Source organism: Motacilla alba, chromosome 9, assembly GCF_015832195.1.
Source record: "Motacilla alba alba isolate MOTALB_02 chromosome 9, Motacilla_alba_V1.0_pri, whole genome shotgun sequence".
NCBI classification, from domain to species: Eukaryota; Metazoa; Chordata; class Aves; order Passeriformes; family Motacillidae; genus Motacilla; species Motacilla alba.
In genome coordinates, this window is record NC_052024.1 from 13443909 (window position 1) to 13584476 (window position 140568).

At 47.8% G+C, this 140568-nt stretch overlaps 4 protein-coding genes across 9 annotated transcripts; 3 read left to right on the forward strand and 1 right to left on the reverse strand.

Annotated features, from left to right (window-relative positions):
* The first annotated feature begins 6910 nt into the window (after positions 1-6910).
* On the forward strand, positions 6911-63260 carry ATP13A3 (ATPase 13A3). 5 transcript variants are annotated; one of them, XM_038145621.1, is made up of 34 exons: positions 6911-7131; positions 8275-8328; positions 27419-27512; positions 29257-29430; positions 29975-30145; positions 30455-30525; positions 33691-33771; positions 34487-34556; positions 35400-35534; positions 36327-36399; positions 37173-37304; positions 38323-38502; positions 40595-40752; positions 41416-41604; positions 42503-42564; positions 43189-43339; positions 43426-43542; positions 44553-44570; positions 44662-44815; positions 44898-45018; positions 46224-46348; positions 47226-47404; positions 47855-47977; positions 48061-48140; positions 48807-48849; positions 48947-49056; positions 49891-49987; positions 50879-50951; positions 51636-51813; positions 52489-52676; positions 53114-53202; positions 53382-53462; positions 57150-57239; positions 58712-63260. In XM_038145621.1, the coding sequence occupies exons 2-34, from the start codon at positions 8291-8293 to the stop codon at positions 58907-58909; spliced, it is 3843 nt and encodes a 1280-aa protein (XP_038001549.1). In that variant the 5' UTR covers positions 6911-7131; positions 8275-8290; the 3' UTR covers positions 58910-63260. The 5 variants fall into 5 exon arrangements, with proteins under 5 accessions (XP_038001549.1, XP_038001548.1, XP_038001550.1 ...); XM_038145620.1 differs by having other exon boundaries at positions 6911-7078; XM_038145622.1 differs by lacking the exon at positions 6911-7131 and adding an exon at positions 7397-7842.
* A 120-nt stretch (positions 63261-63380) lies between these two features.
* LOC119704407 (platelet glycoprotein V-like) lies at positions 63381-69711 on the forward strand. 2 transcript variants are annotated; one of them, XM_038145624.1, is made up of 2 exons: positions 63381-64541; positions 67010-69711. In XM_038145624.1, the coding sequence occupies exon 2, from the start codon at positions 67036-67038 to the stop codon at positions 68962-68964; it is 1929 nt and encodes a 642-aa protein (XP_038001552.1). In that variant the 5' UTR covers positions 63381-64541; positions 67010-67035; the 3' UTR covers positions 68965-69711. The 2 variants fall into 2 exon arrangements, with proteins under 2 accessions (XP_038001552.1, XP_038001553.1); XM_038145625.1 differs by having other exon boundaries at positions 63381-63982.
* A 6577-nt stretch (positions 69712-76288) lies between these two features.
* Positions 76289-86032, forward strand: LOC119704620. Its single transcript, XM_038146111.1, has 4 exons — positions 76289-77287; positions 78848-80592; positions 82936-83307; positions 84210-86032. The coding sequence occupies exons 2-4, from the start codon at positions 78853-78855 to the stop codon at positions 85833-85835; spliced, it is 3738 nt and encodes a 1245-aa protein (XP_038002039.1). The 5' UTR covers positions 76289-77287; positions 78848-78852; the 3' UTR covers positions 85836-86032.
* Positions 86033-118836: 32804 nt separating this feature from the next.
* On the reverse strand, positions 118837-123375 carry HES1 (hes family bHLH transcription factor 1). The gene is made up of 4 exons (XM_038146497.1): positions 123086-123375; positions 122906-123001; positions 122737-122824; positions 118837-122011 (listed from the first exon to the last, which is right to left on the reverse strand). The coding sequence occupies exons 1-4, from the start codon at positions 123191-123193 to the stop codon at positions 121527-121529; spliced, it is 777 nt and encodes a 258-aa protein (XP_038002425.1). The 5' UTR covers positions 123194-123375; the 3' UTR covers positions 118837-121526.
* Positions 123376-140568: the final 17193 nt, after the last annotated feature.

The following is a 140568-nucleotide window of genomic DNA, read 5'->3' on the forward strand; positions in this document are numbered from 1 at the left end:
CACTTCACTCCTTACTGCCATCAGAGATGGCTGGGACAGTGGCCTGTGTGGACCTCCAGCCTGGCCCAGAACAGCTGCAAGATCTGCTGCTTCTCTGCAAATGATGTTGAAGGACAGAAGGTGAAATCAAGGGTTTCATATGCTATGAGATCAAGTCCAGGGTTTGATTTGCTGCTTTTTTTTTGTTTTTAGTAGGGTAACTTTGCTGTGATAAATATGTCTCAGAAAGTGGGAACCCAAACAACAATAGTTCAAAGACATTTTTCCAGTGCCACACATTTAAGCTGTTCATCACAGCACAGCTTTGTTGGGTGAAGTGTAACAGGGATCGTGTCCTCTCTTCCTGCCAAGGGTGTAAGAGCAAGGCACCAATTCACAGATCTTGAAGAATGTGACAGTGGTATTTCAGCAGCTCTAATGCTCTGCAGTCTGTGAAGGCTGCACAGTAACTGAAAGGAAATATCTTTGGTTTTATTCACTTGGCTTTATTCCTAATTCACTCTTTGATGCCATCAGCCTGGGATAATAAGTTTTCAGAGATATGCTTGAAATTAAGGAAATGAGTCTGATTAAGTCCTTTAAACATACTTTGAGAGAGAAATGTATAACAATAGAGATATTAAAGGTCCTATTTTCAAGCAATTCTAATATGAAATCAAAACATTGAGCTGCTGGATGGTGAGATCCATTAGTAGTGTGCGTGCATTCTTCAGCTGGAGAGGGTATCACCTTCTTCAGCTAGGAAAGTTGCCAGGGAGCTTGAATCTGTCCTCTGTGCTGGGTGGGCAGTGATCAGCAGATTCATTTCACAGTAAAATACTTGCAGCTAAATAATAAAAGCACGGACTCTTGTCCTTCACCTGTTGTATTTTGCTGGGTAGAAGTGATGGTTTCTCAAGAGTCTCATGTTCAAGGTTTGTATGTAGGGGTCTTTCAGCTCTGTTTAGCTAGTTACTTTATTTTTCTTAGCAGTCCTGGGGTAATTTAGCTGTAAATAGCTTACCTGGTATGGGGTTTATGCTGTCCATTAGTCAGGGGGGAACTCCCCCCATTTACTGGAATACTTCCCAGAGAAGTCAGCAGCTCTGCAGGTACCTACTGGGTCCCCTTGGCAATTTTTCCCTGTGGCTGGGACAACTGCTACCAAACTCAACCCTCTGTCAGTGTGGCAGCCCTTGCTCTGCTGTCACCATCACCAGTGCTGATGTGGTGCCCCAGGACTTCAGCCCAGTCTGCAGGCTGGATGGGACAAACCCTGTGCAAGCCATCAGGAAATTGGTGTCCTCGGTGGAGACAATCCCTCAGGGAGCTTTTGTGCGTGTGCTGCACGGCAGCTTTCTGAAATGCTGTGGTGGAGGTGTGAAAGCAGATAACGGCACTCAGATCCCACTTCCTTAGGTATGATGTGAGCTAGGCAAAAGCTGTCAGTCCTACTGACTGAAAGACTTCTGCCTTACTTTAAAAATAGAAGGGAGAGGGAAAGGGACAAGTACCTACAAAAAGGATGTGCCAAGTAGCTCCACAGCAATTCTATTACAGCTTTGTGGCAGCAGGGAACTAGGAGAGAGAGTGGAAGGTAAATTCTGTGGAGGTAATAGTCTTCAAAGGACCCGACAAGTAATCTGGAGACAGGAGTGACCTCCTTTACTGCTTCCCATGGCAGTCATGGGGCTAGCGAGAGGAATGGGAAAGCACAGTATTATTTTTTTCATCTACTATAAAAAGTGACTTTATAAGATCTTGTTCAAGTAAATGGAGCAATGACTTCTCCTTTGCCTCTGACTGCTGTTGAAGACATGCGACTATTAGATAGGCTGCTGTTGTAATGGAAATAACTAGCCAGGCTATTTTAAACCATGAAGAACTGGATGTCTGGGAAGCAGGGGAAAATGGATGGGGTGGCACAAGAGAAAAGAAACTTCATCTGTGACAATCTTGGGCACTTTGTACAATTTCCTCTTAAAGCAGTTTCACAAGCTCATCTGGCAGAGAAGTGATAAATTGTTCAACAACTCAGGCTTGCCAAAGTAGTTTAAGGAGCTTTCAAAGGAAACTTTTAAACATTTGTGGCTTTCAACTGCATGTGAATCATTTTGAAGAGTGAAACTATAATTGCTAACCTCCATTTAATGAGTTACCATATACCTGTCTGTGTTTGTGAGCTCTGGCACTCGGTTCAAGAGTCATGTTCCCATGCAGATCCCATGCCCGTGTCCAAGAGCCCAGAGGGATGCCACTCCTGTTGCCAACCTACTGAACTTGAAAATCTAAGCTGGCAGAGCCTGCAAGCAACTGAGGTCAGAGAAAACACATAAAGGTAGTTGGAGGAATGTCATGTCCACACACACAGCCAAGACACAGAGCCGTGTCCTTTCTCAGCCCCTTTTCTTATGAGCCTCTTTTTGTTTGCCTAAGGATGTATGGGGATTAGAGAGAGTGGGCTATGGGGATTTCATCCCCTGTGTAACATCCTTGCCAGGAAAATCAAACAAACAGGGCCCGAGGCATCCCACAGGAGGCCCCACAGCTGTCCTCAGGGAGGGCTTGTTGGTACAGGGTTAGCAGAGGTGTGCTTGCAGCATCTGGGAGCAGATGTGGCCAGCTGGCTGGTGGAGCACTGCAGAGGTGGGTCCCATAACCTCCTCTGAGCTAAGGCACATATTTATACAGCCCTACCAGAAAAGGCAGGGTGGAACATGCTAATATATACACATTAAAGAGACTGAATAAATAAACAGTATGTTCTGATTTATTTTCTCTGCTACTTGGATATCTTAGTTTTGGCACGAGATAGATTTCATACACAAATGTGATCCCCAGATAGGTTTTTGTCCCGCCTGATTTAGAAACCATGTGCAAAGGAGAAAAACTTCACAAATGTTCTTAAAGCATAATGATATTTATGCTGTTTATTGCCAAAGCACATAAAATCCTTGGCCCCTTTCAGCTAGGTAATATACAACAGGTAACCGTGCTGATCTCTGCCCTGGAGGATTTACAGTTACAGATGAGAGATAACAGTGAGTACAGTCAGACTGGGAAAGCACATAAAATGTGATTAGTCAGTCTGAGACTCACTAAATGCTGTACACTTAATAAGCATTGTTCAGCTCATTTGTACCTCACCTGGGAGAGAGTGCAGGGTTTGGTGGGGCAAAGCCAGACACAGAGAACAGCAAACGCCCTCGACACTGGGGAAAAGGTGATGGGAGGGAGCAATTGAGAAATGTCATGTGTAAGAAATGTTCTCATCACAGAAAGTTGTAAATTACTTGTAAGTTTTATTATTAAGTGGGACTTGTACCCAGTTAAGGTTTCAGGTGGAGTATGTGTAACAGTGCAATCAAAATTGTCATGGGCAGCCCGTTAAGAAAAGCTGCAGGACTGAACACTCCTGTCCTCAGGCCCCAAGCTGCTTACCTCCTCCCACTGAGCAAAGTCTGGAGGAATCACACTGTCTGTGAATGGCCATAACATTTCCAGAAGCACTGACAATGCTGGATTGTGTTCTCTGGCTCATTTCCTCCTGCTAACAATCTCTCTAAGGTGAACAGAATAGAGAAAAATTGTTGTTTTTCTTGTAATTTCTCTTGTAATTTACCTTATTTTTTCTACCAGGTTAAACACCTGGTGTTTTAAAAGCACTGAAAGCTGTGTTTCTAGGTGTATACCTAGAAATAACTTGTGATGCCCTGTGAGCCTTCCCTTCCCTAGGGAAGCTGCAGCCAGGAATGCTGCAGGAGAGCTGAGGTTGCCAGGCACTTCCAGCAGTACAAACCAGAGCGATGCCAAGAGAGCTGGAAAGCAGGGAGTGTGCCAACCACAAAATTAATCTCTGAGTTAATAAAAGCCTGCATGGTTTGAGGTTTGTGAAGCAATAAACGAGTTCAAATTTGCCAGTGACTGAAAAAGAAAAGCAATTAGGTGTTAAGGGAAACCTTCTAATGGGGATAAAGATAATACATTAGAATATACAATGGGTTGAAAAACATGATGAGAAATTAATCTTTAATTGAAAATTACTAAAGGAATTTTGATGAAGAACATAGAAATGTATATATCAAAGCAAACCTTTTAACTCCTTTTACTAATAGGCAATGATAGAGTAAGAGCTTCTGTTTAATGGCACTAATAATTTCATAGTATTTTTCCTCTGAGTCATATGATAGGCTCTTTTTACCAGTCAGTACTTCATCCAAAAAAAAAATCTCCTTGGCTTCTCCTCATCGTAGTAGTTTCTAGGTCTGTGTGACCTGGAACGCTATTTGTACTAATGTGTTTTACCTCTGTTTTTCCAACATCCAGGCAGAAGGGTACCCATTTCAATCTCCCCACATTCCTATGACACTGCTAGCAAGTTTGCAAGGCTAAAAGAGGTAATGAGAAAAAGTGAGCCAGAGGAAATACCTCAGTGTGATCCAAATGGAACCTGGGGGAGCCCTTCATCAGTGTGTTGTTAGGTGACTCAAATGTGCACAATTTCAGTGGCATAAAAGGAGGCTTTTCTGGGTTTAAAACAAAATATCTTGCTCAAAAGGGAAGAATAGGCAACAACAAAGACATCTATAGATGGGAATGATAGCATTGATAGCATATATAGATGCAAGCTGATAGCAATGGTAGTTTAGCAGTTTGCAAAAGGGGTAACTAGCTAGGGAAATTCAATTAAAATATATTGGCCAGTACCATTGATCACCACTGGCATTTCCTGGAAGCACAAAAGAAATCCTAGCAGTGATTTAGGTTGGATGTTGGACAACAAAAATTGCAATTCAGTGAAAAAATCCTGAAATTACTCAGTAATTTTTCTGTTCTTTGTTTAAAAAATTGACAGATTAGTGACACCATATTGGAGGCATTTCACATGGTCTTTCACATGTAACCAGAGTGAATGAAAACCACTGGTTTATACCCATCTTTAAAACTTTCATGCAAAAGTATTTTAAGAATTGCCTGAGAAGATCACCAAACTCTCAGTACTGATTTCTCAGTAAATACTGAATGACTGAATTTCCAGAGAAAAGGGGAAGTAACTGCCGAGTCATTACACAAAACCCAGTGACTGGTGTGTCCCGGGTAAGCAGGGACAGAAGCCTGGCCAGGCTGACACCAGCCTTGGCAAGAGCGGTGAGGTGTGCAGTCAACAGAGAATCAAACTGTGACAGTAGAGTTAGCACACTGACAGAAAATAGATGTTTTTAGGGTTTTTTTCGAGTAGAGGGAGGCGTCCATCTGATTTGAGTCAGAGCAGCTCAGCGTTATGTGTGGGTGGCTGCCAGAAGGGGCAGTTTTCTCATTTTGTTTTCCTCTCTTTCCCCTAAACAGTGGTCACATGAGTGAATCAACTCACCGGGCCAACAAAAAACTATGTCTTTTCTTTCTATCACTGTCAGAATTTCCTGCTGGATTCCCATGCTGGGCTGACTCACCCGAGCTGTGGGGTCACTGGAGCTGCCACAGGAAGCCCAGAGTGGTGCTGGGGTGATGTGATGTTCTGCCAGATGGATGTAACCCCTGTTCAGTCACTGGTGGGCTTGCATGCAATGAGATGTAAGAGTCAATGGCTCCCTTCATCTGCAATGGAGAAGAACTACTGGAGAAAAATAGTGTGTGAAAATAAATATAGATCCTATTGTGGCTTACAGATCCTCTAAATGGTTTGCAGTGCTCTTCAAAACTGAGCAGTTGACAGAAGCAGGGATGGGTTATTAAAAGCAGGCGTAGATAGGACAATCGGAAAGATCCCTGATCACTTCTGTCAGGCTGAGGGAAGAGCTGGGTGACCCACTGCGGGGCTGGGGTTGTGTCCAGCACCTGAGCTGGGCTCTGCCATGGAGCCCCTCAGCGGTGCCCCAGGGCACTCCGGCCTCACCGGGATTTCCCTGAGGTGATCCCCGCCTCTGTCACCTCTGCCTAACTCAGTGGTGACACTGAGTGAGATGTGCAGAGTGCTCATGTGGCACCACGCCTGCCTGTCAATGTTCACCAGTGCTGGATGGAGCCAATCCCCCAACAGCAGCCGTCAGGCTCTTGGCCTGGTGTTGTTCCCTGTCCCGTGACAATGGAGGAGGACACTGGAGGGTAACTGGCACAGCTGGACCTGACTCCATGGAGACACTTGCTGTGTATCTTGTAGGGGCAGCACCCAGCCCCCAGTGCCTGCAGGACACCCCACGGCCAGCACACGTGGCCTTGGGGGGCCCCGGCTCCCACCCTGAGGTGGCTCCTGCAGCCCAACACCCACTGCCACCCCTGTCCCAAGGGGATCCCTTGTCCTGCCCCGCAGAGCCCCACAAAGCCATGTGCCCCCACAGCCATGTACTCCATATCCATGCCCCCCCACAGCCATGTCCCCACATCCACATCCCCACATCCATGTCCCTTAGAGCCATGTCCCCACACCCATGTCCCCCCATATCCATGTCCCCACACCCATGTCCCCACATCCATGTCCCTTAGACCCATGTCCCCCACACCCCTGTCTCCACACCCCTGTCCCCACACCCATGTCCCCCACACCCCTGTCCCCACACCCGTGTCCCCCCATATCCATGTCCCCCACACCCCTGTCCCCACACCCGTGTCCCCCCATATCCATGTCCCCCACACCCCTGTCCCCACACCCGTGTCCCCCCATATCCATGTCCCCCACACCCCTGTCCCCACACCCGTGTCCCCCCATATCCATGTCCCCCACACCCCTGTCCCCACACCCGTGTCCCCCCATATCCATGTCCCCCACACCCCTGTCCCCACACCCATGTCGTCCCCCACGTGCTCCCCCGCCCCTGCCCCGCCCCCTGCCCCTCCCGCCTAAGCCCCGCCCCCTCTGACCCCGCCCCCGCCCCCTCGCGACACCCCTCTCTTCCGGCGCGGGCGCGTGCCGCGCCGCCGTCACTTCCGCGCCCGCCCCGCCCCGCCCCGCCCAGCGCGGCCGGCGCGTGCAGCCGGTTGGCGGCCGATCCGCTCGCGCCTCGCGAGGCAGCCGCGCGCGGCGGGCGGGGTGGGGGGGGGAGCGCCGGTCCCGCGCCGGTCCCGCGCCCGCCCCGCCGGCGATGGGGCTGCGCTGAGGCCGCCGGTGAGTGGGGCCGCGGGGCCGCGGGCACGGCACGGCCCGGCCCGGCCCGGCAGGTGAGGGAGGGTCCGCGGGCCTCCGGCGGCGCCCGCAATCTCCGCCGCGCCGGGCGCGGCACGGCCGCCCGCAGCGCCCTTCAGCCGCGCCGGCCGCTCCTCAGCCCGCGGCGGCTCCCGCGGGGCGGCCCGGCCCGGCGCGGGCGCGGGGCTTGTGGCGGGGCCGGTGCCGCGGAGCGGGTCCCGGGGCTGCGGCGCGCGTGGCCGGCAGCGCGGGCGCCCGGCGTGTCGCGGCCGCCGGGGTCCGGACACGTGCGGCGCTGGCCCGGAGGCCGGGCCGCCCCCCCGCCTTGCCCCGGGGCCGCGCCGGGCTGTCCGGGCCCCCTGGGCACTCGGGCAGCTCTCCCGTGCCGCTTCTTTCCTCCTCTCAGCCCGGCCCCCCGTTCTGCCGGCGGTCCCGGTTACCGAGGAGCGCGCGTTCCGGCGCCCGGGCACACGTCAGCGTGTTCTGCAGTGGCGGGGTCGGTGGGGAGTGCTGGTGATCGTGTAGCGAAGAGAAACTTTCGCAGCCCGCGATGAGGACTCAGTGCGTCTCATCCTTTTTTCAGCACATGAGTCAGTGCATTGTGCTGCTGCTGACAGAGGTTACAGAGCGCTTCCATCCGCTGAGCTATGGAGCCGGGATCTCGCACTGCGAGCACCTCTGACAGCCACTGCGTCATCCCCGAGAGGAGGCCTGTTTATGCCTGTTCAGGGATAAAGGGCTGCTAGGTGAATTGAACACTAAGAACCTTAACAGAATTGATACTGAAGGTGAAGATAAACTTGAGCATCTACAGTACTGGTAGCTGAAAGCTTGATGCCACCATCAGTGCTCTGGCTTGCCTGCTGGGATCAGTGTATCCCTGCAGGTGCTGTAGTTGGAAGAGACTTTTGGGAGTCCTTCAGGAAGCTGAGATAGCATAGCCTCCAGCAGTGGGAGATGTTAAGTCTAAACTGTTCTAACATGAGTGCTGATAGTTGTCTGGCCACGCTGGCTGGCTGCTTCCTCCTCTGAGGTTGCTGAGTTAGAATTCATTAATGTGTTTTCTTTGCAGTATGCGCTCACTGCAATTGTATGGTGTTTTCTTAGCAGGGGCAATCAAGATTATGTTTCATTTAGCCTATTCATTACTTTGACTGTTTTTTTTTTTTTTGTTCTAGGTGACTCAGCTGTTGTATGTATGAGATTTGTCCACACACTGGCTCTTCAGACAGGTTAGTAATATTTTTCAGCCATCAGTTCCATCATGTTTGAAAGAATTCCTGCTTTTACCTTTTCTTAAAATTTTGTACAACACCGTTACATCCTGTAGAATATTGATTTTCTTGACCTTGTGAGAAACAGCTTTTTTGGCTTAATTTAAGTTCACTCTGTGGTGTGAGTGTGGTCCTCATAAACTTAATGTCCCTGTATCAGTGTCATGAGTGACAGCAGTGTATCTTTATTACACATATGTTGAGGAAATGTTTGTCTTGGTATTTGGCATGACACTGATGGCTACCTACTGCTGCTTTTGTTAGCTGCTTTTTCTTGTTGGCTTATTACAAGTACAGTTTCACAAAGTTTAAAGAAAATATACTGTGTAAACTTTGAACTGTACAATTGACTTGGAAATTGGTTGGTAAGAAACGTACGATTAACATGACTTAGTGAAACAAAAATGTCATCCATTGTTGGTGTAGTCACCTGTGGGAAAGAAGGCTTCTGGCTACACCGAATGCTCCAGTGTGAGCACCTAGGTCAGCTGTGAAAAACTGATGTGCCCCAAGGTTATAGATTTTTTAAGTGCTTCAGAAAATGAGTAAGAGAGATCTTTTTGTCCGCTTTGGTTTTGGGCAAGGCTGACTGTCTGTGACACAAGGATGTGTAAGCAGTGAAAGGGGTCTGAGCAGTTCTGCAAACTCCAGCAGAGCTGCTGGACAGCAGCTGCTGCCTTCCCAAATGCCTCCCGGGAGCAGTGGGGCTGTTCCAAGCTCTGCTTGGTGTCTTCTGTAGTGTTGTCTAGACTTTGAGCTTGTTTTGCTCTCCCCACTAACATTTTTTGTTAGTTGTCTTCTAGGATCAGGCATCTGTTCCTGCATTTGTTTTTCATTTCTTGCTGGTCTGTGGAGGACCTCATGGCATTGGTAGGCACTAATTCATCCCTAACCTGGAGAGAGGGGGGTGAAAGCTCCCAGCTGCCTGGTCAGGAAGCTCACAGTGCCTGCAAGGGAGCGTGGGGGCTGCCTAGCCGGAAGGGAAGTTGCATCATGATGTCTGAGTGATTGAGAAACTTTGTGATTCAGTCCTCTTCTACTCCTTTGCCATGTGACAGGCATGGCACATCAGACAAGCTATTTTGCTGTGTTCCTAATAAATGATTTAAAAAGAAGGAAATAAGTGTCTGTGTTGACATGGAACCCTAAGATTATATTATCTTATTTGCCTTGAGGAGGTACTATCCTGTTGTTTTCTGTGTGGAGTATAAAACAGCCAATAAGACATTGATTTGCTGTGAGATGAAGACAAATTCCATTTATTCTGTGGAAGTAAAATACCTTTATGTTGTTAAAGCCAGGTCCAAGTAGAGTATCCAGGTCATAGAGGAAATCGGTGGTAGAACTGGGAACTGACATGGAAAGGCCAGGTTTTCATCAAGCATTTTGACCATTGCACCCTTGTTCCTTTTTCTGGAAACATTCAGATAGCGTTTGCTTTATTTCTGTAAACAACAGAAATCTGCAGCAGGGGATTACTCTCACTTAGCTTGTCCCAGGTCTGTTGTAGAAATTATTCTGTTGTGATAAATGCCTCTGTTGAGTGCTGTGCTTAAGCATCTTCAACTGCAGACCAGGGAGCATGGTTGTAACACCTTCCTTATTTACTGTCTGTGGGGTAGACACACAATGGATGCCAGCATCACAAAGTCACCCCAGGACAGAACTGATGGTAGCTGGCATGGACAGAAGATGTGTCATTCCTTTGTTGCCTTGTGAAACAAAGTCCTTTACCTAAATCTTCTAAAACTCTTGAGTTTTGGAAATTAGGAAGAAAGGGTTTCCTTGGATTTAATTTACTCAGTGCCCAAACCTTATCAATGTAATGTGAACATGAGTGTTCTGCCATTTGTGTTCAGGCTCATCTCTTGAATGTCTGCAAGAGTTGCCTTGGAGAACAGGGCTTGTATTTAAGTGCAGGTTTTTTTGGACAGGGATTACTGGTCTCCACAGCATGGCATCTACTGTGGTCAAACCTACTTTGGGTCTGAAGTCATGTTGTTGTGCAGATAAGTAGTTTTTGTGGGCTTTCAGTGGCAAAAAACCTCCCAGCATTCTGACTAGTGTTTGGATATGGTTGTGGTTAGCATGAGAAAGTTCATACAAGACAAATCCTAGTTCAAAAATCCTAATTTTACAAGAAAACATTGAAAAAAATGTTTTAAATAACAGTAATGCTAAAATGTTTCCCTTTCACTGTTACACAATGAGCTAAAAATAGTTTTCATTCATAAAAAAGCTGCTTCCTTTGTTAAATAATCTGCATAGCAGAGAACAAAAGTTCATTTTGTAGTAAACTGTAGCTGTATTATAGCTCCAAGTCTGACACCTTTATTCCTGATTGAAATAAGACTGTAAACTTGAATTTTTGGTGGCTGAAAAGCAGGCTTGAATAAAAAAGGATAGATGATTCACAATTCCTGTTCAGGAGCTATGGATGTGATCTGCACAGAAAGCTGAAGTTTTGTGTCTTGCAGCTCCTTTTCTATAATTTCTGCACCATCTTCATGGAGTGCTGTGCAGGGGTTGGGATTGGGAAGGGGTCTCCTTGGCTGGGGAATCTTGCTGATTGCTCTGAAGTGGTACAGTGTCAATCACATTCATAATCCTATCAAACTTAGCAGAATTAGCTGCATTTGCATTCATTCTGTATTTTCATTTTTTCATTGTGTGTTTTTCATTTGAAAGAATTTGGCTTTTTTTTTTTTTGTGCTTCTGCTTTATTAGAATTGTGACGTTGCATTGTTCATCTTAAAACAGCTCTTTAGATATGGTAGTAGAACTGGTGGCAAGTCCCTTACTTTTTAGTTGGATAGAGATTTTTTATGTGGTATTTAAGACTAAAAGATCATTCTTCAAAATCAAAATACACAGCTCTTTTTTTTGACCTTTAGTGAAGTTATATGGCAGTGATATTTTCAGTTTAGAGGTTACATGCAGTAACAAAAATGGCAGCTCCTTCAGATTTTATTCTAGCTAGAAGATGTCACAATGAAAGGTGATAAATGGCAATGGCTGTGAAATTACAGCTGATTCTTTTAAAGGATGGGAGAACAGTGTAATGAGAAGGGTTTTGAGAAACAGTAGTAAGAGCAGCTTAACTGACTTGGGATGCAAGAAGAAACTATGTGTAGAATGTGAAATTGAGTCACGTTGTGAAGAACATATGAAAAAGACAAGTAGGGGCAGATACCACAAAGGCTATGGTGCAAATGGAGTGGCAAGTAGCAAGAGGCACAAAAGTCAGCTACCTGTAAAAGTAGTAGGGAGATTGGGAAATGTAGTAGGGAAGAAGTAGATTGGGAAGTAGTAGTAGGAAGATTGGGAAATGTAGTAGGGAAGAAATAGATTGGGAAGTAGTAGTAGGAAGATTGGGAAATGCCTCACTTGGTTTGGTGGGGAGTGCATGTGTCTGCAGGAGGTGCAGAAATCTGAAGGGCTTAGTGCCTCTTTTGCTTGTCTTTCACATAGTGTCACGCAGGTGCTTAATCTTATGAATATTTGTGACAAGGTAATATTTTACACTACAACATACTTCCACTAGATGTTTCTGTGTCAAATGGCCCTGACAAGTTTCACTGCACAATTCTTAAAACTGCTCCAAAATATTATCTAGAACTACTCAGAAGTACTAGAAGACTGGCAAAGGATGAGTCTTCAGACAGTTACAGAGAAGAGCCAAGGAAGATGAGTTACAGTCTGACAGTTCAGTTTGTCCCAGTTTTTTCCATCAGTTGAGATTAATAAGCAAACATTCTATTTTCAACTGCTTGGAACACACAGCATCATGAACTGATTTGTGGGAAAAGTAATTGTGTCTGAAGTTTTGATACCTTTTTACTGCAGAGCGGAAGGCTCAGTGGCTATAGCAGAAGCAGTGGAGGTTTAGTCTCCTGAATTGATTGATTTAAAAAGGTTTTCCTTATTTTAATGGCCTCATAAGTAAATGGAGGCATGATCTGGGGGTAGATGATCCTATCTGGAGAACTGTAATTAACAATTCGGTGTTAAAATGAGAAGTTATGTTGAAGGATTCTGTCCTGGGTCCTGGCCTTTAATGAAAATATTAGTCAGCTGGCTGATTAAATGTGCTTATTAAATTCTCAGGGACTGTGTTGGAGGACATGATAAGAGTTCAAAATAACCTGAAAAAATAGCACAGCATTCAATAGGGGCAAATGCAAATACTGCACTTAGGCAGGAATTGCCAGCTGTTGAAATGCAGGGTGAAGAATAACTGGTTAGCTACTAGAAAAAGGACCTGGGGGTGTACGGGATCACAAGTTGAACATGAGTCAGTGTCATGCTGTTTTGCAGAAAAGGCAAATATCTTACTGGGATGTTTAAACAGGAGTATTGTCTGAGAGACGTAAGGTTTGAATCCATTGGCTTTATTTGCTGTTGATGTACAGTCTGTGCAGACAGCATCTGTTTTGGGTGCCAAGATTCGAGAAGAATTTGGACCACTTGGAAGGAGTTCAGAGTAGAGAAATGAGAGTAATCAGAGTTCTAGGAAACAACTTCATAAATGTGGAAGAAAATCCAAGTTATTTTGGCAAGAGATGAGGAGTTTAGGGGGAATGTAAGAGATTTCAAGTATTTAAAAGATTTGTAAGAAGGAAATGCTATTTTCAGTGGCCATGATGAGCAGGTTGAAGTGGGATTAACTTTCATCACATGAAACACCAATTAAGTTTTCAACATTTCTCACAGTTAACGTAGAACTTTAGAATTCTTTACTTGTGGCCATGAGGAACAAGTTTGTGTGTTTAGAAAGAATGGTATATGGTTTAGGTTGGAGAATAGACTAAACTCACTATCAATGTCCCTTTCATCTCATTTTATAAGATTCTAGTTTTGGTTGTTGTTAAATTTGAGCCAGTGAGGGAGAAATAGGTGGGATTCTTTTTGTCAATCTCTTGGTTGTGTCATGTGGGTGTAGATCTTGTACAGGTTGAAATGGTTAGAGCTGTGGTGCTTGTATTGGTTTGGAAACACACAGTGTTTTGGATTACTTCCTTCCCTTGGATGCTGCCTCCTGCAAATGGGGCGAGTTTTCTTGTGCTGTCAGATCTTCTAAACCTCCATGGTGGAGGTACTGCATGTTAGCCATGTCTGTGTGAGTTAAACATAGCAGAGCACTGATGAATTTCCATGCATTCTAGTAGTCTTGGTAGCTCTCAGATACTGCTTTAGCTTCAGGTGATAGTCTTACAATGTGTCTCATCCTTAGTTACAAAGGTCCACCTTTGGCTTTGAGGATCTCTTTGCAGTTCCCATACTGTGGTGTATTCACTGCTGCAGGGATCCTCACTGAGTGAGGATGGACCCATTGCAAAGTGGAAGGTCCACTGTGAGTACAGCCGTGCTATTTTATATATCATTGTTTTTATGCTCTGTTATCATCGCTTTTGATTGTCTGCAGTAGACTGCATGGCAAAACAAAGGATCCAGCTAATCCTTCTATTTCAGCAATTGATTTGTGATGTAACTGCAATGTGTGAAAACACTTCAATTAATCCTGTGCATTTCGCTGGCATATCACGTCTCCAAATCATAGAAGAAAAGAACAGTTCCCTCATGAACTCTGCCCTTCAGATCTGCTATGGTGTTTAACATCAACAATAGCAAGAGCTTATTTTCTGGAGGCTGCATTTAGTGCAGCAGTAGATAGCAGTAGCTGAAAGGTCAATGACAGGGATAATGTTTGGCCTCCGGTGGGAAGATTGTACAGCTGAGTTGCATTACCTGCCTGACTTTACCTTTACCCTGTAATAATATTTATTGAACTGTTTAACTTTTACAGGTTAATCTCCTGAAAAGTCCTATTACTGTTGGCTAGAGATTTTTTTTCTCTGAGCAGAGGGGTAATTTTCCTTACCTCTGTTTCTCAAACAGGGGATCTATTTTTATCATACAGGCATGGAGGGTTCTAAACATATCTGCTGTTGTCACTAAGTTGTGAAAGCTTGATCCAATGTCCAGTGAATTCAGAGGGTTGTTCCACTGGCTTGAGTGGTCTTTGGCTGAGGGTGCTGCTGTCTGAAAGTGGTGCCTCTGTCACTAGAGCAGTACTCCAGATCTGACAAGCCAGCAAAAAGTTCTTTTCAGACCAACTGGTAATTCAAACGGAAACATAAAAGGGCTGTCAAATGTGCAGTCTTGCAGAGTGCATTCTTTAGATTAACCCTATCTTCAGTTCATCCATTTAGTGAGGACCTCGAAACCCTAAGAGCTTGAGAGAGTGTCCTGACATTATTTTCCTGCATCATAGCCATGCTTTATTGCTAGAGGCAGCCTACTGAGCCTTAATACTGGCAATATTGAAGAGTTATGTTGTGGTAAGGGGTAATGGTGTTGAGTCCAATTCAGACAGCCAGACTTCAAATGCCAGCAGTGTATGGATGAAACACAGCTTCTGCTGTGTTACTGTTGTGATGGCCTTCAACTGCTTGAGTGAGATCAACCTGTGGTGAAGGGCTTGTATCTGGAGCAGAGGCAGATGTAATGTGAGTGAACTGGAGCACTTGGAAAACCATTGTTGTGCAGTCTAAGTTGGTTGAAAGTGTACTTGTGCTCCTAACTTCTTAATTTTCCTTAGTTCATCTACAAAGTTTTATTTTTGGTAGCAATATAATTTGCATTTTTTATGAACTTGTCTTCTCCAGCAGAAATAACTTTAGTAATGAACAGGCAAAAATAAGAACACACAAATTTCACCACACAAATTGCACGCCTTTTGTAGGGTGAGAGCACAATGGAAAATAACTTACAGTTTTGTCACCTGACAGAGTCCTTACTCAGTAGTGTGCAGATGGATTTGTCCTTATAGCACTCTTCCTTCTGCCACCCTTTCCATTACCCTGCAAAATCTCTTCCCCAGAGTGGTACAGGTTTTTTAAGCAGGGAGACTGTTGGCATGATTGCATTCTGAGCATGTATTATGGAGGACTTGTATGCCTTAAGCTGGTACTGGTGTGCTGGCAGCATTTGTAACCCCAGTTCTCATCCTGTGGTGATTTCAGTAGTGACTGTCTGGTGTGTTAAGTAGTGGCTGTCTCTGCTGGAGATGCTGTTCCACATAAGTCCATTGCTGCAATAGGTCATAGAAGTCCTTGGCTCTGGTTTCTATGAGCAAGAGCAGAGTATTTTGAATTAGTGTAGTCTGCACCTTGCATTTGGAACAAATGTATAGTCTCAGTTTCCTGCTTGCTGTCATCCTCTGCTGGCTTAAATGCCTGTGAAGAAATAGTATCTTAAATGCCAGAATTGTCTGTGTAGCTGAAGTCTGATAACACTTGTATGTACCATTGATGGGTGTGGTAGCAGAACTCTTGCAGCTTTACAGTCAAGTCAGTAGTGCTGGTTGATGAGGTACTGTCAGCAGAAAAATGTATTGGGTTGACAATATTTTGGTGTGCACTCTCAGAAAATACTTTTTGTTGGCCTAGCTTAATTGAGGTAGTTCACCTTTTGTAAGGCTCACTTATTTTGGAGACTAATTTTTGGTAGTGCAGACATTGTGCTATATGCAGAGAGTTTGCTAAGTTTGTGAGGCAGTATCTTATGGTGAATCATCTGTGTGGTGTTTTGCTCTATCCTTCCATCTTACCTTTGCTGGATTCCTGAAGAGTGTGTTTTATATCTGTGTGTCCCTCTATCAGAGAACATCCTCATTCTTTGGTTACTAATTTTGATTTTAGCTAGCTTAGCATTTTTCAATTTTGAAAGTGTGGTAGTATACAGCTATGAAAAAGAGCTTGGTACCTATAACATCAGCCTGAAAGATAGTGAAAACATAGTAACTGATGGCTGATTCCTTTCTTAGTGTCCCATAGAAATGAGGTATGTTCAGAGCTTCAATCTTTTTCAAAACTTTTTTTATTATTTTACTTCTATTCAGATTAAGTAGTTGTTTGGCAGTTTGCTTTTCTGAATGCTGTAGGCAAGGAGAAACCAGAGTGCATGTTCATAAAGCTAATAGATTGAGGGTCAAAGTAATGAATCCTCTGTGAATTCAGGAGTTCTTTGCAGGATGATGGCAAGCTTAAAATGTGCCACAAAATAGTTTTAAAAACCCCAGGAAAAATCCACTCAGTAAAAAATAAGGTGATATTTGGCTCATGAAACTCTTGAACTACAAGTCCCTGGGACTGAAGACTGTGCATTGGGCAGCATCATTATGTGACTGTCTCTGTGCTGTCTCCTTGACTGCAGGGGAAATGCACATTTGATCTGACCTTTCTGGCCCATTGTTTTGTTGCTCTATTAGCCTTCAGCCCAGCTTTCTGTTCTTCCATGCCCCTGATACATAGAGTATGGAGTTGAAGCTACTTGGGCATTTAGTATAAGTGAAATTATCGCAATCCTCAGTGGTACTTTAGGAAGCTGACCCCTGTTTTCACCTAACATTTATGAAAAAGCAAGGGTGAAGGGGGAAAGCTGGGTCGAGCATCTGGACTAGAGCTATCTGGGAAGAGGATACTTCTGAATATTTGGCTTGACAGTGGTGATATTTCAGTTAGTGAGGTCAATGCTTGAGGAAAAAGCACTCCTTGATACACTCCACATACTTGAAACATTTCAGTCTTGCTTTTAAGGAAACTTTCCTCCTGAGGGGGGAGAAGATGGATACAGTTACACCTCTTAATACTGTTACAAAAATTTTTATAGCTAGGAAAGAAAGAAAAGTTCTAAAAAAGTTATTTCAAACAGAGGTAAAAATATTGCTCTAGACAAGATATGTTAGGGCAGAATTTCTCCTTTAAGGTAAGTTTGCAGGATAAAAGTTAACTGTAAATGGACTGATAAGCAAAAGCTATTACTTTTGGGAGAAGCAAGATCCAAGACCTTTGTTGATAGGTGTTAGGACTGAGAAGATTGCAGCAGTTGAAGGGATATCCCTTGTCAGATTTTTGCAATCTGTTTCCATTATACAGGAGAAGTCTCCCACTGCTGATGCTGTGGAAGTCATTCCCAAGGGGCACAGAAGCACTGAATAGTGTCATTTAAACAGAGCTATTTAAGGCAATGATGAAATGTATTGTACTAGGATGTGGGGAAATAATTTAATTTCATGGATTGTAGAAGCCCTTCTCTGAAATACAGCTGTTTACTAAATCTCTGAAGCTTTTCTGGGTTTGTAGGACTGTTGTGAATGACTGGGACATGGTAGCTAGGTGGATGTGGGCCAAGGTTTATGTTACAGGCATGGAGTTAAATGTTACAGTCCTGTATGTCTGTTCTCTTCCTGTCTTTGTCAAACTTTTTTTCATGGAAACAGGGAGTGCAACTTTTCCCCCTTGATTTTTTCGTCTTGCCTCATATGGTAGTTCTGAGCATAAATGAATCATTTTCAGGAGTTAAGCTGTCAGGTTCTATAAATGCCTGTGCATAAAAAATTGTCCTGTACAGCAGTTCAGTCTTGGAATGGAACTTGTTTGCAGATTTTTGTGTTACAGTTACTGTAATTTGAGATCAAAACAAATAAATTGTCATATGTGACGTCTTAAATTGAATCTATACAGTTTTTGAACGTTAATATTTAGTGTTGTTATATGATGTTTAGAGTTTTAACAGTTTCTGTCATGCACAGTATTTCTATTGATTGACAAGTTTGCACATGAGCTTTTTCCTTGAAGTGTTTCTGATCTAAGTTAAGTGAATGTACCACATACTTCAAAATTTGTGTCAATTTATTATGGCTATTTTAAAAATTTGTGCTTTCAGTAAACAGTAGAACCCCCGGTTTAATGTATAGATTTTCTTCCCGAATACGTTTTTAAAAATTAGTACAATTTGGTGTATAATTAGTACAATCTGTTATTCAGGAATATATTCTTGTGTTGTGTACTTTTAGTAGTTACATAGTTGAACTTTAGAATATCTAAGCTTTGACTTCAGGAAACTGAAGAAATACTGCTGCTTTGTCTGGGAATGCTTTGCTGAAAGCAGTGAAAGGTACTAAGTCATAATTAGGATGGGAAAGGAAGATGTGAAAGCCAATTGCTTGCTTACGATGAGTGTGACTGCTGTAGCCATAGCTGTATGGCAGTGTATGTGCTTCTGAGGAAACAAAAGTTAAATGTCTAAACTTTCCTCTAAAGTTCATCTCTTGTGATTAGTCTAGTTGTGCTTGATGATCTCCTTGCAGATGAAGTGAAATTTGATTCAAATGTTCTTATGTTAACCTCAAAAATATTTTCCAAGAATTTAAGAGGAAGAGGAAAAAAAGTCATTGCCTCCTTTTATTGAGCATCCATACTACAAAAGCAAATATATCCCAGGAAGCAGATACTCTACATTGCACAATAAGGCGGCAGCCACACAGGAAAGGTTGGGCTCTTGGCACAGCCCCTAAGGGGAAATGCTTCCTTGAAAGGACCCATTGTTGCTGGGTCTGGGTCTTCAGACTCCCAGTTCTGCACTAGAATGGCTGTGGGTCTTTTGGTGCTGGGATGGGGCATCTTTGCCATCCCCGTTATCTAACCAGAATAGCCTTGGTTGTTCAATCACATAGAAGGGCTGAGTAAAGTTCACACCTCATGTGAAAATAAAAGTGTCTTTGGAAGCAGCCTCAGTGCTCAGCTTGAGAGCTCATGCTGGGTGTAATGGCGCCATGCCTTACTCAAGATACTTGGAAAGTTTAACTTTCTCTTCCAAGAACAAACAAAACATAGTCCGTGAATTCTAACCCAAATGTCCGGTATACTCTTCCAAGAGAGAAAAGAACTAATAAGCATCCAAATAAATGTATGCTTTGTTGGATTCCCTGACTGTGGGACAGGTCTTCTTTCCCTCATGGCAGAATGGTAAGAGATCCAAAAATCTGAAAGGAAATGGGTAAAGACTCTGTTTCTGTGAGCCTGAGAGTGGGAACAGGCTTTGGGTGATTGTGATTTTTGGTGCTTGGTTTTCAATTTAAAACGTTCATTAATGTGCATAGCTGCTGCTTGAAGTAAGATAAGTGAGGTGGTGGGAAGGTAAGGTAAATGCTTGACTAATTGTCCTTGAGATGACCAACAGCTTTCCTAAATTCTCTTCCAACATATCTCCAACTTCTTCATTGCTGCTATATTAATAAAAAAATTCTTAAGTAGTCTGAAAAGAATGATCTGAAGACCAGTTAGAAAGTAAGTTTTGAGTGTAGTATTGGCTATAGTACTTCGTTATCATGATGAATTGACAGACTGAGTTTATTGTTAGATGTAGAATTATCTTTCCTTAATGTAGCCTGTACTCTACTATAAACATTGCAATTGCTCTTACAGCCTGCAAAAAGTATACTTTACAAAGAATACACTCTACAAATGTAAATACAATTTTGGTTTGGTGATTGTTGGATACAATGGTCTTCCTTAAGCCTAAACACAGAAACAAAAGCTTGTATTATAACAGAAAGCCTAAGATGGGAAGTGATAAAATAGGTATTGAGTGGAGGGCTTTGTTAAAATTTAGCTCGTGTACTTGTAAAATTTCCATGTATTCATTAAACTATTATGTCATTCTTATTGTTAGAGCTTGGTAGTTGACTAAAGTGTTAAGCTTTGTTTGTAGTACAAATTATAACCTTAACTCCTTTCAAAATGCAGTTGAAGGATTTTTGATCTTCCATAGTTATTTTAGTTTGTATGTCTTACCCGAGCATCTGTTGTACATTATGTGGATGAGTTAGTATTTAAGGGTTCAGCTGCAAGGTACTGAAGAGCTGTAAACTGCATTAGCTCCCATTTCTGTAAGGTGCATTTCTTAGGTGAGGCTGCCTCTCGAGCATCTCTTGTGTTGATGAACCACATGCTTGTAAAAATACAGATATGTTCAAATAATACTGAAAGCTTTGCAAGTGCATTACATGTGTAAGTTCATGGTAATGCATATTGAAGTAAAAGTCATAATCTTTTGGTTTTGACAGTCACAAAAATGTGATAGCCCCAGGCCTTTGGCTAAGTCATGTGTCACCTGTAAAGGGATCTGCTTGAGTTTCAGGGTGGTCTTTGAGTGACATGGGTTTTATGTTTTGGGGACAGGAACAGAGGCTCTCTCATGTGGGGTCAGGCTTGCAGGTGGTGTGAGATGTCTCTGGCATTGTGCTGCTGCTCAGACATGGATCTTTCCAAGTCCAGGTGTAGCAAAATCCATCCGGCACACACTCTGGTCCTGGGTACCTGCAACAGTGAAGCAGAATCAGAGAAGCAGAAATGGAGAGTGCAGGCATCCCTGTATACAGAAGCTCCTTGGAGACTGAGAATCCAAAAAGAACAACTCAGAATCTCTTTCCTCAAAGGATGTACAGAGACTAATGCTGAATCCTGATTACAGACTGTTTGGTGACAAGATGTCATGAGGTGCATTTTAGCAGGACTTTCTTATAGCCATTTAAATATATTTCAAGATTTTTAATTGCAAATGTATTAAAGTGGTCATTCTTTCATTCTCACTGGCTGCAGATTCTGCTTATCTTATTTCAAAAGTTGCCAGTGGAGAAAATTTAGGAAATAATACATTATTTTTATAGATGCTAAAGTAGGGTATCTTATGTAAAAGAGAAGGACTGGAAAGTAAATACAGGACTTACATCCAAGACACCGTGGGCAGAAATTTTGATTCCATCCCTTGCAAGCTGGAAATGTTGTGTCCAAATTTGCTTTTTTGGTGATTGATTTTTAGCATGTGCAGCATATTATGAAATATATTCTGAGAAGAATGTGCTTGTAGATATTTTATAATCTTTTTTCTTAGCCTTGTATCAAGGAAAATATTTATTTCCTTGTGTCAAGGAAAATGAACTGCCATCCCTTTCTCCTGATCAACTGTTCAACCTGATCTCCTGATCAACCCTTTCTCCTGGTCAACTGTTGCCCAGGCTGAGTTTTCATCTTTCCTAAGAAGTCGGATGTATTTTTGGATGGAATATTTTCTTAGAAGATACATTCATTCCTATTCCTGTCCCGTTACAGCTCTTCCAGTTTGAGCGTTTCTTCAGTTTTAATTTCTTTACTGCTGGTATGGCAGAGATGGAGCATTAGCTGGTGTTTTATGTATGTGTAGCAGTTCTTTTACCTCCATTTTGGGCCCATTGCATGAATCCCAAAAACTTTCACTATAATGTTTGGCAAAAATGGACTGTTTGGTAGATGATCTCAGTGTGTGTGAATCTCATGGTACTGTAACAAGAATAAGCCCTAGTGGTAAACATTGCCTTTGTAAGGTCTGTTCCCTTGTAGGGTTGATTTCTTCTTGGGGTAAATTGTTGAAAGTATGGCTCTAAAGTGCAGAAATTCTGAATTTCTGAGTAACTAAATAAAGTTTTGTTTTCAAGTTGCAAAAAACCCCCTTTTTTCCCCCTGTGTTTTGGCAGCTAGTTGGGATACAGTTGAAGATGTTGACTTTCAAGGTGTTTTTTATTCAGAAATTTGAAAGGCTTTTCATGACATTGAGCTATTTAGAAACTTTATTTTAATAACAGAGGTGTAAGGTGGCTCTTAGTGGAGGATGTACTTCTTGTAAATAAGTTCTGAAAGAGGAGTTTTAGTCCTTTAGTGGCCTGTTTGGACCCGGGAGAGCCTGGTGAGTCACTTGCTAGGACAGTAGCTCAGATGTCAGGAATGGGAATTGTGTTTGATTGTTTTCTCGACAGGTCAGTCAGGTTTTTTTGTTATTAATTTTCTTCCTGTATTAGTTTACTTAGTTTGATTTATTTATTGAGAATAATTACATAGGGTGCTGAGGAAGATTTACTTGTATTAATCTTTGCACAGAGGTGAATTTGAAGTTTGGCCTCTCGTGTGTCTCACTTTTTCTGTCTGCCTTGCTGCGTCTCTTGGTTTGCCTTTTGTGCTCGTACCAAAGCAGAGCTGGTTGAGCCTTGCCTTGTACAGGAAAGTACCTTGTTTCAATGATGTTCAGGTGGTGACAAAGTTCACTTTCTTCGCTTTGTAGCTCTCAGTCTCTAAAGGCAGTCTGATCTGGTGTGTGTGATTGCTTCATTACGCTCTGTGATAAACTGCAAAATGCTGAGAGTGAGAAACGCGTGCATTTCTGACCCGCTGCCTTCAGCTCCTCAGAATGAATGCTGTTGTCTCCACTCACAAGCGCTGTAAATACAAGGAAGGGTTTGGTCAGAAGCATAGATGCTTTTAGCTGGGCAGATAGTATCAGGGCTTGTGCACAGCCCTGCGAGTGTCTGCAGCTCCTGGGGAGGCATTTGTTGTTTGAATAGAAGGAGCTGGACCGGGCGGCTGATGCCTGGAAGCGCAGCCTCCGCGCCAGCCCGGCCACAGTCTTGCAATTGTTCGGCCACTCTGGAGGGAAGAGGAAAAAAAAAAAGCATTCCAAGCAGTGCCAAATTTTCTTTGATATGTTAATCTTTTGATAACAGTTTGAAAAGCCCTTGGAGACTTTTTTTAGATTTTAGACAAAATAGTTCATTTGTCAGGACTTCCCTTGTAGATAGGGTCTCCGTTATTAAGAACTGCCTCGCTAACTCATGGTAACAAAAGCAAGTGCAGAGGACAGCTGCTGGACTGCTCATTGGTAAGAGAAACTATTAGTTATCACAGGACTTTTTACAAAAATCTGAAGAGAATAAAGTAGGGAGCATTTAAGATAAAAATGTGGAAGTTTACTCACGTATTTTAAGCAGACAGATGATAAGAGCATAAGCAAAATTAATAACTCGATATTTTTTTCTATGTATCCATACATGGATTTTATTAAAGACTTCAGCTTTAAAAATATTTTTAATCTGAGAAATCTGGGGTTTAAATTACTCTGTGGTTGAAGGAGATATCAAAAGTTTCTTCTTTTGGAGCTGTAATTTGTCCAGACTTTAAAAATTTTCTCTTGAAGCTATGAAACTGCCACTTATATTGAAAAACTGGAAGAATAAACAGATGGCAACAACATGTGTATTATTTAGTTTTTAAGGTTTGTGGAATTTGGACAAATGTTGAAGGCAACAAAGGGAAGATTGTCTTTGCTTCCCACCCCAAAAATCAAACTCTAAGGGTAAAATTTGCACTGAAGTAGTTTACTAGTTATGCCAGCTGTTAGAAAACTGACTTGAGGTAAGCCAGTAGTCCTTTGAAAGTGTGCCTTTCAGAAATCTTCAGGTGTACTGATGGAGACTTGCTCTGGTGCTTTTAGAACAATTTCATTATTAAATGTGCCATGACTTCACTTGCACCTCTTACACTGTTGCTACAAATGTTTGTTACTTGCAAATATTTTGGTACAATTGCTTGGTATCCTAGTCTAGTCAGGACAGATGAACAAATATGGAGTGGTGCATTGAAAATTGAAAAAAGTGCATTGTTTTCTTCATTGTGAGGGATGCATATAGTTTTAAGCTCTGTACACTGCTGTAATTTCTTCAGTGATCCAATTTGTGATTTATTTTATCTTCAAAATAGTATCAACTTAAATCTGAAGCTGCAGGTGCTGCAGCTGTTCACACAACTGCACACCCTTCAGGACAGTAACAAATTGGAAATGCTGTTCAACTTAATTTTTATGTACTGTGTTTTGCAGAGTTTCAGATTTACTGTTTAAGCTTGTGACTCAAATGTATGCTCTTAGAAGTACTTTGAGTTCAGACACTGTTCAGCTGATCTCTAGACCATTTGTTAAATTTATACCTACGTTGTTACAAAATGTTGCAAGAGATTTTATTCTCTGAATCTCAGTGGCACGCTACCTTTTCTTATACAGACCTTTTTGATATTTCCTGCTCTCTGACTCTAGAATATGCTTAGCTATACAATAGCAATGCAATAAGTAAAAATTATGAGTGGAGTGATAGTAACTTTCAGCATTTCCATTGGTTATAATTCTTCTTTCTTTAAAAGGTTGTTATTTTCAATTTGTTCAAAGGGGCAGAGGATTTCTCTGGCTATTCACTCCAGGGCCAGAGAGGGGCTGAGTGGCAGTGTATAATGTGCATCAGAGGCACATTACGTTTGGATATTCCCGTGTTCATATTGCTTATTGCAAGTGGATTTCCACCTCACTTCAATTTGAGTACTAGTAAAATGTCATACTCTCTGGAAAGACCAAGGTTTATATTTAAATCTTTAATTTAAGGTTTAAAGTAGTGAAATGTTTAATTCCCCATCATTATAGCAGGAAGGAAGTAAAACTCAAATGCAGATTGCTAAAGTCTCCTCTGAATTGGTAAGGTTTATTCAGTCTGACCCAGCAGCCTGAAGTCACCCAAGGAGGCAGCACCATGTGGTGGTGTTCAGCCCCAGCTTTCAGCAGGACAGTGGGACAGAGACCAAAGAACTTAGCCATTTGAACTCGTGGTGACATGCTTGGGCTGAGGGTGTGCCAGAAGAGATATGATAGGAGGGAAAGTGCAGTTCTTTGTTGTGGAAAAGGAATAATTTTCATGACCCATCAACGTAGAAAATATTTCTATAATGCTTTTTAAGTTTAGAGATTTGAATTGGACTTTAATATGGAAAATTACCAGCAGTATGTGTTATGTAGAGAACGTGTGTTAGTTGAAGGTTGTTCAGTAAATGAGTCTGTATAAAATAATGCAGATGGAGCTAATGATGTGAGTCAGAAATAGCCTCCTAATTCTCCTCATGTATTCCGTGTCTGATTCTACCCAGCTGTTCAAAGAGCTTACTGAATCACAGGAATTATTGCGAGTGCTGAGATTTCCTTTCATACTTCTTCAGACCCACAACCTGATGTTCCTACCCATTGCCTAAATGGAGACAATTACACTTCTCTCTCACACTGCCATGGTGTCCCATAAGGTCCCTGTGCTGACATATTGGCCAAATGGAAATCTCAGTTGAGATCCATCGATCTGGAAGCTATTTGCATTTATTTTTCTGCCTGGTGCTTTCCTGTATCAACTTCCTTCTTGGTATGTCCATCAAGGTTGGAGAGTTGTCTGCAGGACCTTTTTTGATGTTACTGTACATCATAGCAGGGAAGTGTGTGCTTAAACATTTAAGAACAGACTAGCTTAAGTATGATTAACCTAATAATTCTTTCCTGGACCTGTGGACTCTATTAAGAGTATAATTCTGTAAATACACAGAACATTTTCTGGCTGCATGACTTCTTGGTTGAAAATGTGATTTGTAAGGTGTGCATGAAGTTGTTTGATGTAATTAATTCAAAGATTGTCCTCAGGAACTTTCTTAGCAGTCCTGTGTAGATTTAGGACAGATTTTAACTGGTTCTATGTATATCTTATCTTTCCCAGGATAGAAAGCTCCTTGTTTAAGAAAAGTGGCAGTTTGAATGAAAGTGTGGTTTAGAACTTGAATGACTTGTGTGGCTTAATTTCCAAATAAATCTGCAGTAAAATTATAGTATAGCTATAGAAAAATTTTAGCTTAACAAGTCAGGGGAAGTGTGAGCTGATGTTCCAATCAAAGGAGGCAGTTGTTGCCAAGTTAGCTTCCTTCCATTCAGAGCAAAATGCCAACTGTATCAATTTATGAAGTACTGAGCTTCTTCTCACTTGAGACTCAGCTTTGTGCTGTGATGCAGTTCTCTCCTTTGCGTGTATGTTTCTTCTACTAGGACCTTATTTGGCAGTGGGAATAGATTGCTGAGGAGATCCAGTTTTGGGTAGCAAAAGAAACCTTTCCTGTTGGGTTCCTGCTTCATTTATTGGGTTAAGTGGGAAGGAGTTGGTAGTGGCAGAAAACACGTGTGGATGTGATGCTGTAGATAAGCTGCAGGAGATGGGAGGAGGGACCCTTTGTAGCTGGCATTGCTGGTGAATGTAAGTGCATGGATCCAGGGGCTGGCTTTGAGAGGATCTGACTTGTAATCTGGTGATTTGGTTTGTGGAAATGCTGGGGAGTTAAAGGCAGAGAAGTTGGTAGTGATTGTATTTATTGTGCTACCTAATGCTAATAACAGCCTGAAGAAGGACAATTAGAGGAGCTGCTTGTGCTGTGACTTAATACTTGAGGACTGGTTATAAGCTGTGGTAGTAAGTGCTGTCTTCTGAGAGATTTATGTATGTGCAGTAAATAAAATTGAAAGCTGTACTTTGTCAGTGCAGAGAATTATAGTTAGTCTGTGTCTTTGCAGGTGAGCACTGGTTATTTAGTGATTTTAATTGTGGTAGTTTTTTGTTCCTGTGCATTAATTATAAGTTGTGTACAATTAACATGTACAGGAGTGCCCAAAATGAAGGTTAGATGCAGTTTTAATTTCAAAAATTTGGCTTTTTGACATGGTACTTTTGATTTTTCTTGCTTATGTGATGAGGAAAGTTCTGATAAGCCTCACTGTATTTAGCTCCCAAAAGTTCACCCCTTTTGGAGTAGGGATCTGTGTGCACTACATTCATCTTGTAGACAGTGCCATATTTTTTCCATGCCTTTTCTTATTCATGAAAATTGTGATCATAATCTGTCCTCAAAGCACCTCTCAAGATTAGCAACTGTGAGAGATTTTGATACAAATTGAATAGTAGAGGAACTGGAAAGAAGGGGAAAGAGTGACCAAAAAGCATCTCTTGATTTAGAAGTAGTAAGCTGTGGACTAAATGTTTTTAAGCAGGTATGTATTCTGCTCAGTTGGGAAGTGTAGATCTCAGGGGTACTGTGCCTTTCCTCTTGAAGATAGCCTGACTTGTGAGAGTATCTGATTGGACCTATTACATATAGAGTGATACAAATGTGTAATATTAACCTACTTTTAAGAATTTTTTTTACAGGATTAATTGATATTTCCATCATGAAGCTTGTAGAATGTACCAAAAACTGCTTGCTGCATGTAAAATGTAGCCAAGTTAAATTGGTACAAGCTTCTTCCTCCTCTTTTAAAGCCTGATGTTTCTGCAGTATTTCACTCATATTCATCTGATGTTCGATCATAAAGCTTTATAGACCTCCTTGGATAGTTACTTCTAGAAACTAGTAGCAGTGCAAATTGAAGATAAATATTAATATTGGGTCAGTGTTGTGTTTTGTATATGTACTTACCAAAAGTAACTTGAAAAGCCACCTGAAACATAGATGTAAAATCAGTAATGTTGCTTCCATTTTTAATTCTTGTCTTGTTGAAGGTCTTCCATATCTCAAGTCGAGAAGTTCCATATCATACTAAACATGGAGAAAGAAGAAAAGAAATATGTCAATAAAGCAGAGGAAGATGAGATGGTAATGAATTCTGTTAATCTGTTTTTATACAATGAAAGAAACACATTTTCAGGGTTTTCTGCTTAAAGGGGGCATATTACATTGGGAAGTGGATTGTCTCTGTTTAAATCAATTTAGCAATTTTATAAGATTATCCTTGGCAGTATTTTTTGGTATTAAGAAATTAGTCTTGGGATACGAAGGGTTTTTTTGGTAAGGTCAGTAGTCCAATAGATAACACATTTTGGTGCTTAACATTTCTACTTTTACACAGGAAAATGGAAACAAAATGAGTTGTGTTTTGGTTTTTTTTTTTATTATTACCATTATTTTGTTGTTCTTTGGTTAGTTGGGGTTTCTTCTCTCCAAATCCTGAAGATTTTTTTTTGTATTTTAAAACAGGTTAATGCTTCATAATGTGATTCAAAGCAGTAAGCTTTGACAGGAAAGTACTTACAGCTAATCTTTCCATTTCTAGCCCATTTGGGGTTCATAGGGATTTTTCTAGTCCACTTGGTATATATAGGGATTTTTGTTTCCAAAAATGATAGGTTTCTGTGAAACTGAAGTTCTTGTTCTGTCCTTGTCCACCCTGCTAAGAAAAGTAATTCTTCACTAGACAGCTCTAATACAGAAAGTAAGCAAATGCATCTTGGAGCAGGAGGTGCTTACGGCCCGATCACTAAAGTAAATATTTTTTTGAGGAAATAATTTTATTTTCTCCTAAAAAGAAGCATTAAGTTCTCTCACCATCTTTCATTCTCCTATTTTTATTGCTGAAGTGTGTTTTTGAGGTAAGAGAGAATGGGCTTTATTTCTGCTTTTTGTCATCATAGAAGGTGGCAAACCAAACTTGAAAAGCCTTTTCTTAGGAAAGGAGTTTAAACAATTTCTGACACTGTTTAATGAAAAGTGAAAAAAACCCCAAGAAGTTCATGTCAGTATGAACAATGGGTGGGACTCAATGGGAAACTTCATTACCCTTTTACAGCAGGAAATATAATCTAATGATGTCATGTGAAACTCAGGAATGTAACCGTGTCCAGTAAATCACTAAATTATTTTCTGTTCCTGGCTGTCATCAAGTTAACTTGGTGCTTGCACACTGAATACTTGGGGGTTTTTTCATGGGAGAAGGATTTTTTTAACTGGTGCAAGTTACAGGACCTTAGAGTGTGGCTTGGAGTTTGTGAAGTAGCATTTCCCATTAAATGGCAGGCAAACTAAGCAAAATTCTCTACTAGAAAGTGATGTTTGATATATTTAGGGGCTTTTTTAGAACATATAAAATTCAGCCTGCAGTAGTAATTCAAAACTGTGAATGCTAGCTAATTAAATGCTATATCATAAAATCAGCATTTGACAAAACCACACACTTCTGCTCTTAAATGTTCAGCTGTGTCATGGTCAAAGGTGGTGTTGTTCACTGAGAGTTAAGGCAGGTTGTGTTGCAACCTCAGTCCTTAGGGAGCAGTGCAGAGAGGAGACAGTCTTGCAGTGAAATGTTGTACACAGTGTGGATGATCCACCTCTGTCAGGCTTCTATTCACGTTTATATTTCTGACTAACCAAAACAGTGTTCCTTTTTGCTTCACTCCACCATGTATTAAGTGTTCCAAATCTTTCCTTCCCTCAGAAGAGAAAAAAGAGGAAATGGCTTTGAAATTTGATTTACTTTAAATACTGCACATTATGAAAAATGAATGTTGGCATCCCAGGCACGGTAATTAAGAGAGTCATCATTACTTGTTTTACTGCCATGCAGGAGATCTATGGCTATGATCTGTGTCGCTGGAAGTTGGTGCTAGTTACTGTGGGAGTGATCTGTTCTGGCGGCTTTCTGCTCCTCCTCCTCTACTGGATGCCCCAGTGGCGTGTGAAAGCAACATGCAGAAGGACTGCGCTGAAGGACTGTGAGGTGGTGCTGCTGAGAACGACTGTGAGTGTGCAGGGGGTGTGCTTCTCCCTGCTCGCAGCTCCTTCTGTGTGCTAGAGTAGACCAGTCCCTGCCTTGCAGTGTAGATGTGACTGTGCTTCACAGCAGTGCAGAATGGCGCTCCTGGGGACTGTGTGTAGCCTTGTGCCTCTGTGGCAAGGCTGGCAGCTGTTTGCAGTGGGTGCAGGAGCAGTCTGTCTTTCAGTTTTAACAATCAAATACAGGAATGCTGTTGTCATCAACAGTCACAGAGCAAATACCTTGTTCCTATAAGCTGAAACATGGTTTACCCTCCCTTGTTCAGCAAAGATACATTTGTTGAAGTAAGGTGTAAGTGCTGAACCAAGTGCAAAAATGTGCTTTTAGAATTGTGGAAAGAAAATTATTCTTTCTGATATTAACATGGAGCTGATATTAACGTGGAGATATGTTCTGTAATTCTGTATGGGCTTTGCTAATCTATGATCTGTGATTTTGCTACAGCTGTTGTAATAAAATGCTGTTCAAATGCTCCTTCAGCTAACTCATTTTTCCCCCTCTTTTAAAGGATGAATTCAAGATATGGTTTTGTGCAAAGGTTCGCATTATGCCTTCCTTGGGAGCCAATCCTTTACAGAATCCTAACCCCATCGTGCACAAGGTTTCAAATGGCCATGCTGTTCATTTCTCTGAATCTGCTGCAGAAGAGAATAAAAATGATTCGAGAAAACATTTGCCTGTAAGTAAACTTGCAGTACTATGTTGGCTGATTCTCAATTACTGTTGAGAATAAGCACACACAGTACAGTACATATGAGCTGCTGCTTTTGTTTGAAAGGCTGACTCATTCTTGAGTGGAACAGAAATCTCTTCAATAACTTGTTACTGGAAATTGTGGAAAGCTTGAAAGATTATGTTGAGAGAAAAGTATTCATTTTTCTGTGAAGCTTTTCTAAATTCAGTTTCTGTCACCTCTCAGAATAAAGTCAGTCAGAAGAGAGGTATTAAGTGGTACCAGTTTGACATCTCTGTTTTCTTGCCCTTACAGATTCGTTACTTCACACATCACAGTGTGAAGTATTTTTGGAATGATTCAGTTCAAAGTTTTGATGTTGTACGGTAAGAATACTTTTTTCTTATGTGTTGTGCTTCAAATTGTATTTTAAAAAAATAAAATAGCTGTTTGTGTATGTGTCTTTCTACCTTTTAGTGCAGTTGGGCTGGATCTGATCCATCTTTTGTTACTCTTTAGTAACAAAAACAAGTCTATTGCACTGATAAAATAATGTCTTTCAGTGAGCAGCACTAGCTTGTGATGCACTGTATTTTCTTTTATCCAGCAACAGTGTTGCATGATGTTAGGGTTGAAGAAGAAAGTTTTTCTTTCTATGATAAGGCCGTCTCATAGTGCCATAAGTTAAATGAGCACAGGCTTCTCCATTTTTGGCAACTGCCCATTAAAACAATAAATTCAGATCACAAATAAAATCTATTTTAAGCTTGCATTAGTGTTCACTGCATTGAACTATCATGTGGAGATGGATTTTTTTTCCCAAAAAGTGTGTGCAAATAATATGGAAAGTTATCAGCAATGAAAACAATTCTAAGAAATTACTATAACACAAGCAATTACAAAACTGAGCAGTCCTCATCTGGGAGGATGGAAATGTCTCAATTCTCAAGAGTAAGTAATTAAAAACTTTGTATGCATTTTTGTTAAGCCTTTCATGAAATAGAGTTGTGCAGGTAGTGACAGATCATTTTGCATTGCAGGCTCCTGTTTTCATGCCTACAGTGCTCCTAATTTAAACTGTACAAAGGGAATGGTTCCCACAGATGAGAATAAAAAACTCTACTTGTATGTTAAGAACAGGTATTGGAAAAAAATCATGTGACTCCACGTGTTTAGCAGAAAGTGTTGTTCCTTAGCATTAAAGCAGTGACTTGAAACTTGGCATTTGTGGCTATTTGACTGTGCCTTTTGATGTTCTTGTGATAACTCAGCCAATTTATAAGCCCCGGAAAAATCTCAGATATGCCTGTGAAGTTATGGGAGCATTTATTCAATCACATTCTTGCAGATAAGCCAAACTTTCTTTTTGTTTGATGTATTAGCCATGACTGAGCCTGGCCACTTGTTTAGTCAGGTACAGTAGCTGAGCTGGACATGATTATTTAGCTATTGAATACTGAAGAGGAGAAAGAAGTTGATCTGAGACATGCTGGATACTGTTAGAGCACTAAGTCACTTTTCCACAAGGTCAGATAAAAATGCCAGTTAGTTACAACTTTCCTCAAGTGTACGGTCGTGTAGTGAAATACTAGATACTGTGTGCAAAATAATATCTGAGCTTGTGCATGATAAATATCCTGAAAAGAAGTCTTGAAAAATTTGTCCTTCTCTAAGATACATCTTCTTATTCTGCTCTTCAGTTTATATGTATAAACCAAAAATTGATATTACCTAATAACTTGGGGGAGAATGGAGTTACTATTTATAAAGAGGCAGTCTGTGAGACAGAGGTCTGTATAGTAAAACCCTTAAATCAGGCAGCCCATTTGTAGTTGTGATCTAAGCACAGCCCTGCATCATGAAGAGCATTCTCTTTGGGCTGCCGCTTACGCAAGCACTCAGAGACAGAACAGTTTGATCACATCATGAAAGGCTTAGCACAACACAGAAGGGGGGCAAATCAAGATTTCTTAGGCAACTAATTCAGTTACAAGAGCTTGAGTTTCATATCATTGTTCCTTTTATATTACCATAATATTAAGATCACTGTTTTAAACAGAGGAAATGCAAGTGTAATTGTTCTTGGACCAAGTCAGACTTGGTCACATAGCCAAAGAGGATGCAACTCTGACCTTGGATGTCTGTTTTCCTTTAGCTACTGTCAACTGAATTTCTGAGTGGGTTGATGAGTGCTTTATATAATAAACTCTACACACAGGGATTGCAATGCCCTGGGAATTCAGTCTGTAGCAGTAGTGTAAAAAGCAGAGACCATCGTGCTAGAAGCTCTGTCCTTGCATGGACATTGCACACATAGGTATGCATATTTGCATATAAAGCACTTACATTTAGGGACCCTCCTTATATCCAGTGTTACATTTCTTTTCCTACAGGAAAAGAAAAGTTGTTCATGGTAGAGTGGGAGGAAAGACACAGCTATTAACAGAGTTTTGGGTATTTTTATATTTAAAATAGTATTTTTAAAATCCTTGAACTTAAAAAGGTTTAGAGAAACCTGGTACACCTAGGGCCAGCTTAACACATAATTTTCATCTTTTCTTGTACAAGCAGTTGGTGGAAACGTGATCCTAGGCTTTGCAGTAGTGAGAAAATTTAAAGCTTTCCCTATGTTCTAGAGAGTGGAAGTAATTGTTATGAAATATGCACAATAAAGAATTGTGATTTTTCTTTTTTTCTACTGGGACAACTCTGAATCCTTTTTGACAGATAACTTAATAGATATCCAATATAAAAACATGATTGTGACAAAACCAGCATTATTACACAATGTCTGTGAAAGCCTTTTGGAAGGTGATGATATTTTCCTATGCATCCAAAGTATGTCTGTGAGAAAATGCCTGGATATTGGGCAGCATACATCTGATTTACTGCATTTGATAGTTAACACAATCCCATAGCTGTAAACATAACAATGTTTTAGATGTTTCTGCATATCTGTAGATTTCCTAAAGCAAATAATTGGCTTTCACAGCATGTGGAGAAGTCCTGTGAAAGTGAATCTTCTGGTGATAAGAAAGAACAGAAAATGTAGGATGCATTTTTCCTAGTCATGGATAATACTGTGATAGTAAAGTGCTGTAAAATTGGTGTGGTATAGATTTATTTAATAAATTGATTAATAATTACTTCTAAAAAACTTCCATTACTACTTAGAGTCAAACAAAGATAATTTGAAGAAATGTTAATTCACATTGATTTCAAATAATGTTTTATAAAACTTACTCACTTTTTTAGAAGCCTTTGAATACTAGTTATGCTACTATTCTACTTCATTTTTTAAGTCTCTCCATTCTGATTGGAATAGGTATGACTCTCCTACAGAGTAAGATAACATCAACAAGATTGCTTTTAATGTGTCACTGTATCTGCAGTTGTGACAAAATCAGCTAAGAACACTTTTGTCCATAGATTTTGTTGTTTTATAAAACAGTGTATACTTCTTGGCAAAGACCTAGCTCTTCTGAGTCACTGAAGACTTAATTTTAAATATCAGATTTCTTAAATAACTCATTGAATTTTCCTTTATTTAGAGGTCTAGATGAATCTACCTTCTGCTCTGCAATTCATAACGAACACAGCACAGGACTGACAAAGGGAATGCATGATTACAGGTAATATTGCAGTAGTATTTGAGGGAAGAATTATTGATGTTTCATAACCTGTGCTCAGAGTGGTAAAAAGCCCAGAAGACAATTGAGTGATCAGTGCCTGATTTTTTTGAAAATGAGACATTCATACAGGTTAAAATATGGGAACATCTGCTTGCTTATCAATTAATCTTCTGGCAACTTGTGTCTAAAATAAAAGCCTTTCCCCTCAGATAATTTTAAGGCCTTTTTCCTGTCTCTGTCATTTAATCAGCTCTGATCCCATCAGAGCTTGGTTTCTTGCTCCCTCTTTCATCATTTGCCTTTTTTTCATGCTAAGAATAGAACTAAGATACAGGACCTTGAAAACATTGTCTTACTGTAGGGTAAGAGTTAAGACTGGTTTAAGCTGAAGCTAATGAGAATCACATACTGTATTTCAGAGTGACATATTTAATACCATTGGACTCATACACAGTTTACAGAGAAATCTTGTTATGAAAGAATCTAAAAAATGAGGTACAGTTTAAATTGAAGTATAAAATAATTATCTTTGTATTGGAACATCTCACTAGGTAAATGTTTTCTGAAAAGCACTTTTTGAAACGATGATAAATAAGAAGAGAGTCACAGATTTGGGGACACATTATACTTTATCAGATTAGTGGAATTACTTTGACATCAATAAGACTCCTAAAAAAATCTTAACTTTTTTTTGTATTTTTCTTTTTTAATGCAGAAAAGCATTCTATGGAGTAAATGAAATTGCTGTGAAAGTGCCTTCCATTTTTAAGCTTCTGGTTAAGGAGGTAAAATATTTTCTTTAACAAATTAAAGAAAAAAGGTATATAGTTGAAAGTTGTTTCAAGTGCAATGACTATTGACTGCTGGAAACCTTCCCCTAGACCCCAGCGCTCTAAAACAAAATCATATGGACAATTTCTTTGAGCTCTTCATCTCTCCTTAGAGCTAAAGATCAAAGAGGCCTCAGATATAAGCTCTCCAGAGTTCACAGCCTGGTGCTTTAGTAAGGACATTAGAAAACATATCAGAATCCTTTGAAAGGATCAGCATCTTATTTATTTTTTGTAGTTAATTTAAAACATAAAATGACTTATGTTCTCCATGAGGGGGCCAGGGATTATATATTACAACATATGCAGCAAATCAAATGTGGTGTTGTGGGATTTGTTCTGTTTTCCTTGTATCAGGTGGATTTGAATAACTGGTTTGTTATCTTGTGTTACAATAATGCACAGTAGAACTTCTGAACAAAAAACCTCTCCAACCTGATGTAACGGAGTAAGAACTTGAGGTATCAGGGCATTTATTAAGAATAAATAGAAAATAAGATCCAAATTGGTTTAAGAATTATAACTTAAGGTGCATCAGATATTGCCATTACCTTGTTTACAGGTGTAGGGGAAAATGCATGCAGTCTTCAAAGTGTGTATTTGTGTATAATTTGAGTGAGAACTGTGCTTTTGAGGGGCTGAGGAGGTAGTGAAAAAAAGGATCATTTTGGCAAATCAAAAATGATGTATAAAGAACTGAAATTTTCTTCTCCCTGGAGGAGGATAATTTCAGCTTTGTTGTGATGGAGAACCCATGTGACCTTTGGGTATAACTTGAATGTTCTGTCACTCTTCTAGGTTCTCAACCCTTTTTACATTTTCCAGTTGTTCAGTGTGATATTGTGGATCACTGATGAGTATCACTACTATGCATTAGCAATTGTGATTATGTCTGTAATATCCATTGTTAGCTCACTCTACACCATTAGAAAGGTAAGTTCAAAGAAAATGGATGCATCTTTCTGGCTTTTTACTGATTGCCTTATTTTCTTGTGAAATTGTCTACAAATCTTTAAGAATTTTTCAGAGTTATACAGGTAGAATATTGTTATGCATTTTCCCTCTCTGAGCTGAAAGAATTTGGATTTATAGTTTTCTTTGAGACTTTTGCAGACTTTCCATGCTGATGAATCAATAGGTTGGCCTCAGATAACAGAAACACTACCCTGCTTAAATAAAACCCGGACACAAGTTTATGTACCAAGTGTTATTGACAGTAGTGATTCCATCTTGCGTTGTTTCCTTGTTTGAAAAGGCCCTGCAGAACTGAGCACCAGTGAAGCATATGGATTGTTAAACTGGTGATTCAGTTTGCTTTGTGGACTTAGCTGATGGGAATCAAAGTAGTAATTATCCTTAAATTGCAATCTCTGAATTCAGACCAGAGACAAAAAAACCCCAAACAACTTCTACCTTAATTCAAGTTCATACAACTACTGCAGCTGTTACTTACTTTTGCATGTTAATGACCAAATGATTTTATAGGATTTTACAGGACATGTAGGTTTGCTTCCAGAATGATGTTAAAATAGGAGCCTGTACAGCTTGATGCACTCAAACTTTATTTGCCCATAAGTTTTCTAAACTATATTCAAGAGAATGTTTTGAGTAGTGTTTTATTGTTAAAGAATGTTAGTGGAGAATCTCATCATTTCTGCTGTAGAATGTGTATTTAGAAGAAGACAAGCTGTGCTTTTGAATAATCAACTTTTCTCCCCTTTGCAGCAATATGTTATGTTACATGACATGGTAGCAGCTCACAGCATTGTAAGGGTTTCTGTCTGCAGAGGAAACCAAGGTAAATTTCACAGGTGGCTTGGAAGGTTGAATTTAAATTGCTCATGAAGTGTGAGTGTAAAGTGGGTCTGCATCTGTTCTTTCTTTGATTGGCTTGAAATGCTTGCATTCCTTAGCAAAATTGCATGTGCAAAGAAGTTCAAAGTGGAATTTAGATAGTGCAATGTGTTCAGGGTTAACATTCTAGATGGTATTTTCAGTGAGTATCAGGTTTGTTCTACATTAGGTGCTTGTTCTGTAGCTGTTTCTCATTCTCTACCATTCCACTTATGTAATTGTCATTCTGGTTTCTTTCCTGACTTAAAGATGTGCATGTGTTGGATCTCCATTACAATTTATTACCCAACAAGGGCTGCAAGATGATTTCTGAACTTCCTCTTATTTGGATATCACAGCAGTTAAAGGTGTGATATCCAAAAGATGCGATGCATGATATTGCTTTTAAGACATACATTTGTGTTGGACTTATGTCCTTATACTGAAGTTACACTGTACCTAATCATTAATATCTTTTGTATAAGCTCATTTCCTTTCATTTGTCATGATGCACTCTTTCCATGTGCTCTGGAGTTTAATCTGTGTTAGAATTAAGTTTATCAATGGCCTTTTCTTCATACTTTTAAAATCTCTTCATGCCATTAATTAAATGAAGTTGTACTTCATTTTATTAATAGTCGTACTTGTCACCACCTGGATCTTGAATGTGAGGATCTTTATCAGCTTTTATTGGTGGTGGCTATTTTCAAGTAAACTTGTTTGTGTTCTAATATTCAGAAATAGAAGAAATCCTTTCCACTGACCTCGTGCCTGGTGATACCATGTTGATTCCATCCAATGGGACAATTATGCCGTGTGATGCAGTACTGCTCAGTGGTACTTGCATTGTAAATGAAAGTATGCTAACAGGTAAAGTAAATTTGATACACAGTGCTGCGTGGCTAAAAGTATTAGTTTATACCTGTGTGCATGCTTACTTGCACTATGTCTTAGCAGAAGTGGATATGTTTATTTTGTTTGAAATGTGTGTGTTCTTACAATTAGACATGTTTTGAAGCACTTTGGTACTTGTGTCCTGCTCATCTGCAACAGCTACTGCTTGGAAATTCCAAAAATGAGTGATTGTTTCTTGTTAAGAAAATTTCTTCTTCATAGTTTGTCTTCCTGCCTCTTAACTTGATGTTCTTAGTGCAGATGGAGTTAAGAAGCCAATGTTTCTTCAGAAAATTTTTGCCCAAACTTTTTAGCTTCTTCCAAAAATGAAGGTAGTGAGTAGAATGTTCTACTGTATTTAAAATCACAAATTATTATCTCAAGTTGTGCCTGCATACACTGAAATCAGGTGTCTGATGTATTTAAAGGACAGCTTCAGTGACTAGGATGGACCTTTTGTTATTCCTAGGATAATCTGCCCAAACTGACAGCCTTTAGAAAATTTTACTTGAGAGATTGTGTGTTCTATTGTGTTCAGTTTTTCTGAATATTCTTGATCCTCTTGCTGCTGCTGGCAACTGATAAAAATTGATTGTTCCCTTAGCTTGAATGTACTTGGTCACCAAAGGAGCTGAGAATAATTTTCTTCAGCTTCCAGTTTTTCTGAGTAAAGATGGGGATGATGCTTTTCAGCAAGAGAAGGAAGCTTGTCCTGTTTTTTTTTTTTTAATGAACTGTGTTTTACATCACAAACTGTGATTTAAAGTAAGGGGCACAGAAGCTCTATAAGGAATAGAGTTAAACAGCATTTGGGTAAAGGATCTGCTGAGCTGAGGCTAATAGGTGGGAGACTACCTAACATGCTAAAAGGAAGATCACTTCCATAAGTCTGCCTGTGCTGGTGAGGTGAGATTATATTATTCTACTTGTAGTTGTGAATGAAAAAAAAGTCTGTTCTTCTCTGATCTTGCTTAGAGACTTCCTTTCCTTTAAGGTGAAAGCGTTCCTGTCACAAAGATTAATCTGCCAAATCCTTCGGAATATCCGAAAGCAGTGGGAGATGAGATCTACAGTCCCGAGGTGCACAAGCGGCACACGCTGTTCTGTGGAACCAACGTCATCCAGACCCGCTTCTACACGGGGGAGTTGGTCAAAGCTCTGGTAGTGAGGACAGGTATTGATTGTTACGTTTATCCCTTCTTAATGTACTGCTCCTTTTTGTAGGTGTGTGTCAACTGGCTGATGCTGCTGAACTTGGTAAAGGAATTCACCCCAAATAGCTTGATGAAAGTCTTGAAACAATGATTAAACTAGATGATGGTCTGAAGATTAACAGTTGGCAAGGAAAAAAGTGAATCAGTCTTCAGCATCAATTTAAAACTTATTTGAATCTGTTTTCATGTCCTTTAGAGGTTTTTCTGTAGTGTGTTGGTTGAACTGCATTTGCCCCTTGGAAAAGGTTTGGGTGGATGGTGGGGAACAGCTGAGTTTAGCAGAGTCATTCACAATGCCAAATGTTTTTCTTTACCTATAGTTATTTCAAAGTACATAACATTTACTTGAAAATGAGTTTGATCTATCTACAGAAAAGCTAATTCATATGTTAGAAAAGCAAAGTGATGGAAAATTCTCTGTTCTCCTGTCTGGTTCACAGGAATAGTTTTTAGGCAAGAGGGGATTTCCCTCTCCACAGAACAGGATAGATGACACAGCACTTGCAGCTTCTTGCTCCTAAAATGTCTGATAGTAAGAACAAAAGTCATTCTCACACAGTGAGATACAAATAAAAATCCTTTTATATAAGGGAGGGAAATGCCACAAAATTAAAAATACTTAAAAATCTAGTCTTTAAAATATCTAGGAGAATGGAACTCAATATGTGCAAAGGCATGTAGTCCTAATCTTGTCATAAACCAGGATATAAGATTGATCTGCTGGGACTATACTCACAGTACTCTTCAAGTTAAGCCTTTAACATGTTTGATGTTACAGTTGAAATACAGATAAAATGTATTCGTTTCTTTCCTCCAAAAATTCAGTTGATGGATGTCATTGCGGCTCCTATTTGTAATTGAAAAGAATTCAAAACTGGTTAATTTGCTGTAGAAAACAGAATTGTGCACTAAAGTTATCTGTATATTCAGTGTGTTCTAAAGACACCCCATGAGGTTTTCATTTATTGTTTTACCCTGATGTGCTCTATCCTGTGTAGCTAGAGAACCTTCTGCAAAACCATGGAAAAAAAAATAGAAAGCAGTTCTGATTTTTTTTGTTGACGACTGTGTTGAATTACAAAGCACTCATTGCTAGATACTCGAGTACATACAGTCACGGTGAACTTCTCTGAACAGGCCCACGGTTCATATTCTGCAGTAGCAAATTCAAAGCCTGAAGGCTTCGTGGCTTTTCATCTTTTGATGAGCTCATCCACTTTAGGAGTGATGCCATAGTTGCTCTGTTTTGGTAGAATCCTCTGTGCCAAATGTCAGGGTGCTGAGCAAGGGCTCAGCCTTTGCTGTGGTGGCTGGCACACTGAAAAGCTGTCAGGGAGATGTCACTAATGCCAGAAGACCTGACATTGACATTGAGGTTGTAGTAATAGACTTTGAGGTCTAAGCAGATGAAAAGTGTTTCGGGCACACAAAATTGGGCATTAATGTTGCCCTCTTTAAACGTCGAGGCAAAAGTTCAAGGAGGGCCTTGGGATATCTGTTGGTTTTTCAACTGTAAGACATTTAGAAGAGTAATCTCCTGGTTTAATTGTCAAAATGCCATCAGGAGCTGCCCTTCTCAGAAGATGACTTCCTGCACTGCAGTTTTTTCTGAGTCTTTCATTCTGGCTCTGAAGAGAACTTAAGCAGACCTGCCATTTAAGTATTGGATGTTGGACTCTGAATATCCTAATTTTCTTTTCTGCAAGGACTGGCTTAATTAGACAGTAAATATACCCACTAGCTCTGCACTGTGAGGGACAAAATGCAGTACAACAAACTCTGCCAGGCCAAACCACGTGAGGATTTGCTGCTGCTGCAGAGGAGGGGTTTGTTTGCATCAGCTGCATGTCCTTGCCATAGGAGAGAAGCCCTTGGTATGATGAGCACATATAAGCACATTAATTGCAGTATTGCGAAACATCTGCTGTGGATATTGAGAAACAGTTGTAAGGAAATTAGTAGCTTAAGGGTTTTATTGAGGTTTTTAATGTATTTTAATAGCTTGGCTTTTTTGTTTGTGTTTTTAATAGCTTACTCCTTTTTTATTTCTAGGCTTCAGTACTGCTAAAGGACAGCTTGTTCGTTCCATACTGTATCCAAAGCCAACTGATTTTAAGCTCTACAGAGATGCCTATTTGTTTCTCCTGTCTCTGGTGGTGGTAGCAGGCTTTGGGTTTCTTTACACAATTGTCAATAGCATCTTAAATGAGGTATGTTTCCATTTCTCGTCCAGAACTGCCTTATTTTAGAAAAGGGGTGACCATGACTTCCATCACACTTCAGATGATGAGGAACTGTTTGATTTAAAGTGAAAATTTTTTTGCTCTATTTTATATCAATGAAATGAGACAAAGCTACTGAGAAAAAAATTCAGCTCAGAAGCAGAATTTGAATATCTTACAGAGAAATTTGAGTTTACCTTGGTTTCTCTTGACCCAATTACTAGATTTTTATCTTTGTTATTTGTAAGATTACCATCTGACTTATATACAGTTGGAAGAAATAGGATACAGCCAATCTAAACATGCTGCAGGCCAAAAATCCTTATCAAGGAATAACCTGATAACTCTAAAGTTTTTTGGTTTGGATTTTTTTTTTCCTCTCAAAAATTTTTGCATTATTCATCTAATGTTTTAAAGTAATATATTTCCAGAGAGAAAAGTGCAAATTTGAAGTTATAGGTTGTGGATAATTTAGGACTGAATTATTGTGGTTGCTGATGGTGGGTGAAGATTGTGCTAAATTTCTGGGCAATCCAGAACACACTGTACTGGGGAAAACAATGTGTGGGTTTTGCTCTTGCTAGCACGTCAGCGGGATAGTGAATCTGTAAGCAGCGAGTTCTTGCTCATTAACTCTGACCTCTCTTGCAGGTTCCAGCTCGTACCATCATCATCGAGTCTCTTGACATCATCACTATCACGGTGCCTCCAGCACTCCCTGCTGCTATGACTGCTGGCATCGTTTATGCACAAAGAAGGTTGAAAAAAATTGGCATCTTCTGCATCAGCCCACAAAGGATAAATATTTGTGGCCAGCTGAATCTTGTGTGTTTTGATAAGGTTAGGTGAATTTTGAAACTTTGCTACCTGGAGGAGCATTATCTTAGAAAAGGGAGTTTGTATAGACAAAAAGGGAAAACTCATTATGTTTCATGTAAGTTAGATGATTTGTGATCTGTTAGCTTCCAGGTATTCAGTGTTTAGCATCTGTTAATTCTCCTAATTTTATCTGCTCTAAAAAGTTGTTGTAATTGAGCTGCTTTCTTATCTCAAGACTCCCAAGTCCCAACTTACTACTGGCACCTCAGGAATGTGAAAGTTAAGGCTTACTAAGAACTTTATTTAGCACACAAGCTTCTGAAAAACTTAGGTGTGAAGTCAGACTTTTTCTCATTTTCATTCATTTCAATGACAAGCTGAGTGATGTATTTTGTTATTATTTGTTAACCAAACATGAATGAAAGACAGTAATGCTGCTAGCCAGAATTCTTTGCTTTTGGCTATTTCCTAGATAAAATTTATTTTCCTCCTTTGATTTTATCTCAAATAATAAATATAATACTAACCGTATTATTTCAACTATAAGTACATTTCAGTCACTGTTTTAACTGTGTAAGATAGTACTAACGGTTTAGTACCCATTTTCCATTGTCCCCAGTCCCTGAACATTGAGATGGTGTGCTGTCATCTTTGGATTTTAATTTTCTGTTTCATTTGTCCTGTCTCCAGTGAGGAGCATGACTGCTTTGAATGTTTTGGAAAGTTATTTAACAGGTTAGCAAAAAGCAAGGGAGATACTGTATTTTCTGTCCAGAAGTCTTGATTTGTATGTGAAAAGGAAAGAAAATATATTGTTCAAGTGTAATTTGCTTAAATAGCTGTTAATTTTTGCTTTGCTGGAAGATAATTTGTTTCTGAAGGCTTCTTCTTCATGCCATGCCCTTGGTCTCTTTTGCAGACTGGCACACTTACTGAGGATGGCTTGGATCTTTGGGGAATTCAGCGGGTGGAAAATGCTCGGTAAGGATGAGCTCCGGGGTGACAGCCAATATGATCCTCATGTTCAGCAGAATAGAATAGAAAATTCAGTTTCAGCAGAATAGAATAGAAAATTCAGCAGAATAGAATAGAAAATTCATTGTGAGCTCATACATGTTTACATATTTGTAACGTGCTGTAGGACTGCCACCTAAACTAGTTTAGGTGTAGTGGAAGTTACAACTCCACAGCAAAAAGTAGAATTTTATTTGTTAGAGTCTGAGACCTCGTCATGGTCATACTGCAGAACTGTTGCAGATACTGTTGCATATTTCTTTAATCCTGTCCTCCTAAGTAATGACTTTTCAGGCTGCTAAAATGAATTGGCTTAGCTAATTAAGTTAAGTACTAAGTGATAAGAGGGCTTTGTATGAGAGATCAAACTAGACAGGGAAGGAGTGAACACTGAGTGTTTGAAGGAGGAAGAAGTTGTGATAGCTTCTGAAGATTCCAGCCCAGAGTCTTAATTTGTTTTCTGTGATGTGTGAAAACACAAGTGAAGGGACTTGTGCAGTCAATTTTCTTCTGTTAATCTAAACAAACCTTTTGAAGTGGCTCATAATAAATAATTATAGTGCTGAGTATATTATTACTTCATTGTTTCAGTTTCCTTTTGCCGGAAGAGAGGGCTTGCAGTGAGAGCTTGCTGAAGTCAGAGTTTGTTGCTTGCATGGCAACTTGTCATTCCCTTACAAAAATTGAAGGGGTGCTTTCTGGGGATCCACTTGATTTGAAGATGTTTGAAGCAATAGGATGGGTAAGTGCTTTTTTTTCCCTGTATATTGCATTACGAGCAAGTCAAAGTTAATGAATGTATAAATTAGTTGATTTTTTTTAATATAGATTTTAGAAGAAGCAACTGAAGAGGAAACAGCCCTTCATAATCGAATCATGCCAACAGTGGTTCGACCTTCAAAACAACTTTCCCCAGAATCCAAGCAAGCAACAGATCAAGAAATGGTATAAAAACTCAAAACAATTTATTTGAGTTAAAGAAACACATTTTTACTATATGATAAAATTGAAATTGGATTAGAACTGTGAGGGTATTGATGGCAAAGATACAACAAACATGTTTAAACCATTGTTGAAGGTAGTGATTCAGTATATGCCCCTTTCAAGGTGAGCTAAGTGAGTGTCAGCACTATTGCCTTTACTGATTAGTAATGAAGTACAGTAATGCTTTTTCAGCTTATGCCTTTTAATATTGGTATGTTACCAAATTCTTACGTTTTAATGAGATGCTTAGGTGTGCTCACCTTGCAGTTTCAGTTAAAACAGTCATTTGTTAATGTCACTGTGTGGCGTGGAATTCTTGCCACTCTGGTACCTTAGAGATAATAAGTGCTGAATAAAAAAACAAAATGTACTTAGCAAATGTAAAGTTTCTTCTAGCTGTATTTTGAAGTATTTTTAAATATTTCACCAAGGGAAATTTTAAGCATGTGAGTGTATATCCAGATTATCACAGAGTAGGGTTGTGGGAGGGTATAACAAGTCAGTACATTTGTATGAGTTGTGTTTTGTAGTAGATAGAACTGTCTTGTCTTTGTTCAGAGCTCAGTGTTTGTGCACAGCGGTAATTTCTGTGCAGTAGTTGACATCTGAACATTCTTGCAACTTACTACATTATTTTTTGGAGGGATATACTTAATAATTGTGGCCTCATTCTGAAACACCATAGTACTTTAGTCAGTTACAAAGGCTAAACAGACAGTTTGAATGTGAAAGGTCTTGGAAATTCTAATCAAGAAATCAAGCTCTACAGTTCTACTGTGTCTCACTTAAAGGATACTAGACAGATGCAGTATGTTTATATTCAGCTTTTATGAAATCCATTGAAAGTACAATATGACTTGATAGGAAGAATGCTGTGCAGTTTCATTTACTGATTTGTGTTGAAATAGTTTGTAGCTGAAGAAATACTTAAAATTGATATTTAGAGTGACTGTACATTTTTTGTCTTTCAGGAATTGTTTGAGCTCTCGGTAAGTATACTTTTTCATTTGGCACATATCTATTTTTCCTAAGATGCATGTGGATGTAACCCTTTTGTTCCTTCCTTCCTGTCTGACACAGACTGGATATGAAATCGGAATCGTGCGCCAGTTTCCATTTTCCTCAGTGCTGCAGCGCATGTGTGTGATAGCCAGGGTTCTAGGGGAAAAGAGAATGGATGCTTACATGAAAGGTGCCCCAGAAGTGATTGCCAGCTTGTGTAAGCAGGAAACAGGTAAATGAGCAAATTAGTTTTATTTCTTCCATAGCTCAGCTGAAAGATGAATAGTTCAATAACTCAAAACTTTCTTTTGAAGTTCCTGTTGACTTCGAGCGTGTCTTGGAAGAATACACTAAGCAGGGCTTCCGAGTTATTGCTCTTGCTCACAGAAAACTGGAGTCTAAGCTCACGTGGCACAAAGTCCAGACTATTAGCAGGTAAGACTGACTTTACTCTTAATAAGTAAGAGACTTTAAAAGCTGCATGCTTTGAATTAATATGTAATGTGTATTTTTGTTTAAAACAATTACTACTCTTCTTAGTTACTGCTCTCTTTAGCTTTTTTCTGTCTTGGCATCCATAGTTCTGTACATCCTTTAGTTGCGCCCTGGACACACAAGATAAAGAAGTTTTTTCTGCAATGAAGTGAATTCACAGGATGAGCTTTAAACTGGAAATGACCTGGAATATTATTTTCATGATGTCTAATTTACATTATTGTAGCAGAAAACCTCGTCTGATTTCTTTACTTGCACATACTTATATCATCTATGTTTATTAAGGATAATGGCAAGTAGTGGAAGTCCTCCTGTGCATGTTTGATGCAGTTGCTTTGTCTCCTAAAGGCAGCATGTCCATTTACTCATTGCAGAGGTTTGAAAGGTAGAAGGGCTTCTTCTTTCAAAGAGTAGTACCTCCTGTGAATTATTTTTCACCTGAGCCTAGTTTTGTGGATAATGTCATCTTCCCCACAGTGCTTGAATGTTTAGCACAGCTATGAAAATGCCAGCTTTGACTGTGTTCTTTTGTATCAGCCCTCTGTGCCAGGTGAACATTTGGCAAAGCAGAGAAATGAGTTTTCCAGTTTCAGGTGTGAAAGTCTACAGTAGCAGTAGAATACCCAAGACCTGTAAATACACTGACTTTTTAATGTAAACCAAAGGGAATTTGTTTTTCTGCCTAATTAACTAGTGCCTATTAATCTTACATGTCTTTGTAACAATGTGGTAGCTTTTAGGTTAAGGTTCAGCTAAATTGGAAAATAGAGATGTGCATTCTAAACATATCTTAATATTTGGTCTGTGAATGTAGTTAGTTTCAGAGCAGGTTTTCTAGCTATAACCTATTTGAGACTGTAATTTCCTTTATAAAGCATTCTAAAGAAACTGAAAATTGTGCTTGAGAGGAAACAAGATTTTCTCACACTGGTTTTCAAATAAAACAAAGGAAATAAATATAAATTATTGTGATTATATCTTTCACATCACTTTTTATAAAGCAAATTACTTAATGGTTAAAAATACATATTCCTCTGTACTTTGATAAGCAAAATCAGGCTTTTAAAGCTACATCTGATAATGTTAAAATCTTAAAATCTAATGTTAATCTTAAAATCTTCTCTTCCTTGTCTCTTTTTCATCAGAGATGCTATTGAAAGCAACATGGATTTTATGGGGTTAATTATAATGCAAAACAAGTTAAAGCAAGAAACCCCTGCTGTACTTGAAGATTTGCATAAAGCCAACATTCGCACTGTCATGGTTACAGGTTAGCATGTAAACATTGATGCTCAAAGATCATCTCTTTCTGGTCTTGTTTCAATTATGTATATGAAGTCAAATTTTGCTGTCAGTGGGTTTACACTGTGTTTATAGCAACAGGGAAGTTTAGAAACTTGTGAAAATATTCAGACTCCAGTTTTTTTCTTTTTGGGTGCAAGTTGCTTTGGTAAGTCAGTGAAACCAGCAGAGGCTTTAATTCCACTTTGTAATTTCTTCTCCCTAGCTCCAAGTATAAGCTATTTGATACTGAACTGGAGGATGAAAAAAATCTTTCAAATCAGGCTAAATGGAAGTCCTAGTCTAATTTAATGACTGAAGTTGCTTTGAGCAGGAGGTTGGACTGGATGTCCTGAGGTTCCCTACCATTTTGATTTACACTATGAAAAGTCACTTTGTATTGGATTTTTTCTGGGAGAATGACTTAGGTCCTTGCAAGCATTCTAGATGTCTGTGCTCAGTGTTTTTTTATACAGCATATGTTTGCTTTTTAAATCACAGGTGTTGTGATTTTGGAATGTTTCACTAGGCTAACCATACAGCACTGTGTTTGCATGTTCTGTGAGTGTAAAAAGCAGTATTTTAAATGGCTGCCTGTTTTCTGCCTAATTTTCCATATACACTAAGATTTGGTCAATAAGAGATCTTTATAGCTCTAAGCAGCAGACAGAATTTCTAGAGGAGCGGGTTTACCTGGGGTTTGAATGTTGTTTGTAGGCTTGGTTTGCTCTGAGGTTGGCACTGGTATGTGGGGCAGTCCTCACAGTTCTCTACAGGCTTTGTTAGCTTTCCTCTTACAGGAAAGATCAACATATGTTCTTGATGCTTTTCTGACTGAAACCCTTTTAAATGCAATTGTTTAACAGGGGATAACATGTTAACTGCTATCTCTGTGGCCAGAGACTGTGGAATGATTCTACCTCAGGATAAGGTCATTATTGCTGAAGCACTACCTCCAAAGGATGGGCAGGCTGCCAGGATCAACTGGCATTATGCAGATACCCTCGCAAAATGCACTAGTTCATCACCAGCCATAAACTCAGAGGTAATATCACCATATTATGCATGTATGTTGGAATGTAAGCTGTTAGTTTTACTGTTCTTTTTATGTTATTCCATTAAATAGTAAATCTGCTATTAAGTGTCAGTTCAGCATTGATATACTGGTTAACTTTCAGATCTTCAAATACCAAAGACTAGTAAAGCAGCTGGGGGAGGTAGTTTTTCAACTGTGATATGACATTTGACATTTCACTTGACAGGGTTTTTTTCCCAACACTTCAATCTGTCAAAACTTCTCTAGCTGCTTGTAGTTGAAACATTAAACTACATTTTCTTAGTAATATGTGTTTTTATTGTATGAGGTTTTTTTTTTTTCAAATGACCTTCTTTTAAACCTAGTCATCTCTAGGAATACCCCTCTGAGTATTAGCTTGAAATGGCAAGGTGTCTGTGTAAATCCATTACAGCTAGAGTATTAAACTGCTTTTGATAGGATATTCCAGTTAAATTGGTCCATGAAAGCCTTGAGGATCTCCAGATGACAAAATACCATTTCGCAATGAATGGGAAGTCATTTGCAGTGATTTTGGAGCATTTTCAGGACCTGGTACCCAAGGTGAGCATTTTACTTGAGTATGGGCACTTTGAGTGGTGAAGAGCCTTTGCCCTGTGAGCATTAAGAACTCTACTGTCTTGCAGCTCGTGCTACACGGCACTGTGTTTGCTCGCATGGCACCTGATCAGAAAACTCAGCTGGTGGAAGCTTTACAAAATGTCGAGTAAGTATTTGCTTAAGCACAGAAAGCAAGAGGATTGAATGTGTTTGGTGTGATAGGAGACAAAAATTATGCATGCTGCTAGCTGTTTAGCCTAAAGAAAAATGCTGGGCTGAGAGAACTTCTCGTGTTGATAGATCAGCCTATTAGCTGATCCAATAGAATGAGAGTAGTACCATCTGCTGGCTAGTTGGGAAAGTTTCAGACTTTTCATGAAGTTTTAAATGAGGAATATGTGCATAAACTGATTAACATATTTTATAAATGCAGTTGCTTGGTTTATGAAACACAGCCATCAAATGTCTTCTGTGTGTTACAGAAGTATTATCAGGATGACTTCTGTTTACATTGGTCATTCTGTGACTGTTGGTGTCAGGCCTTGCAGCTTTACAAAATACTACAGAAGTGCCATTGCCTAGAGCAAAGGTTCTTTAGACCACATTGGGATAACAGAGAGCTAATTAACCATTATTGCTTTGATTGACCTGTCATTGTCGTGTTACTTTTCTGTCTACTTCCTTATATGTATAACAGCAACAGTAATTGATTTCAGCATTAATGATCACCCATTGTTATGCAAACCCTGAATAACTCAAAGTAATGAAATAAGCTAAATGGAGCATGGTTGGAGAATGGTCCAGAATGCTGATACCTGTTTGCTTTTTACAGTTACTATGTGGGCATGTGTGGAGATGGAGCAAATGACTGTGGGGTAAGTATATTTTTATTTTCCATACAGAACCATTCAGTTAAATTGTACAGCTGAAGGCAAGTTCCAAAATGGTCTCTATTTCAATGTTACCTGGCAGGCACTGAAGAGGGCACACGGTGGTATATCTCTGTCTGAGCTTGAGGCTTCTGTGGCATCACCATTCACTTCCAGGACACCCAGTATCTCCTGTGTGCCAAAGCTGATCAGGTAATGCCACTGACTGTGGACTTAAATGTGTCCGTGTAACTTACTTTGCATGCTCCATTTTAGTACATATTTGATGCTGCAGGAAACCAGTGTGAATTACAGAGCAATACATTTTAGTAATTCTGTTTCTTTACCGAAGGTATGCAGAGCAAAACCCTGCCATAGCATGATTTACTATTTTGTTGTAAAATCCTTTCTCCATGTAAAGTTAATTTTTCAAAGCATGACCAAGCTTCTACCATTAGTCTTTAATTTTGTCTTAGTCACTTTGCTAGTTTCCATAAAGGCTGTGTGTAATTGCAAGCAGTAAAAATCTTCAGATAATTGCTCTGCACCATACAAAGTAGAAGACAAATTCTCTGAATATGGTTTGACCAATTTTTTGACTCTAGAATTAGAAATTAGGTAATGATTTTGGATAAAGGTCAGCCAAAGAAGAATCTAGGGGTCTGTGGGGAACTTATGAAGTAATGCATTATCAGAAACATTTCTGAAGTCAGCAGCTCTCTGGCTGACTGTGTTTATTCAGTCCATGCAGTAAACTAATGCTTCATAGGTCTTGTGTAAAAAAACTTTCATTTAAAAACTTCTCTTGAAAAACCACATGAAGTCCAAAGAGGACTGAAGTTAGGTGGTGGCTGAGTTCAGAAGACATACCCATGACTTGATATTGGGGGAAGTGTACCATTCTCACTCCTGTTTCTCTCATGTCTGTAGCCTAATATCCCTCAAATGGTTTGTGGTGTGTTTAACTGCAGCTAACATATTGGTAGGCAGAACTTAACTGCTTGCACAGAAAGCTTTGTAGTTACATGATTGCATCTGTTTTGACAGGGAAGGCCGTGCTGCTTTAGTAACTTCCTTCTGTGTGTTCAAGTTCATGGCATTATACAGCATCATCCAGTACATCACTGTTACTCTGCTGTATTCTGTAAGTATGCTGTCAATACCTAGGCAGTGTCAGCATAATTCAGAGATTTGAAAGTTGACAGATATGTAATACAAATTATTGCAAGTCCCTTTGAGTACAACATATGCAGTCAAAAATACATTTAGACTGAAAGTGTTGTTAGTATTTTGGGGTTTTTTCATATTAACTTTACAAAATACATGGTAGTATCTGTTTAGAAGAGGCAATAACCAATGGCTGTGAAAAGAAAGTCTCTGCAGTGGGAAGACCAAATAAGCATAGATACAAAGCAAAAATACAGGCTTCAATTATTTAAAAACTTTCAGCATTTTGAAATAACCTAACTTATTTTAAAGGGCAATGCATTCCTTTTATGTTAGAATTTAAAGAAACTGGAAGTATTGATTTGGGTGTGGAGGGGGAAAGTAAAATGGAACATTTCCTGTTAATATGATTGGTTTCACAATAGTGGTCTGTGATAGAAATCCTGTATTTTAATTTGTATTCTAAGCAAGTTAAAGGTGCAGAGTATTAAAGGTCCTTTGAGGTGAAAATTTTCACAGCTGTATGAGTACATAGTAATGGCTGTGGTGTTTAAAGAACTGTAGGCCTAAACTGTTATTGCATTGTATGTAAGATTCAATAATATCCTTTTGATTACAAACAAATTTCAATTACAAATAGCTTGTCCATCTTGAAAAGGAAATTGTATCATACTGTGATACTTCAGGAATTGTTCTGTGAATTGCAGAGTATTCAGGACTCCTGCAGGTAAAGGAGGCCAGTTCAACAGGACACTCTCTTGTTTATAGAGCGAAATTCAAAGAATTAATGCTGTAAAAGTGTCTGTATAATACAGTTTTTTTGTGGTGTGAAGAAATTATCAATGCTTCATTTGTTGTTTCTCTCCAGATCCTGAGCAATTTGGGAGATTTCCAGTTTCTCTTCATTGATTTGGCAATCATTTTGGTGGTTGTCTTCACTAGTAAGTACTGCACTGAATTACCATTGTGGCTTCTGTGAACCACCTTTTGCTTGGTCAGATTTTCTTTAATATCTAATTACACGTGGTTTTGAGAAAACACTATGACATACAGTGAAGATGTTATGACTATTGCATCTGTGCATTAAGAAACCCAAACCACACTGTGTACTGAATTAGAGTCATCTGAAATTTGTGAAATGTCCTAAAACAAGAAGCAGGTTGTGGGCACGATCTTGGGGAACTAAGTCTTCACAGTACAGGAAGTGATTTCACATACCAGCCTAGCATTCAATTCACTGGCTATCAGTAGAATTGCATTTTCAAACTTAATAAAAACATCTTTATTGAAGCAATGGCAGTCCAAAAGTGAGGAGGCAAGCTGTAAGTCCTTGTGCCAGACGAAGGGAATTTGGCCAGACACTACTAATTCCTTAAGTCTGATGGCTGCTGTGGCTGCTACTGTCCCCTCCTGTGCTGTGCTGCTGGGGAACCAGCCTGTAGAAGGCACTGTGGTGTTGTTCTAGGGCTCTGTGGTCTTTTCAAAGTGGTTTCACATTTGCAGTTCTGGACTAAATTTTAAGTGATGTCATGAGCAAGCCATTCTAATCCCACAGAATGTGAACAGGAAAACTCTTGAAAACCATAATGATGCAATGTGTCATTTGTTTTTTATTCTCTCTGCAGTGAGTCTGAACCCTGCTTGGACAGAGCTTGTTGCACGAAGGCCTCCATCAGGTCTTATCTCAGGTCCACTTCTGTGTTCCGTGTTGTCTCAGATCATCATCTGCCTTGCTTTCCAAACCTTGGGGTTCTTTTGGGTCAAACAGCAGTCCTGGTACGAGCCTTGGACACCAGACTCTGAGTAAGTGTTTCAGTGGCTCTGTGCGGGATACAGTAGTGATTGGAAAGCTATAGGCAATAATGCTCTCTTCTTTCTTGACCCCCTGCCCTGTGGGGAAAATAAAGAAGCTTTGAAAATAAAGCTTCTGTATTGAAGCTTGTTAGTCTGCTGATTTTCTGTGAAAAAATATATGGGAGCTACCCACTGGCTGAAAAACAAAATCGGGTCAGAGTCAGATGGCTTGGTCTAATGACTCTTCAGCTTTGGGACAGTTGAGGTAGAAACTGGAAATTTATAGTTCAGATCTGTTCTATCTCTTTCATATTATAAAGCTTTGCTTTCCTGTTAGAGTTACAGTAAATCAAATTCATGTTTTTGAAAATAAAGAGGTGTTTTAATTTAATGTTTTTAGATTGCAGTATTTCCTTACCTGTCTCTGAAGTCTGTCTACAATGATAGTTTTTAAACAGTTTAAGTAGTAAATTTACAAACTGGCAGCATAACTTGAAGCTCTGAATTCACAAAAATTGCCACCTCCCTGCCACAGTTTTGAGTTATTTCTTACTGCCTGTAATATGTTCTCAAGTTTAAGCTTTTTTACTACTGTAGTAATTTGTTCTGTCATTATTTTTGTAAATAACTGGACCCTGTTTGCCTCTTCTCCATAACTCAGTGTTCAATGTTTTTGTGTTGTAGTGCATGTCATGTGTTGGACGCCCAGAACACCAGCTCTGCACACCATGGGAATGAGACTATTCATGATGAACATTACATTAAAAATTATGAAAACACAACTTTGTTTTTTATATCCAGCTTTCAGTACCTCATAGTGGCAATTGTCTTTTCTAAAGGAAAGCCCTTTAGACAACCATGCTACAAAAATTGTAAGTCCTTTCTTAGTATATACAGTTCCAAATAAAATTCCCAAGTGACTGGGAACTTGTTGGCAACTCTGTTGTGCCACTTCAGAAGCCATAGTGATGCTAGGAGATCATAGTGGAGTTATCCTCTCACAATCACAGCTAGAAATAAGGAAAAATTAAACTGTATGGAGAAATTCGTGTTGATAATTGCTTAATTTGTAGACGTGTATATGTCTGTATATTTCAACTCCACAAGTGAGCCAGTGAGAAGGAGTCAGGCCTTCTCTCTCTTTATGGCAGTCAGCAGAGCCAGTATTGCCCCAATTTGCCTGGGAGGGGTTTAGGGGGAGAAGAGAGGTTGTTTCCAGGCAGTAATGAACTCATGATGCATATTAAAACTGTCTAAAACTCTTGATTGTGAGATGGTCCAATTAAAATATTTTTTTCTTCTTTTACAGTTCTGTTTGTTTTATCTGTTATAGTTCTTTATGTCTTCATATTTTTCATCATGTTGCATCCTGTTGAACCTATCGACGCGTTTCTGGAGGTGAGAGTCAGCAGATCTTGGGTGTGTCAGCTTCCTCGGGGAGCTGGTGGGCTGCCTTTGGGGCAGCCATGGGCCCTGCAGAGCTTTAGCTCCACATCACTGGGTGGGGAAGGGAGGATTTATAATGCCGAGTCTGTTTTGGATGTGTGTTTCTAACCTCTGGCAACTTGTTTCCACAGCTTGTGTGTGTGCCACCGGAGTGGCGCCTAAGAATTGTCATCATCGTTATTCTAAATGCACTTGTATCCGTGCTGACAGAGGTAAGGAATGCACATGGGAAAGATGCTTCTCTTTTAAGTGCTTCTTTTTGCAGGGTGCATGTTTGTCTTTTATTTAGATCACTCTTCGCAGCATGCCACTGTGAGTGGCTGCTGTTTTCTTGTTAAGTGTGTATTTCTACAAATGTCCTTGTAAGCTAGATTTAAGGTGTAAAGGTTTTCTGTGTCTAAAGTGTAATTTTAAAATCTTTCTTACTAAAAATTGGGGCAGGGAGGAAGTTAAAAGATTTAATATTTCAACTATTTCATATTAAAATACTCCATTTTAATTTTCTGTATTACTTCAGAATAAAAAACATTTTTCTGTCTATTTTAGATAGAGGACTATCTAAAATCCTTAGGGGAGCCCCCCTTCTGTAATTGGATCATACACATAGCTTATTGTTCAGAATTATGCAGGTCTGTGTATTGCAAGTCTGTCTGATATGATCAAAGTCCAGAAGAAGAGATGTTCATGCAAATCTGCTTTTTCCATCACTGAGCTTGTCTGAAGTCAGTCACTCTGGATGTTGACCTCTTCTGCTATAATTCCAGAGTTAATGTAGGCAGAAACATGCCCTACCTTTCATCCAGGTGCCTTGTTTTTGTTTCCGAGAATCAAAGTTGGACAGATAAATCTTCCAGAAGAAGTCTGGATTCACAGTCATTATTTATTCCTGTGGTTAGTTTTTCTCCCTGTTAACTGACGTGTGATTTCCAATCTGAATATGTTTGGGTTTTGGTTGCAGTCATGAGTCACTTTTTTCCTGCAAGATGAAAAGGCCTTCCAGCATTATCTAGTGCACACTACAATTATCTGTTTTTACTGTATAACATTTTCTACAGCTTCTAATCAGTATTTCCATTACAATGTGAGGGAATGCTATCAATGTAACCAGCATAATACTTCCTTGGATCATATAATTTTGGTCTTCAAAGAGTACTACAGCATTAACATTCTGTCCAATTGACATGTTTTTTCCCTTTATTAGTGACCTAGTAAAAATTCACTCAAACAAAGGTTTTTTTTTAGACACTTGAATCAAAATTACCAAGGTTTTGTGTTGTTCCAAATAGCATTTGCAAAATATGCTCTTATGTTGCTGCCTATTGGAACATGTTTTTCTGTTTTCACATGGCAGGCAACAGCTTTTCCAAAACGTATCAGTAGATACTAATTTTCTTGGCCTCTTGTCTTGTTGTTAACAAGTTTGTCCACTATTAAAGCTCCTGTGCCTTTCTTACATTTTCCTGTATGTAGCTCTTCCTCTGATGATTTTTCTTTATGGCCTTGGATTCTTTCGTTTTTTTGTATTAGTGAATGCTTAGTATTTTGGATTTTTTTTTGCTTTCTTTTATTTGTGAAAAGTCAAAGTTTATGTATTTTGCTGTCTTTACCAGTGCAACAAAACAGCTATTCTAAAGCTTCAGAATCATGGCTTTTTTATTTTCTGATAAAATTAAAACAAACCTCCTATACAGAAATATTTTTTCCAATTCAATTTCAATTTTCAGTCCAGTGATAAAGATAACTGAGGGAAATAGATTTACCATCTGCTTGAAAATTCCTTTCTTCTGCAGATGATCTTGTAACTGTTATAGAATCTGGTGTTGTTTCTGTTCTGGATGTGTAAGGGCTCCAGTAGGAAGTCTGTACAGTGTGCCAATCCATGTATCAGCACGTGGCTCTTGAGGACAAATGGTTCTCCTCTGGTTTAAATATGTGTTCATCAAGTTCCACTTCTGGGCCTTGTTGGTTGTCACATCAGCCTGAAAACTTGTGAATTTCTACTAAACATCACCTAAGCACTGTAATTACCTGCAGACTGTGTTCTTCCACCCAGTATTTCAAACCTCACCCCACTCTTCTATGGTGGTTTGAGTTAGCACCTTTGTACACTTCAGCCATTTAACTTTCATTACTAAAACTGCTGTGGTGATTCGACACATTTCTTCTAAACAGCCTTCCCTATTTATCTTGTTGCCTGTACTTTGGTAATAAAATAGAAGTACCTACTTCTTGGCACTAATTGTGTGGGCTTTTATGCTCTGTCTTAAACCAAGTTTGCCCCACTTTTTAAGTGTAAGCTGAGTGCTTTGTTATGGCAGATGAGTTGTTTTACTGTTCAGCAGGTGTCCCAACAGAACTGTTGTGTAGCCATCCTCAAATCCCAAACCTTGTTTTACAATACACGCTTCACCTTCCATAACTTGGGCCCACCTCTTGAACTGCATTTGCCCAATTCCAGCAGTGTTGCTCCACACTCTAAAGCTTTGTCATGTGGTGCCAGCTCCTTGGTCCAGTGTGTTGTGTAGAAATCCCAGGCTATTTCTTTCCTTCTCTTCAAGTATAGCTCATTGTCTTTCTCCCCTTGTGTGCCTGGCTGGATTTTCTGCTCCCTTCACTTTTCACTACAGACCTGTGCCATAGGTCACATTCTGAGTAGCTGGGAGAGGCCACTGGTGGCAGCTCCTTCCATCTTTGAACAAGGTATTAACCTTGTTAATAACCCTGTATTTCACCTGGAGTTTGTTCTGCTGAGAGCTATCCCTCAGGAACTGCTACTTTAAGTGTCTCATAATTATGAGATACATGAGGAATGGGATCTTCTTAGTCACACTTGCCAGTGTGACACTTCTCTGTCACACTATGATCATATGTAGTTTTGTCATTGCTTCTACAACAGGAAGAATTTCTGACTGTGCTTGTTTTCTGTTATTTTTCTGAAATGCCCTGGAAAGCTTTTGCTCTTTGTGGGTGCCAGACTAGGATCATAAAGCATGCAGATTCTTTCTACCATATGATAGAAAATATTGCACAACAAAGGCAGATCCTAGCAGCTGTTCCTCCTCACCCCGGATGCCTGGTATAGACATGCTGAAGCCAGACTGGCTTCAAAAACAAACATCTAACAAGCTGAAGATTTGTTGGCCAATGCTTTATAAAAGCACTGTCAAATTCTGGTATATTATAAATTCATAAGCTTTATAAAAATCTGTTACAAAAGTCTGACTAATCAGCTCCCCATTTTCAATGGCAGCAGTTAGTCAGATGTTAGAAATGGAATCTGTCCAAGGACCAGAGTTGTAGGCTCGAGGCCATGGAAGGTACAGGTTCACACCTGTGTTGTCAGATTTGCTCAAAGCTCCCGAGTCCACCCGTGCAGCTGTATGAGGATAACCAGATGTACTCTGTAACATACTGTTCAAGTTCTGCCCTCTTCTAAAAACATGGAAACACATACCAAATTCCTTCATTCCTGCTGGTGACCCAGCTTTGCCACTCTCCTGCTACTTTTCTAAGAATGTCCCTTTAAAAAGGATAGCTCCAAGATGATTTGTGGGGAAACTGCTCTAAGCACTCATGTCTTCATGTGGTGCTTCACAGGTTTTTAGAGTATTGAAACACATGTGTATTTATGTTTTTTACTCATATAGCTGGATGCAGATTTGGTCATTGTTGCTGTTGATTTTAGAGTACATGTTCATATTCTTAAATTTTGTGTGAGCACTTAAGAATGAAAATGTTTATCACAAAAGTACTGACAAGTAGCATAAACTCTCCGTTTTGCTTGCCACTGAATTAGTTATGGCTAACCCACTGTTTCAGGTTTTATTTGTAATGTGCACACTAACAACAAATGATCATTAGTTTCTTTAACTCTTCCCACTCACTGTAATGTCTCACAGAATGTCCTCCTTGATATGATCCTTTGGAAGGTTGTGTTCAATCGAGACAAACAAGGAGAATCTCGCCTCACCATACCCCAGCCGCCTCAGGTTGGAGACGAGTATTTTGCTGTCCTCATTTGAGTGCATGTGGATTAATTTGGTTTTTTCTCTTATCTATAAGTGTCTGTTGCCTTATCTTTAGCTTAAGTCTGCTTAAATTAGACTTCTGTAATTGAAATATTAAAACCAAAGGCTTCTGGGTTTATATTTTTTTTCTCTGTATTGACACTTAGAGAGTTTAGTGTGTGTGCAAGAACTGTGAAACAAACCAAGAGTATTGCTTTAAGAATTTCTCACTTCATCTTTAGTTTCCACATTAGCAAATTTTTTTGATGTTATAAGTTAGTATGCTAGGACTGGGAACATCTTGATTTGCTTAGAAGCAATTAAAATAAATCAATTTGGTTTAGAGTTCTAGGTCCTTGTCTGAGAGCAGTAATATTCAGCATGTACAAATGAAATAAAACAAGGTGGCAAATACACTATTACTGCTTCAGACAGTTTAGGATACTGAAAGGTTTTTCAGGTGACCATGAATTTTGGTCTGGTCTGTCCCTCTGCTGTTAATACATGAAGGAAATCTATGTGAATCTCATAAAAAACAGCTTTACTTTAAGCCTGTTGGCTTATTACTTTTGGCCGATTGTACATTTGTGCTTGCTAGAATAATAGTGGTTTATTTCTCAGCACTAAATTTTATTAAATATATTCACTTCAGATTTACATTTGTCCTTTTGAGGCCGTTGTAGAACAAATTGTTTTGTGGTCACTGAAGAATGGAAACTGTGCTCAAGGCTCACATTTGCTTCAGTTCACCAACTGATAAACATTTAGAGCATGATGAAAACTATAGAATGTATTACCATTAAAATGTCAGCCCTGCAGAGTGTAGGTGCTCTCTGAGACACGAGAGGGATTCAGTCTCAAGAATGAGGAATGGTGTTTCTCCTCCCCAGCTAATTTGATTACATACATTTAAGACTGGGAGAGAAAACACAGGAAGGAAGTCTTAAGTTTAGTGATTTGTGTCTTTTTTAATAGCTATTGATACCTGCAGTATTTAGATTTCACATGCCAGCAAGTTAAATTCTGCTACTTTTGTCTGACTGGCTGCCTTCAGTTTAACAATTCACGACTTAAAACGTGTTTGGGGATTTTAGGAATATGCTTTTTCTAGACAAGGCTTTTATTCTTCAACAGTAAAATAATTTATTGTTCTCTGTTCTATCTGTGATGATTGAAATGATTATAAAAACTGTTGGTGGTCTTAGGTGTTACAACAATGTGAAATACTTGTTTTTTTCTTAATGTTTTTTGAATTTCATTACTACCATAGTATAGAAGAGATGACACAACAGAAGAGTTTCTGTACCACAGGTCCAATCCAATGTGATAATGAAACAGTAAATTAAAGACTGAAATAATAGTTTTTCTTCTGGTAATTTACTGCATTGTTACTGACTTTTTTTTTTGTTTTTTTGTTATGGTAATCCAATTTTCAAACTTGTTCACTTCTGCAGGAGGCTGGGGACCGCTGTGGAGTCTGTTTCCTTTCTTCCCTGTTTGGTTGTAGAGAGAAGACACCAAAAGCCAAGTATATGCACCTAGCTCAGGAATTGCTGGTTGATCCAGAATGGCCACCAAAACCCAGGACAACAACAGAAGCGAAAGTACCATCCCAAGAAAATGGTTCATATCAAATCATCACTGTAACGTAGCAGTGGATCTTGGTGGCATGTATCTTTAGTAGTATTCAGAAGAATGTAATTTTAAGGCTTTATTTGAAACTGCAGTGTGCTAAATGTCAAATTGGAATGCAGATATTTCCAACTGTTTTGTCTCTCTGAATACAAAATTCAGAGCCAGGCGTCTTATGGCTATACATTTTAAAAATGTAAGTTATCTTAGGCAGAACAAAAATGATTGTGTTTCCTTCCACCTTCTTTCAGATTTCATTGTTCCTAAATGAGATGCATTTGAAGGTTTAAACTGCAGGGCAGTTAAAAGAGGTTCACATTATTTGCCTGGAGGAGTTTTATAGTTGTTCTAACCTGCTTATCTGGGCACGTGTTGATGTAAACCCTATGATGTGATGGTTTCATGGCTGTACTAGAGGTGCATAATAACCTTGTCATGGTTTGGGGCTTTTTTGTGTCTGTCTTTTTGGTTGGTTGGGGTTATTTTGTTTGTTTAGTTGGTTTTTATTTGACTGATGAAAAGTTTTGTGCCTCAGAACGGTTCTAAAGTTTGTGTGTGTACCTCTTAAGTTTGTCTCTATTAGTAAGGAGTGTTTCCAGGTGTAATGTTTGGGTTCTAAGTTCAGTTCTTTAGTCTGCCACAGCAGGAATTGGGAATGCTGTAGAAGCAATAGGCTCTGTCCTTAAGAAATAAGCACATTGCTTTCATGTGGAGTCTTGACTTCTCTTCTAGCTAACCACAGGGAAGGCTGAGGTGGCCTCCAGGGGAGGAGCCATTTGTCTACACTCTAAAGCTTTTGGAGAAAGAAGGATGGAGAATCTAAACACTTTCTTCTATGTCATATTTTATTACATTTACCTATGCATTTCTCCATAGACCTTGCTTTTTCCAGCAGAAGGGTTGGATTATCCCTTTGTGGACCATGTTTTATTTGTAAATCTAAAGATAATTTTCCTATGTACCTTGCAGCAGTAACGTTGGCCTTACTACTTCAAGGGATATGGGAGTGGGAGGGAGATATTGCCACATGCCCACGTGTGGGGTTTGTGCATGTGAAGAGCACAGCCATTTCAGAGAGCCTGCCAGTGTCTTCAGTGCTACATGTAGCTGTAAAAAAACAAAATTAAAAGAAAATTGAGCTAAAGTCTGTCTTGCTGCAGAACTATAAGGCTTATGCAGATTTTATTTATTTAAAAAAAAAAAGATTAAAAAAATAAAAGCTTGTATCACCACTAATGCTGCTTCAGCACTAGGGGTAGCCATACATCATTTTGCCATGAGGCAGTATCAGAACACAAGACCACTAGAAAAATAGGTCTACAAAGAAGTAGAGGCAGACAGCACTTTGACTTGCAAGGCTTAAAACTTTTTTTCTTTTTTTAAACTACAAGTTACTTATCTCGAAACCATTGTCAACTTTGTTAATGTTTGGAAAAGTCTTCCTTAGTGTCTTTGGGAAGATGGAAGATGATAAATATTGAGTCTTGATCAGTCTGTTTTTGACCAGGGGCAACTAACTGGTCCAGACACCTCCAAGCTTTGGGAGGAGATCTGGGGTCTGAAGAAGTCATGATTCTGTAGGGATCCTTTAGAGAAGGAAGTGGGGTCCTTTAGAGTAGTTGTGGAATGAGGGCCCCAGACTCACTGGCTGGCTGGGATTGTTTTGAAGTGTGTGTATTCTGATGATGGAATTTGAGCTTTTGATGTTAGGGATTTTTTCTTTCTTTTTTTCCTTTTTTTTTTTTTTCTGGGTTGTCTTGTTTTGTTTTCTTCTTTTAAATTCCTGTGGAGACAATTCCATTCCAGCCTTGTTTTAATAAGCAGAATTTTTCATATCAGGCCTATTTCCCTTGTGCTGTTCTGTAGGACAGTATGGACAGTGTGCCCTGCTGCTCATAGAATCATTAAGGTTGGAAAAGACCTTCAAAATCATCAACCATTAACCATGTTAATGTCAATCATGTTGTGGTTTCTGCAGTGTTGAATATACTGTGCCAACAGGGAATTTAAAAGTGGTGCTAAATGGTTTGGAAGACCTTTTCCTAGAACTTGGTTGTTGAAGTTACTGCTCCTCCTAAATAGTATGCATATGGGTGTACTATCTTCCAGTCCAGCTGTCAACTCTTTTCCTGATTTCTGTTGTTGTTGTTGTTTGTTTTTGAGGAGTGGAGCAGGGGGAAAGGGGGAAGTGCTTTTCTTAGCATTCATTCAACAGGGCAATGTTCTTATTATCCTGGCTTCGTAAGGTCATAAACATTGAACAACATTGGTGGCTTGTAAAGGGTCTGCAGGCATTGGATACATTAATCAGTCATGACCCTGAGTCAGTTGGCTAATTTCTGCCAATGTTGATTTTACAAAATCTTTGTAGCATGGAGTAACTGATGAAAAATAATTCTTAGCTGCGTAAGTAGTATTCAAATCTAAACAAAAATAATATTTTAGTTGAAAAATATTATGAAGCTATGCATCTTGGACCTGGGAGCTGTGACTTATCCTCAAACGCATAAGCTTCTGCTTTCCATTTCACTGACCATTTTAGATTTGCTGTTTCATGAGAACTGAAAGGAAATATTTGTGTCTTTCCCTTTTATATGCTTTTGCTTAATACTTTCCTAGACTGATAGTTTCTCTCGGCTTGTTTGGTTTCTGAAGCTTGTTTTTCAGTCTTATTCTAGTTTATTAGACTTAGCTAGGAAGTGAGGAGGAAAACAGCTCATTAAGGTGGGCTTGTCTTCAGAGAACATTTTAGGGGACTTTTAGTAAAACAGAAATTGCCAAGTGTCTGCACCTAACTGAGTGACTAATGGCTCGTGAGTGTAGTAAACTTGAATGTTTTGCAAATGGGAGCTTGTTTCCTCCAGGTCTGTGTTCAGCGTTGGTAAATGTTCCTGAGGTTGCATGCTTGAGCTCTGACGCTTAGTCAAGAATAATAAATCAGCTTTTCTGAGAATCCGTCTTGTTATTGCAAGTTCAGCCACAAAAAAAAGCTTTTGCATTTTCTGCAATTATTGGGATTTATGCCTTCCTGCCCAAGAGCTGAATTTGACCACCTATAATTTTTCTCATTTTGAGCAGTTTAGTTTTTCTGGTTTTCAGAAATGCAGCAAACTAGATCTGCACTAGTGTATTCAGTTTCTGTTTTGAAGTAAGATGAAATTCATTTTGTAGTGCAAAAAAAATCTCTTTCAGTGTTCATCTTGGAAATCTAAATTCAGGTGAACAGACCAAGTTAGTGAGCTCCACTAGATACTGGGTAGACATTTTCTTCCTGCTGTATATTTTGGCCTTATGTTGAGGAGTTTGATTTATTATTAAATTATTTGTGTATGCAGACTTCAATCTGTACGTATTTTATTTTGATGTATTAGGATTTGTAAATATTACTGATTTTTAAATATTATTTATGCACATACTTAAAGGACTGGTCTATCCAGAAAAGCAGTTGCTAAATAATAAATGTTACTTTTTAGAAATAAATTACAAGATCATGAAATTGTATATCCCTCAGGGTTATTTTTAAGGCTTTTTTCCTTCCTTTCCCTTCAGATTCAATTAGCAGTAACTCTAGTTTCATGTACTATAGAACTAAATCTACTGTAAAAAGAAAATGCTGCAAATAATGCTTGAATAGAAGCGGCTGAAAAAACCCACAGAACTGACTGTCCATATTCATCATAACTTTAAATTGGAAACTCTTACTGTTGCACTTTTTAAAAGGTTGTTGGATTTTTAATTCTATTTATTTTTTTCTTTCTTCATGAAGGTTGTGCTGAACAGTCATCCCAAATTGGGTAAATAATCCTGTACTGTATATGTGTATATGCAGTATAATATAAGCAGTTGTGGAGTCCTTTTTATGCTGCAAATTTTTAATGCTTACGTTGGTCATCACAAAATGAGAGAGCTCAAGTCCTGTAGGATTTCTCCTGTGAAATTCTGAATTGTAAACTTAGGGTTTTGTATGTCTAAGGGAAAGCTGTGGGTTTTTGACAATTTTTAGAGTCTTGAATATGTTGATTTTATATACAGTAAAGCTTCAGGTTTTTAAAACTATTTTCAACAAACTGCAGCTTGTTTAATAATTATGTGAACCAGAAACTACTTAGTTTGTCATTAATTCCTCGAGCCTAACACGGATTAAAATGTTCATCATTACAGCACTCTCTAGAAGCTCAGCTTCCTTTTATTTTTAAATCTGAAATGATACTACATCTTTGTATTTAAAATATGTATTGCTGCTCTAGAATGGTACCCTGTTGTCAAGAGGCATACATAAATAACTGTACAATAGAATTGTAAATAGACTTGTAAATCATTTTTGTGACTGAAGCTCTTTGAAAATAAAATTAAAATGAACGGATATTTTAACTCTTCTCATTAGTTTCATGAAATTGTTTTAATTATTCTTTATAGAATTAGGTGCAAAGCTTGTTGAAGAACACAGACTTCCTCCCTCTGATGGCATGGATATATTGTTCAGTGGCTCTGTGTTTCTGCAGATGGGTGGGAGGGGTGCCTGCTGTGTCAGTGTTGTGCAGGGGATCACACTGGCTGCAGCTTTTCCTGGTGGCTTAGGAGAGCCATTCTAAAGCCTTGTACATGTGATAGCAGCTCGTTTCCACCTTTGGTTATTCAGATGCTCCTCCTGTTTGGACATGAACATCATGCCTTTGGGAGGCATGATCTGAGCTGTCACCATTGTCACAGTCATCTTCAGAAAAATCCTGTGGAAATGAAGACATCTTTTCTGTCCTGTGGCTCACCTTCCATTGAAACAGTCATTGGCAGAGCACGTTATTTTAAACTTGAAGACAAGATACTTAAAATACCTTTTTACTTAATAACAAAAAACTTAATCTTTCCATTTCAAACTTCTATTTTTACAACTTAGCTTTTCTCTTTCAGAATCTTACAGGTTTTAGGTTTTGTTGGCCTGCCACTCCAGAAGACTTTGAGGAAAAACAGAAACTAAATGTGTCAACCTTGGAATGCTTAGCCAAAGCATTAAGTAAAAAGCCCCTTCATTCCTTACTGAAATTTCTTTGACTCCAGTCCTGCAAGAAATTAAAAGTCAGAGCAGCTTTGTGAAGGTAGGAGCACTTGTTTAAAGTGCATGTGTCCACTCCTTCAAAACCTATTTAGCAGACTGGTGACAAATTTGAAATTTCTGATCACATCTCACATTGAAATGTAGATTTCTGACTTCACTCAGATTTGCTTTGGGTTGGCTGAAGCACATACTCCAGTATCACTGCCAAAGAAGCTACAAGTGGGTTTACTGCTCTTGGGTGTGTGACTTAAAACTTTCTCCTGTTATGTGAGTGGCTTCAAGCCCTACTTTTGGAGTTACTTACAACCTGTGGAAGTTGATTGCTTGAACAATTGTAGGCAAAAATCTGCTCTGAAGCTTCAAATATTCTTTGGCCTTTGGCCTGTCTCAGTAACTGGGCAAACAGGGGTGAAAGCGTTATCTGGAGGATGCGTTTTGCTGTTTTACTTCCCATTTAAAGTGCAGTGTCATGGTGAGGCCTGATTGCCTGCTCTGCTTCTAGTAAGCTCCTTTAAAAAGCAGATAAGTTTCTAAGGTACAGCTCAAAATTCCTTTTTCATGCTTGTATGAGTTTAGGAACTTGCAAGACAGTAAAAGAGGTAAGCGCCACTGTAAGCAATACATGTGCTCAGTGTTGTGTAAGTTCAAAACTGATTTGAGACTTGATACAGTAACAGTATGAATGTATTGCCTCTGGCATCCTTTTGTAGTCTTGAGAAGTACTGGGGGAAGGGGAAGGGGGCTGAAAGGGAAAGAGGCTCTAGACCAGACTTTGGTAAATGACCAGCCAGGCTGGTGCCTTTTCTGGAATGCCAGGTGTCTCATGTGAAGGTTTGAGTGAATTTTAATGCATGGAAATGTATAATTATGATCTTTATTGTGGGTATTACGGTGTTCTGTACTGTTAAAATCTTTAAATTAAAAAAAAAAAATACTGTTAGCAGCTCTAAATGTTTGAGACACATAGGCTTTCCAGTTCTTGTGGCAGCACTTACAGCCTTCATATTTTGCAAAGAATTTCTGCCATTTTGCTGTTTGTCAAATGCTTTCTAGCATTTCTGAGCATCTGCTTGTCTTCTTGTATACTGTCTTATCTTTTGCTATAAGACCAGGAAAACAGTCATCATGGACCTACAGTCTAGTGTTAGTCTGTGTCTGATTTTACAGAGTGGCCTGTAGTCATACCTTCCAAGGGACCTGCATTTGCAGTTTCTAGCATAACAAATTAGGGATTTTTCCACCCATTTGGTTCAAGTCAGGGCTTGAAACAGAAATTTCTTAATGTGTTTCTGGGTGGAGGGTTTTGCTTGTGGTGATGGGTAGGATCAGGGACAGGCTGAGTTACCAATTTCCTGAGGTAAAAGCATCACTGGCTTATGATAGAGAGCTTTGGGGTGGGGAGGATGACTAGGAGGGTGAGATTCTCTGAAAGATTCTTGTTTGACATGTGGAAGACCTTTAGAAGAGTGAAATGTCATGCTGTTTTTTGGTGATGCCTATGTCTCATTCAATGAGTTGTGAAAAGCCCACTGAGATCTTGTTTTGTGGCGCCGTGTTGCTGGTTGTTGATAGCCCTAAATGCCACGTCCTTCCCTTCCTGAGGGAGAGTTAGAGATTTTACCAGACTTCAGTACTCTGAAGCTGAATAAAATTTAAAAAAAAATTTAAGCAGTCCCTTTTTCTCTTCTGGCTTTTTTTTTAATGTGGTAGCTGGTTTGGACATGCAGCTGTTCTGGGTCAATTGAGATATATTCTTTTCAGCAGTTCAGGTGCCTGAGAAGCTCTGCTGTCCTTCCTGATTTCTCTTTCAGTGAAGGGGGTTGTACCCAGCAGTCTGTCTGTGGGATTGGTATGGGAGAGCTTCATCCTTGCCCCTGAAAAAAGAAATGTGGGGATGGAGCCTTCCTCTTCCTCCATGTTCCTAGTGCAGAGGACTGACATTGTGTCAGCCATCCCAGTTACATCTCTGGAAATTTTGTAGCTATTCCAGTGGTCCCAGCTGCTGCTGTTTAGCCAGGTGCTTGACATCCAGGTTTCTGATACACTTGGACTTGTTGATTTCATTGAGGAAGTATTTCTAGACTGTGGGTTCCTGTTTGACTTGCTCTTTTAAATATTACCATTTATACCTACAATGATTGCTTTCCTGTTTGTTTGGAAATGTATGCAACTTTCCAACTTAGTGGCGTGTTTCGTGCAGATGTACCTTTATTGCTACAACTTCCCATCTAATTTCATGCACTTCTTTCCTCTCATTTCACTGTACTTTTAATACCACTGCTGATAGCTTGGTATTGTGTTAAGCTGTTGAAATGAGGCTTGCTGGTTATCAGAGGCTCACTACTGTCCTGTGCCATATGGGGTCCTCTGTGTTATTTCAGGCTGTGTCAAAAATAGCTTGTTCCTTCTTGTGTGTTCCTGGGCTGTTCCAAGAAGCCATCACTGGAAAATGCTGAGACAGGATTTAATGGACGGTGCTGTTTTGCTTTTCACCACTTAAAGTACAGGACAACCTTTTTACCTCCATTGTCTATTTTTGCAAGCTAAACTTTATTTTTTAACCTCAGATAACTTACAATGAAAAACACAGTGAGTGCAGGACCTTTTGATAATTTTTGAAAATATTTTTGGCATGTAATTTAGTATAATATACTAAACCTTGTCTAGTGGAAGATGTCCCTGCCAGACGGAAAGAGATGATCCTTAAGGTCCCTTCCAACCCAAACCCTTCTGTGATTCTGCAATGCTTTTCTGTTCAAATAAATACACGTCTTTTGACTACTTAAGTGTTTCATCATGATTTTTGTATACTTTTATTATAGTTAATTGGTACAAATACAAACAAGGAATACTTGATTTACAAAAGTTAATTTATCTGTACTTCTCAGTGTAAGCTGAGCACTTCAGAAATATTGGCAGTCAACAATAAAAGAGATTTTGAAGTTTGCTTTCAAGGCAAGGGAAATTTTGCACACATTTGCAAAAGGTTTAGATATAATCACACATCTTTGTTAGCTGCTAAGTTACCTATGATCAAATCCTGATTCTCTCTTATCTCTTGTAACAGCTAATGTTTCTGGCACTTCAACAAGGATGTTGGTGTTTCGTTTGTCAGTGATGATCAAGCTTTTCTTCCAGTTGGATGCATCTATTTGTCCTGGGAAGTGTGACTGCTCTTCAAAAAATGCAATTTATTGCTCTGGTCCCCACATAAAAGACCTGGAATTGTTAAGTCTGCCTTGCAACATGACAGAAATTCACATAACAAACGCTAACATATCGTACTTGCAGGATGTTTTTGCTAGGATGGTGGAACTGCAGCATCTCATCCTGTCTTCAAACAACATCGCTCTGGTTTCACCAATGGCTTTTAAAGGCTTGGGAAGGCTAAAAGTCCTCAAACTGCTAGATAATAAACTGGTTGAACTTCCCCCAGAAGTATTTGATGACATGGTGCAGCTTCAGCAATTGATCATTGAAAGTAACAGGTTGAAATCTATTGAGGAAAATCTGTTTGACAAACTGGCCAGTTTGCAGGAGCTTTACTTGAACAAAAACCAACTAACAGCACTTCCCAGTGGCGTGATGAAGAAACTCACCAAACTCAGAGTACTGAACTTGTCAAGAAATTACTTAGCAGCACTGCCTAGAAATACATTTAGTACATTAGCCAGGCTTGAGAGGCTGATGCTGTATATTAATAGGCTGTCTTCAATAGAGTCTGGTATGTTTGATAGCCTGAAGGAGCTGCAGGAGCTTTTCCTACATTCCAATAATATCCATTCCATTGCCCCTGACGCATTTCATTGTCTTCATAAACTAAGAACCCTGACACTCTCCAGAAACAGGCTTCAGGTTTTGCCTTCTGGGCTTTTTTTCAACTTGCGTGACCTGTCTAAACTGACCTTGTACAGGAACCCACTGAAGTCTCTTCCAGAAGTACTGTTTGGAGAGATGAGGCATCTTGGTAGCCTATGGCTGTATCACACAAAGCTCTCAACAATACCAGATTTTGTGTTCAGTAACTTGACAAATTTGGAGCTTCTTGTGCTGAGTTTTAACCCAGAGCTTACGGTTCTTCCTAAGAATGTATTCAGTGGCCTGAATGAACTGCGGGGCCTTTCTCTCCATACAAGTAATATTTCCAGTTTGCCAGAGGGAATCTTTCGGAGCCTTCAGAAACTGCAGAACATTTCCCTCTTTGATACAAGGCTTGAGGTTCTTCCTAGAAACCTCTTTCATAATCTCAAGCACCTCCAGAAAGTTTACCTGAATAGTACTAACCTGCAGTCTCTTCCTGCAGACTTCTTTACTGCTTTACCTGAGCTGGAAGAAGTTGTCCTTGACGACAACCCTTGGAAATGCGATTGCCAAATTCTCGGTTTCCGAGAATGGCTCCAAAAGAGCACAGCAATAGTTAAAAATGTGCCATCTCTGATGTGCCACAGCCCAATGGCACTGCAGAATATTTCTCTTGTGTCTCTAAGCATGGATGACCCAGAGTGCCTGCCAACCACAGCTATGACCTATCAGACGTTCAGCTCAACTTATTCCCAGACTTTGACGTCTCCTGTGACGGAGCAGTTGACATCAGCTCGGGACACTGCTGTAACAGTGCTGTCCGACATGGCAATCACCAGCACAGCCGCATCAATTCCTCCTGCAACTCCAGGTTTTACCTACTCCCATGTTGAAGATGTTGGACAACCTGGGCTACATTTCTCAGATGTTCCAGTCCAAACTTCTCCCAGCATCATAGCACCAACCAACAGTGTTAGAGGGACAGATTTAACTACTCTTGTGTGGTGGGATGAGTTTCCAGCCCACAGCAGTGCTAAACCCTATTTTAATACCAGAACTACTTATTGCCAGCTATTCTTGTGTGTTCACAGTTTGATTTTAACACTCCAGACTGTAGTCATTGTGCTCTGTCTGTATGTGATGGGTAACACCAGGCAACTCTTGCTCTCCAGAAATATTCCTGCTCAGCCTGTAGTTCTGATAAGAATATTAAGAAGATAGAGAAATCTAGCCCAAGAAAGAACTGGAAGTGTTGCTTTGGAGGCTTTTTGAACATTTGAGCAGTTAATACTCGATTCAGATCTGGATTACAGATCTTCATAGCAAAGACCATAAAGACCTTGTCTATAACATAGTGGAAATGAGTTTTATGCACCTCGCAGCATTTGCCAAGAGTGGCTGTAATCGCTGTAAATTGCTACAGCACTTCGTGCATGAGCCCAGGGGGCAAGATGGAAGTACTGTGGTCACCTCTGCACGTGTGCTGTGGGTTTCCTGCCTTGGAGTGCTGCCCTGTCCTCTGCCAGGGGCTGCTGCCTGCTGCGTGTTCACTGCTCAGATGGAGTGCCATCAATGGAGGAACTCTTACACAGGAACATGGCTTCAATTGTGCTTTAGTGGTTGCCCAAAGTACTCCAATAATATTATTTCCTCTGCTACCTGCAATCTTTTGTCTCCTTACTGAAAAAAAAAATGGTGGTTTTGGGAGGAGATGCTGGGAAGGACCTTTAAACAATGGGGATGTGTGCAGAATGGTGTGGTGCAAGTATCTTAACTTCTGCTTTCAGTCCTCAGCCCCTTTCCAGGACGTGGCACAAGGAGGGGATACCAATTAAAGCTAACAGCAGAGGAAGATGCTGAGCTAGGAACTATAATAGTGATGTATTTTATTGTTTGATTGGGGGTTTTCTGGAAACTTTCTAAAGTTTCTACAACTCTGAATTTTAAGTAAACACTTTCATCCTTAAACTTTGGCCCGTGGTCTGAAAAAACAGTGTTCCTGGCTGTGTGATGCAGGGAATCTTGAAACCAGAGTACCAGGTGGATGCCCAGGACTGAGGAGGAGCGCCACAGGCATTAATTGGTTTAAGAGCTGATCTTGAATGAGCTGTGAGAGAAAAGAATGGTCTCTCCCGGGCTTGGCTAGCAAAACAGCAGCATGCAGCTGAGGGGCGGGGAGCCTGCCTGAACTGGGGGCCGCAAAGTGTCACCTCCATTTTGAAGCTAGCTGGGGAATGTACACAACTTCATCGACTTGGAGTGGTCAGTCACATTTTCAGTGTCACTGTTTTTTACCTTATTACATCCTGCTATTCCCTGACTTCCAGTCCTTTCAAGTGTTGATGTGCAAAGTTAACTACTAGGCAATAGTGTGGGTTTTGGTCTTTATACTAACATTTTATTAATACTTTGAGTTGTATGAATATTTTAGTTCATAGATAGACTGGTGGCTTTAGACTGCCTGTGCTTTAGTAGCTCTTGGGTTTAACTATCAGCTTTTATCTACAATATGGGACTTAGTTTGCTCTTAAAAGCTCTGATGTGCTTAAAAACCTCTGGGTGTAGATCCCTGGCTTCTTGGGCCAGAGAGGCTCTACTCTAGGAGTAATTTTGTAACCTTAGTGAGTTTCTCACTATTAGAAACTTTCCTGGATGGCCTTTAAATCAGAACAGACTTGAGGTGAAGAAAACTTGCATTTCCTGCAGGTTGGTTATGGTTGGTTCCCTGCTGTGTGTTACTGTAGGCAATGAGAAAAAACTGTGACTTCTTTGTTTCAGGGTGCTCTGCTGCTGGGCCTAAATTCCTCTTCCAGGCTTTGAAAAGAGAGAATGTGCTTCTGTAGCATTAAATGATCATTGTCTTGCTGGTGAGGTTTAACAAACTAAGGAAACCTGACTAAATGGGAGTTAGAGCTATCTCTAAAGAAGCAGAAATGCAAGTCACTGCAAGTGGTGCAAAGCAAGCTGTGACTGGAATCATGCGCAGATGCTCCAGAATATTTACTGCAATATAATTGAGAGAAGCACAAAACCAACAGTGAGCTTTCTCAGTGGTGGTTCTGGGTGGTTGCATGTAGTACTTAAGAAGAGAGAGTTGTTGCAAATTTAGGTTCTTGGTTGGACAGCTGTAATAACCGCTCAGCGCTGTGCCAGCTCCCGCGCTGTCGCGCGGTGCCACGCAGGCAGCTGCTGGCAGCAGGCAGGTCAGCATGATCAGGACTAGTGAGGAAATTCTGTCTTTGACTTCTACAATCCATGCTGGGGATCATTACCTTAGTGAAGGAAGTGTGCTCCGGGCACTTGGATGCACAGTGTCTGACTGCTAAGGAAAAGCACCTGTTTGCCCATGGTAGGGGTGTGACACCTTGCTGTCCAGCCCCAGGGCAGCGGGGCAGCACCAGCTGCTGCCTTTCTGCACCCTCCTCTGGCTGCCCTGGCCCTGCAGTGCAGCCAGCCGGGCCCCCACGCTGCTCCTTGGCTCCCGCTGCAATCGCTGAGCTCCAGCTCTGGCACGTGGGGGCTCTGGCGCAGAGCTGTGTACAGTCAAGTGCTAGGACAGGATGATTCCTCTTCCCGGGATGATTCCTCTTCACATGCTGTCATCGGGCTTTCCCCACGCTTGAGCCAGACGGGGGAAGTGAAGTCATCAGACAACAAAAGGCTGGAGCAATGAGTGCCTGGGGTGGTTTACTAACTTTCCTCTGAGGTACTGTTTTGAGCTGCCTCTGATTCATTGTTTCTTGCCCAGTGGAGCTCAGCCCTTCCTGAAAAATTCCCTGGCCTGGGAAATCCAAAGATATCCTTGTGCATACCCCATTTCTGTTTTTCCTGGAGAAGGGATAGTTGTCCAGGTCAGCACAATGCAGCTGTGGCAGGCAGGAAGGCAGCAGGCTGGTCCCCAGACCCTCTCTGGGCAGCCCTGCCTCGCTGCTGCCTCAAAGCACTGTTCCCTTGTGTGCAAGGATATTCTCAGTCCCTGCAGCTCATGCTTGCATCATCTACTGCCCAGCCTTTGCCACCAGGCTGGAAGGGAACACAGTAGGCTGGAGGTCAGAAACTGGAGGTACCTAATCCCTGATCCAGCGGGTCCCTGATATTGGAGAAGAGGTGAATGCAAAGCACATCTGCATACAGTGGCTGAAGGGGTTGGTTCTGCTCTCTCAGCTCCTGATGGGGGTGCAGAGTCATGGTTAACAGCCCTGCTCGTTATCCAGACCTCCAGGTCAAGGGCCTGCTTCCAGGACCACATCCTGGCTGGGAGTGCTTGGGTACCTCTCTACCAGGCCAGCTGTGCCAGCCCAGTCATAGCTCGCTCCGTCCCTTCAAATGCTTGCTGCTGTAGCAGTTGCTCCTGTTCTCTCTGTTGAGGAAATCCTGGAGCAGTGGGAGCTCTGACCTTCCCTGTCCCAAGCCATGGGACTATTCATTGTGTTTCCAGCTTGATGTCACTACAAATGCCATTGTCCTTTGCTTGTTGGGGTTTGAATCCAGAGTCCCCAAAGCACTGGTTGCTGAGGGGGCAATTGAATTAACTGCTGCCACAAACACTGGCAGCTCTGTGTGTTTCACAGCCACTGCAGCAAGCACTTCCAAGCCACCAGCACACACATCCTTTCCTTGTGTCCCTGGTGTCCTGGTCCTTTCCATCCCACCACCTCTGCCCTGTGAGACCAGGAACTGCAGGAGGGCCCTTGTTACTGCTTGCAGAGGGCAGTGAGCTTGGGCAGCTGCCTGTGACGGCAGCTCAGTCCTCCAATGCATAGCAGCAAGATCAGAGCCTGCATCTCAGATCTTCAGTGTCCTGATGTCAAAGAGAAGTAGGGTGATGGCAGATGTGCTTGGAGCAGGCCCCAGCAGTGCTCTGTGGTTCAGGAGTGCATGCAGCTGCTGGCTGCGAGGCAGGAGCCCTGGGAGCCTCTGCCTGACATTATGGAGCATTGGCTGTGTCTCCTCCAGGCTTCCAACCAGCAGGGCTTGCCTAGAGCTGCTGATTTGGCAGCCCTGATATTGAGCATTTCCTAGGGATGTCAGGAGAGCTGGGAGGAGATGCAGCCCAAGGCACGTTCCCAGTGGACAAGGCCATGCGAGTTTACAGACTCACGGTGAGCAGAAGGCCTGAAGCTCCTGCTTTGTCCCAGCTAGGGAGTGGCAAACAAGGGAGGTGTTATGCCTCCATTTTTGTAGCCAAAATCTGGGTTTATACTCACCTGTGGGTGTTAGTGGGTGGATATGCCCTGGTATAGTCTCTTACTTGGGCCAAAGGGGGCGAGTCCCAGTTCATTACAGACTAGGAGCTTCTGTTCAGCAGCACTCAGACCCATCCACCACTGGGCTCAGCCCTCGTGCAATTGCTGCTGTAGGACTGGCATGCCAGACTTCCAGCTGTGCCTTTGTGTCTCTCTGCATGGAAAAAGCTCAGGGCAGAGAGCCAGTGATGGCTGACAGCAGCTCCATGATCTGCTGTTCACTCCTCTGCTGGCTTCTCCTGGGAAGAAATGAGGCCCCCTTCCCCCTTCTTGTGTTGGGGAGAGGTCCCTGGGGCCCATCGTGGTGCCAGAGGTAGCTTTTCAGAGATGGAGCTGATCCAGGAAACATTTCTCAGTGTATGAGGCCCTGCCATCGCCTCCCGCTCCAGCTGCTCCTTCCCCCCTCTCCCGGCGCACTCGGACGAGCTCCTTCCGCTCCGGATTATCTCTGCAGGCGACTTGGCCGCGGGCCCCGCATTCCTTCCAGCCTAGCGCTGCCCTGAGCCGGGGCCAAGCCCAGCGTGCTGCTGCTATCGCTCGGGCCAGGCCTGGGCCTGGGGGAGACGCTGCTGCTGCTGCTGGGGCGAAGCCTGAGATCCTACATGCCGTTTGCCTTGAGCTCCGGGAGGGTTGTTGTGGGCCTGGGGCTGGTGCTTGGATGGAGGTCAGCCTGATGGCCATCCCTGCTGACCAAAGCTCCTGCTGCTCCCTCCCAAAGCTCCCCCTTTGCATAAGCACTTTCCCAGGGAAGGCAGGGCACGTCCCCGTCCCTTGGGGCAGATGATGGCACGAGCAGTGAGGCAGCCCTTGCCCTGCATTCCGCAAGCAGGGTGGGAAAATGCCACTAGGGCTGGATCACTGGCCCTGTGGAGGAGCTCTCTCATTTGGGCTCCTCAAAGGATTCGGGTGGGCCCGCGGCGAGGCAGGGGCTGCTGGTGCTTCTCTGAGGGTGGAGGAGGCCCCGGCACCAGGCCCTGAGGGACTAATGCCCCCTCCTTCACCCCCAGCTGTGGTGTGAGCCTGTGGCTCCTGCTGCGGGCTCAGCCCAGAGGTGTTTCCCTGTGCTGGACACGGGGAGCGCTCCCTCTGCGGCCCCAGCCCAGCCCTCCGCCCTCCTCCTCTGCCTCAGCGGAGTCTGGCCTGGTGCCTGGGGCCAGCTGCTCTCTGCGCACAGGGGCACCGGGCTGGGGCTTCACAGCAGGGTGGGCGCTTCGCAGCAGCGCAGGGTGACTGGGGGGCTCCCAGCACTGCACTGCAGGCCATGGGGAGGGCTCACCCTGCCCAGGGTGCCAGTTCGGGCAGGAGCTGGAGGTGTGCAGGAGCGGGGGCTGAGGGGGGAGCTGCATCTGCATGGCGTGGGTGAGCACGCTCAGCTGCTTGGCAGATGAACAATGTGCTCTCCCAGCCAAGCCCACAAGCTGCTAATTTTAGCGATTACATGAATTTTTCCAAGCAGTCTCGAGTCCCTTGGTGATTCAGAGCCACTCAGCTTTGCTGCATCCGCCACCCTGGCCGTGGGGATGTGCTGGAGATGTGCCAGCATGGGCAGACAGACACGGGACTGTCCTGCTGTCCTGTAGCAAGGCAAACAGCTCCAGCAATAAGTGACACTGCTCTTCTGGGGCTCCACTGTCTCCCTGAAGGTGCAGGGATACAACAGTGATTCCACACTGTCCAGGGCTTGGTCAGGGGAGCTGCAGCCTCTGGCTGGTGCAGCTGGAGGTGGGAAAGGTCCACCAGGCAATGCTGAACCTGGGGCTTTCCTGCAGCATGAGACCCACTCCATCCAGTGCCGTGTGAGTTCCTGGCTATGTGGAACAGCCTCTCCCTGTAAAATGCTAATCTCACCCTCAATCACATCTGTTTGCTGTCTCAGGAGCTGCCTCTCCCCTCCAAAAGTGCCGGGTGGGTCCGTGCTGCTGTCCCAAGCTCTCACATCCTCTGTTCCTCTCCTTTGTAAGTAGCCTGGGGCAACCCCCCATGTGCTCACCTCTGGGAGTGGCTGCAGAAGTGGCTCACGGGCGTGTGCCATTTGTTACTCAGCCCTGCTTTATTTTCAGCGATGTCTTGAAAAAAATCATCTTTCCTGGCCGGAAGCCAGAGGCAGTTTCCTGAGGCCTGGGTAGAGGCAGGCAGGTTTTTGCCAGGGCTGTTATCTGCACTACTCTGACACTTTGCATCGTAGTAGGCACCATAATCTGATGATCCCCCAGTTGGGGCAGGGTGTTTGAGGTACCCATCAGTGCATCCCTGTCTGCCCTGGGGCTGCACTGCTTGGAAGGAGGCGACTCCGACATTCCTGGGTGAGCTGGGCTTGGGGCAGTGGTTTATCGGAAGTGCTGAGTTTGGTTTCTGTGTTGCCTGAAAAGCTGTGAGCTTCTGGATGAGTCAGAGTGGGCAGAAGCCCAGCAGCACTGGCAGTGGGCAGACAGAGCCACGATAAGGCTGTGATGAGGCTGCGAGAGCCCAGCTCTCGTGCTAGGGCTGCAGGGAGCAGGCAGCTCCCAAGCCCAGTGCCTGACCTCCAGCTGTCACAGAAGTGGAGGGATTGTTTTGGGAAGTGTGGTTCTGGGAAACTGCTGTCACTAGAGTGTGAACTAGAGCACTTGGTGGGTGGTGTTTTCAAAATGCCCATCCTCTGTGCCCAAATGCCTGGGTGTTGCCCCAGAGCAGGCAGGAAGCATGGCCGGGGTAGTTTCACCCACTTTCCAGCCAGAGGGGTCTGTGGCCATCCAGCACGTCCTATGCCAGATGGGCCTCCCATGTGATGTGACATCATGGTGGCTGTGGCCTCCAGCTGAGGTCCCGCTCCCTACCATGTTCCCACGATCCCTGTCTCCTTCCTTTGAGACTGTCTGGGAACTCTGCTCTCCATCCCTGCCGTTTGCTGTTTGTCCTGGTCTGGTCCCCTCTCTGAACAGGGCAGCTGTCCCTTCCACTGCCCTGCACGCTCCCAGCCCTCACAGCATGACACATTTCCTCCCCTTCTCTGGCAGCAGCCCCACGCTGCTCCCATCCTGAGCAGCTCCTCGGTGCCACCGGAACCTGAGCAGAGGTTGCTGCAACCGGCAGAGGCTTGGGTGGGGTGAGATGGATTAGAGGCAGGCAGGGAAGTTCCAGCTGCCCCGTGCTTACAAGGGACTGCAGGCTCTCCAGGAAGCCCAAAGGGGCCATGTGTGCTGACTCTCCTTAGCTGCTTCCTCCCGAATATCCGTTCCCGGCAGCTGCTGGACTGGGACTGACCGGAGGAGGTGGGCAAGGTGGGAGACCTGGGCTGGGTGATGGGACCCAAAGGCACCCCAGTGCACCCGTGTGTGCTGGAGGGGCAGGGGAGGGGTGGCAGCAGGTGCCCCTGAACAAGTTGATGGATGCTTTCCAAACACCCCTGGGTACCAGGCTCCATCACCTGTGTGTCAGGACTGCTGAGGGGGCAGAGCAGGGGCAGCCACTGGGAGACAGCCATTGTGCTGCTCTGGGGTTCCAGGGATGCCTGCACTGGGGGTTCCTCGGTGCCAAGGTGTTCCTCATGGCCTGTGGGTAACACTCTGGCTTACTGAGGGCTCTCTGAAGCAGCCTGGCCCGTGGCTGGCACCCAAACAGCTGCTGACCCTGGCACAGTTCTTGCTTCTTGGCAGTGCTGGTTGTGATGCCCACAGGACAGAGCCCGCAATGGGTGCTGGTGGGTTTGTGGCCCCTTGGCATCTGTGGCTGTGGGGGGAATGAGAGCTGTAACCTGGGCAGGGTCAGTGTGCCAGGGGTCTGCCTGCACTGGTGGCCCAGGGCTGGGGCACAGCCAGAGGTCCTGACACTTACAGGAGCCATAGATGGGGAAACAAGAGCTGTGCCTGTGCCAAGGAAGTGCCGTGGAGCAGCCCTGGTGTGGACTCATGCCAGGGAAGGACAGTGCTGTGCCCAGGGGTCTGGCTTTGCTTGTCTGCCTCCATGGGTCAGTGGCTGTGTCCCATTGGGGACCAGGGGCACTCCGGGGGCCAAGCCACTGCCTGGGCACTGGCTGACATGAGCAGCATGTTCACAGGGCCCTCTGCTTGTCTTCTTACAAGAGCATGGGGTTCAGGAGGGGGAAACCCAAAACTCATCCTTGAAATGCTTGCTCTGCTGAGGAAACAGGAGTTGGAAACAGCTCTGCTCCAGCGCTTTCCCTAACCCCGCCACTGCCCCTGTGCTGATTCATTGATTTGGACGGGTTATATACTGGGAGGGGAAGAATGAACCACACTCTGCTCTCTTGCCAGCACGGAGCTGTGCTCGCTCAGTGCTCGTGGCTGCAGGACACTCGGGTAAGTCTCCTTCTCCTACTGCCCTTCTGAGTGGACACGGGTTCCAGGGACTGCCAGGGCAGCTCTGAGGGTTGGTGGTGGAGTGGTGGGATCTGCACGTTCAGCACCTTTTCATTTGATGGAGATGTTTATCTTGCAAGGGTTCTCCAAAAACCACCAAAACTTAAATGCTGTGGGAGCTGAAAGAGTTACATTGGCAATGTATCTCAGACAATGATCAACAGAGAAAGTTAAAGGGGGCAAAATAATATTTTGGGAGGGGGCTGATGTTAGGAGCAGTGGGATGCTGAGGGGCTGAGCAGCAGAGAATGTTCAGCCTCTTGGTCTGTAAGTTTTTTATCCCTAGAAGAAAAAGAGATATCAATTGTTTCCAGCTGCCTTTCCTGAAGGTTGCTGCAGTGTGTGTGCTCTCAGTGCTGCATTACCAGGGAGTGACATGAGCAGAGCTTTTGATGTGCCGAGCTTTTGGGGAAGTTTATAAATGTCTTGCTATAAACATAGCTGTTCTTGGATGCAGATTGTTTCCATATGGGAAACATAAACCATGCTGGCTTGTGGAGGGCTCCTCCCTCCCTGCCTCAGAGCAAGAGTGTTCCCTGTGGGGAGGGCAGGGAGGAGGGCAGGGGCTGTGTCCCAATACCCTGGGTGCCAGCTGGGGCACTGTGGCTACCCCGCTGTGCTGCCTGAGTCGCCTGTCTGACTGAGCTGTGCTCAGAGCAGGAGCTGCAGGTTTGTGCCACATGAAGTGTTAATGGGGGCTGCTCCATGCCAGCCTGGCACAAGGCTGCTGCTTTAATCTAGGGAGGGAGGAAGCTCACAGGCCAGAGGAGAGAGGAGAGGGTGTCCATGGTATCTGTGCTCAGGGGTAATGGAGAGCTTTGCTGGGCACCACCCCTGGGACCAGTCTGCATGCACGTGCCCACATCAGACATTCCACTCATGGCAAAAATAGGCCAGGCTGAGACCTCCTGCTAGGGATGGGGGAAGGCAGGGCCAGCCTGTACCCAGCCTGTACTGGGGAGCTGGCAAGGGTCCTGTTGACCCAGGCTCTTGCAGGACTGGGGCTAAAGCATCCCTAGGAACTGCTCTTGGATTTGCAACAGGAGCTCAGAGCTCAGAGGGTGCTGGGGGCAATGCTGGGACCCACTGCAGGTGGTCCACAAGCCAGCTCGGGTGAAGGTCTGGGCTCTTTGGTGGTGCTGGGAGGCCAGTGCTGCTGGCAGCAGCTTGCCACACTCTGTAAAACAGGAAACCACAATCCTGGCTGCCAGAAGAGCCCAGAGAGCTGGGATGCCAGGGATGCCACTAATAGCTGTGGTATGGCAGCCAGGCACTGTGGCCTCCATCTCTGTCTTGCTCTGAGCTCTTGCCTGGGCTGAGTCAAGCCTTGCCTGCCCCAAGCCTTCCTTGTCTGCCCTTTTCTGCCTCGTTGCCATGCTGGGAGCAGGATGGCCACTGCCTCGGTGGCTTTTTCCCGGGGGAAAGCAGCACCCGTCCCTTGCAGTGGCTCTGGGAGCTGGGAAATTGCAGGGGTTGAACCCCCCTTTGTTTTTTCTGCAGGCCCAATGGAGCAGGGAGGCTGGCAGCAGTGGCTGCTGCTGCTGCTGGGCATCCATCTGGCCAGTAGCCAGTGCCCAGAGCAGTGCCAGTGTGTCCGTAGTGCCCAGGTGGAGTGCTTTGGTGCCGACATCACCGCGGTCCCCAGCCCCATCCCTGCCAACGCCATGACCCTGCAGATCATCAACACGCGCATCGCCGAGCTGGGCGACGCCGCCTTCGGCAACGCCTCCCTGCTGATCGGGCTGCGCGTCGAGAAGAACCTCCTGTCACGCATCAGCCCCGGGGCCTTCCAGAACCTGCCCGACCTGCGCTACCTCAGCCTGGCCAGCAACAAGCTGCAGGAGCTCCCTGTGCAGGTCTTTGAGCCTCTGGACAAGCTGGAGTCTCTGCTTCTCTCCAGCAACCAGATCCTCCAGGTTGAGCCTTCCCACTTCGCCCATCTGAGCAACCTCAAGGAGCTGCAGCTGCACGGGAACAACCTGAAGGAGCTGCAGGAGGGGGTGTTTGACCAGCTGACCAGCCTCACCAAGCTCAACCTGGCCAGGAACAACATCGACCGCCTGCCGCCCCAGGCCTTTGAGCGGCTGGCGCGGCTGCAGGTGCTGCGGCTCTACGAGAACCGGCTCCGGCACATCCCGGTGGGCACCTTTGATGGGCTGCCGGAGCTGCAGGAGCTGGGGCTGCACCAGAACCAGCTGGAGACGCTGTCACCGGAGCTCTTTGTGCACAACACCAACCTGCAGAAGCTCTACCTGTCCAACAACTTCCTCACCACTCTGCCGAGCGGCGTCTTCTTGCCCCTGCACGCTCTCGCCAAGATCACCCTGCACGTCAACCGCCTGCAGGACATCTCCCCCAGCGCCTTTGGGCCCATGCCCAACCTGCAGGAGCTCTGGCTTTATGAGAATGAGCTTTCCACCCTCCCCACTGCCGTCTTCAGCAACCTCACCCAGCTGCAGCTCCTGGTTCTCAGCAAGAACCGGCTGCGGTCGGTGGCACCGGGGGCTTTCCAGGGCCTGGGGGAGCTGCTGGAGCTGTCGCTGCACTCCAATGCCCTGCGCCGCCTGGATGCCCGGGCACTGGAGGGGATGCCCAAGCTGCAGAACATCTCTCTGCACCACAACCAGCTGCAGGCACTGCCACGGGGCCTCTTCAGGGCCACCCCTGGGCTGCGGCACCTGCAGCTGCACTCCAATGCCCTGGAGTACCTGCCTGCCGGCATCTTCTCCCCGCTGACTGCCCTGCGAGAGGTGAGGCTGCACAACAACTCCTGGCACTGTGACAAGGGCATCCTGCCCCTGCAGGGCTGGCTGGAGGAGAACCCTCACAAGGTGGGTGAGATACCCCCACTGTGTGCCCAGCCTCCCGCCCTGCAGGGCATCCCCATCGCCGGGCTGACACAGGACCAGCTCCTCGACCCCCAGCCCCCCACTGCTGCTCCTCATCCCAGCACCCTGCTCCCTGCTGACACCTCTGAGGCAGCATCAGATGATGCCTCAGCAGCAGAAGATGCCTCGATGGAGCCCCCCACGGGGCTGCCAGCCTCCCCACAGGAGGATGAGGAGGAGAAGAAGGAGGAGGAAGAGAGGGGGCAGTGGGGGCTGACACGCCTGCAGAGCGGGGTGGTGGTAGCAGTCATCGTGCTGGTGTGTGTGGCTCTGCTGGCTGCTCTGGTGGCACTGGTGGTCTATGGCTGCAGGAAGAAGAGCCAAGTTGTGCTCATGAGGATGAAGGCTCCGAATGAAGCCTGAGTACCTGGCAGACCCTGAGGGCAGAGGTGCTTGTGGGCTCAATGGACATGACAGTGGCTCTGCATCAGCTGCCCTTGCTGACTGGGATGGGACAACATCACCGTGTGCTCTGTGTGTACCACTGTCCTGCTCTGCTTTGCCCTGCCCCTGCCCTGCAGCAGGGCCTCCCCACCGAGTGACCTCCCATGGCTGCCCACTGTCTCCAGCCCTTCCTGCCTCCAGCCTCTGTGCTCATTCCCTGCCCAGGTCCAGCAGCTGAGGTGTGGGATGCAGAGAGGGACCCTTTGAGCCAGGAGCCACAGCCTGGCCATGATGGTGCTTTACCCCAAATAATAGGACTTCCCCATCCTTCACCTTGCCTCATTCCCTGCGGTGCTGCTGCCCTCACGCTGCCTGCTGCCCTCAGCCCTGCCCAGCCCCTCTTCCCTTCCCCACCTTCTGCCCTCACCATGCCTCCCCCCTTGCCCCTGCCCGGGCAGGCAGTGTGAGCCACCATGCTGGGCCAGGAGCTGAGCGAGCCCCTGTGCCCCAGGGGAGCTGCGTGTCCTCTGCTGCTCCATCACTCACCGGTGCCTGGGCAGGGCTCCCCGTGGGGCTGCGTTCCTGCCAGGCTGGCACACCCTGAGTGTCTCAGCTGCGTCCCAGTTGCCCTCCCTGCCCGCAGGCAGGGCAGGCCAGAGCACAGCCAGCACCCTCTCCTGCTCCCAGCATCTGCCTCCTTCCCTCGTGCTCCTCCAGCCAGGAGAGCCACGGGAACATGTGCTGGCATCAGGGATGGGCAGGAGCAGCCCCTCAGCCCTCATTGCACGCCGGTGCTGACCCTGCTGTGGCTGTGCCCCTGCCTGCAGCACTCTGCCTCAGCCCCACAGGGTGCCAGGGGCTTGCACTGTTAGGGTAGAGGAGTGGGACAATGAGTGTGAAGTGTCTGCAGGGGCTGGGAGAAGCTCCTGTGCTCGTGCTCCTGGGCTGCTGGAGCATGTTTGGGCTGTGTCTACTCCACCCTATTCCTGGTCCTCATTTCCTTAACACCCTCTACCAGCAAATGAGCAACCTGGTCCTGCTCTGCTTGACAAAGCTTCTTCATCCTCTTCTTACTCCCTCGAGTTCTCTCCTGTGTGTGCCCAGTGCCCCTGCTTGGTGGCAGCCCTTGGCCAGGGGGGATGCTGGCAGCACAGAGTGCTGGCTGCTCTGCAGTTTGTAAATGGGTGCCACGCCATCCCCCCTGTATCCAGCTGCCTTCCCCAGCTGTAACATGACCATGGGGGGACTGAGCTCACCTCCGTGCGTGCTGCAGGGCACCAGGCTGCCTGAGGACTGCTGCTGTGGGACAAGGTGTGTGCTTGGTGTCCACCCTGCAGTGCTGGCTGCTCACAGCACCTCAGCAGCCAGTGCTGGTACAAGCAGCTCCACGCTGGTGCATGTGATGGGTCACCCCTCTGGGCCGAGTCCTGCGTGGTAACAGGAGACTCATGACAGTGTCACGGGGCTGTTGGGTGCTGATGTGTGACCTTCTCATTAAAGTGCCACTGTCCACTCCAAGTGCCAAGAGCTGTTTATTCACTCCTTTATGGTGGGCAGCAGGGGAATGGCCCAGCAGGGACAGGGGCTGCACTTGAATTCCATTCCTCAGAGACTTTTACACCGTTGAGGAAAAGCTTGTACGAGTTGGTGAGGCTGGGAGAGGGTTAGTGGGCTGTGTTTGCAGAGCCCTTGCTGGTCCCTCGACTCCAGCCTGGGATGATGGACCAAGGAGGGCTAAGCCATACAACAGCAGTGGGTGGGCTTTTGGAGAGTAAGCTGAGACCTCAGCAAGCTTCTCGATGGAGACACTGACTGTCTCCTGCACAGTCCAGTGCTGGGGTGGTGGGGAGCTTGCTTGGCTCCCTTCAGAGCTGGCTGCCACTGGACTGTGTCAGCTGTGTTTTTCCATGTGTCACCATCTGCTCCATGAGACTGACTGAGTACAGTGAAGTATCCCTCCTCCTGCCCCTGGGGATGTCTCCATGGCTGCTGCCAGCCCAGCCTATGCCAATTGCAATGCAGCTGTTATGGTAGTGTGGGCTGCTCCTCCAGGCGGGCTGAAATTCCTAGGGAGTTCAGCTGATCCATGGCTCCCTCGCCATCCCACTGCTGGCTGGGATGCAAAACCCCTGGTGACCACCATGATGGTCCCACAGTGGTCCCCTCCCCAAAGAATCATAAGGTTGGAAAAGACCTCTAACCTCATGTACAGCCTCCATCTCCTTGCTAAGCTGCACCTGGTCACTTCTCTCATGGCAGAGATATTTTGAGCACCATTTCCTAGCGGGATTTAATAAAGTTCTGGGGCTCTCTTAGGGGGCCTCTGGAAGCAAGTATGCTGGCCTCGGTGTGGGACTGGAGCCACTTGTGACAGCAGCACCCTGCCACCATCCTTGCACCAGTGGATGTCTGGGGCCAGAACCCCACTTCCTTGCCAGGATGCTCACAGGCAGCTGCCTCTGGCCTCACCTCCAGTGCCCCGGAGGCCGGGTTATTTTTCAGAGTGCTCCAAGGACACGGGTTGTTGTTGCCGATAAGCAGCGAGGGCAGCTCCACCCCAGCAGGAACAGCTTGTCCCTGCTTCAGCTGGTTTCCCATCCGCCCCAGAAAACACTGTCCCATCCCAGCAAGCAGCATCCCTGCAAATCTGCCACAGGTTTGGTGACCGTCCCCGTGATGCCACACTTGGTAAGTGGTGCCTGCGCTGCTTGGGTAGTTGGGGGGCCTGGGACAGGTGGGAGCCACTGTTGGCTCTGTGAGCACAAGCGAGAGGGAGCAAAGGAAATGCCAAGCCCAGTGCTGCTCTCAAGTGCCAGCGTAAGTCCAGGGGAGCTCCACTGATGCGGCGTGTCTGCTGGTGGGCCTTGCTCTGGGGTGGGCAATATCCCCCATCAAAAGGCAGCACTGGCATGTATCCCAGCTAGGGAGGGACTGGCAGAGGTCTGGGGGCCACCACCTCAAAAAGCGCTTCTGTGGGCTGGGAATAGGAGTTTGGTCAGGCTGAATATCCCTGAAGCAGGTTTGATGCTGCTCTGATTCCTTGTGGAAAAAGATGTACCCAACAGGCAATTAGAAATACAAGTGGTGGAGCCCACAGCTATTGCCACTGAGCTCAGAGCAGCCCTGCAGGGTTCTCCCCATCACCCAGTGTGGGCAGCACAGCCCTGTGTTTCATACATGCTCCTGTCCTAGAACCTGGCTTTGTGCCTGTGGAGACATCTGATGAGGGTACAGGTTTCTCCCAAGACTTCCACAGACCCACACAGGTCCCCCCTCAGCAGCTGCTCTGCAGGACGTGGCTGCTCGCCACCTTTGGTGAGGGTGGCATCACCCCTGCTGTCACAGGGTGGGCTGGGGCACAGAGTAAAAACCCTGGGGAGACATCTGGGAGGGAAGTGCTCCCTGATCCTGCAAGGGGAGTGCTGGTGAGGTGCTGGCAGCAGGGGCTGGAGGGATCCCCATGGCCAGGGCAGCTGCCTCTGCTGGTGGTGTCTCAGAGGCTGATCCTGCTGCATTTCTGGCTGCAGAAGCCCTTTCCCCAGCTGTGCCTACCTGTGAGTGCATGGGGTAAGGCTTGGTTCCTTCTCCAGTGCAGGCTGCTGACCTACGTGCTGCTGGGGCTGGGGTCCCTGCTGGTGGGGGCACTGTCCCCATCCTGCCCCCCTACCTGCCAGTGCTATGACACCTCCAAAGTCTTCTGCTCAAATGAAAAGATGCGGGAGATCCCGGAGGGCCTGCCAGGAAGTGCCACCCACCTCTTCTTCGTGGAGACAGCCCTGAGCAGCATCCACAGCAGGAACCTGGGCTCCAGCACCACGCTCACCAAGCTGGTCTTCATCAATAACAAGATCCAGGAGCTGGAGGCTGGTGCATTTCAGGGGCTGCCCAGCCTCACTGAGCTGGAGGTGTCAGGCAACCCCTTGCCAGCTGTCAGCCCTGGGGTGCTGGCAGGGTTGACCAGCCTCAGCAAGCTCTCCCTCAGTGCCAACGCTATCCTCACCCTGCCGCCGGGGCTCTTCACTGCCTCTTGCCGCCTGCAGGACTTGAACTTGTCAGGGAACAGGATCGAAGCACTGCCCCCTGGCATCTTCTACCCACTCCGGCGGCTCCGGGCCCTGGACCTGTCACAGAATTCTCTGCCTGAGCTGCCGGATGTGCTGCTGGCCCCACTTGTCACCCTTCGCGTCCTCAAGCTCAGTGACAACCTGCTGGCACGGGTGCCTCCCGGTGCTTTCAGGGCACTTGGCCAACTGACTGAGCTCCACCTGGATGGCAACCGGCTAGAGGAGCTGCCCTCCGGCATCTTCTCCGGGCTGGGGGCACTGCGGCGGCTGCAGCTGCAGCACAATGCCCTGGGCAGCCTGGCCCCTGACATCTTCACGGGTCTCCTCAACCTCACTGTGCTCAGCCTGGAGGGCAACAACCTGGCCACCGTGCCTGCCATCCTGTTCACTGGCACCCCTGGCCTCCTCCACCTCTCGCTGGCTCGCAACCAGCTGGAGACACTGCCCCAGGAGCTCTTTGCTAACCTGTCCGTGCTGGAATCCCTGGAGCTCTCACACAATGCCATACATCACCTGCCCGTTGGAGTTTTCCAGGGTTTGGAGGGGCTGACAGAGCTCCAGCTGAGCCACAACAACCTCTCCAGATTGCCGGCGAGGCTGCTGGATGGGCTGCCCCTCCTCACCGCCCTGGTGCTGGACCACAACCGCCTGGCCCGCCTGCCGCCGGGGCTCTTCGATGCCAACGATGAACTGGCTCGTGTGGGGCTGGCTGACAACCCCTGGCTCTGTGACTGCCACCTCTCCTACCTCCTGCACTGGCTCCAGAGCTTTGCTGAGCCCCTCATCCACGGGCAAGCCTTCTGTGCCAATCCAGCTGCTCTGCAGGGCCGGTCCCTGCTGGAGGTCTCCCGCGGGCAGCTGGAGTGCCAAGGAGCACACGGTGTCCCCCCAGAGGAAGGCTGGGACACAGATGGTCCGGGGCAGTGCACCTACACCAACCCCGAGGGCACGGTAAGCGTGTCCTGCAATGCCACAAGGTGCCAGCAGCTCAGCCTTCGCCTCCCTCCTCCCGGGCAGGAGCAGGGCTCGGGGCCGGCGTACCGGCGGGCCTGGGTGTTGCGCTCCCGCTGTGGCACGCTGCAGCTCAGCGTCCTTGTCACAGCACAGAGCGGGAACGAGGTCACATCACCAGGTGTCCCCGCGGGGCCCTAAGGCTCGGGCAGGCGTTTGCTTCTGCTCTGGCAACCTCTGAACCAGCCTGGAAACAAACAGCTCTCCGTCTCCCTCCGCCACCGCTGCCACGGTCTCCAGCTGTCCCCGAGCTCTCCACGACAGCTGGCCTGGTGCTATATATCCTCTCAGCTATGTGTTTCCTGTGTATTTCAAATATAATTAAAATTTATCTATTATTTCTGTGCTACTAGTTCCCGTGGCAGAGAGAGGAATGATTCTGTTCCCCCCACCACTGTCTGTGTGTCTGGGAGAGACAGCGAAGGTCGATGTGGCACACTGGGATCTTGTCACGGTGGGGCATAGTGCAGGTGCCTGGTGGAGCAGGTGCCACTCTGGCATTCTCCTGGCGTGCTCGGGTCTGCCCGCTGCAGCCACCTTCCCTTGGCACTGCAGAGGGAAGAGAGGCCCAGCTGCAGCCTGGCAAAACCTGAGGACACAGATTTGTGTTGTCCAGGGGAGGTGTGGGTGAGTGCTGCTGATTGCCCAGCAAGGGGCACGAGCTGCCTGGCTGCAGGGTGAGCTCCAGCCCAGGTGTGCGCAGGCAGGTCCCACCCCTGCCCTGTCAGGGCTTGGTCTGCAGCCCTGCAGCCTGAAAATGGAGAGTGGCAAGTTTCACATAAACCAGAGGATGAACTTCGCTGTGAGGGTGAGTGGAACAGGTTGCCCAGCGAGGTTGTAGATTCTCCTCTGAATATACTAAAAAGCCATGCGAACAGAGCCATGGGTCCCCAAGAAACCCTACTTCAGCAGGGAGGCTGGACTAGATGACTTCCACTGATCCCTTCCAACCTTTCCCATCCTGGGATTCTGATTCTGTGACCTGTGGAGACGAGGCACAAAGTCCCAGCAGCTCTGCCCACGCCGGGGGTGACAGGCAAGGTGTGTGCTCCCCTGGGAGGGCGAGCGTGGGTGTAGGAGGCACACGGGTGTCTGTGTGTGTCCGTGTGGGAGTGCCCCTGTGTCTGTGCGTGTCAGGGCGGGCCTGTCCGTGTGTGTCTGTCCGTGCCCGCGAGTGTCTGTGAGTGTCCCCGAGTGCCTGTGAGTGTCCCCGCGTCTGTCTGTCCGTGCACGGCGTGCGGCGGTGCTGCGGCACCATCTCGTGGCCATCGGGACCGGGCTCGGCGGGCCCGGCAGCGCCGGGGGGCACCCGGGGGGGACATGGATGGATACGACGCTGACGTTGGAAAGGGGTAAGGCTGTTAGAAATGTGCAGTAGTTTGTTTTTAAATTTGCCAAGTGCAGTGAAACCCAGCAAGCAGAAGCTGAGCTTCTACAGGGGCAGGTGAAAATGGAAGAAGTTTAAATGCAATCGGTGCAATTACCCCTTGGGAAGCAGTGGATATCCTGTCAGTTTGCCCCAAAATGAGCATCCCACAGAATGCCCTGCACTGGCCAGGAGCTCTGGGTGTCACCATGGGAGGGTCTTTGGCTTGCACTGGGGTGCAGCACACAGCACTAGGGTCAGCAAGGTGTGGAGCTGTGGGGCTGGGCACTGAGCCTGGGTGTTGTTGTATCTGTCAAGCCACAAATGCTTCACTGTTTATAAGCATTAAGAAATGGCTTCAGAGCTGCACTTTTAGCTACATAAGGCAAATCCTGAGGAATGAAACAGCTGGCTGTTGGGTCGATGGGGGTGGTGTTTGTGAAACTGGTGAGTTGCCCTGCTGGAGATACGGGACCACAGAGACCATGGCCTGCAAACAGGCTGGCCTGGAGATCTTCAGCTTTCCCTGGATGGGATGAGTCAAGTGGTGCCAGCAGATAACGCCTGGGGAGTACGTGACTGTGTCCCCTCCGAGGGGTTTCTGCCTGGCCTCCTGCACTGGGGGCACAGCTCCTCTGTCGGCTCCCCGGCCGTCCCTTATCTCCCCACACAGACTTGTGTCCTGACCTCACATGAAACTGAGCCCAGTGCCTGGGACGCGGATAAAGAGCTGGCCAGGTGATGAGACCCCCATCCGGTGTCCTCTCTCCTCCATGGCATGGCTCTCCATGCCTCTCCAGTGGCTGAACTCGTTTGCAAGTGCTCAGCCAAGTAAGTGATGCAAAATGCTTCTTCTTTTCTCTTTAAAATGTGCTGGGAGGGGCGGTGTGGAGGGCTGTTGGTCGTTTCCTTCCAGCAAGGAGGAGGGGAGGCCTCAGTGCCATGAGCTGGGACCATCTCTCCATGACTCTGCCTGGCTGGAGTGGGGGACAAGCACGGGACCACAGTGAGGGTTTTAAAAGGGTTTTGTGGTTCAAAACTGTCTATTTTCATCCCCACACTCTCAGATGTTTCCACATTTCACTGCCCCTGCAGCAGAAGTGAAGCTGGCACTTGTACAGCCACAGCCCCAACTCTTCCACCTGAGTCTCCCTGGGGCGAGGATGGGCAGGGATCAGCAGTGGCTTCTGCCCTGGAAGCCCTGGGGGGCAGCCTGCACAACTATTGTCACCTCCCATCCATTTCTCTTCAAACCCAGTGGCTTTCAGTCTCCTGTATTTGCTGTTGTCTCAACATTCTTTAAAAAAACCCAACTTTTCATAGCAGATTTACCCTCCCAGAATAAGTTCTTTTTGCATGGCCAACTTTGATGGTCACCCAAGAAGAAACTCGTATCTCTTTTCCCTGCTCTCATCCAGGGCAGTGAATTAAAAGTTGGAAATATGGTCCCAGTGACGTGCTCATGGCAGTTAAACCCAGTTAATATGTTAGCTGAGCATTTCCAAATGTTTCCATGGAAGAAGTGGGCTATACTAGTAGGTGCACATCAGTGATTTCACTTCCTACCTGCAAGGCCAGAGCCCCAAATGTTAGGTGTTAAATAGTTCATCTGTGGACATTCCAAGGTTTTAATGAGCCTTGCTGTAAAGCTTGGTTGCTGTTCTCAGGTTAACTATTTCTGTCTGTCAGAGCTGCATGACCAAGGCCAAAATATGGTACAATTAGCAAGAATCCTGAAAAAGAGGTGCTTAGAAACCATGTTTTAAATCAGGCCCCTGAACTGAGAGCAGCAGCAATGAAATAACAAGTCTACCCAGCACAGTGTGGAAATTCTAAGCACACAAGGCCCTCTGGTCTTGGCTGGCTCCTGGGAGCCTTGCTGATCCCTCATTAGCAAGTGCAGGGCTGACTGCTTCTGTTGTTGCATGAATGGGCTGTTGCCCTGCTGACTAACTGGACCCACTGGGGCAGCACTAATGGGCAGCAGCACTTTGCCTTCTTCACCCAGGCAAACTGAGCCTGCAGTTCAAACATGTGAGAAGGGCCAGAGAACAGACTGTCCAGCCCTTGTCCCTCCTGGAGCACCTCCCAGTGCAAGCCATGAGCTGGCTTGCTTCCCCTCTCCCTCCCTTGGTGAACTCGTGTAAATGCACTGTATGTTTGCTTGTCCAGTCTCTCTTTCTCATGTAATGAGTCATGGTATGTGAATAGAAGAGTCCTGAGAGCTGAACAACAGTGTGATACAACAGTTCACGAGCTGTGGACAGAGATTTATTGTTCTTCATTACTGATTTTTGAAACTTTTTTTCCCAGGACAATGTACCAGCATTTCCTTTTCCTTTTCCTCCTGTCCTTCAATCCCCATAAATGCCAAGATCAAATCCTGGGTGAAGATCCATATGAAATGCCCAAAGACTACCAGGAGGTCTACAGAGGGACAAAAAATGATGTCAAAGAGGTCCCAAAGACTGCAAAGCCCTTTGTTTCTGAGATGATCTTTGTGCAAACCAGCATCACTGCTATTAATAAAGGTGCCTTCAGGTACATGCCCAACCTGATCAAGATTTTGTTCATTGGCAACAAGATCAAGACTGTTGAACCTGGAGCCTTTGATAATTTGGAAAAGTTGAGGGACTTGGACATCTCTGGTGCCTCATTAGAAAAACTGTCTGTGGGCACTTTCCAAAACCTCCCAAGTTTACAGAGGCTGGAGCTGAGAGACAGCCAGCTCAGATCCATCCCCAAAGGCCTGTTTGATGGGCTGGAAAGTTTGGGAGAGCTCTCCCTGCACATCAATGCAATCCCTTCTCTTCCAGAAGGCATTTTTGATTCTCTTGTCAATCTAACTTTTTTGGACCTGTCTAGAAACAGGATCACAGCCCTTCCTGTGAATGCCTTTAGCAAACTCACCCAGCTGCAAGTCCTCCGGCTGTATGAGAATGAGCTGCAGGACCTCCCAGAGGGACTGCTAGACAGCCAGCCGGAGCTGCTGGAGCTTAGCCTCCAGAGGAACAGGCTCAGGGCACTGCCACCCATGCTGCTGAGGAGCCTGCCTCACCTGGAGAAGCTCCTCTTGGACAACAACCTCATCAGGGTTCTCCCACCTCAGGGCTTTTTTGGTTTAAACAAACTGAAGTTGCTGACTCTGGGCTCAAACCATATTACGGAGCTCCCCTGCTGCCTGTTTGACGCCATGCCACACTTGCGGGAGCTGGATCTGGGCAGGAACAGTTTGGCCACACTTCCAGAGGGCATCTTTGTCAACCTCACATCCCTTGGCAAACTCATCTTGTCCCACAACCAGCTATCAGCCCTGCCAAGAGGGGTCTTCACTGGGCTCAGCAAGCTCTTGGATCTGCAGCTGGACACAAATCAGCTCTCTGCTTTGGATGAAGAGGTCTTTGCTTCTCTCCCAAATCTGAAAACCCTCAACCTTCGAAAGAACAAGCTGGAGAGTGTTCCCCAAGGGCTCCTGGACCCTCTGAAGAAGCTCAGCTCGGTGTATCTGAGTGGTAACCCATGGAGATGTGACTGTGACCTCTGCTACCTGCACCGCTGGATCCTGGGCAACAGGGAGAAGGTCAAATTGTCCACCCAAGTCTCCTGCAAGAGCCCACCCCACCTGGCAGGGCAAGAAGTAACATTGCTGAGGGACGAACACTTGATTTGCCCAGGTACTGTGCCATTTAACTCCACACCATCACAAAGGACGTCAACATTCCTGTCACGTGGAGCCATGTCCACAGCAGCACCAACCGTGCTGTCATTGGCATCCTTTCCCATCAGGACGCTGCCAATCACTCTTTCACCTGAGGTCACCTCTGCTGCGTTGCCAACCGTGCCAATGGAGGCTGCCTTCACCACTCTGTCACCAACCAAGCCATCTAAGGTCTTTGTCACCATCCCACCACCAGCTGTGCTGCAGAAAGCCCTCAGTGCCAGCCCATCAACAACCAATAAGCCCAAGACCTCCACCACCACACCATCAACAACCAGCATGCCAAAGTCCTTCATCACCACCCCATCACCAACTGTGCTGCCAGAGACCTCCATCACCACGCCATCAACAACCACTGTGGCCAGGTCCTTCATCACCACGCCATCACCAACTGTGCTACCAAAAGCCTTCATCACCACCCCATCACCAACTGTACTGCCAGAGACCTCCACCACCACCCCATCACCAACCACTGTGGCCAGGTCCTTCATCACCACCTCATCACCTGCTGTGCTGCCGAAGGCCTCCACTGCTGCACCACCATCATCAGCTGAGATGCCCAAGGCTTCCATCACCACCCCATCATCAGCTGTTTCAGCATCGGCCATCGTAAGGCTACAGCCTCCCAGGGCCACCCACTCAGAACCTGTGCCACCCACTCCAGCTTCTGCCACCACATGGGTGCCAACCAGCTCACTGGCAGCCACCACCAGACAGGAGCCTCCTGCTGTCTCAGTGCCCAGGGAGAGGCCAGCCACCATCCCACAGGGAACACCCACAACCCTCCTTGTCTCAGCTTCCTCTGGGGCTCTTTGGCCATTCCCCTGGACTGCTGCTCTGGGCACAGTCCCTCTGGCCTCACATTCACCATCACACCATGCTCCTGCACCAGGCAGGGAATGGGGCTATTCCACCACGTGTGACTTGTCCACAGCTGGCGCCCAGCCCACCCTCACTGCTCCCCGAAACACTCCTGCCCCGGCAGGCACCATCCTGCTTCCAACACCTCCCATCCCCACCCTATCAGACAGCACGAGCCCCTCTCCAGCCTCCCCACCCCTGACCCCCAGCAGCCATCGTACCTGGGGCTTGTCCCTCTGGACCAGCCCACGGCAGTGCGAGGTGTCCCTGGCCTTGGGGCTGGCCATGCTGGCACTGCTGGCAGCCTGCACACTGCTGGAGGGGGTGGTCGTCTTCCTTCTTCACCAGGACACCCGCCACCACCCCGGGCCACCTGTGAGGCTGCTGAGCCTCCAGGCTCTGGCTGCTCCGGGGACCCCTGAGCCAGCCCTGGCACCACCTTGAGCTTTGCTGCCACTGTATGGCCTGGGTAGTGCCAGCTGTCCTCCTTTGGGCTTTGCAGCCGTGCTGGCCGCAGGGTGCGCTGTCCCTGGGATGGGCTCCCAGCAGCCAGGCTGTTTTGGGCTGACTCCTGGCGATGCAGGGAGCCTGCAAGCCCTCGCGCGATGTCCCTGCCGGACGGCCCTTCTGCCGAGGGACACTAGATGGCATCCCGACACAGGCAGTGGCTGCCACCGCCGGACCGCGGCCACCGCACCCGCCGGCCGGGACCCCGCGGTCAGGAGCCATGGAGGGTCAGGAGCCGCCACCTAGATGTCCTCCCATCCCTGGAAGGTGCTTGCAGTCCTTGGAGAAAGATATCACAAGGCTTTCTGCCCCCCAGCCTGTGCTCTTCCCTGTGCCACGTTACAGGATGTGTCAGTGTCTGTACCACCGCCACACACACACCTCTTCCCTTCTCCCTCTCCTCCTCCCTGATATTAAAGCTTCCTCTGCATGTCTGATGGGCTGGTGAGAAGACTGTTTTCATCCTGGGGCTTTTCTTGCCCTGACCTGCTGTAGGGGATTCCTGTTGCTTGCTGGAGTGTGGGGCCCCCAGTCAGTGCTGGGGCAGGAGCAGGGCTGACCCTCCACAGGCAGTGGCACTGTGAGACAATAGATAAGCTTTTCTTCCCTCTCTTAAATCTCATGTCCTCCAAAACCCCTTTGTGGTGCTGCCTGCCCAGCCCCTCTGGAAGACTGATGTTTCAGCATGGCTGGCCATGTGCTTCTTCACCAGAACCTCACCTGGGGCTGAGCCCTGGCTGCAGGATGGGAACAGCTCTCTGGGGAGACTTGGCAGGAAGGGTTGATGAGAGCCTTCACGTCTGCAGTCATGGGCTCCTGCCAGGCCTAGGGAAGTGCCAAACTTAAACAAAAGTGCCTGCTCCTCTGTGGTTTCTGCCAACACAGAAAGTGTTGAAACCTTTCCTGGGAAGCTTTATTCCAGGAGAATTTGAGCTGATGAACACAGGGGTTGTTCCCTTGATTTGGGTCTCTAGGTAGCTTTTTTTTTGCTCTAGGTTCAGTGTTGATTTTGCCCTGTGCAAGGTAAGCTGCTCCCAAATTGGATCACAGTTTCCACGGGGTTGCAGGTGTCTGTCTTCAACTCCTTGCCATTGCTGCTGGCACCTGCTCCATCTTGTCCTGCCTTTGGGTGGCCTTCCCCAGTTGTGCGGCATAGGGGCTACCTGGCTTGGAGGTGTCCCAGAGAAAGAGTCCCTGAAAAACAATAATCTGGACATGTGTTTCACAAGGAAAAGTGGGAAAGCAACTCAGAAACCTCCTGGCCAGTGAGCCCTGAGCACCCCAGTTCCCCTGCAAGACCAGGGGAGGGGGAAGGGGCTTTCTGCTGGAGTGTGTGCCTGCAGCTATGCATTAGGGACCTGGATATACATCCTTGCTAAGAAGCTGTGCAGTGTTACAGCCCTTCAGCTACTCCTTGAGGTCCTGCTGACGGCTGTGAAATACGGGAGGCGAGCGTGGGGCAGCACATCTGGGTGGGATGGAGCGAGTGGCTCCGGGGCCAGGGCTGGCACAGCAGGTAATGAGATACAGATGAGGGGGAGGGAGTGTTTTTTCTGGCAATCCAGATGGACTCAGCTTAATACTTGATTTAGAGGGTTTGAAAGCGGGGCCTGGCTGCTGGGGAACAGACCCTGAGCACTTCCCGAGGTGATGAGGGGGGGTCTCTGCTGGCTTTTCAGATATTTAATGGCCCAGCGCAGTCTAAACAGGGAAGTACTTCGGGGTGAGATTAGCACAACATAATCACATCTTAAAAGGTCTTCAGAGACACAAGGCACGTCCGCTCTCATATTAATTACTGGTTATTAATAAAGCTGGGGTCAGGCACGAGGTGTTCGCTCTGGAGTGTGCTGGTTCCCTCTCTGCAGGGCAGTGCTGTATCCAAAAGCAGCACAAAGCCCTGCAGCCTCCACCTGTGCCCATCCGGCTCTGGAAGCCAAATGGCCAACATTCCTACAGCTGCTTTTAAAACTAATTTGCCCCATTATACCCCGAAAGGGCCATATCTTTCTAAGTGCCCAGAACACCTCTAAGTGCTTCAGAGTGCTGTAAAATAATAACAGCCGAGGGTGTTCTCACACAGGAATTTGCTGCTATGATCGATTTGTAATTTGCAATGAAAATACAGCGTGCGTGTTCCCGGGGCCAGGCTGGTGCAGCTGGCTCTCAGGCAAGACTCGGCTCCCTCCACCACTCAGGGCCAGTCCTTGGAGGGTTACGGCTGGGCTGGGCTGGGAGGAATTAGCAGCTGTTCCCATTTGCCCCTGTTGGGGCCAATAGTGTACTCCAGGAGGGAAGGAGCTTAGAGGGATGCAGGGTGTCCTGGGAGCGATGTGCCTGAGTAGCCTTGGGGCAGCGCCCTGGGGTTTGCTGCTTGCTGAGCAAGGGCAGCCAGAGAGCACATGGAGATGGGACAGAGAAGGGGGATCAGCAAACCAGTGTTTGCTGCTTCAGGGCTACAGCTCGCTGCAATGAAGGTGCATGGCTGGGGCAGTGCTGTGCAGTGCAGAGTCCCCAGCACAGCCTCTCCACTCTGTGCAGTGCAGGGTCCCCAGCACAGCCTCTCCACTCTGTGCAGTGCAGGGTCCCCAGCACAGCCTCTCCACTCTGCTGTGAGCAGCCCAGGCATCCCTTTGCAGCATGCCACTGCACTGGGTAGTGCTTGATAGTTTTTAATCCCTGAATTTCTCTGGTTTCCCTGAACTCAGGTAAGATTTTAGCATTCACAGCACCATGTGCTGAGGACTGCCCAGGACTGCCGATGCACTGAATGAGACAGACCTCACTTTGCTCCTCCTCTGCTCGCGTGGGTCTCGCTTTGGAAAAAAAAAAGTTGAGCATCCCTGTCTGGCATCTCCAGGCTGCTCGTGACACTCTACACCTCTTCCCAGTTGCTGTGACTGCCTGAGTCCCTCACAGCCTCAGGTGACCAACTGTTAGAAGCAGAGACAGGACACCATACATGTGTGTCCTTGAGTGGTGCTGGGACCAGGGGTCTCCAGCATGGCCTGGGAGTCCAGCAGCTGCTGCTGGCTCTCTTCCTGCCCTGTGCAGGTGAGAAGTGGTTCCCACAGTACTGTCACTCATGCTGCAGCACCGAGTGCAGCCCTCTGCATGTCAGCCCTGCCGAGAGCCAGCCATGCTGCGGGTGTGGTGGCCTGTCCCTGCCACCTGCCTCAGTTCCCTTTCCTGTCCCTGGGGCACCCCATGGGCAGGAAGGGGACTCACAAGCAAAACTCTTTATTGTGGCTCATGGGAAGGGGAGGCAATGAACACCTGCATGAGGGGATTTGCACAATAACCCGCACAAGGAGCAAGCCTGGGCCTCTGGTGGGCAAGTCTCACTGCTGGCTTGTGATGAGAACCTGTCCCAGCTCGTGGCCATGCTGCCACAGCTTCCTCCCTGCATGCCTGCCTCGTGTGCTGGTGCCAGACATGTGCCAAGCTGCTTGCTTGGTTTGAGAGGCATGGGAAGCTGGGGGCTGACTTCTCTGTGTGCTGTGGGCAGAGCAAGAAGGAGCTGGTTTGACACCTGTTCCTGTAGGAGCAGGGAGATGCTGGCAATGCCACTGGAGAGATGGGATGGGCATCATAGGATCTGCAGGTTGAGGACATGAGCTGGGGCAGCTTCCAGGCACAGGAGGCAGCTGCTTGGATCAGCCTCAGGTCCGGCTGCACAGGCATGTGCAGCACTCATCCATCCCCTATAGCAGCCAGCAGAGATGGCCTATGAGCTGGCAGTCCTTGCTTAGTGTGCTGCTCAATGCTGGTGATGGTTTTGAACACCAGCACCACTCCTCTGTGTGTCCTCTGGATGGTTTGTCTCCCCCTCTCCATCCTTCACATGCAGCATCCCTCTCCACGTGCACTCACAGTACCTGTCCAGCCGTGTCAGACTGCCTCTTGCAAGGAGCCCTGTGAGACACAGGGGCAAGGGCTGACCTGGGACATTCCTGCATTTGCTTTGCCCTTGGCATCTCACAGCCCTACTGCAGCTGGGCCTGACTTCCCCAGGGGCAGATGAGGCAGCAAGAGGACACACGGATTAGGGACGAGGCTCAAGCAGATGGGGGCTGACACCCCTGGCATTATCATCCTGTCTGCCTCATGCCTTGGGCTGTCCAGGCTTTTATCCAGAGTTTGGGCAGGGCATGAGAGCAAGGGCAAGAAAAACAAGCTGGTGCATCCTCCCTTGGGCAGTGAGAGAGCCCAGAGGGGCGGAAGTTCCTGTTTGTTTAAGGTGCAAACAAGTGCTGTTAATCTGCTGCCTGTTTGTATTTCTTTAGAGCCCCTGAGTGTGGGGGGAGCGAAGATGGGGTCTCCCCTTTGTGCGGGGGCAGGGTCAGGCTATTGGAAGTGGAGGTGAGAAAACACAGAGGGGCAGCTGGAACCTGCTTTGAGAGGGAAAGATTTTTTTCGGCTATTTATGATAATTAGTGGGAAACGTTCCTCAAGCGTTTCAGATGATTCTGTAATGAAGTTGGGTCAAATGTTTCCGCTTTGTTCCCCTGGAACCATTAAAAATCCCCCTTCTTTGGCTGCCTTAATGCAATGCTGAAAAGGCACACTGGCATAAAAGTGGCTCTGGGCAGGGCGGCACGCCTCCCACCCCGCCAGATAGAGCCCTTCAGAGCCCAGATTTTCTGGGTTATAAACCCCAGCACTCGTAATGTTCATGCAGAAGCTGCTGTGGATCCTGTGGCCAGGACTCCTTCACATCCCTAATGCTGGTCAGGGTGTGTGAGCACCACTGAGCTGGGTGTGCTCGGGGGGGCAATGGCCAGCACAAACGCAGAGAGTGACAAAGGGCAGGAACAGCCAGAGATGCCATCACTCCACTGTTACAGAAAAGCTACCGTCTGCCCGTGGTTCTACTGGGAATTTGCTGGGGTGAAATATTGCACTGGAAGAGGACCAGTCTCCATTCAGGGCAAAATGGGGGGTCCAGCCCAAAGGAAAATCCTTCTGATTCTAGGCCAGATCCTGCCCTGCCTGCTGGGCCAGGCAGCACCCAGGCACCAGAGCAGAGCAAGGGGCCTGAAATCCAGCCAGGACCCTCCAGGTGAATCGTCAGCAGTCTGCAAGAGCTGGCTCACTCTCCTCTTGCTTTTAGCAGTGGAAGGCTTTTCCAGAGTATGTGATGAAAAGAAAATCCACCTGCCTGATCTCACACATCTCTCAGCACTATTTCCCCAGGGATGATGTGTAAAGCTAATGGGAGCTCTCCTGCTAAAGCTGTGATAAAAAGAGAAAATGGCAAGAGCTTTTAGCATACTGGGGGGCTGAGTGTGATGGATTTTGGCCTCCCCATCAATATTCTTGTGTGGACTCCAGTCGAGTTCAGTGTCCTAGGCTGAGCATGGGCTGCAGCAGGCAGGGAGGAGCTGCTCCCCTCCTGCTCCACTTTTGGCTGGGCAAGGACAGCTGAGGAGTGCTTGGGCACCCAGTGAGGGCACCCAGCATTGCAGAGTCCTGCAGCTCTGCGGGGCAGGAGGGAGCCATGCCTGCTGGCCAGGCACCTTTCCTCCCCAGTCACAGGCAGTGATTGCTAACTGGGACCACACTCCCTTAATGCCCACCCCCTCCCCATGGCTGGAGCCAAAACAACCCACTAAGGCACTAAATCATCCAGTTGTGGAGGAGAGGTTAGGGAACAGCATCTCCATGAGCTGCCTCATCCCTCTGCCTTGCCTGCCCCTGCCATAATCAAGGAGTCGTATCAGTCCCTTCACTCCTTTCAATGGGGGAAAATTTACAAACAAATTTCTGCCAGCAGGACTTTTGAGCCCTCCTGCATGGTGGGATAAAGATACCTGTCACCTCTGCCCTGTCCCCAACACCAGCTCCTGCTGGGAGCACGGCTGGGGAGCTCCATGCTCTCCACAGGGCTGGTGACTCCAGGCACTGTGGGAATGGGCTGGGAGGGCTCTCAGGAAGAGCAGAAAGGCTTTAGTTTTCCTTGAGATAATGCACGGCCCACAGTGATGGGGTGACACAATGAGCCCTGCTGTGAATTAGCTGGAGTCCTTACCTCGGGTTTCTGTTACGGCAGGTCCTGAAGCACCACTTAAATTATGATGCCTTTGCCAGTTCCCATCTCCGTACCGCCAACGTTTTTTGTGGAAAAATCTCAAGATGCACAGTAAAGTTTCTGTGGGAGCTGAGCTAGAGGTACTGGCACTGAGATGAGTATTTGGATGGTGTATGTCTGCAGGCAAGGGTAACGGGTCCTGGGCTAATTGCAGTGCGTTGGGTCTCGGAGATGGGGATTTCAGTGCAGGTTGCTGCCTGCACCATGCTTTAAGCCTCCACACACAAACGGCACTCTTGGCATAGTTTGCAGTGGGAAACCAGCTATCTTGGTGTATGGAAGTGATGATATGAAGCCTGGTGGAATGTGGCAAGCCCGTGGCTTTCTGAGCACACCGCAGCTCTGGCCAGGACTCTGGCAAGCGTGTTTGATGGACCAGATACCTCTGGTACCACCCTGCCAGCACATCTCCACCCCTTCCCTCTGTTCCCCCGCTAGGTCCGGCGATTGCTTTCCAATGAATTATTTACAGACGTTCTCAGCAGCGGCTGCAGACAAAACCTCAGGTACGGAGCAGCAGCGTGCTCCTGACCTTTCCCAGTGCCGGACAAACGGAGCCAGCAGCACGAGGCGGGCGCACAAAGGCGCTGCGCCGGCCGGAGCGCTGACCCCGCTGTGCCACAGCTACCTGCTGCTCTGCCACAATGGCCCCACGGCCCCTGCCGGCCTGCCGGGGCGATGAAAAAGGGCCCGAGATAATAATGAGCCTGACTACCACTGCTCTCTTCAGAGAACTGAGTCAACTCCTTGGGAAGAATGGGGGAAAGAAAAAAAAAAAAGAAGCGGAAAAAAAAAAAAAAGAAAAACCCCTCTTGGATAATAAAGAAGTAACAAATGAAGACTGAAAGCCTATAGAAGGCGTCTTAACCCAGTGAAGAAAAAAAATGTCAACATCTGTGGAGCTGTCTGCAAAAACAGACCAAACCCCTAATGAATACCCTCTAGAAAAGACATTCACTCGAGGAAAGGCAAAAGGCTACATTTTTCTATGGAGGTATAAAGATTTTGATGAATCTGCCCTTTCCCTTTCCAGTGCAGTTGAACCAAGCACTAATGTTCATCTTCAGCTGTATTAAAGAGTGTGGAGGGGGGCAGAGGGGGGAAGAGTCTTGATCTGAAAGCTTATGGGGTGGGTGGATTTAGGGAGCCTGGATAGACGTCTGAGCACTAAAGCAAGGAAGAAAAGCAACAGGCATTAGAGAAAATACTGTTTAACAAGAGTTTCCTTAGTCAACCCATTTGAGCAGAGATTGGTGCACCATAAACGTAATCCTCTTAGTGCTGACTTAAACGTGTTTGTACAAAACAGGGAAATATAATATGAATGTAATAGTCTCGTTTGCTAAAATGCTTAATAAAAAGACAAAAGTCCTTTATTTTGATCTTCAGATCCGGTGTGGGCTTGGGGCACAGCAGATGTTTTCCCAGAAATCTGTTTGAAAAAAAGAGAAAGAAATAGAGAATATGGTTGTGTCCCGGCTGGCTGTGTCACACGGCACCTCAGCAGCTTCCTGGGTTGGTCTCTGGAGAAGGCAGCCCTTGCCTAAGGAGCCCCCAGGCTCTCCAGAGGGCAAGGGGAACCACTGGGGGTTCAACCTAAAAACACTTGGTGGGGAGCGCTTGGTGAGGCAGGTTTCAGGTGTGGCAGCACAGGGAATTCTCTTTGCTGTGTCCAGAAGCTTTGCTGGGGGAAACAGAGCTAAGGAGCAGTCCCCAACTGGAAATGTGGCAGACAGAGTCAGAGTCAGACTCAGACCCAGCCAGAGCTGTTGTGGAGGGACATTAACAGTTCTCCTCAGGTGCATCCCAACTTGTGCTACGGATGCAGCAGGAAAACTGATGGGTGGAGTTGTTGTAATCACCACCCTAACACCTACATTAATCACAGATGAATTTGAAAGACATTGACAAAATGTTGCATGTTTTTTCTCCTTTTTTTTTTCCTGTTCTGCAGAATAATCATAGAAAATACTAAACTGAAATGGCAATATTTGGGTTTGACTTTGCTTGATAAACATGTATTTAACATTAGCCAGTACAACTGTGCAGCATCAACACCAACTGAAAGCCAGAAACCAGTAACATATTGTGTTTTCCTCAGTGCTTCCCACACAGATATCATCTAGCCCCAGGAAACTATGGTTCCCTCTTGGGCCAGCCTGGGTGGGTGCTGGTGGTGGCTGCTTGGTGGCTCACAGGACTTGGGTCAAATCTTGAATCAATGCCAGGGTTTGTGCCACAGGTTTTGTTCATGCCACGATGCCCATATGATGCCACATCCTGGAGATGAAAGGGTGAGATGGGACAGGGCTGCTTGCTTTCTGCTGCAGCAAATGTCAGCACAAACTAGGTAAAACTTGTTTCCTGAAGAAAATTTCCACTCTAGTAAGAAAAGAAATGGCCCATCTATTTTGGAAGAACATCAGATGTTTTCTGGTATGGTCCACAATGTGTACAGCGAATGCAAGGCATTTTCTGTGGAGAGCAGATATTTTCCACAATAACAACACATTTTTGTTTAAAAAAAAAAAAATCATCCGTTCTCTGAATTAAGAAGAAAGAAAAAAAGGCTTTGAAAGCAGACAGATAGTTTCTGACTGCCAGGATTCTGTGCTTGGGCACTGCAGCAGTGAGCAGGGATGGAGCACAGCTGTGGAGGGGAGCCTGGGAGCGGGAGGGTTGGTACCTGTGCCTGGCTCCTGTTAGTGGGTATGTGCAGAGGTTTGATGCCAGGGCGTTCAGGTCCTGGTTCACTTCAGGCCCTCTGTCACTTGTCACCAGCTGGGGAGTATGACAGGTTCTGTGTTTCCCACCAGGCACCTGCTTGGGAAGTTCTGCTAGGGCCACCGAGGTGGCAGCTCCAGGGAGAAAACAGGCCAGTGGGACCATGCCTATAATGCAGTTCATCCAGGTCTGTGCAGCCAGATGGTGATGGCTGGTAAGCTCTGGTGCTGGTCTTGAAAAATCAGTCCTGGTTTAGATGTGGACTGGTGAAAAAAGACTTAAACCAGTCAGCCTGCTGCCTGCAGAGCATGGATACATTTTTGACAATGGGAAAATAGGGAATGTGTTAATTGTTATGGTCCACTATCACTTTTTTTTCGGAGGCTGCTTCCGTGACTAAGGGAAAATTAAACATGAGTGGCTTTTCCACAGGGCAAGGAAGCTCTTGGTGCTCAGGGCTGCTCCCTTCGGGCAACAGTGCCCTTGCTCTGCTCCGGGCAGCAAACCCCACGTGTCACATCTTCCCAGGTGCCACAGGAGGCAGAGGAAGTGCTGGAGCAAGGCAGAGCAAAGTCCATCAAAGCAGAGCCAAGGAGCCAGCAGTCACTTGCTGTTTCCCTGCCCCCCTTGCACCCCGGTCTGACCTTGCCAGGCGGAGGGCAGGGTGTGCAGCCCGGCCAGTCGGGTCTGGGGCAGATAAATCCAAAGGGCTGAAAAACCCAGCAGCCCTGGGGGCATGGGTGGCATATCCTTGGTGCCGCCCCCTGCTTCCTCCCACGTCTGCTTTGTTTCTCTCTCTATTATCCCACTGGTGACAGCAGAGCCTCCAAACCCTGCTCTGTTTCCTTCCGGCACACCTGGTTCCCGAGCCTCGTGTGCTCAAGGCACATCTCCTCCCCAGCGAGGTCGTTACTGTAACGGGAACAAGGCAGTTTACAGCCCAATAAACCCCAGGTCCTTCTGTGCAGGCTCCCCTTGCGGGATGCTAATGCTTACAAGATGTGCAGCGCCGCGGGGCGGCCCCGGGAGCCAACGCCCAGCGAGCGGCTCGTGTTTTCCATCGCTCCGCAGCCGCAGCCTTCGCTAATTCACCCCAGGGACGAAGAGCCCTGCGCTCCCGGCCGCCAGCGCCCATCGCGGCTCCCGGGCGGCGCCCGGCGCTGTCCCGCCCGCACTGGGTGTCCCCGGCCTCGGTCCCCGCGGTCGCCCGCAGCTCGGGGTGCCGGGGATGCGGATGGCCCAGGGCCGGCCGCGGCTCGGCGGGATGCCCGGGCACCGGGGGAAGCGCGGCATTGTCTCGCAGCGGCGTTGTGATCACACACTGCGTCTAACGTGATTTACATCCCATATTCGACCTCTGGCGACTTCAAAGCCTGGGCAAGAGGGGGATTAAGTGGAGGAGCTGGGGCCAGGGGAGCCGGGGAGTGGGAGCCTGGCTCACCTTTGAGCTCCCGTCATCCCCTCCCCGGCGGACCCGGGATAATCATCTGCCTTTGTGCTGCCGGGGAAAGCCGGGGTGCAAACACAGGAACCTTGTCAATATTGGTTTTTGAGAAGACTTTTTTTCTATTCTCCCATGTCTGGAGTTTTTGTACCTAAATCCCTCCAGGGCTTCCCAGTCTTCCCCTGGGAAATCGTGATCCCAGGGGTCCCTGCTAACACCAGCCATTGATTGAAATTTCACACCCACCTGTTTGCACACAATATTTAATTTGGTTGATTCTTCATGCCCTTTTCCTGCTTAATCGTCAACCTATTGACCTCAATATTAAAAGGGGCTAAGGGTGAGGGAGAGAGAGACTACATTTCTGTAAAGGAACAAAAGCTGCCAGAGAATCAAGTAGGCACAGCCAGCCCTGAGCTAATGAGTCCCCACCACACGCAGGAGCAGGAAGCCCTGTGCGCTGCCCTTGGCTGGTGCCGTGCTCCTGTGTGACGGGACACGTCTCACCGACCGTCCCTTTCCTCACTGCCCTTGACAGGACCCACAAGTTTAATGTCATGAGGGTTGGGAGACCATGCTGGCTGAGCCTGGGCACCTACCAGCCTGCCGGGGCTGCTTTTCCCCCTGCACTTGTGCGGGGCAAATGCGTCTTGCTGAAATGTGTCCTGTTCAGTGGAAGATGCCATAGGATGGAGGAAACTTGGCTCCAGCCGGGCAGCATAAGGAGCAGCAGTGGACACAGGTCAGGAGTACCCTGCACGCCTGCTCAGCCGTGCTGGTCCGTGCCTTACCTGGGTGCTGTGGTGTGACTCTAAAACACGCATCAAAGCAGCTGAGTGCCACAGCCTGCCCCCAGGGACAATGCTGCCCCATGGTAATGCTGCCCCATGGTAATGGTGCACCCCAGCCCTGCTCCAGGCCCTCCTCCAGCAGCCCAGCTGTGCATCTGTGCCGGGCAGCAGGCAGGCTGTGGGGCAGGGCTGCCCTGGCACTGAACAGTGCCCGGGCTCGCTCAGCCCCCGGGCTGGCAGCCACCGGAGCAGCCCTGCAGCACGTGTCTGTCACAGGGCAGGGGCCAGGCAGCCTCCCAGCTCTCTGGGGGACAGGCTGCTCCCACGCTTGCTCTTCCTCAGAGCACAGGCAGGGGAAGGGCAGGAGAAAAGACTCCGGGAGCCCATAGAAGTTGGAGTGAGGGAAACACAGCCTTTCACAGCTCGGTGGGGGCAGGGGTGGGACTGTGCTTTCCCGCTGGCTGGACCGACAGGATGCACAGAGACTCGTGGGATGCTGGGCTGTGCCGGGACTGTGGGGGCAGCAGGAGGGGCTGGGTGCACCAGTAAAGTCAGAACACAGCCTGCACAGCCCCGCATGTGGAGTGTGCACACCCATGGGGACTGGCATGCAGCTGCTCCTTGCCAGAGGCATGTGTCCAGGCCAGAGGTGGGACCCCAAGCAGCAATTTTGCATGTGGAATATCAGCCAGCCCAGACCCTGGAGGGCTCTGACCACCTTCCACACATCCCCCTCTTTCATGGGGTAGAGTTTTTGGCAGTTTCTGCACTTGCAGATAATCTGCCGGCTGGAAAACCAAAAAGGAAAAGGAGGACTATTTTTTACCCGGCTCTGCCTTGGCTGACATGAAACCGGAGCTGTGTGGGAGCGGGCGGGCGTGTGGCTGTGCTCACACGTGTGTGTGGTGAGCTGCCTGCATCCCGGCCCCGGCTGGGGCCGTGCTGGGGGAGCTGTGGGTGCGGATTCATGTGCGCCTTCCCCAGGGGACTGCCTTGGTCTGCACAGTGCGGTCGTGTTTATTTAATATCTGACGTCCCTTCTGTCTTCAGCGCTGACATCCATTAATGAGTGTCTGAGCACTCATTGCCCAGACAATGAGCAATGGAGCCCAGATGTTCCCCGGCAGTGGCCTCCCTTCCTTCACCACTGCTATGTGGGTGATAAAAAAATCCAGGGGGATTTTTTGACCAGTGTTGTTCCAGGGCCATTCTAGGAGCACTCGGGGGGCTTGCAGGTCAGTTAACCCACTGGAGATGGCAGCTCCTGCCCCACCCCTCTGAACCAGGAGCTGGGCACAAGCAGCATGGGTGTCCGGGAGCAGGGGCTGTGCAAAGTGCAGGAGGTGAAAGCAACTGGCAGATGGGCTGATCTCCAGAACCTCCCCGAGCGCCTCCCTGCCCCAAGTGCAGCAAAAGGCTTTTGCCGGCTGTGCCCGGCTGCCACGCTGCTGGCATGCTCCCTTGCCAACCAGAGATTAACACTGCAGCCTGTCATTTCAGAAATACCCTCACCCGTGAAACAAGAGACAGACATGGCCTTATCAGAGAGCCACAGTGCTGCTGGGGCCCGCACACACCCAGCTGAGCACCGCGCCGCGGCTCTGAGGCTGCACAGGCACTCTGGGTGCCCCAGGATTTGTCCTGTAGAGGCGGAGCAGGGTCAGTGGAATACTCCTGACTGGTTTGTGAGGGCTGAAATGGCTGGGCTGGGCACAGGAAGGCAGCGTGCCCTCTGTGTTTTCTGCCATCAGCAGGACATGCCACCAAGGAAGACGCTCAGGCAGCATGTGGGGGGTAGCCTGACTTCTCGCCCTGGCAGGGGCTTAGTATGCACCCAGTGCTAATGATTAGACATTATTCTTTAGCTGGGAATGAATAATTAGAACAAATTATACTAGAGACTAATGTGTGGGATGGTGTTATTTTTAGAAATTATGTCTGTCGTGATGGCATCACTTCCTAAAGGGACGCGCGTGACAGGGAGCATAACCAGCAGATCGGCCTGACCAGCAAATAACCCCTTGCACGGTTTCCATACTGCCTTTTTAAACAGGAAGGGAACATGATACAAACGCTATGCGAATTATGATCTGAAAAGTTTTCCTGGCAGGTTGTCACATGAGTTGTGAGTGTCATTCTTTGACATGCACACTCAAAGCCTTTCTGCACCAGCGCCTTAACCCTCTCACCCCTCGAGAGGGCTGCCGGGTTGGAGCTTTTCCTCCCCGCCTTTTGGATCTTGCCCTTTTCTTAGGTACTCTGAGATGTGAATTCACTCCAATGCCTGAGCAAGAGCTCCCCATCTGCTTAATCTTGGGTGCAGCTTGTGGGGCTGGTGAGCCAGGGCAGGCAGGGAGACACGATGCTCACCCTGGGGCTGCCAGGCTGGGAAGTGGCCAAATAATTCCTCCTGTGCATCACCACTGCCCTGCCCCAGAGCATCGTCAGCCCCGAAACCTTGCCCAGCCCAGGCCAGGAGCATGTGGGGGCCCACTTGAGCCAGCGGGGCTGCGTGTGTGGGCGGAGGTCCCTGCCTGCGCGTGTCCTCAGCTCCTTCTGGGCTGCCTTGGCCGCAGCTCTGCGCAGAGCCCAGCTGCACTCTGGCCAGGGAACATCCGCTGTGGAAACCTGGGAGGAGCTGACAATCCCCAAAGATTGGCTGCACACCCAGCCAAGCAAGAGCTGCTGGCTTCCAGCCTAATTCATTGCAAATGTGCTTCCATGTGGTTCCAATCTGGAGCCCCTGCTCCCCCTGTGCTGCCCCCCAGGGTTCGGCAGGGGCTGGGAGCAGCTGCGCAGAGCAGAGCCGGGAGCAGCCCAGTGCTGGCCTGGGCACTCAGCAGCCTCCTTGGCTCCCTGGCCCCAAGATGTGTCCCCCAGCCAGTTCCCTCCTGGGAGTCACAGGGAACCTCCACCAGGGTGTGAGAGAAGTTCACAGAAAATTCCTGCTGGGGACACAATGTCCGGAATGGTCCTCACTAGCCTGCACCCTGTGGAGGGACTAACATCACTCCTTTGCCCTTAGCCCAGCCCCAGGCATCATCTTCCCACCGCGATTTGACTTGCATCTGCCAAAGGCCTTTTGGCAGGCGGCACTGGGCTGGCAGCCAGCAGTGCCCAGCATCCTAATTTAGCCTTCTCTTCACCCTCCCCAGCTGTCCTTCATTGCTGGGGCTGCCCCCTCGCTGTCCTTGGGCACAGGTGGGCTCTGTGGGCACACAGCCCTGTCCTGCCAGGGAGGCAGGGCTTGGGGCAGTAAAGAGATAAGCTGGGTCCTGCTGGCTGCTGCCAGGGCTGACCCCTGTCCCTGCTCTATCCTGGCTCTGCTGTGCTGTGCCCATCTGCCCTTGGCAGTGCCGGGGACACGGCGTCACCCCACACACCCCTCTCACGATGGCTGCAGCAGAGACGTCCCAGGGCAGCGATGGGCTCCTGAGCCCCCCTGCTCCTGCAGTTCCTTGCTGTACTTTGTTTTCCCCAGAAACGTCGCCCACAGGAGCAGGGCAGCTCTCTCGGCCCCTCAGCACAGGTGTTGTGGGGACTCAGGACCAGGGAGATGCCAACTGACACCCTGGTGCACAGTCCCAGCACCAGCATTGCCAGGCAGGTCTTCTCCTTGTCCCACGCATGCACCTGGTTTAACATCTCAAACTAGAACAAACAACATATATTCACTTCAAATCTTCTCCCTGAGGGGTCTTCCTTATTTTCTGGGGTCCTTGCCCATGTCCTGCAATGCCCCTTCAGTGCTGACAAGCAACTTTAAGCTCAATTTAAAATGACCCAAACCCCCTCTCCCCACAAGCTTGTGCATTTGAAAGGAGATTGCATCAAAATTTCAAAATAGTCAGTAAAAAAATTGCTCATTAATCAAAGTCATGGGCCCTCTCCTCTTTTGTGTTTATCGCAGAACTAAAAATGCCTGGCACAAGACTAACTCTCTGATCATTTAAATAAAATGGCATAAAATGAGTTCAGCTCTCCTCAGGTTTCAGGAGAAGCGGGGTGAAGCATGTGGGGGAGTGAGCAGGGCTGGGGCCAGCACCTGGAATAACATTTTTGGTGTTGGTGCAGGAGCGGAAAAGGAAATGAGCAGTCAAAGAGCTGGGAGCAGCTCGGTGGTGGCCAGGCAGGCTGGGCTCTGACGGTGGTTGCATCACCCCTCACCAAATTCAGAGCCCCTGCAGGCAGGGCTGTGCTGCCTCAGGGTGGCTGCACGGCCCTCTGGGCAGCCTGCAGTGCCCAGAGCACTGCCAAGAGTCACCTGGACATGTCGCTGTGGTGGGGGACACGAGCAGATGGGGTCAGTCTGCCTCCAGCCATCAGCATGGGTCCAGGTGCCAATAAAGGGGAAATCTCCCTGCCAGTGCTTTGGGCCCTGGGAAATGAGCATCTCAGCTGAAACACAGCAGCAGCAGCAGGGAGGACTGGGGAGGCTGTAGGACAGGGGTGATCACTGCCAAGGCTTTTGCCACTCGCTGCCACAGCAAGGCAATGCTGGGATGGGCTTGGGTGGGCCTTGCAGAGCACAGGGTACAAGGGAAGCTCCAAATCTACAAGCCTGGATGCCCTCCCTCCACAAAAAGCCAAGCTAATCTCTTTGGTGGGACTGAGGGCTGCCATCAGCCTTGCAGGGGCAGTGTTGGGGTCTGCACTGGGGCAGTAGGTGAGAGCTGATGCCCTGAGAGGTGTTCAGCCCTTGTGGTCTGGAGTGCTGCTGTGCTGGAGTGCTGCTGCCTCAGTGCAGCCAGGCGATGTGCTTGTCTTTTTAAGATCAGAAAGGTTTTTGGGCTGACACTAGCTCTGGTACGCAGAGGAAAGTGTACAGCAGGGTAATTAAAGTGTAAGAGCGAGGCTGGGTTTGCCTTTAATGGCTTGCAGCTGCAAATATTTTTGTCTTCCCAAGTCCACTTGTAAGCTGTCTAGCTGTATTTCTCATCCTGGCCAATTAGATTCCCATGTGTGCTGCAGAAGTGGAAATATAGAAAGTGAATAATCCTCCAATTCTGCTCTTTGCTGCAGAGGCCTTTGAACCTCTGGCTGCCGGGGCTCCCTTCCACCCCAGCCCCATCACCACTCTGGCCACCCCTCTCCACACCAGTCCTGGCTTCCCTCTTTGCAATCAAACTTCAGCAAATCTGCTTTGGGCATCACCATGATTCATCTTCAAGCTTTTCTGATCAAAGCTACAGGCTGTTTCTCCTCCCTCCCCACCCCCTTTTTGCCGAGCTTTACAGCAATTTTCCCTTTTGGATGCTGGTTTTCTGCCAAAAGTTCCACTCTAAAATCAAAAGGGGCAGTCCATTAATACCGGACAGCTGTAACAAGTACACTATTGTGTTGTCTCTTCCAAGGTACCCAGGATTTTTAATAAACTGTAGGGTGTGGAGAGCTGGTTGCCTGCAAGAAAGGGAGGCAAAGGAGGAGGAAGAGGGAGCTGGCAGAAACTGCAGTACCACAAAATGCAGCCCAGAGGTGCGGAGCCCACGGCATGCTTGGTGCTGCGTGGTTCTGGGAACAGTGAAGGAGGCACTCGGCAGTCTCCCGGCTCTCTTCCAGCACCAGGATCAGGTATCGGTCGGGAAACGCTGCTCACTTTGATCTCTGTGGGCTGACCAGGCTCTGTGCCAGCACCCACGCTGTGGAAACAGGCTGCCTGCCCTGGCTGCCCTGTGCTGGGAGCCACCGCTGCCGGGGAGGCTCACTGCAGGGCACCCACGCACCAGCTGGGAAGCTGGTAGGGAGCTTTGATAAGTGCAATGGGCTGTAAACCTGAAACAGACCCTTCTTCAGTCAGGTTTGGGTCTCTGGGAAACATCTGTGTTATTCTCAGCCCAGCTGGGGACGGTGTATAAGACCTTCCCTGTCTCATTCCCCATGGGGGACATCAGCCAGCACCCAGTGGGGCCACATGCAAACTGCCTTCTCCAGTCAGGCGGTGTGAATGATGCCCCTCAAGCTCCCAGCAGCCATAGCCAAGCTGCTGGAGACAGGTAGGCAGAGCAAACCCCAGACAGGGCTGCCACAGCAGCACCCCTTCCTGCAAATCCCTGGAGATCCTGCCCTCTGCTCCTGTGGGGAGCACCCTACAGCAGGGGGGCTGAGGGCAGGGAGGCAGGTTTCTGCACCAGAGTTTGGGAGCAGCGGGGCAGAGGGGCCAACCCTGTGGGCTCACCGCTGCAAATCAAGGTGAGGCCGGGCTGGGAGCAGATGGGACCTGCTCTGCTGGTGAAAGAGCGTTTCTGCTATTTATGCTAAGCGGTGGGAATGCTTCTCAAGCATTTCGGATGGCTCTGTAATGAGGCCGGCCTAAATATGCCAGCATTGTTTGTGCTGGACAATTAAAAGCTCCCCCTTGCCACATGAACGGTGTCTCTGGTGGCGGAAGGGCCCGGGAAGGCGCGGGCGAGGGCAGCCACAAAGCCCGCCTTTTGTTCCGTGCTCCTTTGAACCCGCTCAAAGCCCCCGTTTCAAGGGGTGGCTTTTGTTTCCTTTTCAGCGGGCCTGAACCCAGAGCCGCCTGTTGTTTAGCAACACAGAAATGTGACCTTAATTGACTCTGCTCTCGGGTGCACTGTGTAAATCACTTCTGGCACCCAGGGGAGTGCGTGACGTGCCCCCCTCCCTCCCCAGTCCCAGTCCACCCGGGGAGCATCCTCCCTCCGGCCGCTCCTGGTCCCTGGCACAGCGCACCCCAGCTCTGCGCACCATCCCCACGTTGCAAGCTGGCAGAGGAGTGGGATGAGAAATAGGGCTGGGAATACTCTTGTCTCCATGGCAAAGGGTTTCCCATTTTCACGGGAGAGCTGATAAAACTGTTTCCCTCTGTTCTTCAAGCTCTCTTTGCAATCCAGCGCCTCCTGCCTGTGTTTACGGTCCAGCTGGGCTGGTAAGCCTCTTCACCTACCTTCCCTGGGACTCACCGGGTTAAAGCTTATTGCAAGATAAATTAAAAGATGATGATGATGATGAAAATGATTAAGCGATGAAAAGGTAACAACTCCTCCTGTGAACCTCTGACACACACTTAGCCAGACGACTTATTTGTAGGATACCAGGGGGCTGATACATTAACAGATATAATTTGCGGTCTCCCGAGGAGAGGTTAAGGACTGGGAGCACGGCTCCCTGGGAGCTGCCCCGTCTCTCCACCTCGCCTGCCCTGGCCTTAATCAAGCGATCATCTCAGCCCGTGCCTCGCTGGCCCCCTCTCTTCTTTCAATGGGGGAAAATTTGCAGACAAATTCCTGCCAGCGGGATGTTGGAGCTCTCCTGCGTGGTGGGATAAAGATACCTGTCACCTCCACCCGGCCCCGCCGCCAGCTCACGCTGGGAGCGTCGTTCAAGGAGCACCATGCTGATACCCTTATTTGATTACGCCTCTTCATGCCTTCCTCTGTGCGGGAAGAGCTATTCAACAGCGGCACCGCCGCGCTCCCAGCATGGGCTGGCCCCGCTGCTGGCCTTTTGTTAGCCCCACTGGCAGCATGCTGGGCATCGGGGCTGCACACAGGGTCCCCACGCCACCGCCTCGGGCCAGGGCTCTTCCCAGTGCTTTGCAACAAGGCCTTGGCCAGGCTGTTGGTTTTTAACTAGAAAAATTGCAAAAATGAGGGGATAATAGGACTTAAATAGAAATATGAATGGCTCCATGAGGTAAGGGCTCTGTTCCTCCTGCTTCAGCACGCTTTTGGCATGATGGAGATGGGGCTGCTCAGTACCTGTTATCTGAGTCCACTGGGAGATGCTGGGGCATATTATCAGGATCTGCTCTGGGTGCTGCTGGTTGCTGGGTGATCCAGCTCCTCTGTGGCCTCAGGAGCTTTTGGTCAGGTTTGTGAGCTTGGAGAGAGGGGATCAATCGTCCCTCTGCTCAGGAGTTGGAAGATCAGCACCTGGAGATCCCCTGGGCACCAAGAGCTGCAATCTCAATGGAAACACCATTTTGCAGATTCCCTGGCCAGAACCACGCACCCCATGTCACCCTATCCACTCCTTCTGAACAGTGCCACATGTTCTCTGCTGTGTCCCGAGGATCAGTGGTGCCAATCTCACCAGATGAGAAGGTGTGCCCTCTGCAGCCCAATGCTGTCCCAGCTCTGAGCCTTTTTGCCATCCCTGAAAGTTTCTTGTAGCTTATGTTAAGGTAAAATATGTTTCTCCAGGTGACACTGAGGTGTGAGTTCCCAACCAGCCCCACAGCAGCCTGGGAAGGGCAGCCTGTGTTCCTGCCTCTCCTTCTGGAGTTAATCACTTGGACTGCTGGAAATGTGGAGCAATTGGCCCTTGTTTTGCCTTTCCCTGTTAGATTAAAGAGCTCTTAAGTACCTGGTTCGTTATTTCTGCCAGGATACTTTCGAACCAAGGTCCTTGTGACTGTAATCAAGCCACCTCTTGATCTTCTTCCTGATAAACTAAGTAGGCTGAGCGTCCTGTCTGCCTCCATCGGAAATGTCCTCAGTCCTTGTCTCGCTCTCCCGGGGTTTCTCTGCAGGCTCTCCAGCTTGGGTACAGCCTGCTTTGGCGATGGCTTCAAGAGTGTCAGGATTGGACCTGCTGGTGCAAAGTCACTCTCCTGTGTCAGCTTCTCCAAAACAGCCCTTAAGTCTTGCAAAGCCAGTGGTAGAAGGAACAAACAAACAAAAGGCTGCACAAACCTCCCTGCCTGCACAGCTGCAAATCCCCCCATGAAGCCTGAAGACTTTGGGCATGCCCCCCTTTTCCCCTTCCCCACACTAAAGTTTACTCAGCATAATCCCTCCTAAAATCTCCCTTCAGTGAGTTCTGCTCTGCCGGGCGGGAGGAAGGCTCTGCTGTGATGAGCATGGCTGGGGCTGAGCATCTCAGGAAGTGAGGGGCCTCTCCAAGCTGTCAGGGAGGGACCAGTGAAGGCCAGCCCTTACCCAGGCATCACATCCATCCCATGATCCTCAACACCAGCTCCGGGCTCTCAGAGAGCCCCAATGGCTCTGCTGTCAATTGCTGCCTGTTTCTTCACCTTAGAAGCTGATGAGCCTACACGTGGCTGGCTGGAGAGTGGTGACCTGGGTGGGCAGTGCAGCAAGGATGACATCTGGGACCTTGGAGACAAGGTGTCAGCTGCAGGAGCCCAGTCCCTTGAGCCACAGTGCAAGCAGAACCAGTGGTCTTTGGCAGCTTCACAGTCACCGTGCAGAAAAGTGCCAAATGGGCCAAATCACCAAAGTGTTTGTACAGATAAAATGACAGTCTGGTACTTAATTAAAGTAATCTTCAGTATCTTACTTCTGACTGAAATACCCTGCAATACATATTGCAGGTGTTACGCAGACTGGGGCACTTCCTGCCCTGCAGGGAGCACGTCCCAGTCCCTGGGGCTGAGCTGGCCCTGCCACCCTGTGCACACTTACTGCCCCGGCCAAAAAGTGGCATTGGCAGGACTCAGGTCACTGCCCCCCAGCAAAGGAGCTTTCGAGTGAGCCCCAGCAGCATGTCCTGCCACCGGCACCTCCTGAAAGGGACCTTCCGCTGCAGCCCCAGCCCATTGTCCACAGGGATAATTGGAGGGAGAAGTGAAACAGGGCTGTAATGAATTCTGCAGCTATTCAACAGGGCTGGGAGGCAGAAAGCTCCCTGCTCCTGACAAAGTGCTGAGGCTGCTACTTCCATTCTGTGTCCAGAGGGGAGGTCTCTGGAGGGCAACTCACTATTGAGGAGGCTCTAGGGTTGAAACAACACCCGCTATCTGAAGTTTTACTCTTTCTGTGCAAACGTGCTCTGACGTGGCTGTGCACAGGGTCCTTCCCTGCTTGGGGCTTGGCAGGGCTGCAGCTGTTGGTACTTCCCGGCATAAACAGTGAGGTGTCAGGGTGTCCCCGTCACTGTGTTCTGCTGACACCAGCCTCAGCTCTGCTGCCCTTCTCCCCAGGCTGCCCTCATGGGCTTTGCCTGGCCAAGTTTTCATTCACTCATCTCTGGGGTCCCATGCAAAACTTCCTCAGCCACAGTCACCCCAGAGACCAATACCTGTGCCACCCCAGCACCCAGCAGCACACACACAGCTCTCCCAGACCCCTGCCAGGGGCTAGATTGCTCCCTTCCCATATTTTTGGGTGGAATGGAGCAGCTCTGGAGGGAGTACCCGGTTTGGGGGTGGATGGAAAATCTGTGCTCCTCTTTCCAGGCATCCCGAGGCTGTGAGGGCCGGGCGGCGAAGCGTCTGTGTGGTCCCTCCCGCGCAGGCAGAGCCTTGCCCAGGGCAGCTCCTCTCCCACACGCTCCCGCCGGTAGCTGGCCGTCTCCAGACATCTTGCATCGCTTTGCTCAGCCCTGCCGCAGCTGCAGCCGAGCTCCTGCTGGGATCTCACACGCAGGGTGGGGTTCCCCCTTCTCAAAAGCCTGGTGACAATATCCGGCCGGAGGCAGGGACACCGTCAGGAGCAGTGCCCTGCGATGCTGGGCCGGCTCTGGCGCAGAACCTGGGTCCATGGTGGCTGAGCCCTTGGGGAAAGCTTTCTGTCAGTTTGCCCATGCTGCAGGGGGATTGGTGGCAGATGATCTGGAAGCCTGGGCAGGGGTTGGCCTCCTGCACATGAAGCCTGCAAGTGTGGAGGGAGTGCCCAGCTGCCTCCCTGGTGCAGACAGACAGTGAGCCTGTGTCACAGGGCAGTCCCCACGGATGCTGGCGCTGCCCTTGCCCTATTTTACATCCAGATGCTCTTGAAGCGAATGCATAAGTAAACCCCTTCTCCTTCTTGCCCATTGGGATGACACAGTTTCAGATCTTGGAAGGGGATTTAGCTCTTTTGTCTCTGGCCCAGTAAAGCAGGTGAGCGTGCAATCAGCAAACTGCTGTCAATTACAGCCATCACAAATTTCTGCATCAGTGCCATAAACAAGTGGGAGGGGGAGCCCAGAGTACAGCACCCTGAAGAGCAAAAGAAGACAAACAGGACTATGCTCCAAGGCTGCAGGCATCCCTAGGACTCAGTGCTGTTCTTCCCAGCACATGGTGCTCTCGTAACACCTTTGCTCCTTTACCAGGCTGTCTCAAGCCCCAGGGAAAGCACTCCTGACCTTCCTGGGAAATTAATCCAGCAAGCAATAAACTGGCTCGTGTTTACTTTGAGAGGGATGTCTTATCGAGCTTTAACACAAGAGGGACAGCTCTGAGCTGTGAAATGTGGCTGACACCACATCCATGGCTGGAGCAACCTGCAACCACCAGCACATGCATGGGACCAGCTGGGCCCGAGCCTCCCCTGTGAAAGATGGGAGGCCATGGACAGTCCATCATGTCAGACCTTTTCTTGTCCTTTTTCACATGGGTGAAGGTTAACCAGCTGCAATTACAGCGTACTTCTCCAGAATGGCAAACACTGAGCGATAAGAGAGCCCCTCAGCCCATGCAAGATCAGCAGCGGGGGCAAATGAGAGAAGAGGGAGTGGTGACTGTGCCGTGGGCTGACCCGCCTGGGAGGAGCTTCCCAAGAGGTTCTCTGTGACCCTCGTGCTCACCGTGACACTGGCTGAGCAAGCACAATGCAGCTCTCAGCCATGCCCCTCTCCCTTCTCCCTGGTTTTGGGCTCTCATCCCACAGCCCTCATCCATTACTGCAGCCGTGGGTGGCCATGGTGGTCCAGCTCCTCATCCCTTTGAGGAGACGTGACCCCACTCTGCCTGTGCCCAGCACCAGACCTGCTCTCAAACCTCCGGGGGCAGCGCTGCAGGCAGGGGCTGCCCGTCCCCCGGCTCTGCCCGCAGCCTGCCCGCACGCAGCTGAGCCCAGCGGGGAAGGCAGGCAGCGCCAGCCCCGGCTGTGAGCACAAACATCTGCTTGGAGCCTGCTCAGAAACACCAGCCCTGGCTGTCCAGCTGCCAGCCTCTCTGTTTCCAAGCACAATGAAAGCTGAAGGATGGCTGAAAGGAAACGCCCCATGGGAAGTGCAGAGCTCTGTAGTGTGGGACGCAGCAGCACTGATCCCACAGTGAGGAGCGAGGCTTGGCTGCAGGGAGCAAGGAAGTATCCATCAGGTCTGTCCAGGTCTTTGCTGTGAGACCCTTGTGCTGCTGATGACCAGTCAGAGCCCTCCCAGATGCAGAGCTAGGGATAAGTGCTCTGGTTTCCCTGTCCATTCACCATGCAGGGGACTGGTTTGGTTGGAAGCACTGCTTACTGGAAGGATTTGTCCTGATGCATCGTTATCCCAAAGCTTCCCTGCCCTTCCAGGCTCACTGTCTCCTCCAGCACCCACTGTGATGCAGCCCTGAGGGATGTCCTGGCCCCTCTTCCTCAGCCATGCAGGTCTCCAGTACTGCTTTGCATTTACATGTTGCCATTGAAGGCCTGAGTGCAATGGACCATTTGCTCTCCCCTGCCATAAACAGGATTCATGTCACTGCTGGAACAAAGGCAGGTTGTCTCCCAGGTCCGGACACGAGCCTGTTGCTGATGGAGGCAGGAATGAGGCTCAGCCTGATACTGGAGATGCAAAAAAGCCAAATGTTTCCCAAGCCTGGCAGGATCAGCCTGTGTTGGTCTTGCTTTATACCTGTCATAGCATCGGTGAGGATGCTGCTGGGGCCCAGTACCATTTCCCCTGTTTGGCAGATGCCCCATGTGTGTCAGCACTGCCAAATGAGATGGGGGTTTATCTGTTCCTGGGGTGCAGCAGGGCTGTGAGGGCCAGGGCCAGACAAGATACATAACTGAGGTTCAGCATGTGTCTGTATCCTGCTCCCACTCTTGCTACAAACACTGTCCAGATTTCCAGCGTCAGAGGGAGAAACACCAGCCAGATTGTTTTATGGTTTCAAGAACTCATAATGTTTTCCAGAGAACAGAGGTACAGCCCATCTTCTGCAGTGGGACAAGCTGTGGGAGCCTCCAGTCATTGCTGACAGCCCTCTTTTTAAAGGGATATTCCTGTCTGAGCATTGAGGAACCACTCTGGGGGTCACATTCACACCACCCTGCACTTTCACTGCTGGGACCAAAGCCCCTTTGCAGTGGGTGGCTCCAATGAGCTGATGGGTCCCCCTTTTGACTCCCTGCACATCCCACACTCACACAGACAAGTTTCATTCCCTGACTCAACTCCATGTTTACCATAACAGAGTCCAGACCTCTGGTTCTTAATTTAATCGTGGTGCTGTGACATGACAACAGGTCAAGCTGTGTGTTCCCAGGGAGAGACCTGAACATAGCAATCCCTGGGGTTTTATACCCTCACAGTCTGTGCTGCATGGGCCTCTTGGTCCAATGGTGTGATTTAGTCGGGGGTCTTCTTGCTCTTCATTGGGTCCTGCAGCATCTCTGGGTGACCAGCCACCTCCCTGCTGGGCTGTGCCACAGGTCCTCATGTCCTTTATTAGGCAAACAAATGGTGCCAGTTCACAGCTCCTGTTCTGCAGCTCTGGCCATTTTGCCCTATCCAGGGAACAACCTCAGCTTGCACACCAAGGTAGCTGCATTAAGTATATTCCTCAACACTTCTGACCTCCTCAGCAGCAAGAAAAAGCTGACAAAACAACGGAAGAAAAAAGGTCACCATTGGAAAGGCCTTTGCAAGGCACCCCAGTGCACCCCTATCCAGAGCAGTGTGTGCCATCCCAGCTCCGAGCAGGCAGCAGCCTCCTCCTGGCACAGCCTGGCACGTGTCCTGATGCAGGGCAGGCATGATTGCTGTTAGTGCTGGTACCAGTGCGGCTGGGTGGTGTGAGGGGAGCCAACAGCCCAGGGATGGTGTGTGACCCCACCCGGAGGGAAGAACTCAGCAGAGGCCCCACTCCAGGAGCAATTTTAGGGATGAGTTTTGTTGAGGTGCTATGCAACAGCAGGCTGGGTCAGACAGGCTGTGTCTCCTTAGCAGGGCTGGGAGGACACGGAAAGAGACATGGCTCTGCAGGCAGTCACAGGGTGACCCAGCCCTGGCTCCCAGCCCCGGCTCACAGCCCATCAGCCACCTCATGTCTCAGTCCTGCAGTGAGGCTGAATCCCAGCCTCTGTTCTAGCAGCACTGCCCGAGCCACGCTGTTGTGCTGGCAGGCTCATTACAGCAGGTCTGCTTTTAATTAAGCAGGATGCTGCTTTTGTACAGCTGAACTCCTCGGGAGTTTGGGTACAGAGCCTTCACCCCTGTGGCTCCTGCTGCTCACCCCTGTGTGCAGGGCAGCAGGCGGGGGGAGCCGGGGCCATGGGCTTGGGAACACATGCTGGGGCGGTGTGTCCCAGCCACACAGGATGTTGGCTGTGTCCCCAGGGTGACAGGGCATTGTGCAGTCTGTACCATGCCCTGTGGCGGGTGTTTGCTCTCTTGGGGCCAGAAGGCAAAGCCCAGGGCTCTTATCGCGCCAGGCAGATAAGGGTTAATGCCCCAGCAGTTGTGCTGAGCTGGCTTTATTGGCAATAAACCCCTTCTGGGAGCAGCTTCCTAATCGTTACAGATTGCAGGTAGCCCTACCTCCAAGGCTGTCCTTTAGCAACAGCACCTCTGCCCTGCCCTCCCCTTGGCAAACACACCAGGAGCAGTCCCCCCCCAACCCCGCACCCCTTCAGTGCCACAAAGCCCCCTCACAACCCTCAGTGAGGTGCTGGCACAAGGGACATGTGCCCCCAGCCTGCTGCCAGTGCCCAGTGCGGATGCTCGTGCAGGGCTGAGCAGGGAAACAGTCCAGAGGCTACGGCCTGTGTGGATCATATCGCTGTCCTTGGATACCTGAAAGACACCGGAATGGGGAGCTGGTACCCCTGGGGCACAGCTCTTCTCAGGCAGAGATGTCAGAAATCACTCCTGAGGCAGAGGCTGGGAAAGGGATAAGATTGTCCCAGCCGTTCCCAGCACCAGCTGATCGTATGGCCACGAATGTTTAATAAATGGGAGTGGAGTCATTTGTCTGGGCTGATCCCCCAGGAAGTCTGTGCTCCGCAAAACAAACCGGGCTTTTGTTTGACTTGTTTTAAGTTAAACACGTCACCCCTGTAAATCACAGGTCCCCTTCCCTGCCCCAGGGGCAACGGCAGAGCAAGGGGGCTGCTGGGCTAGAGGCGCTGGTGCAAGCCAGAGCCGTGCGCTGGCAAGTCTGGTCCCACCACCGGGCCGTGTGTCCCAACTGGAAGTCATGGGGCTGGAGCATCCCAGCCCCCGCAGCACACAGCCACCCCAAGCTGCCCACACGCCCTGTTGCACGCATCCCCCGGGCAGGTTTGCGGTGCTGCTCCCGGGGGACTCCTGTCCTGGCTCCCCCCAAATCCCAACGCAGCTGCCAGGCTGCTTTTTCACCACCCCACGCTCCCTGCGGGCCGGCGCCTGGATGCCGGCCCAAGGTCAGCCGTCGGCTGCGGGCCCTTGGCAGCAGCGCGGCCGGTGGCTGGGGACGGCCGGCCGGGGGCTGTGCCGCCGCAGGGCCGGGGCTCGCCGGGGCTCGGCGCGGCGTGCGGGCGGCGTGCGGCCGCGGGCTGCCGGTCCCGCCGCCTGCCAGCGGGGGCCGGGCGCGCTCGTGTGCGGCGGCAGCGGCGCGCTCCCTCCCGCGCTCCCCACACCGCTGGCAGCCCGCCACCGCGCCGGGGGTTCGCTCCTTTCTCACGACCTCTCAGGTTCCTGAGCTCATCTGGGAGCTATTCATTTCCTGCCAGAAAACAGCCTTGCCTGCTAAAAAAACCACCTTGGCCGCAGAGCGGCCCAGGGCTTGGTACGAGGGCTCTCCCGGCTTAAATCATAAAGCTCCGGCTGTCTGGCTGGAATCAAAGGCAGGGCGGGCGTGGGGGGGCGCGGGGGCCTGTGCCATATGGTAGCACTTAAGAGCCAAGGAGGAAGCAAGGAGGGGCTTTTGCACCGCTCACGAGGAGTGTGGGAAAAGTTAATTGACTTTAATGACAGGTTTCCCGGGACGGCAGCAGCAGCAGATGGAAGGGAGCTGCGGGGATGCGAGGGGCAGCCGGGGCTGTAAGCTCCGTGGTGGGTGGGGGACAAGGCAGGGTGCTGGTAAGGCAGGAAAAGCCCCCTGCGCACGGACCCCCGTGCAGGTGCACTGCAGGCAGGGAATGGAGCACTGCTCCTTCCAGCTCAGCACCCTCGGGTCTGCAAATGCACCCAAAGGATTGTGGCAAAGTGCTGACCAACCCAAGAATGGTCATGAGAGAGAGACCTGCCTCCAGCTCTTCCCAGGATCCTCTCCACTGGCAGAAAGGGCTCAGCAAGATGCCCAGGGAAGCAAACAGGAGCTGCATCCCATCTGGCAGCACTAAGTCCAGTCCCTTTTGCTACCTATCCTGTACTGTTTCCATGCAGGGTCATAGCTCAGCCCTGTACATTCCCTGGCACTCCTCCCTCACTCTTTCCTGCTCATCCCACAGCATCAGTTTAAAGGCATTTGCTGCACCTGAAGCAGAATTCCCACACACAATGATCCACAGACCCATAGCCTGCATTTGTCATCCCAATTTGTCATGGGCTCAGTGAACTGGCACCAAGAGCACAGCTCTTGGGAATTGCTCTGATCCCCTTAAAGCTCACAAACTCAAGCAGATCTCTCATGTCAACAGGCTGTGGGATAGAGTAAACAGAGAAAGCTTTGGAGAAACCGGCCCAAGCATGCCGTATCTGCTTTATACTAGGCTATTTAAACTCCATTAGCAAATAGGTTCATCTTGTCTTTCACTCCAGGATCTGCTGTATGTTCTCCATTAGCCTACAGCAGAGTCTCTTTTTTCTAATGTACTTTCCAAACCAACTGCTTCAGAAAAAAAAAGGAAGACTCTGCTCATATGGAACAGCATTCACTCTTATAGGTGATGCATGACTGGCCTACATCAGCTCCACACAAGCCATCCAGCATCAGGAGTTGGTCTGATGCAATTCTGAGACATGTCCTGCAAGCACTTCTCTGATCACAAGGTGGGCTCATGCCTACCCTCAGTACCTCCAGTGCAGAAAGGTGACACTGGCTGGTGGAAGGGAAAGAAAGCTCAGCCACTGCCTAATCCCACGCACATACCAACCCTCTTCCTAGGATGTATTTTCAGATCAGGTGAATATGTTTCTTTACTGCGAGCAAAGCTGGGGAGTCAAACCCCAGCAGGTTTAATCCACCTGGTCTCACTCTCCCCAGCTTTCATTTCCCCAGCACCTGGATACAGTCAAGCACCTGGCTGATCCAGACAAAATCCAACAAGCTTTTGCAGCAGGATTTGGACAGAAACCCCAGTGGATCCTGGCACATCTTAAAGCTGTCCGCTCTGAGTTAGGACTTGTTAAGAAGGGCCATGCAAGCTGTAACCTGAGACTGCTGCTCGCCACTATCTATGGCTTGCATCTTGCCTGGAAACGGGGCATCCTCAAGTCACAGGGGTCAGCTGCAGCTCAGGATTACAGAGTCCTTGCAGCCCCACATCACTCCCTCGACCACGTGTTTTCCATATAACAGCAGAGGAAATGCCCAACTCTATCAAAACCACATGCAAAGCATTAATCATCAAGCAGAGCTTGGCTGCTGCTCAGGGTCGGGAACAGCTCTATGCTTTTAAGTCCAGGTGGAGGTGGTGCCCAGCGCCTGCTGCAGCCCGTCAGCCAGGAGACAGGAGCACTCGTGTCAGGCTTGTCCTGCGGAGAGCCACTGCTTTTGTAACTCGAGAAGCTGGCAGGCACGGCTCTCTCAATCAACTGACTGGAGTCACTTGCAATTTACACTACAGCCTGGGAAGCAGGCTCCTCCGGCTTCAGGGCAGGAGGCTCACCCGGGCAGCTCCATGTCTTGCTTTACCACACCAACTCCATCAGCCCGAGGTGCCAGAACAGAGCAGAGGTGAGTCCCACAGCACATTCACCAGCTCTGCAAATACAAGCTCCTTTTAACAAGTCTGATTAATTGAGCTGCTCCCAAAGAAGCAGTAATTACATCTGCCCCAGGGCAGGGAGAGGGGCCAGGTGATTTCACAAGACAGAGAGGACAGAGGGTCTGAGTGACAGCTCCAGCCTGGCGAACAGGACAAGGCAGCCCTGGAGCAGCAAGATCCACAGGCAGCCAGGAACTGGGGTCCCTCCTATGCACACATGCCAGAGCTCAAATTTTCTCCAAAGGCCTTCCAAAATGGAAGGGAAACTTTTATTTTAAGAGCATTCAAAAAAAAAACCCCAAAAAAAAAAAAACCCAACCAAAAAACAAACCCCCAATCTTTGGTGTCACATAAGGAAAGGGAGGAAAGGAAGAAAAAAGATCTCGTGTAAAACACGAAACACTGTCAAGGGAGTGCTATGGTACAAAGGCACAATCCAATATGAACATATAATCTATGTACAGCCGTGCCAGCAGCACGGGGTGCATTGCCAAGTCCAGTCCGGTGCCCACCACCCTCACCAGGGTCTCCAGACTGAGTCGGCCGTGCCAGGTGGCGGGCCTGGCGGCGAGGCAGCAGTGGCAGCTGTGGGTGGGCCGCCATACAGAGGCAGCACAGCTCCACCAGGAGCAAAGGCAGTGCTGGGGATGAGGAAGGCAAACTGCCCATCAGAGGCTGGCAGCAGCTGGAAGCCACCGTACATCTTGGCTGCATCGGCACCCGGCTTGCAGGGCATGCCCGGGAGTGGCCCCACACCACTGCCTGGAGGAACCAGGGGGGGCCCAAAGGCTGCGGCTGGTGGCAACGGGGGCGGCGGGGGGGGCGCAGGGTAGTTCATGGTGTTGATCTGGGTCATGCAGCTGGCCAGGTGGCCCAGGAGCCGGGTGCGCACCTCAGTGTTGACGCCCTCGCAGGTGGAGAGGAACCGCGTCACCTCGTTCATGCACTCGCTGAAGCCAGCTCGGTACTTGCCCAGTACTGTGGGGTCTGTGCTCAGGGCAGCTGTGGGAGGAGAGAGGCACACAGCAGTTAGCAAGCTCCACAGGGAAGAGAGGTGCACAACTCACCAGCATTGCATCCTACAGCCCCTCTGAGCTAGCAATCCAGATGGGGAAAGCAACCCCTCTGGCAGTAGGTCTTGTGTTCCCAAGTACCAAGATTTCAGACAGAGAGCACAGCTCCTCTGATACCAAGTCCACCAGCACCAGAGACCCAGGTGGGGAACAGGTAAGTCCCAAGAATCTCCTCAAGTCCCCATATACGAGAGACCCAGGTTGGAAACACAGTTCCCTCCACCACCACAAGTGGTTCTTGTGTCTCTTGCACCCCCAAAACAGACCCATGTGCAGAGGGAACTCAAGCTGGGACTACAGCCCTCTGTGTCCCCTCCAGCACCAGAAATGCACAAACAACATCGTGACCTTTCAGCATCTTATTGGGGATACTAGTACAAAGCATGATGCCTCTCACCACCCCCCAGTAGCAGGGATGGAGCACTGTGTCCCCCATGAAAACAGGATTCAGGCGCAGAGCCGCTGGCACCAGGAATACAGGTACAGAACACACGACCCTTCCCTCCATCACTCCCGGGGGATGCAGGTGCAGAGCCTGGTGCTCCTGCTGTCCTCTCTACGAAGCAGGCAGGCAGAGTGTGTGATGCCCCCAGCGCCCGGGCTGCAGGCAGCGCCACCCCAGCTCCCACTCTCCGGTTCCCCCTCGGGACTCACCAGTCATCTGGGCTCGCTGGAGGCTCCGCAGGTGCTTGACGGTCATCTCCAGAATGTCGGCTTTCTCCAGCTTGGAATGCCGGGAGCTCTGCGGGAACAGGCGGGGCTCAGACCGGCCCGGCAGCGCCGTTTGCCCCCGCACCCCCCGCCCCGACACCCCTGCGCTTACATCCTTCTTCAGCGCGTCCAGGATGAGCGTCTTCAGCTGCCCTAGGCTCTCGTTGATGCGCGCCCGCCGCCGCTTCTCCATGATGGGCTTAGAGGACTACAAGAGAGGCGACAGTCAGCGTCCGGCACGGCTCCGCACGGCGCTGCCCGTTCCGTCCCATCCCGTCCCGGCCGCCCTTACCTTGCGATGCTCCGCCGCCGTCTTCGGCTTGTCGGGCGTCGCATTGACGCTGGCGGGGGTGGCGGCCACCGGCGAGGCGCTGCTCTTCTCCATCAGGTCGGCCGGCATGGTGCGCCGCCGGGAACAGGCGCCGCGGCGGCGGCAGCAGCAGCGGGGGCCGGGCCGGGCCGTGAGGGAGCGCTCGGGGCGGCGGCGGCGGGGCCGGCGGGGCGCGGGTGCCGCGCGCCCTTGGCCGCCCCTACTTATATAGCGCGCGCCGCACGCGCGCGGCTCGTGTGAAACGTCCCCCGCCGCCGTTCCCACACTCGCGCCCAGCCAATGGGCGCCGCCCGCACGCGGCCCCGCTCGTGGACGGCGCCCGCCCATTGGCTGCGCGCCGCGCGGCGGCCGCCGGCCAATGGCGCGGGGCGGGCGGCCGCGGTTTAACCCCTTGGGCACCGCCCGCGGCGGGGGGGGCGCGGGGAGCGCCGCGCTAATTACCGGGTTAATTGGCGCCCGTGGCAGGCGCGGCCCCGCCCGCTCCCCTCGGGGACCGCCGGCCCCGGGGCGGGCTGCGCTGTGGGGGGCCGCGGCCCTCCGGGGTGATGGCCGGGACGCGGCGGGCCGGAGCGCGGCTACTGTGTGCGGGGGCTGCGGCGAACCGCGGGGCGCGCCGCGGCGGCCGCGTCCTCCCGCGGTGCCCGCGGCATTGCCGCGGTCGCCCAGATCTCCCCAGGGCAACCCAAGTCTCCCCACAGCAGACCGGGTGTCCCCCCCGGTCGCCCAGGTGTCCCCAGGGCCGCCCGGGCAGTGCCACGCGGTGCCGCCCGTGCCCCCGCCGCTGTGCCCGGGGCGGGCAGCGCCGGTGCCCGGAGCAGCGCGGGGCACGGGGCGGGTGCGCGGGGGCACACTCGGGCCCGGGGGCGGTGGCCGCCGTGGGTTCTGCCGCCCGGCTCGCACGGCAGGCTGGCGGCGCGGGCACGGACGCGGCGGTGCGTGCGCTGACATCGGGGACACAGGCGAAACCGCAGGGAGGGAGGTGCCTGTCCCTCGGGCCTGGCCCAGCCGCCCTGCTGCCACCTCCGGCTGGTTTGGACAGTTTGTGGGTTGCTTTAAAAAAGGAAAAAAAAAAAAAAAAGAAAGAAAAAGTATTTTGCCTGGGGACTTGAATCCTTTTTTTTCTCCCCTCCGCTTGACTGACTTTCTCACACTCCTATTCCCATAGTCTGCCAGCTAGGCCTGAGTCATCCTGCCAAGAACTAGACCTGGCCTATTCAAAAATGTGCTCACTCGCTCTTTCTCTGTCTCTGTCTCTCTCTTTTTTTTTTTTTTTTTTTTTTTTTTTTTTGAGTATACACCGTAATGTTTTTCCACCTCCTCTTGTACCTGATCTGCACCTGTACAGGGCCAATCCCACACGTATCACCCGATCTTGCCTTTTCAGAGACCGTGAGAAAAATAAAGTTCAAGAAAGAAGAGACATGTTTGCAGATCTCACCGGTGCAAAGCCCTCGTCCCTGCAGAGGCTTGCCTGCTGAGCCTTCAGAGTTTAAAAAAAGAAAAATAAATAAAAGGGAGAGTGTCATGTTTAAAACTGCGGAAAAGTACAAATCCATGCTTTCTTTTACCTCCTTGATGGAGCCACAAGCCTTTTGATTTTAAAATGAAAAAAAAAGAAAAAAAAAAAAGCAGCCCTCAGTGGGCAAGGTTTAACTTCAGACGAACAATATTTGACATAAGTTTCAATTATCTAGGCAGCTGGACAAACTCGAGTGAGGAAAAGACCGAGACTGCACTGGGAAGTCAGTGCCGAAAAGCACTTTCACACTTATCTTCGTGGGGAAACCGGAGACAACGCATTAGCGTGAACACTGCAGAATGTTTTTGGAGAGCTTAGAAACTCTCCGCTGGTTCACTATTTCTTTTAGCGCTGATATTTGCATATATTGGTGGGGAAGAAAGTTATGACAATTCCCGAGCTGGTGTTCCCTCTCCCTCCCGCGGGGATTTGCAGAGGGCTGAGGAAACGCGGCGCTGGGCAGCCCGGTCCCTCCCGGCCGGAGTGAGAACAGGCTGCAATTATGTCTGTGTTTGTGGTAGCCGAGGAGCTGCAAACCGCCCGTAATTGCCGGCAACAGGTCGGTGTCTCTGTGGGACGAGAGGGGGCAGGCAGCAAGAACAGGCTGTCATTAGGGGTTGCCAGCCCTCGCCCACAGCCGGGAATTGCCTGGCAGCAGCAGCCCTTGCTGCGCTCGCACCCTGCCCGCTGCAGGGCCTGCCGGGTGCCTGTCCCCTCCGGGCTGAGGGGACAGCGCCTCCAAAAGCGCCTGCTGCAGCAGAGGCTCCTCACGTCCATCAGCGAGCGGGGCGGCGGGGCGGCGACACTCGTGTGTCCCTGCTGCACATCTCCGCCTGCTGCTGCTGTGAAATGCCTTCATGCACCAGGGTTGTGATCTCCAAGCGGAAGCACGTCTACTTGTGAATTCCCCAGGGATCAGGAGAGGAAGGGGAGGATTTGTATGGAAGGATGTCTCTGGAAGTGAAATGGCTGAGGCCGAGTTTAGGCTGGAAGGCGGTGAAGAGGTTTTTAACCGCTGAGGGGATCTGGAACAGATCCTCTGGGCATCTCCAGCCCCGCCTTCTCTTGTGAAAGAGGTGTCAAGGGGGAGGTGAAACCCAGAGATAAGGGACTGCCCCAGGGACTGGGATGTCCCTTGTCCCACAGTCCTCCCAAAACGTTTTTTGCTTTGCTCGGGCAGTCATCTTGGATTACAATTTGGGAATTGTCCAAAACAGATTTGGGAAGAACCTTTAGACAATGCATTAGGGCTTTACTGACTGGCAGAACATCTTGGAGGAAAAATGTGTTGGCAAGAAAATTTAGACTAGTCCTGGGCACGGGCCCAGGGGTGGGAAGGAATAAAATAGGATGCTGCTGCTGGTGCAGCACGCAGGAGGTGAGGAGGTGGCAGGGTTGGCTGTGCCTGCGCTCCAGTCCTTTAGGAAGCAGCCAAGATGAGCAAAATATGCTTCTAGAGATCCAAGTGTTTGAATATCCAAAGCTTGAAGGATCCTAGGAAATACAGAAAATAGAAACCACGTTGCCTGTAAGAACTGGGTTGCAAACTGAATCCCAGCGATTGCATAGCAAGCCTTTCCTCTTTGGGTCACAGGCTGAAAACCTAGCCTGGCCACAGCTCAAAGCTGTCACCACCCTGAAGGCTGGAAAACAAGTGCTGAGTCTCAGGGACATGTCCCTGGCACAGGTGTCTCCTCTGGACAGCCCTGCACACATGCCTCTGCTCGTAGTTCCCATCCCAGAAGCTGTTGTGCAATCCATATCCAACCAGCTCCCCTGGGAGGAGTGATCTCAGAAGCTTTGGGTGCAGGTTTCAGGATTTATTTCCCCTCCATAAACGTTTGCCAGGTCTTTGGAACAAGGTCACTTTCAAACTGACTTCCTGACAAAGCTCCCTAGATGAATCAAAGCTTTCATGTACATTGCTCCCCTACACACCAGGTCTTTGTGGCAAAGAGGGCAACTTCTGTGCAGCAGTGTCACTGCCTGGCCCCCTCGATGGCAGGAGCAGCTCATTTTGAGGCAGCAGCCTGGTTTTATGGCAGGTCCTGCCCTGTCATTCCACTGGGAACCCACTTCCCAAAGACCTGCTGAGAGCTGGGATCCAGCTCTGTCAGACAAGCCTCGGGGTGGGTGCTGGTGTGGCAGCTGCTCCCCAGAAGCCAGCCTCTTTCAGCTGTTCCCTGGCTGCTCCTGCAGAAGAGAGGCTGAAGTGTTTATTCATTTTACTCCTCACTGCATGAGTCAGGCTGGGTGTGTTTGGGGCAGCTCTGGCCATTCTGCAGTGACACCTCCTTGTGTGGAAGGAGCCTCCTGGCATTCAGGAACTGGTGCCCTTCATTCTGTTGCCCACACAACCAGGAGAATGGTGCACACATCCCTGGGAATGGTGCAGGAAACTGGGGGATGAAGAGGCCAAAGCTTTGCTTGAGTAGCAAAGTGCCAGTCTGAGAAACTCCAGAGTCAGTAAGGACAGACAATGAACAACCATTTTCATCTCCGCAGCCCATCCCAGCCCAGGCTGGAGCACAGCTCTGTACTGAGAAAGGCTCTGGGACAAGAGCCAGGATACCTGGATCTCTTGCTAAGCTGATTCCTCTTGGCAGGCTCCTATCCTGCTGAACCAAGGAAACGCTGCCGGGGAGCTGGCGGGGAGGGCATTTTGGCAGCTGTGAAATGCCACCCATGTGGATGGGAATTCCCTTCCTGATACCCATGGCGTTACTTCAGAGGTTGCTGGTTTGGCTAAAGCAGCCACAATGTGCTAATGGGCATGAGATGGTGCAGCACCAGCTTTCCCCTGTGCGCCTTTCCAGAGCCCCAGCTCCATCCTGGTCCTCTGCTGGCAACCAAGGCTGGGTGTTGTCAGGCACTGCAGCTGGGAACAAGCTCTGGGAACAGCCCTAAATTTCCTGTGGGGCTTGGACTGGTATCTGGCACTGCCGCGACCAGCCGGAGGCTGTGAGCTGCCTTATACCCTTCTCAGAGATGCTCTTTTCATGCAATGTGCCCAGAGTTCACCAGACCACTGGTTTGCAGTCTGCTGACCATGACAGGGCAGTCCCACTCCAGTACAACAGCCAGCATCCTTGGCAAGATCCAGGAGCTCTAGGCAGAGGGACAGGCAGCTGAGCCTGCATCCCTCTGAGAACCAGAAATAAATGCACAGTCACTGCCATGCTCCAGAGGGGAGCCAGGAGCATCTCTGCTCTCGTTCACTCCCTCTGTGGTGAGAGCTGTTGGCAGTGAGAGCTGAGTTATTTATTTATTAAGATCCCGCTTGTGTTGCTGCCTGAGGCTGCTGGTCTCTGCGCTGGAGCCGTGGTGCTTGCGAGCTTGCAGGAAATGGAAAGACTGCAAGCTATGAAGCAGGAGTACATACAGGAAAACACCGTGAGTTTGGCAGTGGTGGGGCTGGAGAGGGCATGAGGGCTCACTGGCACAGACGATGTCTCTGTCCCAAATGCTGAGCAGAAGGAGCTCTTTGAGAGCCAGATGAAGGTGGGTGTGCATCAGCTGCACATCCTGAGTTGTCTCCAGCCGTGTTGCTGCAGCACTGGTGTGCTGAGCTGTCTGTGATCCCTGACATGCTGTGGCTGCAGGAAACCCTGCAGGCTGTTCCAGAACACGGCTTTTAAGTCAGATCAGCCCAGCAGTGTGGTTTGCAGCCCAGCTGTGCACAGCTGGGTCGGTGCAGCCAGGGGATAGGAAGCCGTGGGCGGGAGCGTGGCGAGGTGGGAGTCTTGCCAGCCGTGCTCAGCGCAGGGAGCCTGTGGCGGGGTGTGTCAGCCTGCCCTCAAATTCCCAGCACACAAGCCCTTTTCTGTGCCCCTTCTGCCCTCTTCCCCTGGCGCCTGCAGCCAAGGGCAGGTGGGATCCTTGGCATGTGGCTCCCTGGGGACTCAACCTTCACCGACTGCAGACTCATGAATCCCACAGGGCCAGCCCTTGGCCACAGTGTCTGTGCTCTTCTGCAGAGTGATCAATCATATTTTCCAACACAGTTCCTTCTCCTGGGCATTAATCAGTCCAAGAAAGCAGCCTGGACTGATGGCTGCCATTGAGCTTTCTGCTAAATTTACCAGCTGATCACCATCTCTTCTCTTCATACCATGAATTGGCAGCAGGGAATGTGTTGTGTAAACTTCATGTTATCCTCAAAACCCTGGCAACTGCAATGATGCCGCAAGAAAATATTTGGAACCTTTGGGAGGTGCTACAACAGGCAGCCCTGCCTGGCACTGGGGAGCTCTGCTGAGGGCAGGACAGGCAGGCCAGGAGTTGTGTGCTCCACCAAGGGTGGGGACAGAAGTCTCAGCCTCCCTGGTCTGACCAGGTCCTGAAGACCTTGGGACACCAGGCATTTCCCCTTGACAAATAGCATTGGTCACAACTTGCCAGCTCTCCCATTTCCATTATTTGTGTATCCATTTATTCAGGAAAACACAGGATACTTCATGGTGCAGTGCTTTCCTACTGCAGAATGGAGCCTTTGCAGAGCCAGCGTCTTTCTTGATGTGTAAGTAGATGGACTCTGATAAATCCAGGGTACAGTGAATCATTTGCACTTGGTGCCTGATCTCCCTGGTGTCTTTAGTTCTGTTTTAGTTTGGCAGCGCTATGGAGAGAATTAGCCTATCTCACTAATATTGAAATGCATACATAATCTGAATCCTGTAAAATCAATATGCATTATTCAAGGTGACAACAGAGCTCAAATTAGTCCTTTAGCTATATCAAGAGTATCAGGATGATCACATGTTATTTGGATTAGGGACCTCATGCAGACACATGGCTTCACACACGTGGGCAGGGCACGGTGCTGAGGTGCGTGGCCAGGAGGATCCGGGGAGCCGGATCCCGCCCTGCCTCCTGCCTGCGGCAGCCCTGGGAGCCGCCTGAATTGCGCCAGAGTGCAGCCGCAGCGGCAGGTGAGGTGATCGGGGCGGCGTGCCAGGGGGACACAGGGACGGTGGATTTCTGTTTGTTTTTCTGCCCAGGGCAGGCAGTAGGAGGAGGGGATTTGAAATCCTCAGCACACTTTGACAGCGGCTCAGGGTGTGTGCTAGAATGGAGTGGTTTCTCCCTTATTTTTCTTTTCCTCCTTGCTGATGTGTAGCCAAGGCTCTCCATTAGCGCTTTGGCCGTTGACAGGTGTTACCAAGGGGTGGGATTTTTGGAAAACTGTGCATTTTCCATTTGCTTTGTCTGGTGCATGGCTGCACATGTGCTGGTCCGGGGCTGTGTGCATGCCCTGGTGCCAGAGATCATGCTGGAGAATCATCCTGATATAGGCTGATAAGAGATCTCTTGTGAGCTAGTCAAGAATTGGTGTGTTACTAACTGCTGTAATAGAAAATATTATCCTTTAGAGGATGTTATTGTTTTATAAACAAGGGAATAATTTACAGTTCACTTGCTTAAATCATACGTTAATTGCTATGTGTAATGAATAAATATATTTGCAAGTACATTTAATTTGCACAGATTCCAGAAGTCTAGACATTAAGAGACGGATCATTATTTGATAAGTAATCTGGAATGTCGTATGAAATGACATTTATTTTCACATGATGAAATATCCTGAAATGAGATTTCAGGGTCCTTGTCCTTCATTCCCTGCAATGAAGGGCAGTGTTGTCATCGGCTGCCTCAGAAAGGTGTCCAGGCTGCCTGGGGACACAGGGGAAGGCAGGAATCCTCCAGGAGCGACACAGAGTAGAATAGCAAACTTAGCTTTATGCAGATGCAAGTTTTTAATATTACAGAGTGTAAAGAGAGAATACAGAGCCAAAAATGGTGGATGTCTGCAGTAGCCTGGGAGGCTTCACATCAGTGCTAACTGATGGCAGGATGGCCGTGGGGCTGTGAATAGCATGAGGAGTACCTGAGGAGGTGAGCTGGGAGTATTGGTGATGAAAGGGAGGCATTAGTGCTACTGCCTGGGCACTGGTGAGAGCTCAGCCCAGTGTGAGGATGCAAGCAGAAGCAGCACCAAATACACCCAGCAAAGAGGCTTTTGCAGCCTGCTGCTGGTCACACATGCCCAGTGGCTGTTGCTTGCAACTCAGGAGGCTGCAGGAATCTGTGTCCTCTTCTCCAGGGAGTGAGGAGCCCTCCCTGCTGCTGCCTGCTGCTGGAGCTGGGGCTGGCTGCTGCTGCCCAGAGTAAGAGGCCCTACAAACAGAAGGCACCTGTGCTTCAGTTGCTGATACTGAATAATCTCGGGCTACTGGTGCCCTTTTGCAGGCCCATATCTTTATTGGAGGCTGTTAAAGCCAAACCTCCCAGCAGCAATAACATGACTACAAAGCATTTCTAAGAGTAAAGTACGTGGGAATAAGGGACATACTGAGATCCCAGCCAATTTCAGTACAATACAAGTCTGAAGTACCTTATAAAGTTAACAAGTCAAATTTAAATGTATACAAGGCTCGGGAGCATATAGGAAACAGGATTGGCCAAGCCTTCGAAGGCCCATCATTGTCTTTCAAAAAGTCCACTGAAGGCTCATGCCATAAAAAAAGGTGTATTCACATGGCTGATACAGTGATAAACCTGGTGGAGAAATGCCAGCAGCCAGAGTGGGCAGGGATGCTCCCTGCAGGGATGCTGTGGTGGCCCAGCCCCTTGTTACAGAGTGCTTTGCCCTGCTCTCTCTGTTGCTGCACCACAATAAAAGAGGGTTCTTCTGGTGTAAATATGGGGAGTGTTTGGCAGGTGACTGGCTCCAAGGCAAGAAGTAACCCTTGTCCCTGGCTTTATGACAGGTCATCCAGCCTCTGCAATCTTGCTGCTGGAGAGGTAAAAAAATAGCTCTCCTGTCTTGCCCAGCGCCATCTTCATCACACTCCTGAACAGCACAAGCTGCAGCCAGGAGTGTAGCACATTGTGGTGGCTTCTCTTTCCCCTGTGATATAAACACCCTGGATGCCACAGACAGCAAAGGACAAGGAAAGAGCTAAGAGAGAGAGCATGCTTGTGCTGCATGCCAAGGAGATTGTCCCTGCTTTCTCAGAGCTGAAGACACCCATGGATTAGGAGAGTCTTCTGTAGGCACCTGGAGAACTGTTTGTGAAGGGTTACAACGTGAAAACTATGCCCAAAGGTCCCAAGCCTGCTCCTGTTTAGCTTCCTTGAGTACCGGATTAAGAGCCAAATGTGGTCATGAAATGCCAGAGACCCAGAGCTCTTTCACCTGCCTGAGTGGTGTCAGTGTGGCGAGCTTACCGTGCCTGATCTTTCCTTCTCCTCTGTGTTATTTGTGTTTAGCAGGCTGTGTTCTGCCTTCATCATGTGCCATTGTGTATTTATACATTTTACACATCCATTTGGAAGCAAGAACCGGTGCCACAGGACTTTCCAACCAGCCATGCTCTCTAGCAGAGCACCCAAGCAAGTTGCATTGCAAACCATCCAAAGACTGCAATAGAATGGCAGAAAAGTCCCAGGAAAATGCCCTGCTACAAAGACATTGGAAAACCAAGATAATTTCATGGCTTGTTTATGAGCAGGAAGCAAACCCACCCTGATTTGGTGCCTCTGGAGAGGCCAGCAGAACTGGGATGCATGCTGCAGGACTTGGCGTGCAGGAATTCGTGAACCATAAGGCCTTGTCAAAACTAATTTTTAAATAAAATGCAGTGTCCTAGCAAAACACATGCCTGAGACTTAAACCAAAACCAAAGTACAAAATGTGATGTTTAAAGGCTGGGCTCCATCTCAAGCGAATAGAAGCCACATGCATTCATCTGAGATCAGATTTTGGCGTGATCTGCAGTTGTGCTCATGGAGGCTGCAGTGAGAGCAGGCAGAGGAAGTCTTCATCTCCTCCTACAATCCTGGACACAAGATCATCCTTTCTGCACTTTCTGAGTGAAAAGGTTTCTGACACCAACCCCAGGCTCCCCAGGTGTGGGATGGAGCATCCCAGGGCTGCTCAGCTGTTTGCTCCACACTGTGTGCAGGCAGCAGTGAGGCCACTTCCACCAGCCTGAAAACTTGGTGCAGACCTGCATCTCTCTGCCCTTGCCGTCCCAGTGGGTTTGGGTCTGAGAGCTCCCAGTGACACCACTGTGTAGCAAGTGTCCTGAAAAAGAGCCAGTATTGAGGCTTAACCTTTATTAATTGTGGAGAGGAAGAAATAATGCTGGCAAAATATTGTCAAATACTTCAAATTAATGATTAATTCTAGATGGAGTGATACTGTTTGATGTGGTCTTTGCTGGTTTAAACAGGAGAAGGGTGATTCACTCTAAAGGAATTTATAAAAACACAAGTATTTGCTCATGGACAATAAATACTGGGGCAGATAAAAAGGGGGATGAAGTGTTCGGTGTTGTGATAGCAACTCTGCTTGAGAAAACTTTTGACCTTCTCACATCTTAAATCAATGCCCCCCCCCTTTGCTTTCCCCCAGGCCTGCTCTGGAGGCTGAGGGAGCGGGGTACGTGGGAGCACACCAGGCTCGCCCTGGGCTGTGCTGCTGGCAGGTCCCCTGTTTCCCTCTTGTTCCCACGGAGAGGACGGGGCACCCGCCGAGGGGCACAGGGCAGCACCCGACAGCAGTTTACACAATCTGTGTACACAGCCTAATCTGTCAATTTGCCTGTTGTAAAAGTAAGCGCATTAACCTGGTGCTGAAGCTGCTGTGGTTTACAGAGCTGCTCCACCTGGGAAGCTGAGATTTATGCTGTCCACTGGCCAGCGAGGCATCCCGTCCCGTCCCATCCCATCCCACCCCATGCCGTCTCACCCTGTCCCCTCCCAGTGCAGACAGACACGCTGGCCAGGAGGGCTGGCTGCAGGCAGCAGAGAGCCCATGCACAGCCCGGTGGGAGCGGCAGCAGAGGTGCCGGCAGTGCTGTGCCTGCCCCAGGGCGCCTGAGAGCCATCGGGTGGGTACCTGAGGGAGGGAGCTTGCTATCTACCTTTCCCGTGGGAATACGATGCAGCTGAGATAACCCCCAGACCTTGTTGGGACTCTGCCAGTGTCATTAAAGTGTTGACATCTGCTGATTACCCTGACATGATGCTGGTTTTATTGAGACAAGATTAGCCACTCGCACTTTGAAGGGAGGCTGGGCACACACGGTAACTGGCTGTCCCCTGTCAGGAAGGGCTTCAGAGCCTTTTCCAGTCTGGTCTTTTTTCTTTATGAAAATCTAACTATTTATGCCCTAAAAATAACAGCATGGGAATGAGGGCACAAAGCAGGCAGAGCAACGTCCCTGAGCTGGTGTCCAGCCTTGCCACGTCTGTTGTGGGTTAGCCAGCAGTGCAGGGTGGCCCTGGTCACATCACCTGTCGGTGTGGGGCTGATGGAGCAGAGCTGATACCCACTGAGGGGCCGAGCCCCTGCCTGCAGCCATTCCCGCAGCATCGCCTCACAGGCTGTCAACGAGCCTTTCATCACAGCCCCTTCTGACATCAGCCTTTCCAAAACACCTGAGCTCCTTGTGGTCCCTGTGCTCATAACACTTGGAAGTGACAGCAGCTTCTGGTTCCAATTAACCCAGGGGCAGTTTGGGGACTATCTGATTGCATTGCAGTGGAGGGGTGAGGAGAAAGAGCCTTTCTGCGAAGCAGCGATTGAGTGTGTGAGTGAAGAACTTCTGAAAAAAGCAGATGGTTTCTCTCTTTCCTTCCTCCTTCTTTTCCAGGTCTTTTTTTTTTTTTTCCCTGAATTCCACGAAACAGACAACCCAACAGCACATTTTTCACCATCAAAGCTTTGCTGAAGGGAATTCTCCACTGCTATTTCATTTTTTCCTTATGTTCACAGATTGTAAAGCAAACGGCCTCTGGAGAGCAGGGAGGGCAGATCTGTCCCAGGGTGACAGTAGAGGACTGACCAACATCCTTGGGGCACAACAGGCTCTCCCTGGCAGCTGGCAGCCAGGGGAAGTGAGCACACATCTGCCTTGGGATGCTGGGTGACAAACATGGCACCACAGCTGGCAGCTGCTGGCACTGGAATCTGGGCCACAGGGATTTGCCAAGGTCCATGACCTCTGCCTTGGACACCTGCACAAGGCTAACAACTGTGAGCAGAAGCTGCAAGCAGCAGGGGAAAACAAGCACCAGTTCTTGGGCTGGCCCCACTAACTGATGCTCTCCTGGGAGGAGATGCACTCACAGGTCAGCAGAGGCAGGTCCCACCTGGAGCCTTCCTCCCACAGCCTTCCCACGGTCACACCACAGCCAGAGATCCCAAATATTATGTCTCTGGGAGAAACAGGGAGGGAGGAAGCTGTAATCCCGTGAAATCCCAGCCCACACTGTGCCAGTCCTTTAAATTACTCTCTCTCACATGCAACATGTTCAATGCCTGTTGAAAGAAAGGTGTTTGTTAAAGGAGGAGATGAAAATGGAAAATAAGCTTGAAGGGCACATGGGGTTGGAGGGTGCTGTCTTGTTAATCTGAGATCTGGTTTTTAAGACACCATTTTTAGACCTGGCAGTGCAGCTGATTGCTGCCTGCTGTGAAGCATGGTAGTGCTGGCATGCTGTGGAAGGTGCTCTTTGGAGAGGAGGAGTGAGGATTCAGCAAGGAGCACATGGCGGGACATGGCAGCTAGTTGTGCTTGGAGGGATGGAGGATACTCTGTTGGTTCTGTTCTCCTTCCACCAGTGACTTGGACACAAAAAGGGAGCATTTTCTTGCAAAATGTGCTTCCCCAGCCAGGAAAGTGAGATGTGGAGGCCAATGTGGGGCCGGGAGCTCCTGCCCAGTCCCCTGGCATTGGAAGGTGGCTGGACAACATGCTTGCTACACATGCATGGCTGAGTCAGAGGAAGAAAACATTAGAAGAGAATGGCAAAACTGCTGGCAAGACAAATGGGACTGAAATGACCACTGGGACCAAGAGGGTCCAGGGCAACTCCCAGCCAGAGCAGTCACAGTCAGAAAATAACCTCATTGCTCATTGAAACATGAGCCACACGTGAGAGGGACAAGCCAGCATGGACTGGCAGGGGCAGGCCTCCCTTCCTGCATCACCTCAGTCACCACTGCTCACACAGGAGCACAAGCCTGCTCCTTGCTGTAGGCTGGAGGAGGAGGCACTGGTGAGGAGCAGCCAGTCCCATGGGGTTTATCACTGGTATGTGTTGTGCTTGTCACCTCTGACATCAGCTCTGTGCCTTGAAGATGTCCTTTGCCTAAGGAAAAGCTGCTTCCAGGCTCCAGACCAGGACAATGAATGGCAGCGACCCTGGACTAGGATGTGGGAGCGCTGCAGGGATGGTGCCACCCCACGCTGTGATGCTGCTGGTAGTGCAGAGCCTGAGCCCTGAGCTGGGCCTGTCCCCACGTCCTGGGGCTCCAGAGTTGCTGACCCAAACTTGGCAGATTTTGGGTAAAACCAGGCTATCTTTGAAAGTGCTTCAGCTCCACTCCCTACATGTCATAGGGATGCCCAGTGAAAACAGGGCTACTTCTCCCTTTCTCCCTGCTGCACGCCAGGCACCCACCGGACCGGGAGTGGGGTCGGTGGGAAGAGGACAGGCGTGGGGCTCGCTGGCAGCCCGACAGAGCCTGGCTGGTGGGGCAGGAGGCAGCCCAGCCGGAGAGCTGCTGCTTTTCACACCCGTCAGGCTGGGAGCCGCCCGCTCCCAGCGCCTGCGAGGGTCAATTACCGCGATTACTTCAAGGAGTCAAACCGGCTGCCGGCAGCGCCGGGAAAATCTTTGTTTCCCGTTTGGCTTTGTCAAAGGGAAGGAAAGAAGTGCCTGGGCATGCGGCGGGGGGTGAAAGAGCCTCTGCTGCACGAAGGGCAAAAGTCAGAGGGCGGCTGGGTGTTTGCGGGGGAGGAGGCTGCCCGGGGACAGCTGCCCTGTTCTGCCAGTGCCACTGAGCAGCACTTGGGGCTTGGGCAGCTTCCAGCAGACTTGGTCACTCAGAAAGGGCCTATCAACAGCCCAGTGATTGTAGAGAGAAGCAAACCAGTTAGTGGTGGAGACAGCCTTCAAAAGTGAACGTGAAACCTTGGCAAGTTAAAAGTAAAGTCACAATAAAAGGAATTTAGAAGTCTGTGGAAGAACATGCAAAAGGTATTAAAACCTGAAAATAAACATATTTGCATAAATGCCAGGAGCAGGAAACCTGCCAACAAGCTGGTGCAGGTTGTGAATGATGAACAGAGCACCCAGGGAAGGCAAAGCCTCAGCAGAAAAGCTGAGTGGTGGCTTGAGAATGCTTAGACAGTGCCTGTCACCCTCCCTGCAGGGCTGTGCCAGGGGCCTGTCCCACAGCATGGGACTGCTGGAGATGTCTTCTAACAAAATGGGGGGCTACATGTGGCACACATGGGGGATGAGGCAATGCCGGCCCAGCTGGTGGTACCCAGCTTTTCCTGGCAGCCTAGGGCAGAGGGTGGGGAAGGAAACATGAGTTGCAGCCAGAGGGGCTCAGAGGATCTCACAGGCAATTTGGGAGAACTCATCTATAACAGATCTGGGTCAATGCAGCACTTAGGGGAGACTCAGCACCACCTTGCAGGAGGAAGCCATACCTCACAAATCAGCCAGGTCACCAAGTGTGGGGAGCAGAGCAATGTGCCGGTCATGGCGCAGTGACGCTTCCAAAATGTTTTGGTTCTTTTGCCTTGGCAGCTCTCCAAAAGGCCTGATGCCCAATGGGCTGAAGGGACATTCTCCTTGCATGGAAAAACAACTGGTTAAAAGACTTACAGACAGCAAAAGCTCACAGTATTAAACTTCAGGCTGGTAAAATGAAATTCAGTATTGATAAAAGCAAAGCAGCAACCCACAGAGAAGCAGCCCCCAATAGCCATGCAAAATGCTGATCCTCTCTTCAGTGATGCTCAGAAAGAGTCAGGACAGCAAGCATGATATATGATTAGGGAAAGAGGAGAGAACAACTAAATACTTTCTCTTTTGGAGTAGTATGTGCAGTGGTTTTTCTCAAAAAGGATGTTAGTGAAATAAAGAAATACTAAGAAATGCCTTAAGAATACTTGGGAATAGAGTTTGGAGGCATGGTGATAAAAGATCAGGAAAGATCACATGTCATGGTCACACAAGCTTGGAAAAGCTGAAAGAAGGTCATAAAGGTTCCAGGAGTCAGAGTAGGAGGTGGAGGGAGACCTGGCATCAAACTGGAACAGTGAAATCATGTTGAGAATATGTCCAAAACAAGGAGGAGGAAGCCTTTGCCTTCATCAGCACTGCTCAGGTGTGAAACCCTTGGCCACAGGCTGTAGTGGCAGCCAAAAGCACAAAGTGAGGAGAGCTGCACCCACTGATGCTGAGTCTGTCTGACACAAGTGCAAGCAGCTGAGACAGAGCTCACCCACACCCGAGCTCCTCTGCTCCCCCCAGTACCTGCCACATTCACAGCAGGGCCTGGGGCTCCTGCTGCTCTGCAAGCTGGCAATTCTTGGCCTGGGAAAAGGGTGAAAGAACCAGGATACGAGACCATAAGGCTGAGCTGAGCTCACAGAGGCACTTTCTGAGATGCAGAGGGTCAGGCAGAAAGCTGTGTCTTGGTGCTTTGTTTTCCATGTGCCGCACTAGCTTTGAGCTGCCAGCCAGAAATGCTGCCCTGCTACCTCCACTGTACAGCACCTTCACCCCTCCCTGACTTTTATGAGCAAGGATTGACCAAGATTTCCTCTGCCACGTTGACAAATACCTTGAGTCAGGAAGAAAAAGAGGCTGAACCTGTCTCTGCATTGCACAGTGGCATGATGTCGTAGGCTCATGCAATCACTGGTTTTGGTTGGAAGTAACCTTGAAGAGGTTCCAACTCCCCTGCCACCGGCAGGGATGCTGCCCACTAGATCAGGTTTCTCAAAGCCCCATCCAGCCTGACCTTCAACATCTCCAGAGATAGAGAAGTGTTGGGGGTGTCTGGACAGCAGCTGCTGGGTGCACAGCCTGGAGCTCCTGCAAGGAGAGGGATGCACCAGGGCAGCAGGACTCGTCTGTCAGGGCAGCACCTGGCCTTTGGCAAAGTGAGGGTTTTTTGGTGCAAAGCCATTTGCTGCCTATCTGGCTGGCCAGCCCTGCTGTGAGCCTGGAGCAGTGGCAAGAGAGCTTAGCACCTTCCACAGCTCCAAAATCCAGGCCCCCCAAGGTCCCTTGTGCCCGCAGCGAGCAGCCTGGCCAGCGCCCGTGCCCGGCACCCTGCCACCTGCCCCGGTGCTGCCACCCCGCACGCGAGGGCCGGGGGCAGGGGCTGGCCGCCGGCATCGTTCACCCTCCAGGGCGCGGGCCTGGGGTGGGATTTGTGGAGATTATGCCGGAGGAATTACAAAGGAACAGACTTTCCCACAGACGCTTCAATCGCTGCCCTGAGAAAGTGTGTGAGCTGAGGCAGGCCGCCTGCCTCACGGTGCTTTGGGGAGCACACAGGAACAGCGCACACGGTTTTTAATAATTAAGTAACTTTAATTGTCCTGGGAAAGCAGCGCTTGCCTTGGGGCACTCTGCGCAAACTCATAATTAATGTTACCAGGAGAGATTACGGGAAGGAGAACTGAGAAATGATTCACTTTTGCTTTTTAAGCCTCTCCGTGTTAAAGCTGTATTATCCCCTGGTTTAAAGCCTCATTTAGCTGTGAAGAAAGCCAGTGTGCTCACGGGGGGAGGTGGGGAGAGGCAGGCAAAGCACCCTGACAAATTACAAACAGCCGCGCCAGGCTCCACCACCAGCCCTGGCGGATGGGAGCCGGCGGCCAGCACAGCTGGGAGCATCCCGGGTGTGCAGAGCAGCAGCGAGGTGGAGAGCCCAGAGGAGTGAAGGATGCTCATCACCAGCCCTGCCCGAGGCTGGCATGTGTGTGTAATTCCCACGTGCACCTTCTGGCTTGAGGGCTCCAAAGGCAGCTGCCAGCACAGGAGTTGCCAGACAGTACTGGGACAAAGACTGGTCTCTCCCAGTATCCCCAGTGCACCAGAGGGCTAAATCCTGGGAAGCCTGAATTTGGCAAAGTGAGTGCTCCTCCTTGGAGTCAGAGGGTGACAAGCCCTTTGTAAATCTGAGTTATTGCAAGTAAATAAAATGGGCGTTTAGCACCCTAAACCTGGCAACACTCCTGTGCCACAACCTGCTCCCAACCCTCGAGGGAGCGGTGCTTTCCTGTGGCAGCACGTCACCATCTTAGCTGTGCAGCAAGCAGGACACGCGCGGCAAGGGCGGACAAAGTCCCTGTGTTGGGACATGCCTCAAGCATGTCCCCAGATGTCTCTGAGCCCCCCAGAGCTCCCAGCCCTCCTCCCCAGGCAGCTGCCTGCCCCTCTGGGTCTGCTGAGCAGGGGGGATTCATTCAGCTCAGCAGTAATGCTGATGCTGAGCCAAGCCCCACGGGGAGCCCCGTGGACAGGCACTGCCGGTGCTGCACAAAGAGGTGGGCAGTGAGGGAGGGATGCAAATCCTTCCCGGGGTGTGCGGCGCCGGGGATCCATGGTGCTTGCTGGCGCGTTTCACCCACTTTAAAACCAACAATCTATTGGACTGGAGCGCCTCTTTTCTTTCTTTTTTCCTTTTCTGTTTTTTTTTCCCTTCCGCCCAAAGCAAATCATTGGACTCACGCAGGACACAAGGTATTTTACTCTATAGAAATCCTTTTTTCAGGCAACTATGTCAAGAATGTTTTCATACTTTGGGCTGGATGGGAAAAAAAAGGGCTTAATCCCCTGAGATGGTTATTTCTCTGAAAACAGACATGCAAATGCTGGACTTGTCAAACCTTAAAATGTTTTCTTTATTCAGGGAATTACTGCCTGCCTGCTGAGCCCGGGTAATGCTGACAGGCTAAGCCCGGGGCCTTGGCAGCAGAGCATGCAGAGTGTGGGAAAGGGCGGCTGAGGCACGCGCCAGATAAGATCATACAATAAATGATACAGCCCTCCGGAGCACACGGCCACTTTCATATGCAAACAGCCTCCCTGTACACAC

Bases quoted from the DNA above. Each gene is read 5' to 3' on its own strand.
- ATP13A3 (XM_038145619.1), top strand. From the start codon at position 22,856: ATGGTAACAAAAGCAAGTGCAGAGGACAGCTGCTGGACTGCTCATTG. The intron at 30,146-30,454 runs GTAAGTAAACTT...TTGCCCTTACAG, and splicing joins ATTCGAGAAAACATTTGCCT to ATTCGTTACTTCACACATCA. The intron at 53,203-53,381 runs GTGAGAGTCAGC...TTGTTTCCACAG, and splicing joins CTATCGACGCGTTTCTGGAG to CTTGTGTGTGTGCCACCGGA.
- LOC119704407 (XM_038145624.1), top strand. From the start codon at position 67,036: ATGTTGGTGTTTCGTTTGTCAGTGATGATCAAGCTTTTCTTCCAGTTG.
- LOC119704620 (XM_038146111.1), top strand. From the start codon at position 78,853: ATGGAGCAGGGAGGCTGGCAGCAGTGGCTGCTGCTGCTGCTGGGCATC. The intron at 80,593-82,935 runs GCCTGAGTACCT...GGGCTCTCTTAG, and splicing joins GGATGAAGGCTCCGAATGAA to GGGGCCTCTGGAAGCAAGTA. The intron at 83,308-84,209 runs GTAAGTGGTGCC...TTCCTTCTCCAG, and splicing joins TCCCCGTGATGCCACACTTG to TGCAGGCTGCTGACCTACGT.
- HES1 (XM_038146497.1), bottom strand. From the start codon at position 123,193: ATGCCGGCCGACCTGATGGAGAAGAGCAGCGCCTCGCCGGTGGCCGCC. The intron at 123,002-123,085 runs GTAAGGGCGGCC...CCTCTCTTGTAG, and splicing joins CGGCGGCGGAGCATCGCAAG to TCCTCTAAGCCCATCATGGA. The intron at 122,825-122,905 runs GTAAGCGCAGGG...CTGTTCCCGCAG, and splicing joins TGGACGCGCTGAAGAAGGAT to AGCTCCCGGCATTCCAAGCT.